This window comes from Pipistrellus kuhlii, unplaced genomic scaffold, assembly GCF_014108245.1.
Source record: "Pipistrellus kuhlii isolate mPipKuh1 unplaced genomic scaffold, mPipKuh1.p scaffold_m20_p_6, whole genome shotgun sequence".
Taxonomy (NCBI): domain Eukaryota; kingdom Metazoa; phylum Chordata; class Mammalia; order Chiroptera; family Vespertilionidae; genus Pipistrellus; species Pipistrellus kuhlii.
Genome location: NW_023425562.1, coordinates 55,829,814 through 55,949,424, shown reverse-complemented (window position 1 = coordinate 55,949,424; position 119,611 = coordinate 55,829,814). Strand labels below are relative to the sequence as shown.

At 43.9% G+C, this 119,611-nt stretch overlaps 4 protein-coding genes across 7 annotated transcripts; 1 reads left to right on the top strand and 3 right to left on the bottom strand.

The window, feature by feature from the left end:
* Positions 1-2,159: 2,159 nt before the first annotated feature.
* Positions 2,160-32,640, bottom strand: RAD21L1 (RAD21 cohesin complex component like 1). Its single transcript, XM_036419022.2, has 13 exons — positions 32,428-32,640; positions 30,911-31,040; positions 29,309-29,402; positions 27,039-27,145; positions 24,588-24,758; positions 23,565-23,660; positions 22,527-22,637; positions 20,301-20,527; positions 19,493-19,592; positions 17,780-17,904; positions 15,064-15,150; positions 7,587-7,667; positions 2,160-2,348 (listed from the first exon to the last, which is right to left on the bottom strand). Exons 1-13 carry the CDS (start codon positions 32,593-32,595, stop codon positions 2,160-2,162), a joined length of 1,686 nt encoding a protein of 561 aa, XP_036274915.1. The 5' UTR covers positions 32,596-32,640.
* A 7,703-nt stretch (positions 32,641-40,343) lies between these two features.
* Positions 40,344-43,171, bottom strand: CUNH20orf202 (chromosome unknown C20orf202 homolog). The gene is made up of 2 exons (XM_036419831.2): positions 42,964-43,171; positions 40,344-40,721 (listed from the first exon to the last, which is right to left on the bottom strand). The coding sequence occupies exons 1-2, from the start codon at positions 43,027-43,029 to the stop codon at positions 40,488-40,490; spliced, it is 300 nt and encodes a 99-aa protein (XP_036275724.2). The 5' UTR covers positions 43,030-43,171; the 3' UTR covers positions 40,344-40,487.
* Positions 43,172-54,501: 11,330 nt separating this feature from the next.
* Positions 54,502-59,334, top strand: TMEM74B (transmembrane protein 74B). Its single transcript, XM_036419020.2, has 2 exons — positions 54,502-54,719; positions 58,558-59,334. Exon 2 carries the CDS (start codon positions 58,599-58,601, stop codon positions 59,295-59,297), a length of 699 nt encoding a protein of 232 aa, XP_036274913.1. The 5' UTR covers positions 54,502-54,719; positions 58,558-58,598; the 3' UTR covers positions 59,298-59,334.
* A 13,388-nt stretch (positions 59,335-72,722) lies between these two features.
* Positions 72,723-107,911, bottom strand: PSMF1 (proteasome inhibitor subunit 1). Of its 4 annotated transcripts, XM_036418182.2 has the most exons (8): positions 107,780-107,908; positions 105,055-105,060; positions 102,241-102,387; positions 100,806-100,888; positions 89,259-89,444; positions 76,667-76,720; positions 75,470-75,628; positions 72,723-74,940 (listed from the first exon to the last, which is right to left on the bottom strand). In XM_036418182.2, the coding sequence occupies exons 1-8, from the start codon at positions 107,906-107,908 to the stop codon at positions 74,889-74,891; spliced, it is 816 nt and encodes a 271-aa protein (XP_036274075.1). In that variant the 3' UTR covers positions 72,723-74,888. The 4 variants fall into 4 exon arrangements, with proteins under 4 accessions (XP_036274075.1, XP_036274074.1, XP_036274076.1 ...); XM_036418181.2 differs by lacking the exon at positions 105,055-105,060 and having other exon boundaries at positions 102,241-102,393; positions 107,780-107,911; XM_036418183.2 differs by lacking the exon at positions 105,055-105,060 and having other exon boundaries at positions 72,723-73,740; positions 102,241-102,393; positions 107,780-107,911.
* Positions 107,912-119,611: the final 11,700 nt, after the last annotated feature.

The following is a 119,611-nucleotide window of genomic DNA, read 5'->3' as shown; positions in this document are numbered from 1 at the left end:
GTATACCAAAAAATATATACACACTTTAACAGCTGATAGGTCAATTTCCAAAATGAAATGTGTTTTAATAAACACTGCTTTTATAATTACTCAAAGCATATGTATACATACCCTATATGTAAATATCGAATCACTATAATGTACACCTGAATCTGATAGGATATTGTATGCCCATCATATTTCAATTTTAAAAAAGAAAGACTTCAGAGCAAAGAAAATTACTAGGGATAAAGAGAACCATTGTACAGCAATAAAAGAGCCACTTCAGCAGGAAGACATAATAATTACACATGTGAACGCATCTAATAAAAGAGTTTCAAAATACATGAAGCGACAACTGTCAGAACTGAAAGGAGAAATAGACAGATTCACAATGACAGCTCCAGACATGGACACTCCTTTCTCAACAACAGAACATAAGCAAAGCAACAGGAAATAAGCAAAGATGACTGAGAATTGAGCAGCACTATGGGCTACATGTAACAACTTGGACCCATCTCAAAGACATTACAGGGAGTAAAATGAGCCAGTCTCCAGAAGATTATAGACTGTATGATTCTACTTACATGAAAACGAAAAAATAAAAAATAAAACTATAATCCTGTGGTAGAGTGGTTGCCAGGAATTAGAACGGGAGAAAGCTGAGACTAGGAAGGGACAGCATAAGGCAGTTTTTTTGGTTGATGATACTGTTGGCATCTTGCCTGTGGTGGTGGTTACAGGAATCTATATATGTGTTAAAATGGATAGAACTGTGCACCAAAACGAAAAAGTCAAATTTCTGTATATTAAATTTTAAAAAGGCAATTTGACATTTAAATCTTATGGTTAATATACTCAAAGAAGCCATTTAGAATTTAGTTTGTAGCATAACAGTATTTTAGAGAATATCACAGGCTTCATTTTACAGTATACTACAGAGCTCACAGAGCATTATATGAAAACTTCCAAGCAAACTCCAAATAAGAAAAAAAAATGTTTTAATGTAAGAAATGCTTAGTAAACACCAAGTAAAAGAACATTTATTTTAGTAACCTTCACTTGAATTCAGCTGCAGACAACATATCTGCTAATATTTTAAACATGAGAAACATACTTAGTTTTCCTGACATATGAGTGGTGATTATAATAATCATTAAGTAGGGAACAAAAAGGTTAAATGACTTATAAATAGATTAACAGCCACTCAGATAAGTTAAATCAAAGATGAATTTTATAACTCTTCAATTAAGATATTCGATTGAAAACCATGACACTAGTTCAAATCAAGGATGATATGCATTTGAATCAAATAATCTATTCTCTGGCCCTAGCAGGTTAGGCTCAGTGGATAGAGCAACAGTCCATGGACTGAAGGGTCTGGCGGGTTCAATTCCGGTCAAGGGCACATGCCCAGATGTGGGTTCAGTCCCCAGTGGGGGGCGTGTAGGAGGCAGCCATCAATGATTCTCTTTCATCATTGATGTTCCTGTCTCTCTTCCCCTCTTCCTTCCTCTCTGAAATAAAAATGTGAAACTAAGTAAATTATTGTCTGTGGGGAAATAAAAAAGTATTAATTATTAATTAGTCCCATAAATTTAAAATAAATATTCCAATGTAAAGTAGCCTTTTAATAACATCCTTGAATGTTTCCTGAAGGCATATAATATTTTTTAAATGTATTCTAAATGCAACATTCAAGTCAGGGAAATGGTACATGCTATACATTCAAGTCAGCTAAGTTAAAACTATTACTCAGCTATAACTTAGTATTTCTGTGAGCATATACGTTTCCAGCTCTGGCTATGATTATTCTGAACTTACAAAGAAGAAATGGGAGGTTGGCTTGTCTATGAAAGGGATCAGACCTTCAACTGCTTCCAGGCGGCTGCTGCATTAAATCGAGCAATCTATACAGAAATTCCAATGATGACATACATCTGCATATTCTGAATTTCCTTCATATTTTTAAAATATATTTTATTGATTTTTAGAAAGAGAGAGGGATAGAAAGTTAGAAATATCGATGAGAGAGAAACATTGATCAGCTGCCTCTTGCACACCTCCGACTGGGGATGTGCTCGCAACCAGGGTACATGCCCTTGACCAGAATCGAACCCAGGACCTTTCAGTCCGCAGGCCAACACTCTATCCACTGAGCCAAACCGGTTTCAGCTTCTTCATATTTTATGGAACATGGGTCCCACTGTAGCGATAATGTCTGCATAGGGGGCACTCTGGCTCAGCTCAATAGCGCGCTGTTTTTTTAGGACAAGAAAGCTATAAAACCTGGCAGCAGCTTGTTTTCGGTCACTCTTTCTGCAGAGAGTCATCAGACTAAAGCACTTCATTCCTGTCTTGTGGGATTCCTGGGAAAAGAATTAGAAAAGAGAAAAGGAAAGGCAAACAAGGTCATTAGAAGTAGAGCAGGCTTGTGTATGCACAATGAACAGCAAAATACTGGCATTTTTAATAAGTGACTGTGAAATCCTTCCACGGAGAAATGCAAATGACTCGTGAGTAAGCTTGAAAACCATATAGGTCATTGGGCACAAGCTTGAGAAATTGAGAAACGCATGCAAAAAAACTCGAAAGCATTATACAAATTCCTAATGTGTTATACAAATGTTAGGTCTTTAAAAAAGTTGATGTTAACATAAATGGCTCATTTGGAAGGTAATTAATTTAGACTTTGTAGGGAGAAAAAAAACCCACAGGACTTTGGGAGCCTCCTAATGCAATGAAGACTATAAGCTATCAGGCTTCTCTTCTTTAAAAGCACTGGGGGATGGTGGTGACCATGAAATTCTAGTGGTAAATATAGAATTCTACTTGTATATCTCAGTAATAGGGCAATACCACTATATACACATCTCCCAGTTTCTTTGCACAGGTTAAAAAGATGTTGGTTTCATCATAGGGTACCTGTGAACCTACTAGAAAAAACTGAAGTAAAATAAAGTGTTTAAATTATGGATGAAGAGAATCCTTTTATGAAGACTTGGTATCAGATTCCTGGAATAGAAGTACGGTTTTTAGTTAGAAATGCTGGCCACGTCTCCCTGTGAGTACTGTACTTCTTGGATAGTTGTGAAGCACTTTTAGAAATATCACATTCTGTCTTTGGCCATACCATCCTGAACGCGCCTGATCTTGGAAGCTAAGCAGGGTCAGGTCTGGTTAGTACTTAGATGGGAGAAATATCATATACAAGCATTATTATTATTATTATTATTATTATTTATTATTTTTAACCAATTCATACCATTTAACAAATTAATAAGCTAAATACTTTATCTCAACCAAAGAAGTGGCCCAGGCTTGGCAACCTTTCAGAGCTTGGCAAGCCTTCCTTCATCCTGCTCTTGAGGAGATCTGATGTGAGCTAGGCGGCTTTCTCCCCTGGGAGAGAGCAGGGACAGCCCTTCCAGTGTCAAGAATCCGTTTGAAAACCACACTGAGTGGACAAATATGTAAAGTTAAACAATGTGCTTGTTCTGTTCCCTTCAGAAACCTCTCTAAAATGAAGGGAAGGAAATGAAAGGTAACAAGGAAAGGAAACAAAGACAAAGGAAGTGGAAGACTGATGGACCTTGCAGAGTGGAGAAAGCTGAAACCCAGGCGCCAGCAGGGAGGAAAGCCAACAAAAAGCAGCCAATCTGAGCCACAGAACCTGGGGAAACCTCGGGAACCAGAGGCAACAGTATGCGATGAGCTGGAGATACGGAGTGAAGCTGAAAGCAGGAGAATTTCTTGAAAGTCTACTCGGGAGCAGTTAGACCCTCAGGTCCACTCCACTGCTTCACAGAACCAAGACACACCTATTCCCTAGCAGGCTATTTCTGCTGGGAGAGAGCAGGGACAGTCCTTTCAACTTTAAGAATCCTTTTGAAAAATACCCCAAGGGGGCAAATGTGCAAGACTGAACATACGTCAGTTACTCTGTTTCCCTCAGAAACCCCTCTAAAGGGAAAGAGGCAGGAAGATGCTTTTCTCGAGACACCAACCATTGGGATGAGACTCTGGCCTGGGACACCAGGCACTGTGGATGGAGAGAAGTGTCAAACCACAGACCAGGGGGGTAAGTGTAATCTACACTCTAAACAATAAGAGAGTCAGCCTCTCCCTGACCCACTTTTCGTTCCCAAATCATGGGCATCATGCTTATATGTGCTAGGCAGTAAATGTGAGGATTAAGTTGGGAAAACCGTCCATTTTGAGAAAAAACACACCTATAGATAATGACATCAGTGTGTGTGTGTGGGGGGGGGAAGGGAACCATCCAATTAACTCATGATGAAGACCACAAGTCTACAAGCACCACCCATCCTATATAATAAAAGGCTAATATGCAAACGACCGAATGGCAGAACGACTGGTCACTATGACGTGCACAGACGCTCAATGCAGGATCTGTCCCCTGGTTATCAGTGTGCTCTCACAGAGCGGGAGCGGGCCTAAGCCATCAGGCAGACATCCCCTGAGGGCTCCCGGACTGCCAGAGGGTGCAGGCTTGGCTGAGGGAACCGCCCCCCACACACGATTTTGTGCACCAGGCCTCTAGTGCTTATATAACTTTAAATCAGATTTTGGTGTTTCTCTCTTCAATAAAAACAGGTGACCTAAGGTCTAGAAGACATTTGAATAAAATTTATGACATTCAAGAGCAAAAATGAAAGAATTCAAGAGAATACTAAGGAAACGGAGATAATGCAGGGAGCAAGAGAAAATGATAACCTCTAAAAGTTAAGCAAAGAGACTACATCTGTAAAAAATTATTAGGATGCCATGAGAGAAAGCAGAGCAGTGGTTTGCTTGAGGATGGGAGAGATGGGACAAGGGATTATCAAGAGGCACAAGGAAACTTTTTGGGATTGTACATATGTGCATTATCTTTTTTTGGGTTGTTAATCCTCACCGGAGGATATTTTTCCATTGATTTTTAGAGAGAGTGGAAGGGAGGGGAAGAAAGACAGAAACATTGATGTGAGAGAAACACATCGATTGGTTGCTTCCTGCACAAGCTCCAACCAGCGCTAGGGCTTGAGAAGCCTGCAACCAAGTTACATGCCCTTGACTAGAATCGAACCCAGGACCCTTTGGTCCATAGGCCAATGCTCTATCCACTGAGCCAAACCAGGTAGGGCCATATGTTCAATATCTTGTTTCACAGGTATATATATAACTGCATATTTTAAATAGGTATGGGTTCTTGTATATGGTACCTCAATAAAGCTGTTAAAACAAAATAAATAATAAGATTAGGATGCTATAAAACAAACAAATAAAACCCCACATAAACCCTAAGAAAAAACTCCTAGAAAACAAACAAAAGGTAAAAGCAGAAATAAAATTCAATAGATTGGAAGATAAAGTTGAAGACATCTCCTAAACAGTAGAAAAAACAACAAAGAAAATTAATAAAGGGGAGACATAAGATTCTTTAAAAATTGAAGGTGCAATTTAGGAGATCCTTCATCTGACCCCCCTGGTCCCATTGGGCAGTCTAGAAAGAGAGGATAGATTAACAACAAGGAGAAAATCCAAGAAAAAAAAATTCCCTAGTACTTAAGGGCATGAAGTTTCAGAATAAAAAACCTGCTATATGCTCAGCACAATAAATGAAAAAAGGTTCATACCAAAGCATATCATCATGACATTTCAGACCAATTCGGATAAAGAAAAGATCTAAAAGTTAAGTGACCTTTATTTTCTCTCCGGAAAATAAAGGTCACTTAACAAAGGATCATCAACCAAACAGCATCTGACTTTTCAATAACAACCAAGAAGTCTAGAAATGTTACAAAAGCCTTTAACATCTGAGAGATAACATTTTCAAACTATGTTCAGACACAACCAAAAAAGTTAAAGGTAAAAAAATAAAGACATTTTCAGTCTTGTATGTAGGGTCTCCTATGCACTCCTTATCCCAGGAAATTATGAGAAGATGCTAGCCAAAAGGAAGATCCAAGTACCAGGAAACAGAGGAATCAACATAGGAAAGAGACAAAGGAATCCCCTGTTATGGTAAAGGAATGTCCCAAGACAAAACTGTGGGGCAGACCTAGAGAGCAACTAATCCAGAGCAGAACAAAAGGATGATGAACTCCAGGAGGAATAGCTTCAAGAAAAGTAAAATGGAACCAATGAATTATGTTGCCAGGAAGTTTGGAAAAATAATTGAGAATGGATATATAGCCTAACCGGTTTAGCTCAGTGGATAGAGCGTCGGCTTGCGTGCGAACTGAAGGGTCCCAGGTTCGATTCCAGTCAAGGGCATATACCTTGGTTGCGTAGGAGGCGGCTGACCGACGTTTCTCTCTCATCAATGTTTTTTAACTCTCTATCCCGCTCCCTTCCTCTCTGTAAAAATCAATAAAATAAAATTAAAAAAAAGAATGGATATATAGACATTAGGCAAGAGAAAAAAAAATGATTACCTACCCCCCTCATACAGTTGACAAGAAAATAAATGTAATTACACTATGAAGTTTCAGTGTGAACTAATTTTTAACATAGTCTTTGTGGCAGCAACTGCTGGTTGTCCTTTGATATCCATTCTCCTCTTCTCCCTGTTAATAGAATTATTACCTGGGCCCAAGATGGTCAGACAAGGACTACATTTCCCAGCGAGATGTGACAAGGGGACTAAGAGCTGGTCAGTGAAATGAGAAAAATGATACACACAATAACTGGGCTGTGCCCTTAAAGGAAACTCTGCTGCTGACTGGCATGCAGCAAAGCCATTTTGGATCATGAGAACAAAGAAAATGAGACGAAGGGAAAGGTGGGTCTCTGACAAGTTTGTGAGGACAGCTGCCATGCCAGATGGTACTTTTACCTGAGAGCCAAAAAAGTCTATCTTTTTAAGCCACTGATATTTAGTTTCTCTGTCACAATCAGACCTGCTTTGTAACTATTACAATTATACTGGTAACATTGTAAACACCGAATCCTGGGCTAAAATATACTGAGGAGGGGTGAGATGGAATTAAGCTAAATTTTCATTAGAAAGAAGTGAATACACAAAATTTAAAGCTAAAATATCAAGAAAGAGCAGTGAAACAAGTCATTAGAAATATGGACATAAATCTAAAAGAAACAGCTCAATATAGTTGCTTTTGGTGAGCAGGACTTAGAGATAAGAAGGGGGAGGGCAAAGGACTTCTGTGTTTCCTTTTCAGCCTCATAGCATAGTACTATTTAAACTTTCAAAATTATATACATGTATTTTTTGATAAAAAATATGTTAAAATTTAAAATTATGGTTCACTCTTGAACTGTTATAAATTACGTTCCACACTGAAGATGTGTTAATAGTATGCTCAAGTTACGAATGGGACATAACATAGATGTCTAGGGCATGAGAATGGATAAGAAGTTGCTTAGAGCTTCTAATTAGAACTGTTTTGATATCGGCACCAAAAACAGACTCCCATAGTTAGCCTTGTGTATATTGCTCAAAATCATCTCACTCTAGCAGAATCTGGCCTCAATAAAAACATAATGAAAAATGGTTTCATTTTTACTGATCTCTAGAAAACTGAAGTTAACATTTTGCTTACTTTTAAGAATAAAAATAGGGTCAACAAACCCTACCATCTTACCCGCAAATCATTCAACAGCCGAAGTATTCTTCGATTCCATCTCTTTGCCTCAATACTATTTTGTTCATTTTCCAATGACTCCTGTTTGAGTGATTGATAAAATATTTCATTTAACCAAATTTTACTGAATGTTTACTATTTGTTAGACACAGTGGTAGCTGCTACAAGAAACACAATTATAACACTGGGCTTTGCCAAATAAGGAGCTTATAGTCTGATTAACAGAGAGAACAAGACTAGAATTCAAATATAGATCAACTTCTGTAGTATTACATCTATACTCCCCAGGTTACCTTCTTTTTATTAAAATTTGTTGGGGTGACTGGTGAATTAAATTATATAAGTTTCAGCCGGGACCGGTTTAGCTCAGTGGATAGAGCGTCGGCTTGGGGACTGAAGAGACCCGGGTTCGATTCCGGTCAAGGGCATGTACCTTGGTTGCGGGCATATCCCCAGTAGGGGGTGTGCAAGAGGCAACTGATCGATGACTCTCTCTCATCGATGTTTCTAACTCTCTATCTCTCTCCCTTCCTCTCTGTACAAAATCAATAAAATATATTAAAAAAATAAAATAAAATAAATTATATAGGTTTCAGGTGTACAATTTTATAACACATTACCTGTATACTGTATTGTGTGTTCTCAACCCCAAGTCAAGTCTCTTTCCATAATCACCCCACTTTACTCTCTTCTACCTCCACCCACATGCATCTTTCCCCACTGGTAATCGCAATACTGTTGTCTGTGATTATGAGGTTTTATTGTTTTTGTTTTTTTCTTAATCCCTTTATCTTTTTCACCCAGCCCACCACCCTGACACCTCTCTGACAGCTGTCAACCTGTTCGCTGTATCTATGAGTCTGCTTCTATTTTTAAAATTTATTATTTATTTTTCTTAATCCTCATCCAAAGATATTTTGCCATTGATTTTTACAGACAATGAAAGGAGAAAGGGGGGGGGGGAGAGAGAGAGAGAGAGAGAGAGAGAGAGAGAGAGAGAGAGAGAGAGAGAGAAAGAGAGAGAGAAACATTGATGTGAGAGAGACACATTGACTGGTTGCCTCCTACATGTGTCCCGACTGGCTGGACTTGGGCTGGAGCCTGCAACCCATGTATGTACCCTTGACTTGGAATATCCATTTTGAGTTTATTTTGTGTATGGTATAAGAAGGTGGTCCAATTTCATTTTTTTTTCCAGTTATCTGTCCAATCTTCCCAACACCATTTATTGAATAGACCAATGGTCGCCAACCTTTTGGATCTCGTGGACCACCAGTTGGCGACCACTGGAATAGACTGTTTTTACCTCATTGATGTTCTTGCCTCTTTTGTCATACATTGTTAAAATATATATGTTTTTATTGATTTCAGAGAGAAGAAGGGAGAGGAAGAGAGAGACAGAAATATCAATGATGAGAGAGTGCCATTAATTGGCTGCCTCCTGTACATCCCCTACTGGGGATCGAGCTGCAACTTGGGCACGTGACCTGATCAGGAATGGAACCATGAACTTATGATTCATGGAGCAACACCCAGCCCCTGAGCCACACTGGCCAGGCTGTCAAATATTAATTGACCATAAAGGTGTGTGTTTATTCTGGGATCTCTATTGTGTTCCATTGATTTATGTGTCTGTTTTTATGCCAGCACCATGCAATTTTGATTATGATGGCCTTGTAGTATAGTTTGATATCAAGTAGTGTGATTCTTCCAACTTTGTTCTTTCTCAAGATTGCTATAGCTACTCAGAGTCTTTTTTGGAATATTTGTTCTAGTTCTGTGAAATACACCATTGGTATCTTGATAGGAATTGCATTGAATCTATAGATTGCTTTGGGTAGTATGAACATTTTAATGATGTTAATTCTTCCTGTCTATGAACAAAGTACATGCTTCCACTTATTTGTATCTTCTTCAATGTATTTCTTCAGTGTCTTATAATTTTCTGAGTACAGATCTTTTACATCCTTGGTTAAATTTATTCCTAGGTGTTATTTCATTTAATAGAATTGTAAATTGGATTGTTTCTTACTTTTCCTTTCTGATAGTTCATTATTGATGTATATAAATGCAACTAATTTCTGAATATTTATTTTGCATCTTGATACTTTACCAAATTCGTTTATCAGTTCTGGTAATTTCTTGGTAGAATCTTTAGAGTTCTACATATACAGTATCATGTCATCTGCCCCAGGCAATCTTCTGATAAGGGGCCCCAGAGTAGGAGATTCTGCTGTCTTTACTGGTAATGCATCCAGGGCATTGGACCCTTGCTTTGAAAAACAGTCAGCAAAGATCACCACTTTTAGCTAGGACTTATTTAAGCTCTGGTTAATCTAACTCAGTTAACAGAAATAAACATGAAGCTATATAAAAAAAAACAAAACTGCCTTGTTGCCCTATCCGGTATTGCTCAGTGGATAGAGCATTGGCCTGCAGACTGAAAGATCCCATCTGGTCAAGGGTATGTACATTGGTTGCAGGCACATCCTCAATGCGGGGTGTGTAAGAGGCAGCTGATCGATGTTTCTAATTCTCTATCCCTCTCCCTTCCTCTCTGGATAAAATCAATCATATATATATATATAGCTTTATAAAGGCCTTTATCTGAACTTACTTGGTGATACAGAAGCTCTTAACAATAACTGATGTTTAGTAGTTTGTGTACAATTGGGTTAGAAACCTCTCAGATTTTGAGGGTGCCTTGTCCAAAAGAGATCAACCAACTGCCTATTGTTATCTGAATAGATTCATTCTTTTATGTTTTTAGACCTACAGCAATACCTCAGTATTGAAAAACTGTAAGGTTGAAATCCCTTCACAGGAACCTACTCTAAGCCCTTATCAACTAACACCTTATGAGCTGAGAACAGAACTGGACATAAGAAAGGTGCTGTTGAATCTGATTAAACACACACACACACACACACACACACACACACACACACACACACAAAACAGGCCTACAAAAAATTGCAGGAAGGTAAGTGGCCCAAATCTGACCTACTTTATACTCTTCCCCAGGCTAGCTCTGACCGTGCAACACAGCAGCATTTGTGCCCCCCTTTTCGTGGATTCACTGTATGTCTCTGGAGCCTGGGCACTTCCTAAAAGTGCTTTCAACTACATGGGCTCCAAGGTGATTTCAGAAAACTCCAGAATATTCTGTATGACATTTTATTAAAACCAAAACAAAGTATATTCTGTTGGTTTCAAAGAGGGAGAGGGAGTGTGAGAGAAAAAACCTCAATAATGAGAGGGAATCATTGATCGACTGCCTTCTGCACGCCCCTATTGGGGATGGAGCCTGCAACCTGGGCATGTGCTCTTGACCGGAATTGAACTGGGAACCTTTAGTCAGCAGGCCGGCACTCTGAGCCAAACCAGCCAGGGCCTGTCTGACATTTTAAATTATTTGTGGCTAAGGGGACTGCTGAGTCCCCATCCCCACTAGCTTTTATGGCTTCCCGATCCTACCTATGCTGTATCCTTTCTTACATTCCAAAGAGAATTTGAAAATATGGTCACTTTATTCTGAAGAGTTTTCCCAGTCCCTCCATTTACAATGGATGTGTTTATTCCTTTCTGGTCTGTTCTTGGATAAGTTCACAACTGCTAATGTTGATTTTTATTGTTAAATACACAAAATGCTATTTTTCAAATGTAAAAAGCAATGGCCCAATCCTTTGTTAAAGATCCATGAGACTGAAGCTTGACCTATATTGCACAACTAAACTAAGCAGGAAAAGGCTCAGAAGAAATAGTTTGTGTGCTTTGTTGAATGAAACTGTCCACTTGATCTGTCTGGACACCCTACAACTGAATCCTTTGTGTAGAAAGCCCAGTGGATTATTAAAACAGCTGAACTTGTGCTGTGTTGTCGTTTGCTCAAAAATAACCTGTGTCTATAGAGGCAAAGAGAAAAGAGAACATAAATCAATCCACTTCAGGTTCAGCTGTTTAAATGTTTCAGGTAGATAACAAATATGTGATACCTTAATCAACAAAGTAATTAAAAAAATAAATGTTTCAGGTAAAAAGGTTAGGTATTTATTCTGTTCTAGATTATCCAGAGAATTCAGTCTGTTTTCCACCTATGAAAAAAATTAATCTAATAACCTTAGAACTCATCATAATGATTATTTAAAATATCAATCATTCAATGTTTTGATATTATTTACCAAGAAACTTCTGCTAAAATTTATTATAATCTTAAAAATGCTTTTAGCATTCTGGACAAAAACTAGAGAAAGAAGATAATAATATATGTATTGAGTTAGGCAGGTCAAACATTACTTCTACCTTTGCTTTTTTTTGTGTGTGTGTGTGATTCTGTGATTTCATTTTTTATTTATCAAATTAGTAAAGGTTAAAAAATAATAGGGTATATCTGTAGGAAAACAAGCCCTTTCATATACTCCTGATAAATATGTAAGTTGATAAAATTTTTTTAAAAAAAACCACCCCAATTTGTCAATATATATCAAGAGTTCTAAAAATGATCATATTCTTTGTTCTAATAGTTTCATATCATGAAGTAGAGGTGCAGACAGATTTATATAGCCTGGGATGTTCATTGCAGCATTATTCAGATTTGTGCACCGGCGGGGTCCCTCAGCCTGGCTGTGGGATCGGGCTGAAACCAGCTCTCCAACATCCCCTGAGGGGTCCTGGATTGTGAGAGGTGGTTCTTGAGTGACGCAACCCAGAATTGGGCTCCCTCCTCTCTGGTTCCCTGTGCGTCACTCGAGAGCTGCAGCTCCTGCCTTGAGTGTCTACCCCCTGGTGGTCAGTGTGCATCATAGCTACCAGTTGGAGCATCTGCCCCCTGGTGGTCATTGTGTGTCATAGCTACTGGCCCGTCGGCTGGTCACTTAGGCTTTTATATATATAGATAGCTTTGCTATTGACCTGTGGCCCTTTGAGAAGGCTATCTTCTTTCTCTGATCTTTACAAGTCTTATGTAGATATAGGCTTTAAGCCATATAATCTTTTGGGGAAAAGATTCCCATACATTTTTTGATAAATATAGTAAAAGTAGAGGCCCAATGCATAAAATTCGTGCACAGGGTCAGGGGGGAAGGTCCCCTCAGTCCAGCCTGCACCCTCTCTAATCCGGGATCCCTGGCTCCTAACCGCTCAACTGCCTGCCTACCTGATCACCCCTAACCACCTCTGCCTGCTGGCCTGATTTCCCCTAACTGTTCCCCCTGCCAGCCTGGTCATCCTTTACTGCTGCCCCCTTCTGGCCTGGTTGCCCTCAACTGCCCGACGCCCCTGCTGGCCTGGTCATCCCTAATTGCCCCCTGCTGCCAGCCAGGTCACCCCTAACTGCCCCCACTGCCATCCTGGTCGCCCCTAACTGTTCCCCCCTCCTTGCTGGCCTGAGTGCCCCCAACTGTCCCTCCTGCTGGCCTGGTTGCCCCCAACTGCCCCCCTCCTGCCAGCCTGGTTGCCCCCAACTGCCCCCCTGCCAGCCTGGTCACCCCATGCAGCCTGTTCAGTAGTTCGTCCAATTGTTTCAGTTGTGATAGCCCCTGGCTTTTTATATATATGGATTTCCTTTTTTAATCATTTAAAAAAAATTTAGTTACAGCTGACATACATTATTATATTAGTTTCAAGTGTACACCCCACTGATTAGACATTACATAATTTACTAAGTGATCAGCCAGATAAATCTTGTATCCATCTGACACCATTAGAATATTATTAACTGTTATTAGAATATTATTGACTATATTCTCTATGCTGTGCTTTACATACCCATGACTATTCTGTAATAACCAATTTGTACTTCTTAATCTCTTCACCTTTTTCACCTAATCCCCTCTCTTCTATCAACCATCAAAAGTTCTCTGTATCTATAAGTCTGTTTCCATTCTGCTTGTTTGTTTATTTTGTCTTTTACATTCACTTGTTGAGGATATGTATTTATTGCCACTTTATTGCTCATATTTTTAATTTTAATCTTTTTTTTAAACAAGACCCTTTAACATTTCATACAAATTGGTTTGGTGGTGATGAACTCCTTTAGCTTTTTCTTATCTGAGATTTCTTTATCAGTCCAGCTCTTGCCCTGGTGGCAGACAATTCAGTTCCTCTCCACATGTCCCTGGTGCCTTTCAAGCTACTATCCCAGTGCTGGAGTTCAGAGAGAGTCCGAGTAAGTCAGTGTGTGGGCCCTTTAAGAGGAACTGCCTGGTACTCCAGTAGCCCTCCCTTTCCCTCAGCTTCTATCCCTGCTGTATTTGTTGTTGTTATTGTTTGTTAATCCTCACCTGAGGATATTTTTCTCATTGATTTTTAGAGAGAGTTGAAGGAAAGGAGAGAGGAAGGAAGAAAGGAAGAAGGAAGAGACAGAGACAGGAGAAGAAACAGAGAGAGAGAGAGAGAAGACATAGATGTAAGACACACTAATTGGCTGCCTCCTGCATGCACCAGGGGATCAAACCTACCACCCAGATATGTGCCCTTGACTGGGAATCAAACCCAAGACCCTTCACTGTGCAGGCCTATGCTCACTTGAGGCAATCCCTGCTGGTTTTTACAGCTGGAACTTATGGGTCTTCCCTTCCTGGAATTGGAACCCTGGGTTGGGGGGCCTGGTTGGAGCTGGGACCTCTTGCTCCTCAGCCGAGATATCTCTCCTGAGTTTTATCTGCCAGACATGGAAGTGGAATCGCTGGTTCTGCATCTCCATCCCTCCTACCAGTCTCAGTGTGGCTTCTTCTTTAATTTCCTAGTTGTAGGACTTCCATTCAGCCATATTTCAGTCAGTTCTGAATGATGGTTGTTCTATAGTTTAGTTGTAATTTTGTGATTGGGTAGGATGAGAGTACTGCATTTACCTACACCACCATCTTGACCAAAAGTCCCCTAAAGTAAAATTTCCAATGCCCTAGCCACACCCCTACCATAACTCTTTCTCTAGAGATTTTATAAGAATAACTTTAAACAAAGATTGTCAAACTTTTTAATCTGTTACTACTTTTGATAAGCATAAATTCTCACTGCTTCCTTTAAAATTATTTGAAGTTTTAAAATAAAAAAGCCAAAGCAATTCTGAAATTGTATTATCAAACGGCTCACACATACATTTGTTGAGATAATTAATATAAATTATAATTTTAGAAAGTAACATTATAACTCTAAAACCCATTTTTGCCAAAACCGGTTTGGCTCAGTGGACAGAGCGTCTGCCTACGAACTGAAGGGTCCCAGGTTTGATTCCAGTGAAGGGCATGTACCTTGGTTGCAGGCACATCCCCAGTGTGGGGTGTACAAGAGGCAGCTGATTGATGATTCTTTCTCATTGATGTTTCTAACTCTCTATCCCTCTCCCTTCCTCTCTGTAAAAAATCAATAAAATATATATATTTTTTAAAAACACACCATTTTTTTTTTGGTAAGTAAAGTGTTAAACATTTAGAAACAAAGTTTTTAAGAACATTTCCAAGATTATACATACATTTACAGATTCAACTGAACAATTTTCAATTCTTTGTGTCAAGGTAACATCCATTAAAGAGGATTCCTCAGCAGCCAACGAAACAATATCCTGCTAAAGCAAATTAGAAAAAAATAGATAAGTTATCACAGTAGTTGTCATCACAGGAACAATCTCATTTTGTTAAATGTTTTAATCACATGAGTGCTCATTTATTAAACTAATTTAAAATACTATATCCCAGGCAGGTTGCCTCCACCATAAATATTCCTGTTTTTTACATGCCTTTCTTCAAAAGAAGAACTTGCATGCCCCATCCCCCTTGCTTCCTATCCTGTCACTCCCATTTCTCTTGCCACTGCTGATCTCATATCAAAAGTCTGTGCTGCTGTATGGCTGAGGTCACTTTCCTTTGAAGCGTTTTATCTAGCCCCAGTCCCCTGCCTCTATTCTCATGCCAGTACCAAGTGGCAGAATGAGATCTGCAAGCAGAGAGAGTGAGAATGAGGGATATTACTATCCCCACCTAGGTCCATGACAGGATTCTTACCACCACTGCTGGAGCTGTCACTGGCAAAAGGGAAGAAAAACTATATCCAGAGGGGGAGCAGAGACATGAAGAAGGAAAAAAAAAGAGAAAGCCCGGAATTCTTCATTTCTCATCCTCTCCCCTTTTCATTGAGCTGTCAGCCCTTTTCATCTTCAGTCTGTTGCCAAGCTTCATACCTCAGGTGTCTGTCATCTATGATCTTGACTAAGTCAGAAGCTTCCTACAACAGTTTCTTACTTGATTTTTTCATTTCAGTTTTTAAAAAAAACTTTAGCGAATATAAGGAGTTGCATTTTATTCTTTAATATACATATTTGTGGAAACATGTTTTTATCTTAATTTTTATGAATATTCTACATTTTAGATACTCTCAATTCTTCAGTTACTCTACATAAAAATTCTGTTTTATGAAGAGTTGAAAATGATTAATTAGAATCAATATTTTCCTGTTCCTTCATACCAATTGTTTTTTCATTCCTGACTATATTTCACATCTGTTTACCATTTTTGGAAGCAGAATAAGAATGAAATTGAAGGATAAAGCATGAGCATAGAATAAGGGAGTAAAGGTTCAAAAAACCAGTGCATCAATCTTTTTCCTTCACTCTAAGCACTTAGGAAAATCAATTAATTTTTTCAAAGAGGAAGGGAGAGGGGAGAGATAGAAGCATCGAAGATGAGAGAGAATAATTGATTGGCTGCCTTTTGTACGCCCCCTAATGGGGATAGAGTCCACAACCTGGGCATGTGCCCTTGACCGGAATTGAACCAGGGACCCTTCGGTCCACAGGTTGACGCTCTATCTACTGAGCCAAACCAGCTAGGATGAAATAAATTTTATTAATGATAAAAAGGTCATAAATTAAACAATCTTGCTTAATCCTAATTTTCAGAAGTTGTGCTCTAAGAAATGCCTGAGCCCAAATAAAGAAGAGAGTAGTATCCCAGTATCTCAATATCCAGTGTGTTATCTAATATTTAGTAAAACACATTCTCTTTTAATGCATTATGAAATTGTCTTTCCTTCCAAGGCATTCAGTTTCAATGTGGCGGACTCTGAATTCCCAGAGTGGTTATCAGAGTACAGTGATGATGAGACAGAGTAGGAAAGCACTGGTTTATTTTTATTTGGTAAGGCTATATTTACATTTGTACAGCCAATAAAGTGACAATTGAAAAAAATATTTTATAGTATATTGATCCAACTGTGTTTTCAAATAACTGTTTTTCAAGAAAAGTTATGTCTTCAGCCAAAACCAGTTTGGCTCAGTGGATAGAGTGTCGGCCTATGAACTGAAAGGGCCCAGGTTCTCTTCCCGTCAAAGGCATATGCCTTGGTTGTGGGCACATCCCCAGTAGGGGGTGTGCAAGAGGCAGCTAAATGATGTTTCTCTCTCATCGATGTTTCTAGTTCTCTATCCCTCTCCCTTCCTCTCTGTAAAAAAAAAATCAATAAAAAATATATTTTAAAAAAGTTATGTCTTCAAATAAAAAAATGTTTAAAATTTTATTTTGATCATGGAATCTCTAGTCTTTCAGATACAAAGCTAAGGTAGCTGGTGGGTCCAAAACATACCATTCTTAAAGATAGGAAAGGTAAATTTATATTTTATTGATTTTTTACAGAGAGAAGGAAAGAGGGATAGAGAGCTAGAAACGTCAATGAGAGAGAAACATCAACCAGCTGCCTCTTGCACACCCCCTACCGGGGATGTGCCCGCAACCAATGTACATGCCCTTGACCGGAATCGAACCTGGGACCTTTCAGTCTGCAGACCAACGCTCTACCACTGAGCCAAACCGGTTTCAGCGGAAAGGTAAATTTAGATCAAAATCAAAACACAGGTGTAACGTCTAGAGGCCTAAAAGATTCCATGTCAAACTGGGGCCTAGTAGTATTCCCGACATATAACCAGATTTAAGTACAATCATTTATTTAATGCACCACACAAATACTATTTAAGTATGAAACTACTTTTCTTGTGATTATCCTAAACTTCTAGAAAATACTGTTCTACAGATGAAAATCATGTTTTATCTTATAGTACTGCTAGTTGCTAAAGAAATTACATGATAGTATGAGATGAAAATATACACTATAAATGTAAATAGATAGTAATTAGAATCTCAACATTTCTTTAATATATCTTGTCAGAAAAATAATATCTTTATGATTCTCTTTGGTTAACTTACCTCAGGGCTAATATTTCTATTAGTATCCTCATGAGAGCTATAATTAGATCCCTCAGTCACATCCTTCCAAGTTTTGGGTTGACTTAACACTTGCTGGGAATCTGGACTTTTCATCATGGAGGTCTCTGAATTATTAAGGAAGTAAAAAAGATTTCACCAAAATATCTTTCCAACTTAAATTTGAACATGATTGTTATAAAAGAAAACTTCTGACACTGTAATCCATTTAAACAAGTGTGTACAAACTCTATGTCACATATTTATCTTCCCTTTCCTCACACCTCCACTCCCCATCCTGTACCAACTATTTTCTCAGCACTTACCCCCATACATTTACTCACAGACAACATGGATAGTTCAAGCCCACTTATTAGTAGTATATCATTCAGCAGATCTTTTTTTATTGTCCAAAGTTTTACATATGTCTCCTTTTTCTCCAGTTGAAACCCCTCTCCCACAGGCATTCCCACCCCAGGCAAGCCCCCACCGCCCCAGTGTCTGTGTCCATTGGCTATGATAATATGCATGCATACAAGTCCTTTGGTTGCTCTCTAACCCCCGTTCCTATCATTTATCTCTAGATTGATCTATTCTTGTTCATCAAATTAGGTTGATCATTATATTCGACTGGCTTATTGTAATGATTTCAGGAAAGGTGATCAGGAAGTAGAGGCTCACTCACCGCATAAGTTGATTTTATTATCTATCTATATAAAACCCTAATATGCAAATAGACCAAAATGCAGAATGACCAGCAGAAAGACTGGTCGCTATGACACATACTGACCACCAGGGGGCAGGCGCTCAATGCAGGAGCTGCCCCCAGCCTGCAGATCCTGATAGTGGTGGAGGGTGGGGCCAGCAAGCAGGCAGTGCCAGGCCAAGGCAGGTGCAAGAGGGGGCCCCAATCACCTTGCTGGGTCACCCCATAGATCAGCCCTGATCACCAGCCAGGGCTAGGGGCCCTACCCACGCACGGATTTTGTGCACCGGGCTTCTAGTTCCTTTATAATAGTCACAATAATAATCAGCAATTGCCGGAACCGGTTTGGCTCAGTGGATAAAGTGTTGGTCTGCAGACTGAAAGGTCCCAGGTTCGATTTCCGTCAAGGGCATGTACATTGGTTTCAGGCACATCCCCAGTAGGGGGTCTGCAGCGGGCAGCTGGTTGATGTTTCTCTCTCATTGATGTTTCTAGCTCTCTATCCCTCTCCCTTCCTCTCTGTAAAAAAATCAATAAAATATATTAAAAAAAATAATCAGCAATTATTAATACTCCATGTATCCTCTGAGTGTATGGAAATATCTGTCTCAGGTTAACTATATTGTTTAAATGCTATTCTTATCACTAGATGACTTTTTTCATGTCGTTTTAAAGTGAAACATTATCTTACTAGATATGAAAATTTTCTTTGTTGGAAGTTTGTGAATACTGCCTTTAGAGTTGAGGCGGTGGGAAAGTGTGGGATTAAGAGTAGTACACACTGTATATAAACTTCATCTTTTCATGTAGCTTTGTGGACAAAAATTAATCCATAAGGCTGAAAAATACAATACTTATATAACAATTTCTTTTAAATTCAAATATTCTTTTAGAGATAGCATTTATAGTTTGGAATATGAAGATGGATCCCATCCTCATTTTGAAATGTAAAAGAAAATTTTTGTTTCTGCAATGTTTCCCTCAACATTAGCAGAATTAGGATGTCTTACCTACTATGTTTCTGCCTCCCATTTCTTCCATTATTGATTCATTTTGTTTCAATTTTCTTCCAAGTTTAAAGCCAGAAGACAGAAGGCATTTTGTAAACAACTGTAAAAACACATTTTTGTTTCTAGATTTTGTACAAGGAAAGCAATTCAATAAATACAGGCAAATATGCTAAAAAGTCAAAATTATAATTCATGCACACACATCCAGCAAATTAATTAAAAATAAGGAAGTTTTTGTGTGTTTTTTTTAAACAAGTTTAAGTTCTTGACTATATAAGAGTAAATATGTGTTTATTTACTTATACCCGGTTTTCCCCCAAATAAGACAGTGTCTTATATTAATTTTTGCTCCCAAAGATGCGCTAGGTCTTATTTTCAGGGGATGTCTTATTTTTTCCATGAAGAAGAATATGGTACACATTTATTGTTAAATGAAAATAAAGGAAATTTATCGCCTGTATACAGTACGGTAGTACAGTAGTTGTCAATACAAACCAGACAAACTGTATCAAGAATTTACTCATTTATTCAATGACAATCATGTCATCATCTTCTGGAACATCATCATAACAATCCAATTCCTGAATTTTCTGGTGAATTTCTTATGACTTCATTTATTTCAGAATCAGTGGACCAAATCTCTCATGTTTAGCCTAGGGGGGTGGGGGCGCCTTATTTTGGGGTGGATTTCTTATATTTCACTCAGAAGGAAACCTGTAAGTAGGTCTTATTTTCGGAGGATGTCTTAGTTTCGGGGAAACACGGTAGCTAAACATTGCACCCATGTTAAAGGATGGAAAACTATTACCATTTTCAGTTCAGTATGAATCAAATCCTGGGTAGCAGATGACAGAAGTGTATCAACTCCTCCCCTTGTTTTCCACATCATCAGTCTTTGGGTAGGAGGTGCCAGTTCCAAAACCATGAGAGTGTCAGCAAAGAAAGTAAGCTGTTTATGCATAGTTTTGCTACTGATCTCCTTGACTGGATCTATGAGCAATTTCCTCTTTTTGTTTTTCCTTTTCCAGGCAATATCTGAATATAAAAAATAGGCCCAAATGTGATTGATTGTACATTCTTGTAAAATAAACTTGGCACCACATATCTAAGAAATGTCTATCACAATACAACCTACAGAGATGCACAGAGAAGAAAATTCCCTTCTCTCTACTGAAAATTATGTTATACAAAGTTTTTGCACAACTAGAGTGTCTAAGCAGCCAAGAGTTCACACATTTTGAGATGTTTCTCAAAGGCTCTGAGGGGAGACTCTGTTGACCTACTTAGTGGATAACTGAAAAAAAATGTAGAGCAGAGTATATATTGATGAGGAAGTCAATCAAGTCTGAGGTTCCTTAAAATATATACACAACAGAATAACTTTTAAAACATGGACTTGTATTTGTCCAGCATATTTTCCCCTCCCCCACTGAAAGTCATACACAAAGTCTAAATGGGTAGATAGCCCATGGGCTTTTGTTACCATAGGAAATTTTACCAGGTAGAAAGCAAAAGTCACGTTTTTCCTTATTAAAGATGTAAAAGGGGAGGGAGGGTTAGATTTCCAAGAATGTGAAGATCTGGGATCAGATGGAGCCGGAAAGAACAGAAACCAGATGGCTGGTGTGCCTCAGTAAAATCCTGGAATGAGATCCTAGAGGAGCAGGCTGTGTGATGACTCCAGAAGCTATGCAGGCTGGGACAGTGGGCACCACAAGCTGGTGTGGTTGATAACCAGAGGTTCCCTACCACTTGGCACATATTTCCCCCAAATTTTGATACCACATGGCTTTGGGCAGATAAGGGAGGACTGAAATTCTTGCTAGCCCCATGGGATAGAGGCTCAGAATTGAATTTGGTAAAGAAAAATTTGAATGTTTTATTCCTGGCATGTCTGAGTTTATAAACAAATCCATATCAAATATACTACTTAAAACTAGTGCCTTCTTAAAAGGTTTAGTTATATATTAGATTCATACTTATTATTTCTAAAAACATGCTCGAGGTTAGACATTATCATAGAAAAGATAGTACCTCTCTTTTGATTCTTTTATTATGCCTTATTTGATATTCATTTATGTGTTTATTTATTTCCTGATGGGATTGTAAGATTAATTTTTTATTGAGTTTATTGGGGTGGCATTGGTTAACAATACAGGTTTCAAGTACACAACTCAAAAAAATATCATATCTATACTTCATCATGCACCTATTGCTCAAGTAAAGTATCTTTCCATCCTCATTTATCCCTCCTTTGCCCTCTTCCACCTCCCCATCCCACTTCCCTCGGGCTATCACCATATTTTTGTCTGTGTCTATGTGTTAAATGTATATATAAATATATATAAATTAAATATATATATACACTGAGTGGCCAGATTATTATCATCTCTGAATGCATAATAATCTGGCCACTCAGTGTGCGCACGCGCGTGCGTGCGTGCATATATATATATATATATATATATATATATATATATATATATACACACATATATATAAAAGTAATATATTAAGAGGCTGGGTGCATGAATTCAGGCATGGGTGAGGTCCGGCCAGCCTGGCCAGGAGGAGGAGACATGGGCGGTTGGATAGCCTGCCTGCTGGTCAAATTCCTGGTGGAGGGGGCAATTTGCATATTAACCTTTTATTATATAGGATATACACTGAGTGGCCAGATTATTATGCATTCAGAGATGATAATAATCTAGCCACTCAATGTATATAATTTTAATTTCCTTAATTGCAGAAACTATGCCTTCTTCATTTGTTCCAAATACAGAGTAATGGCTCAATAACTACTGAAATTGAACTCAGTTTTAAATTTTCCAGTTTCCCAAACTGGAAATATAGTTTGACCAGAAAGGAATATAATGAAAGGGTCATCTCAAAGTTCCTCCACACTCTTCCCTTTGTATTACAAATGTTATTACTAGATTGACAACCTCCTAAAATATTTCATATATTACTCAAATATTTAACAGCGAATAAGATAATACGGTAGGTGTCAAAAATAAAAACATGAATGACTGACCTGAAGTATCAATTGGCTCAAGGGTAAATCCTTCTTCTTCATTTGATAATGTGGTTTCACACATTTTTTCATTTTCCAGTGGCTGTATACACTCTGGGTTATCTGGTTCTACTAATCAACATCACCATAAAATGAATTATTAAAAACAATAGCTAGAGGACTATTTGAAAATTAAAGTGAAAGATAAACTAATTGAATATTTATATTGCCATTTGGAGCCACATCTGAATTCTTACCAGAATCATGTGTTTAATAGAGTTGAAGTGGCTCAGCGGGACCCACAGTGTCTAGGTGAGTCAAGTATCATCACCCTCCTTTGCACATGTGACATCTAAGGCTGAACTTAGATGTGAATGTGACTATAGTCTCAGTGAAAGTGAAAACGGTGGTACTAACCATAACAAATAACTGAATTAAATGTGATTATGTCTGCTAAAATTTTTATAATCTATTAAATCACTTAATTATTAGTTGACCTATGAAAACATAATTAAATTTTAATTGTTTATCTCAACATTTAAAATTTCTACTATACTTAGAAAACAAATATCACATGAAAGTGAAGCCAATAATACTTTTAATGCTCAAAAATAAAGCAGACTAAAAGACCTTAAATCATTTGAGATGCCTTCGCATAAATTTCAAGTAGAAAATATCCTCCCATTTGTAATTTTTCTCAAATTGTATAAAGGTTGTCAAACCATATTAATATGGCATTAATATAATTAATAACCACATTAATGTCAAACATTAAAGACATTTTTACCATGTAACATATGTTGTTTTAATGATTCAAAAGCACAGTATTTTTGGAAAATATCCAAATGTTCTCTCATACCTTGTTAAATAACCACTATTGTGCCTTTCTCAGAACCCAGTATCTTATTCTGCATTGTTTTGACTCTCATCCTAAGAGTTTGCAGGACATGTTTTATTAACTTCCAATATACTATACTGCTACTTAAACCCAGAAGTTCAGAAGCTTAATTTGAATATTAGCCATTCTTCATTCCCTACACAAAGAAAATTTCAGCATACCCATTATAGTGTCAGGAGGCTCAGGAGGCATGGAAACGTCTTTGTCCAAATGCATGTCTTCAAACAGGATATTTTCATCATCTTGTAGTAGGTTGTCTTGAAAAACACAATAAATACTGTTGTCATACAGAGTTGAATCTATCATTTGTTCACTAAATGTTATTGGCATTATTATATGCAAAGCATTGTGAAAGGATACAAGAATAAATTAATCCTACTTAATTAGATTTGATTGGATATATAGATTATCACATTTCATGCAGGATGACATAGAATTTTATATACTTGCTTTTCTTTCCTTTAGTTAAAATATATTTTTAGATGTTTGATTTCAGAAAATACTACACTAATACTAAGATAGTAGCCTTGTTACAAAGCCATGTTTAGTTTCAGATCAGGAAATAAAAGTATTCAAACTCCTTTGGTAGAGACCTAAGATAGAGCCATTATTTTTTCATATTTTCAAAATTCCAGAAATTTGCCATAACCAGCCTTTCAATGTAGGCCAGAGAATTTAAACATACACACACACACACACACACTTGATATATAACAATTAATATCTTTAAAATATGTACATTTGGATTTCCTAGGTTTTGTCTACCCTATTATACTTTCATATAATATAAAAATTAAAAAATGACATAAAATGCTGGACAGATCCCTTAAAATAGCCCTCCCACAATTTCTGTTAAAGAAAACAATGTTTTTTGGTATATGACCTAGTATATTTTGTGAGGACTATACTAACCTCATTCTTTCTCTTCTAAAAATTAGAAAAATTTAAAAATTAAAACAAGCAGTACTTCACATTATACTTATATAGAAAATACAAACTGATGGCTATTTAATTAGACCTAGCCTAAATATTTAAATATATTACAAACTTTGAAAACTTGTGTAAAAAATGTGTGTATTTATATTAAGCATACTTAAAATTTTAGTTTGATCTAATAAATCTACTAATACATTAGTAATTTCATAGAAATAAATACCCCATTTCTATAGAACCAGACAGCATACCAATCATTTCTCCTGCAGCCCCTTCATCACCAAATCCATCTCCACTGTCATAGAGCAGAGATTTTTCTGCATTGAGGCTTCCAGAACTATGTTCAGCTAAAGGACCACTGGAATTCAGCAAGATGTTGTCATCCAAGAAGCTATGGCCTCTGAGGATTTCCGCTTCTGCCCCTAAATACGTACATATGAATACTGAGTTAGTCAGGAAAACCCAGGATTTTCGGGTTAGAAGGAAATTCATATATCATCTTCTAAAGCCCCTTCGCCTCATTTTACAGGTAAGGAAAAATGAAAGCTAAAACACTTCATTGAATTATTAAACTAAAGTCACTCAGTTAATTAGTGGATACTGCATTTCTAGTCTAACACTTTTCCCAATACAATAGAAAAAAGAAAGCCAAAACATCAGGATAGAGCTTTTAGCTGTGGTATGGTTTAATAATTCTTCTACTTTAAGTAGTCATGTCCTGCTTGACTAAGTATTATTTTCAGGATACTTGCTTGATACTTGTTTGTGTTGTTTATCCATAATGGGGGTTTAGAAAATAAGAAACATGTTTGCCTTCTTAGGAATGAAAAGGATGGGCTTACCACATGCATTCATTAAGCACATATTGAATGACTGGGTATTAGGCAATATGTGGGGAATTGGAGATAAAACAGTAAAAAGACAAAAATTAGCTGACATTGCCGAAACCGGTTTGGCTCAGTGGTAGAGCGTGGGTCTGCAGACTGAAAGGTCCCGGGTTCGATTCCCGTCAAGGGCATGTACGTTGGTTGCGGGCACATCACCCACCGGGATGTGCAGGAGGCAGCTGGTCGATGCTTCTCTCTCATCAATGTTTCTGGCTCTCTTTCTCTCTCCCTTCCTCTCTGTAAAAAATCAATAAAATATATTTAAAAAAAATTAGCTGACATTAACTGAGTGCTTACTATGTGCATTACATTATGCAAAGGAAGATACTATTATAATCTTTATTGTACAAACAAGGAAACCCATCCACAAAGGTTTTGTAATGTGCACACAGTCACACTCTAATAAATGACAAAGCCGTGCCCTGACTGGTTTGGCTCAGTGGATAGAGAGCATTGGTCTGCGACTCAAGGGTCCCAGGTTTGATTCTGGTTAAGGGCATATACCTTGGTTGCAGGCACATCCCCAGTAGGGAGTGCGCAGGAGGCAGCTGAATCAATGTTTCTCTCTCATCGATGTTTCTAGCTCTCTATCCTTCTCCTTTCCTCTCTGTAAAAAATAAATTAAAAAAAAAAAAAAAAAAAAGACAAAGCCAGGATCTGAACCCAGCAGAGCTGGTGGTAGGGCAGTATCAGCGTTAGAATTCTGACTGGAAAAATATTTTGCCAAGTGGAAGTTTATGACAGAAAACTCCTAAGACACTTACAGCAGCAGATAAACTCCCTGCTTCAAACTACCTTCTTCCAGATGGACTGAGAGCACTTATCGTTTTCCTTCCCGGGGGTCTGAAATCCCAGGGGTCAGAGTTTGGTCTTTCCTATCGACTCTAACAACCCACGTTAGGGCTAGTCAGTAAATAAAATCATGAAGTACCACACAGATTGAAAATTCTTTTGTAGGCACACATCTTCCAGAAAGGAAAAGGCAACCTTCATTGTGCTGGACTAAAGATTTGCTCAAAAGAAAAAAAGACTGACTTTCAAAAAGAACTAAAAATATGTCCACATTTTTCAGGTACAGCTTGATAGCACTCCTTTCCCAAAAAATCAGCCAATAAGATAACATTTATGAAAAGACACTATATTCCTAGCACTGAGCATCACAAGAACCCGAGATTACACAAAAGCAAGTAATGAAATAATCATTGTCTTCAATCTTATATTATAATCAGAATAGGATAGATTAATATTAAACATTTCTTAAAGGACATTAGATTTAAGTTAGTTTTTGAAGAATAGAAATATCACTTATTGGTAGGAAGGATTAAAGGAGGATATAAGGAAAATAACCCTGTGATGTTGCTAGGAGTATCCCAATTTAGGGGAGTAAAGCAGTAAGGGATAGGGCAGTAAGGCTCAGAGAAGTTAGGTAATTTGTCCAGTATCACACAGCAAGTTCACAGAAAAAGTCCATATTCAAACCCAGGTCTACTAAGGACATGTTCTTCTCACATATACTAGAAAAAAGCAAGGAAAATATTATTAGGGGTTAAATTTATACATCAAAAGACTCATTTTAAGGATATTTCTACTGGCACAGAAGTAACTATTTCTATTGGCATGATTTCAATACAAAACCACAAATAAAGGTTGTCCCCCCAAAATGCATACACACTTTAACAGCTGATAGCTCAATTTTAAAAATGAAATGTATTTTAATAAACACTGCCTTTATAATTATTCAGTGTCTATATACATTTTTGGGGACATTCTATATAATTGATTATGAGGTAATTTTGATTTCCCAAATATTCTCACCAAAGTTCCCAGTTTGGAAAAGTAGAACATTGTGATAATCTTCTCTAAGTGTGATTTCTTCTGGTCTGCTTTGGTTCTGAGTAAATTTTTCTAAAACACCAATAGCACTATAGAGAATATAAAATTGAGGAAAACATGTGAACAGAACATGTTTTGCAGTATATTGCAAAACAACAAAAACATCCCTAAAACAAACAAAAAAACAGATTTTATTATAAAAATAAAGATTTTTATTTTCTCAATAGTATCTATATTAATAAAAAGGTAATATGCTAATTAGACTGGGAGACCTTTGGGGAGACTTTCCAGTCAAGTGCAGTCACTCACCTATTCAAAACCCTTCGGACAAAGCCATGGTGGCAGGGCCGAGGCAGAGGTGGTTAGGAGCAATCAGGCCAGGAGGGGAGGGCAGTTGGGGGTGATCAGGCTGGCAGTGGGGTGCAGTTGGGGGCAAGCAGGCCAGCAGGGGGCGGGCAGTTGGGAGTGAGCAGACTGGTGGGGCGCTGCTGGGGGTGAGCAGGCCAACAGTGGGGGGCGGGCAGTTAGGAGCAAGCAGGCTGGTGGGGGAGGGAGGGGGAAGGGAGGTTGGGGGCAAGCAGGCAGGCAGGTGAGCGGTTAGGAGCAAGTGGTCCCAGATTGTGAGAGGGTGCAGGCCAGGCTGAGGGTCACCCCGCTCCTGTGCATGAATTCCGTGCACCGGGCCACTAGTTATTTATAAACACTAGTTTATTATACATGCCTATGACCTCCAGGTTGCCAAGTCTAATGGTCAACTTTCAGTCCTATTTACTTACTCCAACCAATAGTATTTGAAATAGATGTTAACTTCCCTCCTTATGAAAAATTTTCTACTTTTGGCCTCTGGGATACCACTCTCTCTTGATTTTCTTTCTATCCCATTGGCTGCTCCTTTTCCATCTCCTTTATTATTCTTCCTCATCTCCCAGACTGTTAACTATTAGGAATGATCCAACATTTAGTCTGTAGATCTAGATCTCATTCTCTCCCATAATCCTTCTCTCCCTTTAAATTCTATACTTACTCCCTTGGGAGATCCTATGACTCATGGTTGAAGTTCATCTAAATATTCACAACTCTCAAATTTATACATCCCATCCACACCTCTTTCCTGAATCTCAGACCCAGATATTCAACTACCTACCTACGCCCCTTGGATGTATAGCAGTCACCTCAAAATGTACGTTCAAAACCCAATTTATTTCCTTCATTCCATAAACCATCCATTCCATAGTTATCTTAATATCATTAAGTGGTAACTCCATTCTCATGTCAAAAATCATATAGTCTTCCTTCACTTCTCCTTTTCTCTTGAAGCCATATTCAACCAGCAAATTCTGTTGGCTCTGACTTCAAAATATAGTCAGAATTTGACTGTTACTGCCTTGATATAAATGAAGACTGAGAACTAGTGACAAACACTGTCATCTCTCACCTGGACATTTTACTGCAATAATCTTCTCACAGGCTCTCTACTTCCTCCCTTTTGCCCTTAAAGTGAGTGGCCAAAGAGAGCACTTGAAATCCAGTCAAGTGCAATCACTCACCTATTCAAAAACCCTGCTGTGCTCCCCAAGTGAAATAAAAGTCCTTATTGTAGCCTATGACACCCTACATCTGCCTTTCTGGCTACCTCTCTGACCTCATTTCTACCACTCAGACCCTCATCTACTCCACTCCAGGCTCACCTGCCTCCATGAAAATGCCCAAGGAGGGATTTTGCACCTTTCTCTCCACTTGCTCTAAATATTCTTCCTCACATTATTGAATGATTGTTCCTTTACCTCCTTCAGGTTTCTGTTCTGACCTTACTATAACAGAACTCTCGCCTGACCATTCTATTACTTATTTTATTTTCTATTTCTCTTCATAATGATGATCATCTCATGTCATAATGTATATTTACTTGTTTATTTGCTTATTGTCTGTCTACTCCACCTAAAATGTAAGATTCATGCTGCCAGGACCTATAGTTTACTCATTGCTATCTCCTCAGTGCCTAGAACAGTGTCTGGCATATAGAAGGCACTCAATACATATTTACTGATTGAATGGATGAATATACTACCACTATTGCAAATTTAGCAAATATAATGATATTTGTTTGGTGTTCTTAAAATTTCACACTAAATTTAAGTCTTAGTTTATATGTTTACTCCAGTCAACTACATTCCATTTGCATTCATGATATCTGAAGATGAAAACAATAAATCATCAAGAAAGTCAAATTGAAGGAAAATAAAATAATTTACTTCACATTCTGGATTTCAAAATCATGAAATTCTTCTGGCAGTGTGATAGCACTGTAAGCTGCTTCAAAATTCTCCTTTGGAAGGTCAACTAGTCCTGAAAAGAACAAAAAAACACATTCAATAAGTAACCATGCTGTGCAAAATAGAAACTCCCAACTAAAATCTTTTTTATTTAAATAAGACTTTCTCTCAATGGACTACTGCTTAGTCTCCTAACTGGTTTCCTGGTACCCACTCCTGCCTCTCTCCAGTCCATTCTCTACAAAGCAGCCAGAGTGATATTTTCAATACAAAATCAGATCAGATCACTCCATTGCTTAAAATGATTTAGTGACTTTCCCAGTGCATTTAAATAAAAATCCCAATTTTTAATCAGGGCCTCTGCAGCCTTACAAACCTATCGGCATCATCTAATGACACTCTTTCCCTCTCTCACTATACTGGTCTTTTTGTTCCCTGAACAAGTTAAGCACTTTTTCACCTCAAGACCTTTGCTCTCACAGTTCCCTCTGCCCAGAACGCTATTCCCTCAGGGACTTTTTTAGATGACTGGGCATTTCTCATTTTTCAAGTTTGAGCTTAAATTCTATTCTCTCAGAAATTTTTTTCCTGACTAACCTAACTAAAATAAGATGTACTCTTATTCTCTGTTGCAGTAATCTTTTTATATTCCTTCACAGCATAATCACAATCTATAATTATTGCAATAATTTAAAAAACTGCTTCATTATCTGATTTCCTCACCAAAACATAAGGGACCTATTTGCCTTGTTTGTCCTTGTTTCCCAGAGCCTAGCACACTGTTTCACACAGAGTATGGGGCAATGAACATTTGTGGAATAAATTAAATAATGAACAAGTGAACCATATTCAATATAATTTTTAAATCTACATAGAGATTATGTAAGTATTTTAAATAAAGAAAAACCCCTGTCAATCCTGATTCAACAAATAGTAATTGAGGGGATAGTATGTACAAGGCACTGAGAAAAGTACTATTAGAAATTCAGAAAATAAATGATAAAGATATTGCCTTCAAGGAGCTTACAGACCAGTGTGAGGGGCAAAGCCTGTAACTAAAAAACCATAATATAAGATGGAAAATGATTTCTTAAAATTCAATTTAAAGGCAACATATTTATATTATATGTAAATCTCTAGCACTTCGGGATATTTAGAGATTAAAAATATTTTCTTAATAGCATGCTATTTAAGGGGTCTTGAGAATTCTGAAAACAATGACAATTATTGATATATAGGTTTTGTCAATTACACTATTTCTAATTTATCTCAAAAGGCAAAAATAGATATGGCAAACAAAGTAACACATTTAAAACTGAACATGAGAGTGTGTTGCATAAGTGTGGTAGCTTTATGTATATTTCTTACATAAACACACAGAAACACTACACATATTTGAAGCATAACCTTTTCCTACAAACACAGGAGAAGAATGAAGGAAAGAATATAATTTGTCTTTAACCATAGAAACTTAGGTCAAAAGAAAGATTATTTCTCTATACTCAACCTGGGTTTATGGAGTTCTGCCAATTGAACAAGCCCACCCAAAATAAAAATGCAAAAGGGAACCAAGACATATACCTGGGCGAAATGTCATCTTCATTTTAAGCAATGCTTCACTGCAATCTGCCAAAAGATATTTTGCCTTCCTGTTATAGATTCGAACAACTCCCAAAAGAAGATGTCCTGAAGTTCGAAGTGCAATTTTCACCTTTCAATAATTTTTAAAGTATTAGAATATTAAAAATTAGATTCACAAACTCTGTTCTTTGACAATTATAAAACCATAAGAATTTCTTCTCTTTAAAATACATTTTGTGTTCTTATAATATTTAAAGTGAATCGCTTAACTTCTACCTCACCTAGTAAAATAGTTAACATTTTTGTTCTTCTATGAAGATAATCTAATGTGGCAGTAAGTGAAGTATGGTATTATGGGCTTTATGGGAAGAATACTAAGTCTGCAGTCAGGCCGACTTGGGTTCAAGCCTTGACTCAACTGCTAAAGCTGAGTCATTTAACCCTCCTGAACGTCAATTTATTAATAGTAGCTATAATTAGTCATATACTTCTTCTGTGCCAGGCATTGTCCTGAGAGCTTTTGATTCATTAATTAATTTTATTTAGACATCAACCTCTATTTACAGAAGAAAAATTCACTTTTGAGACTTAGATATGTTAAGAAGTTTGCCCAAAGTAACACAACTATTAAGGGATGGAATCGGAATTAAATTTAAATTTGACCAACTTAAAAGTCCACACTCTTAAATACCACACTTCACTGAAGCAAAAAGAAGTGCATTGCATAGGATTGTTATGAAGATTTAAAAACTAATGAACCTAAAGCCTAATCCACTGCTTTATACACGGTTGGTTTTTTATTATATTTGTCCTTCTCTCAAGCAGAAAACTTAACCTACAAAATATTAAAGTACTATTTTGGTGGAAATTCTAATAGCTTGTTATGGTTTTTATAATGAACATAATACTTTATTGCTTTTGAAGTGTTTGCATATATATTTTCATTTATATTCAATCCTTTTTTTCTACTCTCATTTATTCACTCATTTTTTAAAAGAAATACTTATTTGATACTACTCTGTACACAGTAATCTGATAAAGGATGAGAAAGGATTACAAAATATGTATTAGATATGGCCATTATCCTTCAGAGTCCAATCTATTTATGATAAACATAAAATGGTTCATATATATGTATATATTTATACACACATATATGATAAATGCTATAGAAATTAAAAGAGAGACCATTTGAGAAATAAAACACCCTTGGAAATATGTTTCATGATATGTATTTTAATTCCTTTCCTCTCTGTAAGTCATGGCAAATACATACTATATTTATTTATTTTAAAACATATTTTATTGATTTTTTTACAGAAAGGAAGGGAGAGGGATAGAGAAGTAGAAACATCAATCAGCTGCCTCCTGCACACTCCCTACTGGGGATGTGCCCGCAACCAAGGTACATGCCCTTGACCAGAATTGAACCCGGGACCTTTCACTTCGCAGGCTGACACTCTATCCACTGAGCCAAACCAGTTAGGGCTACATACTATATTTAAACAATAACATACCTTAGGTGAAATAATCTTTTCAATGATTATCTCTAGATTACATTCGGATACATGGGCCTTTGTGAGTTTCTTCTCCCAGTGAGCTGCAAGCCAGATTTTGGCCAATGGCCCTCGCTTACTCATAAGCACGTGTGTGTAGAACATGCTGCCTGTGTTCCTTAGTTGCATTTAGTGAACAAGAGAGAACATTAAACAATATTTAAATTTTGATTATAAAAATTTTTTAGTACTAATTGACAGCAAGCAAAAACACTTTTCATTCGTCCTATAAAATAATGCTCAGGTTATCTTCTAGTTCAATGTAACATCCAATTCAAATTACTTTTTGTAAAGAAACCCTTATTTAAAATACAAAATAAGCCAATGACAGCGTTTATTAGATTAGATTGTGAATCTATTAATTAGATTGTGAATCACACTTGGTTTAGATGTATCCTGACCCCTGATCCCTGTTTACATTTTAATTATTTATCCTATAAAGGGTTCTCTTATTAATATGGTCAATAAATAGAGGAGGGAGCCTGAAAGAGAGAGAGAGAGAGAGAGAGAGAGAGAGAGAGAGAGGGAGGGAGGGAGGAACAGGGGATTAAAACAATGAATTGGAAAAGGTGGGCCAAGCCAGGAAAAGAGAACAGAAGTCACCTCTTTCCTAAAACAGGAATATGAGAAGTGTGGGATTATTGGTTTATATCCAGGAGTTGAATTTCTTTCTTTTCAAGATGCTCTGGTTTACTCAACAATATATTAATTTTTGAAGTTGAAATAACAAGACTCCAACAGACCATAAAGTGGAAAAAATGAGAAAACAAGAAACTATAAGAAAAAAAAAAAGAGGGCAAGAAAGGAAACAAGAATCAACTTAAAATGTTCTGAGATCAGAGTGGCAAAAGCAAACTCCTTACAACAAAGACAGGACTCAAGCATATTTCTACCCATTGTCCTCTTCTCACGAACACCATAGGTCCCATTATGAAGCAAAGGGAGGCTATAACGCTTCGGCTGGCTTCTAGGGGGAGAAGCAGATGATTGCTCACATATAAATAATCGTAAGCTGCCACTATAAATAAGCTTCTCTTTTTTTGTTTCTTTTCTAAAGTTCTGAGTAAGTTGAGCCAAAATAAATACAAAAATAAAACCAGCCACAGAATGAAACATGGAGCGGAACTTTGACGAAAGCCCATTTCCACCCCAAGAATCGAACCCCGAGCCCTGAAGCGAGGTGGCGCGCCCCCCGGACCCCGCTCCTCAGCGGGCGGAGCTCCCGGTCAGAGGCGGCGGCTGCCGCGCTCCTGGCTCCTCTCCTTCTCCTCTGAGTGTTTGGTGTCTGGGAATAAACTCCACTTCATCCTTTTAAATCGCTCCCAGGTGTATGCTATCCATGCACTTTCAGGGAAAAAGCAGCCAGCCCTGTGACTGAATAATGTTCCTGAGGCACTGATTTCCTGAGCACACGGCCCTCACAGACAAACCCCGGGGCGAGCTCGATTGCCTTTGCTCCGGAAAGTAACGCGAACGCGGGGACCGGGGGGCCCGGGGCGCGTGGGAGCCGGGCGGGAGGAGGGGCGCGAGCTTGGGGAGAGCGAGGAGGACGGGCTTCCTCAGGGGAGCACGCAGGGAGGCGGGAGCAGGAAGGTTCAGGGCTGTGAGGAGAAGGCGGTCGCCTAGCGCAGGGACGCCCAAGCTCCTCCCACAGGGGACTCCCCGGAGTTCAAGGCCAAGGCCGGTGCTCCCGGAGGGGACTGAGGCCCCCCCGCCCCCAGGAGGGACTTAGGACGGCCACGCCTCCAGCCCCACAAGTTTCTCCCTCAGGCAGGCGGGTGGGGGGGTGGGGAGGAGAGGGGACTCGCGGCTTGTGCCTGTGAGGAGCCCGGCGGGCACGCGCGGGATGCGTGCGGCCGCGGCCCCATCCCTCAGCCGCTGTCAGCCCCCAGATCCCGCGCGGTCCCTCAGGCGGAGCCGTACTTTCACCGCGGGTCTCGGGACAGGTGCGCCCAGCAGGGGATGCAGGGTCAGGGCGTCCAGTCCGAGGCGCTGCGCTCTCAGAGAGGCTGGGCGTCAGCTGGTGAGAGGCCTGCCGAGTGGGCGGGGCGCCAGGGACTGGGCGGGGTTAATGAGCGGAGAGGCAGGTGCTGGGCGGGGCGAGTGAGCAGGGCGGCAGGGGCTGGGCGGGGCTAGTGGGTAGAGTGGCAGGGGCTGGGCGGGGCTAGTGGGTAGAGTGGCAGGGGCTGGGCGGGGCGAGTGGGCGGAGTGGCAGGTGCTGGGCGGGGCGAGTGGGCGGAGTGTCAGGGGCTGGGCAGGGAGAGGAGCGGGGTGGTGGACTGCACCCGGCGAGGACCTGGCTGGGTTTTCGGGTGACGAGTCAAGAAGGGAGGGACAAGGGACCTGGGCGGGACGGGGCGAGGCGGGGGCCAGGCACTCCTCTCGAAGTCACCAGCTATGTCCTTGAAACTCTAGGCACTCTCTAACCTTAAAGCTTACCGATGCAGGGAGATGACAGGGCCCTACAGAACAACTGTGAAAGGTAGTAATGTCTGATTCCTCTCTATGGTCTCTGAACATCCCTAGGATGGAGTAGCATCTCTTTCACACACAAACTAGCTAAGGGGATCCCTGAAGAAGTTATTTAATCCCTTGAACCTCAGTTTTTCTCATCTGAGAAATGGAAATGATAACAATAAAAGTATCTGTACCATAGATATTGTAAGAGATGAGATGAAGCATGTAAGGAGCCTAGCAATAATAAATGCTCTATAAATATTAACTATTATTACTGTTGTTATTAAAAAGATTATTCAGCCCTAGCCGGTTTAGCTCAGTGGATAGAGCCTGGGCCTGCAGACTGGTCTCAGGTTCAATTCCAGTCAAGGGCACATACCCGGGTTGCGGGCTCGGTACCCAAGGGGCATGCAGGAGACAGCTGACCAATCAATGATTCTCTTTCATCACTGATGTTTCTCTCTCTCCCTCTCCCTTCCTCTGTAAAATCAATACAAATATTTTTAATTAAACATTTTCTGCCTGGAATATCAGTTTTCAACAGTTAAAGCCAATTGCTAGAATGTAAGAAAAAATCATACTAGACCATAAGGATCCAAAGTTGCCTTCCTCCCTTGAGCTTCATAGTAAATACTAATAACTATTGGAATGGCTATGGCATTTAATATATAGACTATTGGTAAAGGTTCCTTGTTGATAGGATGTCTCATTTACCCTTTAAACAACCTCACAATCTCTGACCTGCAGAGATTGGGCCGAAGCTGGCGCTCTGACATCCCCTGAAGGGTCCTGGATTGCGAGAGGGTGCAGGCCAAGCTGAGGGACCCCATGTATGGGTCTCCAGTATATTTATAAAAGACAACAAAATCAGCTCCTGCTGGTATGGTCAATGGTTAGACCATTGGCCTTCATACCAAAGGGCCGGGGGTTTGATTTCTGGTTAAGGGCACATACCTGGGTTGCAGGTTTGATCCCCAGCAGGGCCGCATGTGGGAGACAACCAATTGATATGCCTCTCTCACATCGATGTTTCTCTCTCCCCTCCAGTCTCCTTCCCTCCCTCCCTTCCACTCTCTCTAAAAATCAATGGAAAAAATATCCTCAGGTGAGGATTAACAACATAATCATTGTCTTATGACTAGATTATCGAAGAATATACAGAAAAAAAGTAGGGAAAATTTATTAAAGAGCTATGTCATGCAGCTAATTAGTAAGAATATGTTGGCTCTAGATTGTATAATGTTTGTAATATTTATCAGCTTTTTAAATTTTGTAATTTGTTATTATTTCTTCTGTTATTCTAAAAAAAATTATTTGCTAATCCAATTCGGTATTTATGACTTTGTATTCTTTCTCTTTAAGAAAAGAATACCCTAAACTTTAAAAGCTTTAAGCCCCATAAAACCTGTTTCAACCCTGTCCCTTTTGCTCCCTGTGCTCTAGCCATATTGGAATCCCTCCCTGCCCACTGCATAGGGAAGTGCAACACATAGTAGTATCAGGAAAATATTTTAGATGAATGAATGAATGACTCAGAAACTGGAGTGCTAGGATCTTAACTACATAAAAACATGAATTTTGTCTGCTTGATTCATTGCTACCTTACCACATGCAGAAGAGTGGCTGGCATACAGCTGGTACACAATAAGTATTTTAAAAAATAGATCCAGGCCTGTTCAACTGCAGACCAGGCTTCTTTCCATTGCCTCCAGTTATTTCCAGTTTACAAAGCATTTCCCCAAGATCCCCTTCACAGATCTAAGAGGTGTCATTTTCATTTAAAATTTAAGGTTAAATGGAGGCTCAGAGGAAAAGTGACTTGCCCCAGGTGACTCGGGGGCAGAGCTGAAACTCAAGCCCAGATCTCAAGAGCCAGGAAGCTTATCCTCCTTGGCCCTAGCCTTAAGATGACCCACAATAAGAAAGCACATGGTGAAGGAGCCAGTCCTATTGTACAATCCAGAGCAGGCAGGTTCCCGGAAGAATGACGGTGCATGGACGGCAGGTGGCGCTCATCCACACAGTAGTTACCTTAGTCTGATAGCTCTTGGTAGAGGGACACAAAAACCTTCGTCAAACACCAAACTTTAAATTGTCAGTTTAATTTGCTCTCAGTAGCCCTGCTTTTGCTTCCTTGGCCTTTGCTTTTTAGGCCTGAATAGAAAAACCTAGCCTTTCCCTCCTGAGTAGGGAAAAAAACCCGTTCTCCATCTCCTGTGTGTTTTCCTTTTACTTTTTACACAGAACACTTCCAAGCAATTCGCCATGACAACAGCTGGGTGTCCCACAATTTAACACAGTCTGACACTGTCTACCTGGAGATCTCACAGATGAAGGGCTCAGTCCCACAAGATGGCTCCCACCCCACCTCAGAAGCCAATCAGAAGTGGTAGGTCCCCAGGTTACTCACAACTTCCACCCAACTTGGCTACAAACTGGAGGTTCCCATGGTCCCCTTCTTGATTCAGTTAATTTGCTGGAATGGCTCACAGAACACAGGGAAGCACTTGCTGACCTTTAGCAGTTTATGAAAGGAGACTGAGGAACAGCCAGATAGAGATACACAGGGCAAGGTCTGGGAGGGTCCCCACTGTGGGAAAGCATCTACATCTTCCTGCTATGTGGATGCTCCAAACTAGAAGCTCCCCAAGTTTCCTACTAGTGGGATTTATGGAGTCTTCCTCATATAGGCATGAACAATTAGTACCACCATTTCCTGACTCTCTCTCTTCTCTGAAGGATGGGGGATGGGGATGGAAACTCCAAGTTTCCAACCATGGCTTGGTCTTTCTGGTGATCAGTCCATATCCAGGAGCCAACCCGGAATCAATATGATTAGGAATTCAAAGGGTTGTAGGAGCCTGTGTCAGGATCAAACAAATGTTAGAACAAGAGACGCTCCCAGTGCTCTGAGCACAGGAAGCTGAGAGAGACTGGAGCATGTGCCTGACACCCTGGTGCTCACCAGACTCTCCCTCTGTTACCCACACTTCCCAGCCGCTTCCTGGGACAGATCATGTGACTTATTCTATCGAATGGGAGAAAGGGATCTATACCACTTCCTGTTTCAAGTGTCATGGAGCCAGTGTGTGACTCTCCAAATATATCTTCCTAGCTTGGCATCTGGAGGATGCCCATGGGGTCTGGGACCTATAACCTTGACAAGAAGGTGCTGGCTGGTGCCAGAGGGAGAAATTGCTGCCTTGAGGTGAGGTATCAGTCTATATCCAGGAGCCCACCCCAGGAGCTAGGTGCTGCTGCTCATAGGAACAGGAAGCGACAGAGAACAAAGATGAAGAAGCGAGTTCTTTCTCCCTCCTCCAGCCTTGGGGTGTCCATCTAGCCCCACCCTGATTATTGGCAAAGTCTAACAAACCCTAACATGGGGCACTGGTAACATAAATGTGGTTCGTGAAGCCTGAGCCCCAGGCCTGGCCCAGCATCACAGCGCAGTTTTTTAAAGTATTTATTTTTAATTGTGTTATATTAAAAATAGGACAGAAATGTTGCCATTTTAACATTATAAGTGTATAGTTCAGTGGCATCAAGTTCATTCACATTGTTATGCCACCATCACACCATCCATCCAGTATGTTTTTCATCTTGCAAACCTGAAACTCAGTACCCATTAAACTCCCCACTCTCATGCGCCAAGCTTCTAGAAACCACTATTCTGCTTTGCATCTTTATGGACTTGACTACTGTAGATGCCTCATACAAACGGAATCACACAATATTTGTCCTTTTGTGACTGACCGGCTTATTTCACTCAGCATGATGTCTTTGAAGTTCATCCATGCCAGCATTTCCTTCCTTTTGAAGGCTGAATGAAATTCCACTTTATGTATATATCACATTTTGCTTATCCATTTAGCTGTCAATAGAGAAGTATTTTTATATTATCAACTATTACATTTAAAAAATCTCAGATTAGTATGGCTGAACACATTGTACATATAATGCAAGTCCCCCATACTTTGTGCTTGTATGCAATGGGTTTACTTTTTCAAAACCATAAAAACAATATTCTAACAACATGCAAGTTGATTTTAAAAAATAAAAAGGCCTACCAATAATTAGACCACTGTAGCAACAGTAACAACAGGACTTTTTATTTTCACCTCCTCTATTTTTTTCAAAGTTATAACTTCAGCACCCCATGCCACTGAATGTTCTGCCACATCATAAACCTTGTTGCCTGCTATTACAGGGTTGTTATTGCCAACCCTGAGTGAGTGAAATGCTGTTTTCTTCATCACTCCCCTCCTTTGCTTCTATGAACATCTGGATTATATTCTTTAGGACTGTTTTGATTGCAAATGAGGGAAACCCTACTCAAAGCTGCTTAAGCAAAAACAAATTGGTGTGTGTGGTGGTGGTGGAATTCACTGGCTTCAGTCACTGGAAAGAATGCAGGAATAACTCATTGAACTGGGACCTGAAACCAGGGACTTCTTAAAAAGAGCAAGCACTCTACCTCTCAGTCTATCTCTTGCATGGTCCTCTCTCTACTTCTCTTTTAAGATTAGCCTTTCTTTCCAAGCACAGACAGGACTTCTTCACCTGGCAGGTTACATGGCCTCTGGCAGCCCCAGCTTTGCAACTGCAATAGAACAAGCATCCAGCTCATAATCCCAGAGAAGGGTTGTGATTGGCTGTGCTGACCCACTCAGCCAACCCACTTAGCCAATCTTGTTGTTAGAATGACCATCTTAGCTGATAATAGACAAACATGTACACTGACTATACCTCCGCTACGCCATCAGCCAATCAGGAGTGATATGCAAATTAACCCAACATAGTTGGCAGTTAATTTGCATACACAGGCGCTGAGTGATGGGACTGGTGTTCTGTCCTACCCTCCACCCCTTCACCCCCACCTTTCAGAGCCTCTGGGCGACATGGGAAGGTGGGGCTGGAGTGGAAAGAGGCAACTCCTGGAGGGGAAAGAGGGACTCCAGGGCCTGAGCATAAAGGGGCTGGGCCAGAGTGGAAAGAGAGTGCCTGCAGCCAGGGATAGGAAAGCCCATTCTAGCACGTATCTTCATGCATCGGGCTTCTTGTGCATTATAATTGGGCAGGCCTGATCACATGTCCATCCCTATAGCCAGATGGTGACAAGCATCTGTTGCTTTCAGATAAAGGGGAATGAAAAGTCCTGTTGGAAGACAGAAAACAACCATCAAGCGTTACACAGGCTTCTGTTTTTCACCTTGGCAAGACTAGATAAACTTCCTTGCACATTGATCTCTTTGTTCTAACAATTACTTTTTGAGAAATTCCCAAGGATAGGATTACTTCATGGTGCTTTCCAGAACCATGTAACATATTCGTGTTTGTCACAGCATGTTCACATCCAAAACCTTATTTGTGCCTCATCAAAAATGCTGATATCTGACAGAGAAATAACGAGTGACACAGAGAAGTCGAGGGACATTTAGCGGATGAGGACAGAGGCGAACCTAGGGACTTCCAGACTCCCATCCTAGTGTTCCCCACCCCAACAGCATCACAAAACTTAGATTAGTGGTGGGAGGTTCAAGCCCAGGGTCATCTCTGACCAGTTAAGGGAGGGAGCTTCGTCGGCCATCTGCCCCGTGGAGGAGCTGGGCCAGCCGCCTGGATGCCATGGGCTGCTGACCCCGGCCTTCGGAGCCTGCTCGAGCTCTGATGGGCGATGTCCCTCTGCTGGACATGGCGTCCTCCCAGGAGGAACTCTCGGAACGCAGCTCCTCCAGGACACTGCGAAGATGCCGCAGGGTGAGCAGGAGCTTCTGGTCTTGGATCTGCATCTCAGCCTAAGAGAGAGAGAGAACAGGTGTGCAAGGGGGCAGTGCACCGGGCATCCCCCCAGAAAGCCTGTTCTCATTTCTGTCTCATCGGAGACAAGCCCACAAGCTCAAAGAAACCATTTGCACCAAAGCCTCAGTTTCTTTATCTGCAAAGTGGAAAGCAAATCACCTACCTCCTGAGGCTCTTACTGTAACCAGCTCAGAATGGTCCTACACTGCAAAGAGGTACTGAGCTGCTTTTCAGACACAGCAGACCCAGACCACAATCATGCAGCCAGAGTATAGCTCAGAGGAGAGAACTTTGGCCTCCAGCTGCACCCAGAACCAAAGTCTCACCACACCCGGCTCGCCCCCCACCCACATCCTCCACCTCCCATGCCCTAGCCCGCACCTCACAGAACCACCGGAAGAGGACATAATAGAAACTTGAACACTGTAATCCTTTCAGAAGCCAAGGTTCTATTGTCCAGGAAGATCCAGTGTTGATGTCTTTTTACCATCGATGGCCGGGTTCCGAGGTCCTCTAATTAAGACGTGCCCCACCAGCACCAGCACTTCCTCAGGGCCCCTTAGAAGCCCTGGGCCTAGTCCAGTGGGCAAGATGGATCTGAGGCACCACTAGATCTCCCATCTTCTCAGTGGGTGCCTTCTTGATCAATCAAACCTTTCCTTCTTCCAAACCCCGACATTTTGAGTTTTGGCTTTTTGAACCATTGGGCACATAGACTTTGGTCCAGTAACATGATGAGGATGGAATGAATTAGTTCCCACTCTAAAATAGGACATACTGAACTACCAAGATCTGTGATGATCTTCATTATCATCATCATCATCAACATTAAATATGATTCTTCTTATTGACAACCCCAATTTACATGTCATAACCCTCACTAACACATCATTTTATAGGCATAAAGGTGATAGTGACTTCATATTAAAGTGAAGTACACCCTGCAGGCAGGAGTAATAACACCAAGAGAGTAGAGAGCTAGAAAGAGGAAACCACTGAGAACACACAGCCACCCTTTCCTAATTCCTGGGAAAACATTATCTGTGCTTCCTCAGTTTTAGGATTTTCATCCCACACATTAAAAAAAAAAAATTTTTTTATTGATTTCAGAGAGGAAGGAAGAGGGAGAGAAACACCCTATCTAATAAAGAGGGAATATGCTAATTGACCCTCATGCTGTTGCAAAGATGGCAGCACCTACAGCCAATAAGAAGGGAATATGCTAATTGAGTGCCTCACCCTCAAAAATGGTGGTGCTCATAGCTAATAAAGAGTGAATATGCTAATTGACTGTCACACTTTGAAAAAAGGCAGCGCCCACAGCTACAAGATGGTGGCGGCCAGTCCCCTCAGCCCTCCAGCTGCCCAGGGCCACCTATGGCTCAGGCAACTGAGGCTTGCGCTACCGGCAGTGGCAGCAGCAGAGGTGTGATGGGGGTGTTGCCTTCCCCTGATTACAGAGTCGCTTCCCTCCCCTGAGGGTTCCTGGACTGTGAGAGGGGGGAAGCCTGGGCTGAAGAACACCCCCTCCAGTGCATGAATTTTCATGCACCAGGCTCTAGTCCATGATGAGAGAGAATCATGCATTGGCTGCCTTCTGCAAGTCCCTCACTGGGAATGGAGCCCACAACCTGGGCATGTGCCCTTGACCCTCACTCCCCATTTTCTCACCCTCACTGCTCTGAGCTTTTACCTCCAAAATGAATCGTTACCACCCCAATCCTTGTGCGAGCCTCTCCCCAGGTGGACATACAGTACATCGAGGCTAAGATGCCGCTGTGCTCCAGCCACCTGGGTCAGGATGGTGGCCGATGTGCCGAGCAGACACCGAGCGAATTACACTATCTTCTCACCGAATCCTTTCAGTAACCCCTGCAGTCTGGGTACAACTGTTATCCCCATCTTATGATAAGGAAACTGAGGCTCAAAGAGGTAAAGCCACTTGGTAGAAGCCACACAGCCGCAGAGCTGGGCACATACCCAGGACTCAGTGTAATTTCTGAAGCTGGTCTGGCACGCAGTGCACCCAGAGCCTCCTATGTAGGCCACGACCTACTTATCCCTGTACCTGAGGTGGCGACTGTGCACTGCGTGGCTGGTCCCAGAGGGCTGCCTGCAGGGCCTACACCCCAGTCTGCAGCCTCTGTCCCAGCTAATGGGGCACCTGGGAAGGGGGACCAGCACACCCTGGAATATGTGGGGTGGCAGCGTCAGATAAAAAGAAATGCAAAGCCTTACCAATTCCTTCCTCAGCCCCTCCAGGGTCTGCTCAAGCCTCCGGGCTGGCTCTTCTGCTGTTTTCATCTCGGTGTCCTTGGGAGAGACCTTGACGTTGGCCTGGTGATGGGCCTGACGGACTGTTGACTTACACAATCTCCTGGCTGCTTCAGGCTGGAAGCAGAGTCTGGCCAAATCACTGAGGATGAACTTAATGAGATCAGGAAGTGGCTCACATTGGAAAATGTAGGTTTTTTTTTTTTTTTTTTTTTTTTTTTTTTTTTTTTTTTTTTTTTTTTTTTTAAAGGGTTTCAGTGCTCTAAAGAGAAAAGGAAGGGGGGGCAAGAGGGAGACCATTGGCATAATGGTGCCTCCATGCCTGCAAGTTCCAAAATCCAAGACCTAATGCCAATAGGATTACAGAGACCTAAAAGCTTTACATGATGAAAACAATTGTTATGAGAATAGGTGTCCTCTCCTGAGGGCTCTAAGTGACATATACTGTATTTCTACTAGAGGCCTGGCCCACAAATTTGTGCATGGGTGGGGACCCTTGACCCAGTGGGTGATCAGGGCTGATCAGGGCTGGGCTGATTGGGGCCTGCCGGCAGGGCAAGGAACTCCTAGGGGTTAGCCAGCCCGGGAGAGGGACCACAGGAGGATGACCACTGGCCCTGAGGAGGGAGCCAGCCCTCGGCACCCCCCTGGGAAAGGGCTGTGTCTGCTGCCACCCACCCCTGGTTCCCCATTCCAGCCCGGGGCCCAAAGGTCCCGACGGGGTCAGGAGAGGAGGTGATGGTCTCTGGACTGGGTGTGGAAGAAATTGATGCCAGATGCTGATTCTGCCATTGGTGCTCTACCACCGCACAGTTCCCTACCTCCTTCCCCCCCACCCCCCACCCTCCTTCTCTTGTTGCCATACTGCCACCACGGTGGGCGGGCGGTCCCTGGGGAAGGGAGAGGATGGGAGCGAGACAAACCCTTGTGTTGTGAACTGACTTTCAATAGATCATAGCGAGGGAGCTGCTCAGCTACATACAAAACCCTGACCTAGTAGCAAGTTGTCGACAAATTGTTTAGCACCAGGGGCTGATGGGGACTGACCAGTTGGGGGAGGGACCATGGGCGATTAGCTGGCCCTGGGGCATTGGCTGCAAGAGCACACTGACCACCAGGGGGCATTTCCTGCATTGAGCATCTTCCCCCTGGTCAGTGCGTGTCATAGCGACTGGTCAATTGGTCGTTCCAGTCGTTTAGGTTGTTCATTAGTAATGGTCGCTTACGCTTATAGATAAATAGATAAATAGGTAGATAGATAGATAGATAGATAGATAGATAGATAGATAGATAGATTGGTAGATATAGTTTTCCTCTATAAAACATGTATTTCTATTATTTATATACTAGAGGCCTGGTGCATGAAAATTCATGCACTGAAGGGGCGGGGGTCCCTCAGCCTGGCCTCCCCCTGGTTACCTGAGCTTCAGGCAGCCCTGGGCAGCTGGGCAACCACCATCCAAGGCTTCCCTGTACCTCAGGCCGACCCTGGGTAGCTGCGGGGCTGAGGGGACTGGGTGCTGCCATCTTGTGGCTGTGGATGCCACTATTTTTGAGGGCACGACAGTCAATTAGCATATTCCTTATTTACAGACCGTGGGCACTGCCATCTTTGTGAGCTTGATGGTCAATTAGCATATTCCCTCTTTATTAGATAGGATAAAATCTCACTTGGGGCAAATACCCCATCTATTCCTTCTGTGTCCCCAGCCCCCTCCCTCCCTTCCATAGCGTATAGACAAAGGGGAATGTTCATCCTCCAAGTCCCCCTGCTTCTGGGATGCCCAGGTGTCCCATTTCTAGCAAATGAGATCAAAACAGAAATTTGCTTTCAGACTTCCAGGAACACTTTTATCTAGCTGACAAAAGGGAAAATGTCAACGATGCTCCTCTCTATTCCTACTTTCTTCTCCATCTTTCTGCCTTGAATGTGGTGTGATGCCTGGAGCTACAGTAACCATCTTACAACCCTAAGACAAAGGATGAGAAAACTGCCTAGGCTTTGCAATCGCCGAGTCGCAGAATCACAAATAGCATCTGCCTGTTCTGTGAGACAGTGAACCCCAGTTTTATTTGGGAAAACACATTTCTAACTGACACCACATTTATTCTTCACAGCATTCTATGAAGCGGATATTCTTTTTTGTTGTTGTTAATCTTCACCCAAGGATTTTTTCCATTGAATTTTACAGAGAGTGGAAGGGAGGGGGAATAACAGAGAGAGAGAAACATCCATGTGAGAGAGACACATTGGTTTCCTCCAGCACGTACCCCAACCAGGGCCAGGGATCGAGCCTACAACCTAGGTATGTGCCCTTGACCAGAATCGAACCCGGGACCCTTCAGTCCACAGGCTGACGTACTATCCACTGAGCCACACTGGCAAGGGCTGAAGTGGATACTCTTTAATTCTCTCTTTCAACAATCACTTACTGAGTGCCTACTGCGAGCCAAGTTCGGCTGTAGGGACTGGGTACAGAGGCTGGATTGTCACAAGGACACTGTGCCACAAAGCTCTCCAAAACTCCACGCTTTCAAATAACAATTGTTTATTTCCACCTTGGAGTTGGTGGGTTGGGAGTGGGCTTCATCAGACTTAAGATCTGCAGATGGGAGCCTGCTTCATGGGTCTCTTGTCCTCCTCCTCGAATCACTGGGCCACAGTAGTGGGCGTGAGGGGGGAGGGTGAGGCGTTCTTCCCTTCTCAATGGCGAAGGATAAGAGAGCAAGTGGAACCCCGTGAGGCCTCTTAGAGCCTAAGCTCAGAACGGACACTTTCACCACATTCCACTGGGCAAAGTGAGTCCCTTGGCCAAGTCCAAGGTTAAGGGGCAGGGATGTGCACTCCAACCAGGAACAGGGCATGCCAAGTGTATGGGGTCTGGGAGGGGTGAGGAAGTGGGACCAGGAAGGAAGTTAGTTCAGAAGTGGGGCCAGAGGCCTGGAGGGGCCCAGGGGAAAGGCGGCAAGCAGAAACCAGCCGGAGTTGGGTGCCAGAGATAGAAAGTATGGCTGTGTGGCCATGGCAGGAGACCCAGAAAGAACGAGAGAACTGAAGGATAGTGTAGGACTATCAACATTTACTGATCTACTCCACACCAGGTGTCATGCTAAACCCTTGCCATCCGTAACTTCATTTCATCTTCAAAACCTCTAGCTTTGATTCCCAAACTATGTGCCGAGGCACCCTGAAGTATGGCAGAAATCTCACAGATGCACTGCAAAGTATTTAAAAAATTAACGCGCGCGCACACACACACACACTAACCTCTGTTGGGCACTGTGTAAACTATAATTATTAAGTTGTTTAAAACGAATTGCTTAATAACTGTTAGGTATTTCTTTGGGCCTGGCCCACTGTGAAAAAATTACTGACATGCTAAGGGTGCTGTGATCTGAGGAAGTTTAGGAACCTCTGCTTACGAGGGAGGCACGATTGTTACCTGCATTTGATAGCTGATTACAGATAGATCCTACTATTCGCCCCTTTTTTTAGATGAGGAAACTGACATTCAAAGAGGCCCCGGCCCTGGCCGGTGTCACTCAGTGCTTAGAACGTCTGCCTGAGATCGAAGCGTCGCCAGTTCAATTTCTAGTCAAGGGCACATACCTTGGTTGCAGGTTCAATCCCTGCCCCTGGTCAGGACACGAGCAGGAGGGAACCAGTTAATATGTCTCTCTCACATTGATGTTTCTCTCACTCTCTCTTCTCCTCCCCCTCACTTCCACTCTCTCTAAAAATCAGTGGAAAAAATATCTTCACTCCTCCGATAAGGACTGTAAAAACAAAACAAAACAACACAGGACAAAGAGGCATGGATTTCTCAGGACCACCCCACAGGGCTGGAATTAGAACTGTTCTCCCTGACCTGTGTGGAAGGTCTTGCCTGTTGTTTTAAAGTGATGGAGTGTCAGGCAGGGCTCGAGCCAGCCACCTGCTGAGCTGCTGGGCAGACCCAGCGGAATCTCTGCCCAACACAGTGGAGGGCTGATAGGAGTGCATGGCATTTGGAGTTTGGTGCTCTGTCCTTGGCCTCCAATGCTGACACCTAACCACCTGGAAAGCCATTTCTCATGGTTAGCTTGTTTTGATGAACTTTCATTTATTTTTATTCTTGGGATTCTGGCCCATTTTACTTCATAAGCTTAGAAAGGCGTGGCATGTGGGGATAAGGGAAAGTGGAGCCAGGAGGTCTGGAATGGGAAGGAACTTAGACTCTGAGCAAGGAAAAATGTCTTCACCAAATACAAAAGACAGAATCCCATCTATGCATTACTCATGGGCAGCTAATAATATGGCTTCCGTGTGTCAGACCCTGCACTGATGCTGGGGGCACAAGGATTATGGGGCATAACGGTGAGCAAGGAAGAACCTCACAACTGACCTCCTGGATTATGGCCCAGCTGGTAGGAGGATCCATGAGCAGTCAAGTGGTTCAAACTAGTACTTTGTAACACAAACCCGGCACATATACTAGTGTATGTAGAATGAATCCATGAGTGAAAGAATGAAGGGATTTGCAAAGGAAGAAACTGTGGCCCAGATGGAGATATGAGTTGCCCAAGCAATCCAGCAAAAATCGCTTGTCCCTTGATATCCTTTCTCCTGGTCATTCATAGGAAAAGACACGGTCCCAGTTTGCCTAGCAGGTAAGTGTGGTCATGTGGTTAAATCCTGGCCAATGGGATACAAATGGAAGGGATTTGTGCAATTTCTGGATTGTGCCCTTAAAAGGAAGGAAGAGGATCCCTGCCTCTGGCCCCATCCTCCTCCTGCTGACTGCAATGTAGCCACAAGGGCTGGAGGTCTTGGACCACAAAAAGGAGGATGGCAGAGCAATAAGATAGAAGGAACTCAGGTCTCTTGTGACCGATGAAGCCGCCATGCCAGGCTTAACTGCCAAGTATACTTTTACACGAGACAGAATTAAGTTCTGCTTTATTAAAAACACTATTTTTTCCTCATTCCCTTTAATACAGGAGTCAAACCAATGTCCTTAAAAACATAGAGGCTAAAGTCAGGTCCCTTGATTTCCCTCACGCAGGCCCCTTCTATCTCCCTCTCGCCTATTTTATTTTCTTCCAAGTGTTTCTTGTCCAGGGCCTGGCCTGCTCGTCGCGACAGCTCCGTGAAGTTCACAGTGGAGAGCGGAGTCCCATAGCTCACAGGGCTCACACAGGTGCGAGAGGTGCAGGTGACCTGCCCCAAGGCACGTGGCCAGGGGGGAAAGTGGACTCAGAGGTGTCATTTAGCTCTGCTCCATTTCTGACTCCCAGTCTAGGGCCCTGCCCACCCTTGGGGCTGTCCCCTCTCCTGTTCTAGGCATCTTAGCCCTCTCCCCAACTTAGTAAAATACACGAGACAGATGTGTAGCAGGAAGAAGCTTCCACATGTATGTTAGAGCCCTCAAACCCTCCCACCCTCACACGTGAACACTTGCCAGTGTGCCAGCGAGGGGGACCATGGGGATGATGCACCTACAGAACACGGTGGTAAGATGACTGAGTTAATATTTGAAAAGCACTTAGAACAATACCTGGCATAAGAAGAGGCTTACATAAGTGGTTGTAAACTAAAATAAACACACAAGTAATTAATTTCTATTACTTCACCTCTGAGCCTGTGAAGTGTTGTTCCCTCTTCCAGGAATACTTCTCCTTTCTCCCCCTCCCTTCACCTAGCGAAATCTCTTACCTGGGCTATTCTTTCATATCCCTGCCCTGGACCCATGGCAGGCTGTTTTCATAGTTTTCTCATCTAGAACGCAGGGGGTCAGATTCTATCTGTATTTTTCAAACTTCTGCTACTCACAACCCTCCTCTTCAACTTTTGCCTACCATCTCTGCTTTGATTTATGTATATTTGTCTTTAAGTGATTCTTTAAAGAAATGATTATTTTCTCTGAGAGACAGAAATGAAGTGGTCTCTATTTCTCTCTTGTTCCCTTGCACCTGGGGGAGAATATTTTCAAAATGCAAGCCTCTCTCCTGCTCACTGCCATCCACCATGATGTCCACAAGGGTCTTCTTTGGTCTGAATATACCCTCAGGCTCAGGAGATGATCCTAAGCCACACTTGGCATTGGCCTGCTCGGCAGGAGCCTCAGCTCGCTGGCGTGGTGCCCCACGAATGCTAGCATCAGGCGCTCCTCTCTCAGCAGCAGTCCTCGCTACCATCCAGCAGGCAGTACAGCGCAGGTGCAAGGCCGGCTCCCCATCCGATGTACAGGCGCCGTCCTGGCTTACAAGCTTCATGTCCCACAGGGCCAATATCTTTGCACCCGCCCAGTTATGTGTCACCAGGTTCATGAAGCCCCAAGTATGATATCCTGCCATGCATTTATAACTCCTCCTAGCCCAGATGTAACTTACCGATCAGTCTTTAAAAAGCCAAAATAAATTTATTTATTTTTAGAGAGTGGAACGGAGGTGGGGAGACAGAAACATCGATGAGAGAGACACATTGACTGGTTGCCTCTCACATGCACCCAGACCAGGGCCGGGATCTTTGAAGCCTGCAACCGAGGTATGTGTCCTTGACAGAATCAAACCCAGGTCCCTTCAGTCTGTGGGCTGATGCTTTATCCACTAAGCCAAACTGATTAGGGTAAAAAACTTTATTTTTAGAGCAATTTTAGAGTACAGAAAATTTGGGAAGGTAGTAGAGAGAGAGTTCCCATATCCTCACACTTATCTCCTCTATTAAGAATACCTATATCAGTGTGATACATTTGTTACAATTAACTAATATTGACTCATGATTAGTTAAAGTCCTTTATTCCGATTTCTTTAGTGCTTACTTAATGACTTTTTTTCTGTTTCAGGATGATATGGAGGATAACATGCTACATGTAGTCATCATGTCACTTTAGGCTCCACTTCGCTGACGGTTTCTCAGACTTTCCTCATTTTTTATGACCTGATCGTTGTGAGTAGTACTGCTCAGGTATTTTGAAAAATGTCCTTCAACTGGCACTTATTTTATCTCATGGCTGGACTAGGATTATGGGATTGGGGAGGAAAGCCACAGAGGCACAGTGCCATTTTCATCACATTGCATGTATATATTGTCAATATGATTTGCCCGTTGTTGACCTTGATCACCTGCCTGAGGGAATCAGGCATGTCAGGTTTCTCCCCTGCAAAGTTGCTCTGCCCCCCACTCAACTCCCTTTCATGGGAGATTTATCTTTTCTCCCCATTTAAAAAAATATATTTTATTTATTTTTTTTTACAGAGAAGAAGGGAAAGAAATAGAGAGCTAGAAACGTCAATGAGAGAGAAACATCGACCAGTTGCCTCTTGCACACCCCTTACCGGGGATGCGCCCGCAACCAACATACATGCCCTTGACCGGAATCAAACCTGGGACCCTTCAGTCCGCAGACCAATGCTCTACCACTGAGCCTAACCGGTTTTGGCTTTTCTCCCCATTTTTTTCATTGATTATACTTTAGGTTATAATCCAATATTCCTTTATTTTGTTGATCAAATTTTTCCAGGTTTGGCCATTGAGAGCTCTTCCAGTTGGTCCCTATGTCCTTTGACATAACCCAACGTGTGTGTGTGTGTGTGTGCAAGAGAGAGAGAGAGAGAGAGAGAATTGGTTTATTTAAGCACTTCCTTACTTTCTGGCACTATATGATGCTCCAGGCTCATCTTGTATATTTCCTGCCCAGTCCCACAATCAGCCATTTCTCCCCAATTCCTTTTTATTGGAGAATGGTTTTAGAAACCAAGATCTGGGCACTGGGTGTGCTTATTGTTATGCAGTATCATTGCTTCTAGGACCTTTGGGCTGTCAGAGAAAGGAAATCATGCATGTATACTAACCCGGAGTATATATATATATCTACACATATTTTTATATGGAATCTTCTGCATTTATACAAGCCAAGCACGAGTTCATACTGATATCTCCAATCCATTACCACATGGACCATTCCAGCCTCCTCCTCAGGGGTCATTTTTATCACAGCAATGTTGCCTAGTAACATAGTGGACACATGTTTATGTTTCCAAGGAGACAGTGCTAGACAGTTAACGAAAGGTATAATTCTCACGCAAAAGAGGAAAAGTTTTAACCCTTTACTCTCACTGATCAGTGGCTACTCACTGCTCTGAGGATAAAGAACTAACACTTTGGCCCACCAGGTTCTGCAGTGACCTGGCCTGCTGACAGTCTACCCTTTTCTCCTCCCACTTCCCTTCTGAGCTCCCATGGCAACCACACTCATCTCCTTCAAGTCTCAGACTCAGCATACCCCCTTCTCTCCTAGGGCCCTTGCCCAGGCCAGTCTCTCTGCTGGGTCTCTCTTCCTTGCCCTCTTTGCCTGGCTGCCTCCCATCTATCTGGGGCCTTCCTTCACCTGAGGCCTTCCTTCATTCCCTGCTACCCCCTGGTGGTCAGCACATGTCATAGTGAGTGATTAAACCCCCTGTCTCCCGGTTGAACTCCTGAGGGTATTCTTTGCATATTTGCTGGGGAAACAAAGCTTTTAAAACAAATGTGCGTAAAACAATGACTGACCTGTTACATACACTGTAGGATTTTAGGTAAAATAAGCAGGGAAGGGAAGATCAGTGTGGGTTGAGATGCCAGGAGTTGAGATAATAGGAAAGGTATAATTTAAACTGGGGTTTGAAAAAATAGGACAAAGGAAAGGGGGTGGGGGAGGGATGATGGTAAATAAAACAGAGAAGAGTGAGTGAGGAAATGGGTGAGCAGCTTTGCATATATCTGACTTTTCATTACTAGTTCAAATAGACCAACCAAGGAGGGTTTACTGGACAACCCATACATAACTGATTTTATAAGCTACTTTTAAAAATATGTTTTCATTGATTTTTTGGAGAGAGGGAGAGGGAGAGATAGAAGCATCAGCAAGAGAGAAACATTGATCAGCTGCCTCTTGCATGGGCCCCCACCGGGGATCAAGCCTGCAACCCTGGCAGGTGCCCTGACCAGGAATCAAAACCATGACCTCGTGGTGCATGGGAGGATGCTAAATACATTGAGCCACACTAGCTGTGCTAAACTACTTTTTATAAATTTTTTTTTTATTGATTTCAGAGAGAAAGGGAGAGGGAAGAAGAGTTAGAAACATCAATGATGAGAGAGAATCATTGATCGGCTGCCTTCTGCACACCCCCAACTGAGGATTGAGCTGGCAACCTGGGTATGTGCCCTTGACCGAAATTGAACCTAGCCAATGCTCTATCCACTGAGCCAAACCAGCTAGGGCTAAACTACTTAAAAATGTCTTATTTTTAAGCTCAAATGATTACTAGTAATTCATTCTGCACTAGTTTTTCTTAGGAGAAAATAATATCAATAGCAAACATGTCAACTGCATATCAAGAGGGATACCCCAGGCAGCCTGAAAGTACTCTGTTTTCCTCCTTATCCAGAACTCCCCAAACCCCCAAAGCTCTAAGTTCTTTCCCCCAAGTGATTTTGTGGCAAAACCTTTCCTGAACTGATCAGAGGCTACTCATAGTCTTCATCCAGCCCGCTTAATGTGAATACCCATTCATGTGGGGGTGCTATTCCAGAATGCAGTGGAGCATTCTATAAACTGCAGTATACGTATCATGTCATCTTTCTAAACTGGTAAAGCTCTAAATTCTGACAAGGGTCTCTAAAAAGAGACTGTGGACCTATAATTCTTATTTTTACCCTAGATTTATGCTGTCTTTGAAAAAAAAAAGTGTTTTCTATGTAACACAACAGCTCATGGGTGATTCTGATTTAAAAGGAGAAAGAATAGACTGCTCAGTAAATATTTGCCTATTTTCTCCATTCTCTATTCAATAAATATTTATTAATGGCCTCCAAAGTATGGGTTTTGTTTTTCAACTCTAGGGATACAGCAGGGAGGGAAGCAGGTAAGGCCTCCTCTTGCAATTATTTTTGGTAGGAGTGACAATTAATGAAGATAAGATAGTATCAGGAGTCTATCAATCTATGGAGAAAAAAAAATCAAGGAGTAAAGGGTTTTGGGGCATACTATTTTTGAAAGGATTGTCTAGGGTCCAGCCAGTGTGGTTCAGTTGGTTGAGCAAAGTCCTGATGCACCAAGAAGTTACTGGTTTGATTTCCCGTCAGGGTACATACCCAGGTTGTGGGCTTAATCCCCATAGGGGGTGTGCAGAAGGTGGCAGATCAATGATTCTCTCTCATTGATGATTCTCTCTCCCTTCTTCTCTCTCTAAACTAAATAAAAACATATTTTAAAAACAAAATGAAACAAAGGCTGGTCTGGGAAGAAGTCCCTGAGAAGGTGACACTTGAGCAAGGACATGAAGGAGATAAGAGAGGGAGCTCTGGGGATCTCAGGAAGAAGTGTCCCGGGCAGAAGGGGCAGCGAAGGCCATGGCTCTGAGGTAGGGCTGTGCGTAAATAGGGCGGGAAATGTAAGTGCTTTATAGGGAGTATCTCATCTAATCCCCAAAACCCTTATGAAGTCCACTCAAAGATGAGGAAACTGAGCTCCGAGAGGGGAGCCTTCTGCACAAGGCCACACAGTTGTGACAGCAGAGCTGGGATTTGCCCTGGCTTCCCCTCCAAGTCCCTAACGACAAGCCAGCCCTTTGGAAAGCAGGAAGAGACCGAATCCTTCCCAATCCTGGAGGCCCTGCCTCAGTCTCCCTCCTCAAAGGCCCAGACATCCGGCTTCCAGGGTGATGGGTTTTCCTGGCTGTTGAGGACTGCACAGGCATCTGGAGCAGGGAGGTCAGGCTCTCCAATAAGCTGGCATGAGGAGCCAGAACAGGGCTCCTCCCCTACTTACCTTTCCAGATGGCAGAGCCCCTGGAGCCTGAGGGGATCCCATCAGAATCCCATCAGCAGGGGCGAACACGGAGGCTCACAGAGCAAGAGCACTTACCTGAGGCCACCGAGCCTTCCCAGGAGCCCATGACCTTCAGACCAAACTTCTCTTTGGACTTGGCCCGGGCCCCCAAACCAGGAGTATCTCTTTACCTCTTGTGCTCTGGGCACCTCACTGGATTCACCTTAATCGAGACCCTGTAAAGGGAAAAAACAGTGAAAGTCACCCCTGCTCACCACCTGTTCACTCACACCCACTGCACCAGGCTTCCGGGGACCAAGAGAGCACCTCTCTGGGGCTGTGCACCCCACTGTCCCACGGAGAGAGAAGAGCGGGGGAAAGGCGGGTGGTGGTGGGGAGGTGTGGGTGTCTCCATGGCTTCCTGCCAGCCTTCAGGTGGCGCCCTTGCGCCGCGGAGCCGCACGAATCGGTGAAGCCCGTGGGGACCTGAGGACCAGGTCCTACCTGCGGGCCGTGTGCTGGGCGAGAGCGCGGAGGGCTGGGGCCGGGAGGCCGGTCGGAGACAGGCATAGTCGGGGCTCCCCTGCGGGGGAGACTGGCAAGCGGCGGGGGAGGGGTCCTCTCCAGCAGCCAGGCCCCGCCCCTGCGCCGGGCCCCTCGCCCTGGAGCCTCAGTGCCCCCGATCCGCAGACAAGCCCTAAGAGAGGGGAGAAGGATGGCGCTATGTCCCCCTCTCCGCACCCCCATCTGTCTCCGGCCTCCCCATCGTTCCCCACGCTAACTCCCCGGGCGCCTTCGCCGGCCGCGGGCGGAGCTCGATCCGCTGCGCTCGGCGATCCCCGGCTCCTTCCCCTCCCCGCGTCCCTCCTCCCCGGAGCCCCCCGCGGCCGCCGCCGCCGCCGCCGAGCAGCCCAGCGGCGCGAGCAGGTACGTGCGCCCCGGCGGCCGCGGCTCCGCGCGGGCCCGGAGGGGCGGGAGCGGGAGGCTCCGGCGGGGGCGGCCGGGCCCGCGCCTCCCGGGCTGCGGCGCAGCGGAGCCTCCCGCGGGCGGGAGGGCGGGCGCCGGCTGCGGGAGGCGGGTGGGCGCGGGGAGGACGCGCCCTCGCCTGGGTCCGCGGCCCGGGACGCAGAGCCGCCCGGCGGGGAGGCGGGGAGGACGCCGCACAGGTACGCGCGCGGGGAGGGCTGCGGGGGCGGCGGGAGGCGGGAGGAGGCCCGGGGCGGGGCGGGCGGCGGCGGAGAGCCGGCCTGACCTCGCGGCCCGGCCGAAGGACACGCGGTTAGGGGACCCGGGAGCCTTGGGCGGCCAGGCAGTCCTGCTGCGGACGCCGCTCGGCCCGGTGCGGTGGGTCCCGGCCAGGCCGCGGTCGGGGTCAAGGGCAGGAGCAGGGGTGTGAGCGGCGGGCCGGGCGGCGGACGGCCCGGTGCTGGCGCTGCCTGCGCGGAACTTTGGGTGCAGCAGCGGCGTGGACCCGCGTGTGCGTCTGTGCGCGCCCCGAGTCTTTGTGTACAACTCGTGCGTGTGTCTGCCGGCTGGGTTTTGTGAAGCTTCATCCACGCCGGCTCCACGGCTGTCTTTCCGCGTGTTGGTGCGCGCGCGGGCAGGTGGTGGTGCAGGGCCCCGGCGGGTCTGGCATAGACCTTAGCATCCTGCGGGTAGTTAACCGTGTGTGTGTGTGTGTGTGTGTGTGTGTGTGTGTGTGTGTCCAGCCTTGTCCCTTTGGGGTGTGATTACCTGTGTGACCCGTGAAACTGTGGATCACACAGTGTGGCTTCCATGTCTGTGGGTGCTGCGGGTGGAAACGGCCCCTGGGGGTGTGACTGTAGAACCGGGGTGTGCCCTTCCGGTCTTGCGGGACTGCAGGTGAAACCCGAGTGTCTCTGGTACAGCTGCCCGAGTGAGCAGTGGCCTCCGGCATCTTAGTCCATTTGTCTGTTCCTCCTTAGGATTTGGGTTATTGACTGGGCACGTGGGCACCTCTGAACCTGTGATGTGTGTGAGAGAGAGTCCCCCTTTTTCTCTGCCCTCTTCCTAACTCTGGCATCCCGAGGAAAAAGTTTTGGGTTCCTGCTGGTGAAAGCCCTGCTGCCAGAATTTGGGTGCCCTGGATTTCCCCTGGGATGTGGAAGCATCTGTGTGCCAAGCTGGGAGGGCGGTTCCTGGCCACTGCAGGAGCTGAGCTCTCTGCTGGAGAGTGCTGGAAACGGGGTGGAATGGGGGTAGGGTGGGGAGTGGGGGGCACATCTGGACATCCACTGGGCAGCAGCTGTCATCAGCAGTCCCTGTGTGTGCTGGGCACTCAGGAAAGTGCTTTTGCTGCCAAGAGTAGAAAAGCCAAACAATCTCTCTCTCCTCTGGGTTTACTGGGAGTGGGAGCCGTCGGGCGGGCCTGGCCTGGAGTTGGCCGCTCCTATCTTTGTGTGGGAGAGATGGTCTCCCTGGACAGCTTGCCAAGCCTCTCCTGGGGGCTGCCCGTGGTCTAAGCCCTGGGCAGGGGGCGGGGGATCCAGACGGAATTCACACACATCCCTCCCTGCCCTCCAGCTGCTCATAGTGGCTGACAAATAGTGGGAGGAAGTCGAGTCTGGAGTGAGGCGGGTGGAATGATGCCGCTGCCGCAGGAGTGGGTGGGTTCGCAGTGATAACAAGGACCTGTGCTTGCCTTCGGATGCCCACGTGCACGCCGTGGGATCCTGGCCACATTCTGTCACGTGGAGACAGTAGTTCCTGCTCTCGGGGCCCCCGAGGGAGGTGCCCACGATAGGGCCCAGCAGCGGTGTGGGTGCTCAGGAAACACTTACTGAAGTGGAACCCGGGAAGAAGAATGCGGTGACAGAACTGGGCTGTAAGTGGAAACAGGTTTTGTGCTCAGATGGAAGGCTCTGTGTGAGCTAAGAGGTGCCCGATGCAAGTCCATGTTGGGAAAAAGATCAGAAAGATAGAAGGACGTGTCTTCCCGCACTGAGGCTCTTTGAGTTTCATTTATTCACTCATTGATTTCATTCAGTTTTCACTTCATTAACTTACTCATACCTCCCCCTCCCGTCCATCTCTCTCTCTCCCCCCCCGTCCCATCTATCTCACACACACACACACACACACATACACACACACACACACACGGAACAAGATGAACTGGAAAATAAATTCAGAAACATCTAGTGTATGATGTATGGGAGTATGGGTGTATGTAGATACACCAGAGTGTGTGGGAGCCACTCTGCAATTGTGTGTGTGTGTGTGTGTGTGTGTGTGTCTGTACAGCCCGGGGCCCTGGGTGTCTGTGCTCCCCGGACATCGGTGTGTGGGGAGCAGAGTAGTTCTGAGTGGGCCCGGGAATTTTACATGCCAGGTGGGGAAGGGTGTTCCATGGGGCCTGGGGGGGGTGGGGAGCAGCACTGAATCTGCTGACGGGAGGCCTCCATCATCTCCAGCTGAGGTGTGAGGAAATGGGTGCCTAGGGCGTCGAGACTCTTCTCTTTATAAGAGAAGCCAGGAATCCAAAACTTAAAATGTAAACTATTTTGCTTTTTATATATTGGCAAATACTTCACCAAAAACAAATGAACAGAGCAGAAACAAACAAACGAAAACCCCAGAAACTTCTGTGAGCCACAGTTGGCCCATGAGCTATAAATTGGTGTCTTTGGGCAGGAGGCACACGTGCTGTCTGCCTGTCTGTGCGGGAGTGTGTTCTGGTTTGGGGTGGGATACTTCCTCTTTGAGCAGAGTGCTCCCTTTCCCCCTCTCCCTCTATCTCCCCATCTGCAGTCCTCAGCCGGCCCCCTCCAACCCCCGGCTTCTACTTACCTCAAGGCTTTTGGCTTTGACTTCAGCTGTGGCTCTCAAGTACGCTCCTTCCTCCCAATCCCTATCCATGCCTCCCCTGACCACATCAGAGTCCTCCCTGGACCCCTGGCCTCCACCCAGCAGCCAGAAAGAGCTTTCCAAAACCTAGGCAGATGTCAGCACTCCCCGTCCTCACACCTCCCCTCCCTGACTCCTTGGCCTGGCCTGTAGAGTCCTTTGAGAGTGGATTCCCAGCTGACCTGTGAGGTGCCCCGTCCCCCTACCCCCAACTTGTCCTCTCAGATCTGGCTCAAAACCAACAGCTTCCAGAATCCTCCCTGACTTGCTCCACACCACCGCCGTCACTTCTATCCCTCCTCTGCTCCTAGCCATCCTCACTTCATCACCTTAGTGCCTATTAATTGAACTGGCTGGGGCCTTATATGCATTATTTTATGAAATCCACAAGTTGACCCTGTGAGGGAGGTACTTTGCTTATTCCCACTTAACAGATAAGAAAACTGAGCATGGAGAGGCCCCATGGCTTGCCCAGGCCCAGGTCGTGAAGCTGGGATTTAAACCTGATAGCCACTGTGCCTATATTCCCTCCATCATAAGATAGCCCGTCACTGATCCTTACTAAGCATGAGAGCTTTATATGGATTATCTCAACCCCTACATCAGCCCCATTAAGTAAGGGAGGGGTAGTAGTACTGCCACTTAATAGATGGGGAAACCGAGGCCCAGAAAGGATACATGAATTGCCCAGAGCCACTTGCCAGTCAGTGGCGGGGCAGGATAGGACCGCACTGCTGTCTCTGTCTCATTCCCACCTCCCCTCTCTCTGACAGGCTCCCCTGTGGGAACTGTGCCTGGCTCAGCTGCACATTGCTTGGGGTCCAGGGTGCTGTCCAACACCAGCAGGATCTTGGTGGAGGTTTGCTAAATCCTACTGACTTCCTGTTTTCTCTTCCAGCTGCCAAGGGGCCAAGGGATGAGCTGGGGCCCTCCTTCCCAATGGCATCGCCCCCTGGTCTGGAACTGAAGACACTGAGCAGTGGTCCCCAGACCCCAAGGAGACCAGCTCCTCCAGGCCTCGTGGCCCCATCCAGGTGGGGTGTGGAGAACGCCTGCTTCTCCTCGGAGGAGCAGGAGACCCATTTCCAGAACGCTGGGGACATCAGGCTCGGCAGCTCCCCCAGCCCTCCGGGCGGCGTACCCTCCAGGCCCCGGTCCCAGCGGGATGACCTGTCCCTGCATTCGGAAGAAGGGCCCGGCCTGGAGCCCGTCAGCCGCCCCGTGGATTATGGCTTTGCTTCTGCTCTGGTTTTCCTGGTGAGTGGGATCCTCCTGGTGGTGACGGCGTACGCCATTCCCCGCGAGGCCCACGTCAACCCGGACTCGGTGACGGCGCGGGAGATGGAGCGGCTGGAGATGTACTACGCCCGCCTGGGCTCCCACCTGGACAAGTGCATCATCGCGGGCCTGGGGCTGCTCACGGTGGGCGGCATGCTCTTGTCCGTGCTGCTGATGATCTCCCTGTGCAAGGGCGAGCTCTACCGCCGGCCGACCTTCGTCCCCTACCGGGGCTCCAGGAAGACCTATGGCTCCATTAACCTGCGCATGCGACAGCTCAGCGGGGACGGGGGCCAGGGCCTGGTGGAGAACGAAGTGGTCCAGGTCTCAGAGGCCAGCCTCACCCTCCAGGGGTCTTAATCAGGAGCTCTCCTGATTTGGAACCTGAGGCTACAAGCCCCCCCCCCCCCCCCCAGGCCTGGGGTTTAAGGCTGAGCTCCACCCAGGGGCCCGGGGCAGGAGTCTTGGGGCCTGGAAGGGGAGGCCAGGGCCTGGCTCAGGCTCCCCATGCGGAGGGTGGCCCCCTGCTCTGTTTTGTCGCTTGAGGTTTTGTATACGTTTTTGCTCGGAGATGGCTTCTGCGGCTAAAAATACAGAAGTTCAGAAACGGCTGCCCTTGGAGGATGAGGTTTCTTGGCATTTCTGACAACGGAGAGCAGTTTGAAAGGCTGCCCATCCTGTTCCTCATGCCCTGGGAAATTCCAGAATCTCTGTATACAGTCCTCAGCAGCGAAGTGTGGGTGCTGGGCGACTTTGGAGGGACCCCTCTCAGCCCTGACCATCTAAGGTGGGAGGTGGCTTCACAACGAGGGGAAAAGTCAGCACTGGGGTGACCCTCCCCGCTGCAGGCCTCTGCCCCCTGTCAAGTGAGGGTTGGATTGGACGATCCCTTGGGCCCCTCCAGTCCTGCCCTAGGATGAGCGCCCAGTATCTGCCTCTGGCCACGCCTTCAGGGAGAAAGCTGTTCGGCAGGCCCTGACCATTCTCTGTGCCGTTTTTCTGAGCCACTGCAGGAGCTCTCACAGTCCTGCTCAAGTTCCCTAAGCCTCCGAGTGATGCCAGGTTAAACCCAAAATCTGCTGCAGCCTGGTGTTGGTCTTGCAATTGAATTTCCTGCAGTGACCAGATCTTAGCACATGTTTCACAAAGTCAAGTGCACAGTTTTCACCAACTCCCTGAAGAAGAGGTGCCTCATGCAAGAAAGGGTGAAGGCTTTGCTGGGTTTCTGTGGACACGAGGTGGGCCTGCATTGCCTCCCCCTCCTCCCTAGTATTTCTCTTGGGCCTGACTTTATTCTGATAGAAGAAAACTTTTATTTATTTATTTATTTATTTATTTATTTATTTATTTATTTATTTATTTTAGTGCTGAATTATAATCTCCCCCTCTCCCCCAACCCTTCTCAGCAGTAAAGTGCAGTCCCAAAATATCTGGGGAGAAGTCAGGCACATTCGGGTGGCCTGGAAACTCCAGCCACGCTGGTCACCGTTTGTTCGTTTCTCCTGTGGAGTGTTTCCAGGCTCTGTCCAGAATCTTTTTAAACTTCTGACAAGGAAAGGAAGTGAGTTCCAGGGGGCAGGGAGATAGAGGTGTTTGAGCACGAGGGGAGACATTGTCTGGTCCGAATGGCCCTGGAAGGCTTTGAGAGGACATGCCTTCTAGGCCACGGGTGGGAAGACCCTAACGGGGCCATTTCAGTGAGTCCCCTGACTCCGTGCAGGTCCTGCGTAACTCCATCTCCACTGGCCGTGGGGGCCTTGGATCCTGACGGTCTCCTGGGGGTGGGCATGTGGGGTGGGCAGAGGGTCTGTAGGCTGGAGCAGCCCTGATTGGAGCTGTAACGTGAGCCTTCAGTCTGGTGAGTGGAACATCTGGGCAGCGAATGTCACAGCTTCTGTGGAGGATCAAGTGTCTGTCCCTGCCAGCAGGTTTGGCCAGAAGCAGAGGGCTCGGGGAGGGCTGAAGCGCACAGGGCTGTTCAGCGTGGCCTGCCAGGTGCTGTTCCTGGTGACGAAGGGATGCGGTTTGAAAAGAACAAAGCTTCAAGATGGAGAAAGATTCACGGGTCAGGGCTTCCGCCACTGTGTCCGTCTCCCCCGGGCTCCCGGCGAGGAGTGGATGCACAAAGTGGCACGAGCCATTCCAGGGGACCGACAGGAGAACTGAGCATCCCACATGATGAGCTCAGGCCCTTCAAATTCATGATGATGATAAAAACACAAAGCCTAGCCATATGGATTACTGGGATGGTAGGGGACTTATTTGGAGGCTAAACCTGTTGCGTAGATGCACCTGGGATCATCAGTTCCTGTAGCTCAAGTGCAATGAATTGTATTTAGGAGCTAACTCAGAAGATAAAGTCCCAGGAATCTCAGGTTTTCTCTAAGCCAGAGGAGCCTGCTTTGCATCCTAATGCAGAAATTCCTTTAGAAAATGTGTGTAATGGATAGAGGCAGTCATTACCTTGTCAGTGAATTAAGAAAACCTGTGAGATGCCAAAAACATTTCTCCACGATTGCAGCTGTGGATGAGAAATGAGGTTAGGGAGGAGTCGGCAAGTAAGAAGCATCGGGTGCTGAGGACTGACTGCAGGTGTTTTGGGGGTAGGTGTGGAGTGGGCCCACAGGACCCTGTGGTCACTGGAGCGGCCTCATCTCCAGGAACTGCCTCTCCCACCAGACATGCTACGGAGGGGCGCACGTCTTGCTTTTCCTGGTGTGTTAGAACAGATAGCGATGTGGGAGTTGGGAAGACTGGAGTTGAACCCAGGCTCTGCTCTTCACTGGATTAGGCCTAAGACCTCAGGGTCAACTGTTTGTTTTTCCCCTCTCACACCTCCTCCTACCCACCTGCAGATCTTGGATCTATCTTCAGACTCTGTCTGCTGCCCACCCTCTGCTCCGGATTCAGCCTCCACTCTGTAGCCAGATGAATCCTGTTAAAAGGTTAATTGGAGCGGGTCACTCCTCCGCTCAGAACTCTGCGATGGCTCCCTCTCACGCCGGGCAGCAGCAGAAGTTGTTGCCCTGGCCAGAGGAGGGTTTACCAGGAAGGGCCCTCACGTGCACAGGCTCCAAGGTCCGGAGTTAAGTTTTTGTTTGTAATTTTGATTTTTAAAAGGATGACCTCCTAAATTGCCCAAGTTTTAGGTCCCCCACCCCGGGGTCTGGCCTTATAATCCTATATAATAAAAGTCTAATATGCAAATTGTCCCCTTGGGTGGTTGTTCGATCAGGAGTTCGATTGGGAGACCGACCGGGAGTTCGACTGCTCGCTATGATGTGTGCTGATCACCTGGGGGGGCAGCATGGAACATGGCAGGTGTAGGCAATGCACTATGACCTCCCACCGGCTACTTGGGGGTGGGGGTGATGGGAATGAAGGTGCAGTGAGAATGCAGGGTGTCTGCTGAGCTCACTCTCACTCCCCCTGCTACCCTCCCCAGGACACCCGGGCTTGCACCCGGGAAGTCTCCCTACCCCCGCCCCCACCCCCGAGGCCTCCTCCGGGTGAGTTGGGCCACAGCCACTGGGTCCTGCGGCAGCCGCCTGCACTGTAGGGGCTGGTCCCTGTGGGTTCACACAGGAGGTGGTCCGCGAGGCCGGTAGGGAGAGAGCACGCTGTCTGCCCAGCTTCTGTGTGGTGTTATTGGGTGGCCTAGAGGCCACGCTCAGCACTGCATGGCGTGGGGACTCGGGCACTGTGACTCAGGCGGAGGGGGTGCGTACAGGGGCCCGAGGTCCCAGGTGCTGCCCGGGGCCTAGAGGTCACCTGGGAACTGCCCTTCCATGCCAGATGCTCGTGCTTCAGTCGCCAGCCAGGCCAGTATCACTCCCTTCCTTGGGAATAAGCATCACCTTCTTAGTGATTTTATTATTTATTTATTTATTTATATGTTTCTTTTTTTAAAAAATCTTTATTGTTGAAAGTATTACGTATGTCCTCCTTTCCACCCCATTGACCCACTCCAGCCGGTCATGCCCCCCACCCCAGGCCTTCACCACCTTATAGTCTGTGTCCATGGCTTGTGCATATATGCATACAAGGTCTTTGGTTGATCATTTCCTACCCATCCATCCCTACCTCTTTTCCCCTCCCCGGGCCTTCTCTCCAAGATTCCACACTCTGTTCCATGCTTCCAGATATCTGGATCCGCTCCATCCATCAGCTTATTTTGTTAATAAAATTATGGGGATTTTCTTGAAATGTCCTCTTCCTTCCATGTATGCACCTACACCTACACATACATGCAGACCTGCAGGAGTACATGCCTGTGCATGCACATGCACTCACATTGTGCATGAACACACACACACTCACACACACACAGCTCTCCATGGTCTGACCTAGCTCAGAAGCCAAGGACATGTGCTCTGCAGCAGCTCCCAGCCAGGGCATCCTCTGGACTATTGATGACGTTTTCTCTTTCTCAGAAGCCACAGGCCTTGCAGCTTTCAGGATGCTAACTCACAGCCAACAGTCTCCCCTCTCCATACTAAGCTGCTCTCTCTATCCTTCCTGCTCCCTGATGGGTGGAAGCAGAGAGATGTCCAGGGAGCATTTTCTTCCTGGAATTCAGTGTGGTTCTCGGCTGGGAACCAGGTGAGCAGGGTCCTGCAGGCCACCCCTTCCCTGTAGGCCTTTGTGCAAACCATTCCACCTCCCTGGTCCTCCGAATAAAATTGGGAACCTCCCCACCTGCCTTCTCTGGGGATTGAGGGGAATGGGGAACCAAGCAGAGGCTCTTTAAAGCTACGGCCATGTTACCCTGTGTCTGGAGAGCTTCGGAGGGGTATGAGGAGGGGAGGAAGGGAGGCATCACTGAGACACACAGGCGGTGGGTTTCTGTCTATAGGTTCTGTTTGGGAGGGAAGTGGGGTGTCGGTGGTACTGATGAAGTCAAGGAGACACCTCTAACTGCGTCTGCTGGTTTCCCTGGGAGAGAATGGGCTTCACTTGTCCATGAGGAGGTAAACTTCAGCTACGGGAAGGAGAAGCTTGCTGAGACCTGCCTGGGCTGGAGTGGTAGGTATGTTAGCATTTACTGTCAAGTGTTGGGTATCTTCAGGGAGAGAGTAGTGGAGCCAGGCAGGATTTAGTCAAGAGGCTCCCCAAGCTCCCAACTCCCCTCCTTTGAGAAAACCCAATGCCCCAGTGACCAGAGCCTGATGAGAGAGGGTAGCACCCCGGGCATGCTGCATCTTCTTGTCTTTGGTCAGAACACCCTCTTCCTCACATCATTCTTCTTCCTGGGCCGGGTTGTTAATGAGCAGATGGGAGGGCCCAGGGTAGCTGAATGGTGCAGAGGTTGGCAAGACCATCGCCTCCCTCCTCCTAGGAGGCTAGGCATTTCTGAGCGTTCTGAGTGACTGGGGGCAGGGCCTGTTATGGAGGTGGTCCAATGGGGACCATCCATCAGATAAAAGTACCAAGGCTCTGCAGGACTCTGGAATCTGATTCCCTGGATGCTTGGTGGCTGCTTAATGCACTTGAGCCTCTGTTTTCTCATCTGTGAAATGGGGGTGGCTAATAGTGCCTTCCTCATAAGACATGGTGAGCAACAAATGAATTGGCACCTGCAAAGCACTTAGCACAGTGCCTGGCACTTCATAATCCCTCAGTGTTAGCTATTCCCATCCATCTGTCCATTCACACCTAATCTGCATTCTTCCCTGGGCAAGGCACCATGGGGCAAATGGCACCTGCCCTTGAGTTGGTCACAGACCATCTAGGGAAACAGGACAGTGCCCAGTAGGCTGTGTGTGTGTGTGTGTGTGTGTGTGTGTGTGTGTGTTGGGGCTGGAGGTACAGAGGAAGTACAGGATTGTCTGATTGAATTGGGGTCAGAAAAGGCTTTTGTGGAAGGGATGATATCTAATAGGAATCTTAAAACAGTGAGGCAGTACTGAATGAGGGGGGCAGGAAAGGTATTCCAGGCAGAAGAACAGCATAAACAGAGGCCGAGGGGCATAAAACAGCCTGGTGTGTACTGGGGAGAAGCAAGCTGGGAGGGAGGCCTGCGGATTCTGGGCTGGAGTGTAGAGATGAGGCATTCTGTATGGCAGGGGCATCATCGTGGGAGTTTGCATTTCATCATTTATAGAATGGGGACGACCAGTCCTCAACTCACTGGGTTATGAGGACTCAAGTTCTTGCTGGTTCAGCACCTTGCACAGGGCCCAGTATGTGCTGAGGCTCAGTCAATCATTACGGTTGCTTGCAGATGTGTGTGGCAGGAAGACTTTGAAAGCCAAGTGTATTGAAGAGGTGACCTTGGCACTAGGGAGGCCAGTCCCTGGGACTGTGGTCTCCAGCTGCAGCCAGGGAACTGACCTCAAAATCTAGGACTCCATCTCGGCAGCCTGTCCCTTCTAAGTATCTGCGCTGCCAAGGCTGAGGTGGCAGCTGCTGCTCTCAGACCCGGGGGAAGGGTAATGAGGCCAGCTGGCCAGGGGAGCAGGGTGGTGGGGCATCTGGGCCAATACTGAGGTAAGGTCAAGGGCATTCCGAAAAGACCATCCCTCTCTCTCCCAGTTCTTCTCTTCCTCCAATCTCTCCCTACCCCCCCCCCCTTTAAATAAATATATTTTATTGATTTTTTTACAGAGAGGAAGAGAGAGGGATAGAGAGTTAGAAATATTGATAAGAGAGAATAATTGATCAGCTACCTCCTGCACACCCCCCACCGGGGATGTGCCCACAACCGAGGCACATGCCCTGACCAGAATCGAACCTGGGACCTTTCAGTCTGCAGGCCAATGCTCTATCCACTGAGCCAAACCGGTTTCGGCCCTACCCTTCCTTTTTGATTCCTCTCTGTCCACACCTTTTACTGAAGCCACTCCTAGGGGTTAAATATCCACAGGTGAATTGTTACTATTGCTGACTCACTGACAGCATCTGACTTTCATCCTGAGAGTCTCCACCCTCCCCCATAAAAAATGAAAGCAGGGGCCCGAACGCCAATGCCTGTAGGTGACATTCACGAATGAAGCAGGTGGCTGTGGACAGCAGTGGCGGGATTAAAAGGGGCGCCTGTGTCAGCGCAGGCTGGCTGTTGCACTATGATGGATGGGTTTAGGGTTGCCAGAATTTATGAATTCTAAAAAATCAGCTGGACATCTGCCCTTTGTGTAGGTAAAAGGGTGGAGAAAAGGATTATCCTACTGCCTGAGAATTGTGACAGGCCTAATCTGAGGACAAGAGAGTGCTCTGCTGGGTACCTGCTGGGCCCAGGCACCCTCCCCCAGCCCCTGCCCAGGGCTTACTAAATCACTCACAGAGACGGGGAGTTCTCTCAGGAAGTGGACTAACTCTACCTCCCAGCTGGAGGCTGCTGAACCACAGGGCCTGCAGGCCACTCGAGTACTGCTCATCCAAGATAATCCATTCTTCCAACAAAGATCTGAGTGTCAAAGATCTCTGTGCTGGTTTGGAGGTGTAGCACCAAACAGAAGAAAAATATAAGGAAGGTGTTCTCGAGGGCTTGAGAGGCATCTTCTGGAGCATAGGGGCGATTGTGAACATGGGGACGAGGTCTGTGTCTGACCTGCAGAATTCCTGATGTGGGAGGCCCATGGGAACAGCCATGCTAGCTTGAAGGGATGGCGGTACTGACAGTTAGGGAGGAAGAAGGGAAGTCCTGCATCCCCTCCCAGTGTTCTGAGGCCTTGGAGGGAGGTGAAGGACCCTGGTACTCCTGGGTTCCAAGTGTTGATGAAGGCAGTGAAGGGAGGCTGGAGCGCGGGGTGGTACCGGTGGCTATGGAGCCCAGCATACTTCCTCAATAAGCAGATGGACTATGGGGCTTTTGGTGGACTGGACAGACACCCTGGCTACCCCGGCTCCTCTCTGAGAGTCTAAGATGAAGCTCTAACCATTCCCCAAATTATTCAGTTTGTCTTCTGGAGACCCCAGCATCAAAAAAACAACAAAACACAAAAACCACCAACCAATCAAACACCCCCCCCCCCGACACACACACCAAAAACTGTGAATTAGAATAAGAGCATCTCCCCACAATCCCCAACATCATGGCCAGTGAAGAGAGAGTTTATTTTTCTCCCTTCATCCTCCCTACCCCATCATAGTGGAGCAAGGATTTAAGAGATCTGAGGAGACATCCCAGAACTGGCTGTGAGTAGGGAAGTTTTAAATTGGACTGAGTTTGAAAATCAAATTGACCAGTTAGCTGTTGGTTGGACGCTCATCGCTGAGATGAGAAAGGGGGAATTGACAGAGGTTGGTAGAATAAAAAGACTTCCTGTTACTATATTTCAGTGAGCCAGTCATGCATCACACATCATCAAATTTTTACATAAAATAGTGTCCTCTCTGTGCCAGGCACTCTTTTAAGTCTTTACATCTGCTAGCTTATTTAAACGTCATAACCACCTTGCAGAGTGGATGCTATCTTCCTTCCATTTTACAGATGAGGCAGCCGAGGAACAGGTGGGTTACCCAAAGGTCACAAGGTGAGAGCTGGTAAATAGCGGTCAGGACTCAAATTCAACAATATGCCATTGTGCAGCTTACTAAATTTAATAACATGCAGGCCAGTCAGAGCATGTTTGTGGACAGATATGGGCTGTGGGCTGCCCCTCTGAGGCCCATGGTTTAAATGTGAGCTGGAAAGTTCTGTGGGGGAGAGGGCAGGTCAGGGAGTACTGAACTTGGTCAGGTACCCAGCCCACTTTAAATCACGGAATCTCACAGATGGACAGGACCTTGGCGACAGTCAGGCCCACCTTTATCCCCATTTTACAGACTGGAAAAGCTAAAGGACTTGCCGAAGGTCACCATGGCTCAGGGCCCTTACATGTCCCTTTCTTCTTCCTAGGCTTCTCACTTGAATTTATGCCCTGGGCACCAAGCAGTCTACAGGATGAGACTGTGCTCCTGTGGTTCTAATATGAGGAGGGGAAGGACACCTACAGCCAGGTGCCCGTCTTTTAGGGATACCTGTCTGTCCCAGGATTGGGTAGCAGACTCTGACCTAACCTGGCCTAAAGGCTGTCTCTGGCAGCTGCGAGGAAGGTGGGCGCTGACCAAGGTGCTGAACCCTTACGGCTCCTTCCTCTTACTGCTCAGACTGAGGGAGAAAAGGGAGATGGGAGAGAAAAGGCGTACATTTTAGTCACTTGGGGGGGGGGGGGCAACCTGTTTGGGGCATTTTTAGGGAGACCCTTGGAGCTAGAAATTCTGTGGTTTGCATGACCTTGGAAAGGTCACTTAACTGTTCTGGGCCTGCTTTTCCATCTGTTCAATGGGGAGAGTAGCTCCTATCCTACTCAGCTCAGGAGGCAGAGGTGAGCGTTATTTGGTGACAGAGCCCTGCACAGAGCCCGAGCCCATTTCTGGGGCCCCGTGGAGGTGCTCAGGCACTCACCATAACAGGGATTTCATGGGCCTGTTTCTTCTGTTTAATGCTCCTGTGCTGGGTGGTTGCAGATGCCCCGCACCTGGGTGCCCTGGGAGCCGTGGCTGTATGTGGAAGTGCTCAGATACAGGAGCTAACCTGACAAACAGGACAGGACTGAGACCATCCTAAGATTATGTTCCTGTCTCGCACAAGCCCTGACTTGGTTTTCCAGCTTCAGAAATGTTTTTCTCAGGGATCCATGCTCTTCACCTGCATAGGATGCAGCGGTTCTCCAGAAAGAGCACTGGCTTTAGAACTAGGTGGACCCAGTTTGCTTTAGAACTAGGTGGACCCAGTTTTCCCATCAGGCTACCACCCCGAGAGGGCAAGTCCAGCACCTCAACCAATGCTGCCAACAGTGTTATGGCAGGGGTGGCTAAGATACTACACATGACTAGGAAAAACCTAGTATACTGAGTACCAGGTAATGCTTGTTTCCAGCAGTGGAGGGCAGTTTCCCTTCCTTTTGTCCACGAGCCACCAGGCTCAGTAATAGTAATAGCTGGTAGCCACTGTGCTCATGTGGCTCAGTAATAGTATAGCTGGTAGCCATTGAGCTCCAACTATCTGTTTATAGGACACATCCGGCCGGATCCAACAACAATCCCGAAGGTAGAGGCGATGCTCACTTTGCAGATAAGGCCACACACCGGCAAAGGTAGGGCTGAGAGTGCACCCATGCCTGCCTGATTCTGAGACTCTGGCTTGGTTTTGAGCAAATTACTGGGCATTTCCAAAGTCTCTTTTTCTGGTCTAGAAAATGAGGATATAATAGTATCGCATTATGGTTATTATTTGAAGATATAATGTATTCTATAGTACAAGAATGTATGCATATTTAAAAACATATGAGACACATTTGATTCATGGGTCAAGCAAATGGAGTGGATTCAGGGGGTAAAAGTAGAAAATCTTAAAACAAGGGCTTTTGCATGCACTAATCGTATTGTGCCATGAGCCAAGAAGACTGCACCTGATATCCAGGTGAAGGAAAATATTGTAGTTTGTACACTAGAGCATCTTAAACTTTAATATGCACATAAGACTCCCATTTAATAAGTCTTGGGTGCAGCCTGAGAGTCTACATGTCAAACAAGTTTCCAGGTGCTGCTGCTGATTTGAATACCAATGTAGAAAGTCTTTTCCTCCCTTCTCAGTTCTCAGACTTGCCAGATAATGTGAATCACTTGAGGAACTCATAAACATGGATTTAAAGGCCAGATCCCTGTCTGGCTCGGGCTCAGGGTGTACTTTGAGCAAGCATCGCAGAAGGTTCGGGTGAGCTGGGGAAGCATGGCTGGCAGTGCAGACAGACATGAGACCAGGAGACCAGACCTCTGACCCAATGCACCTTCCTGAATGAAAGGCGGGAAAAGGAACAAAGACATTACCCAGGCTCTCTTGCATCTATGGTTAGAGAGATGATATAGGTTCTGTCAGATGCATTCAATTAAGCCTTGCACTTGAACCGAGCTGAGTGGGAGTCAAGACGGCAGTATAAAGGGTGTTCACTTTCTGTTGCGGATCTATATAGTTGCTGTGTGGCTCTGGAGTTTCCTGATCCCCAGATAATGACAATGATGATGTAACCTTGCTAAATCTCTATACCCTTTTCTTTTTTTTTTTAAAGCCCAAGTAATTTCTTTTTACTGCAGCTTAACCACTGGACTAACAGTTCAGCAGGACCCCTCTCCCCCTCCCCATCACATCACTCTTATTTTATGCAGTTCATATGGAAAAAGGCCTTATGGGACCACCCAGACTTTTCTATTAGACTGCACAGTTAGACTCAGTAGGGACTGGGCCTTCACTTGGTACCTCCTACCTAGCCCTTCTGCTAGTGGGTTATTGGAACCTCATTATCACTGTTCCTCTTTGCATTTTAGTCTGTCCTTATTCACTTGAGACTTGCCACCCATCATTACTCACCATTCCTGCCTTTTGACCCACCCAGGGCCACGCACAGCTGAGGTGACTTGGTGTGTCTTGTAGTATCCCGAGGACAAACAAAAGCTGAGGACTTGACTGCCTGTCACTGAACATCTCCAATGGTTGGTAGTGGCCCACAAGCATGTTTTATCAGAGAAAGCTGAGGATATAAATGTGTGTGTGTGTGTGTGGGGGGGAGAGTGTCTTCCCTCTCCTTGGTGGTGGGGCCTATTTTATTGGCACAGCACCAAAGTAGGCAAGATTAGAAGGCCCACACATTCTAATTCTCCTTCTCTGAAGTGAGGCATTGGTCAGTAAAAGAATGTCACCATGACAGTAGAAAAGGAAGCCATGAGGGAAGCTGAGTTCCAAAGAGTGAGGTTGTGTGGAGCTTGCTACCATTTTCTAATAATGTGTCAGCAGTACTGGCCATCCAGCAGAAATATAAAGTCTCCGTTTTGAACATAATACATTGGAATCAGTCTCAAGAGACTCATGGCTTCTTAATGGTGGTTGTCAGAAGCTCATGACTGAGTAGATGATTGCAATGAGAAACACAGCCAGCTCAAAATTAGGAGGAGATAAGGCAAGAAGAGAAGGTGGGAATGTGGGGGGTGCCACGGATGGTAGTGCAGTGGTTTATGGCACTTCACCAAAAGACAGGAGTTGGAATAAAACCTTTATTTCACTTGTAAGCCACCAGATAAACAAAGTTCAAACCAAGCAAAAGTGATGCCATGAATGTCACTAGACCTGGGAAGGTCACGGGGACTTAACTGCAGACAGCACCTGTCCGATTCACATCCAGCCCACAACCTTCCCCAAAATTCAAACCCAATTATTCTATGGCTCACCAGCCATGGTCATCCCAAAGGCTGTCACCAAAGCCATGGTCTGCTCCCCAAGGGGGACTGGCTCTGGCTCCACTTTATTTGGCCTAGGTAAAAATTATTTTTTTTTTTTAAATTTTTATCCTCACCCAATGATCTTTTTTCCATTTATTTTATTTTTTTAAAGAAAGAGTAGAGGGGAGGGAGAAAGGCGGCGGGAAGAGAAACATCAATGTCAGAGAGACACATCGATTGGTTGCTTCCCATTTGTACCCCGACTGGGGCAGGGATTGAGTCTGCAACTGAGGTACATGCCCTTGACTGGGAATTGAACCCGTGACTTTTGGTTAACAGATCGACACTCTAACCACTAAGCAAACTGACTAGGGCAAAATTCTTTTTCTTTTTTTTAAATTTTATTTTTTTTAAAAAATATATTTTATTGAATTTTTTTACAGAGAGGAAGGGAGAGAGATAGAGAGCCAGAAACATCAATGAGAGAGAAACATCGACCAGCTGCCTCCTGCACACCCCCCACCGGGGATGTGATGTGCCCGCAACCAATGTACATGCCCTTGACCGGAATCGAACCTGGGACCTTTTAGTCCGCAGACCGATGCTCTACCACTGAGCCAAACCGGCTTCGGCTCTTTTTCTTTTTTTTTAAAGAGAGGACAAAACACCAACTAGGAGGGCTATACACAAGAAGACTAACAAATATTGACAAGGATGTAGGGAAACTGGAATCCTCATATCCTGCTGTTGGGAATGTAAAGTGGCACAGCAAAGTTGGAAAACAGACTGGCAGTTCCGCAAAAAGTTTAGTATCAATTATCATATGATTCATCAATCCCATTGCTAGGTTTATATCCAGGAGAATTAAGAACATACCTCCACACAAAAATTTGTACACAATGTTCACAGAAATAGTATTCATTATTGCCAAAAAGTAAAAACAATCCAAATGTCCATCAACTGATAATGGATAAAGAAAATGTGGTATATTAATATAATAGAATATCATTCAGTCATAAAAAGGAATGATGCATTGATACATGCTACAACATAGATGAACCTTAAAAACATTAACTGAAAGAAGACAGGTGCAAAAGGCCACATATTATATGACTCCACTTATGAGAACTGCCCAGAATCAACTCTTTAGAGACAGAAAATAGACTAGTGGTTGCCTGGGGTTGGAAAGGGGGAATGGAGAGTGGCTGTTAATGCGTTTGGGGTTTTTTTTTGGAGTGGTGAAAATGTTCAGGAATTAGATATAGTGATGGGTGCACATAATACGGACACACTAAAAACCACTTAAGTGGCCGAAACCAGTTTGGCTCAGTGGATAGAGCGTTGGCCTGTGGACTGAAAGGTCCCAGGTTCGATTCCAGTCAAGGGCATGTACCTTGGTTGCGGGCACATCCCCAGTAGGGGGTGTGCAAGAGGCAGCTGATCGATGTTTCTAACTCTCTCTTCCTCTCTGTAAAAATCAATAAAAATATATTTAAAAAAAATAAAAAACACTTAAATGCACACTTGTAGAAGGGTGAACTTCATAAGTATGTGAATTATATACAAAGTTATTTAAAAAAGAGAACTAGGTTTTTAAATGCTGATATTTATTAAGGCTCCAACCTTTAGGGTCCCAAAAAATCCCGAACCGTTCCCATGTGCTGCTTGGCAATTACTTATGGCTGAGAAGGAAGGACGTGGCCTGACTACAGCTTGACCTAGAAGTTCCTAAAAGCCCCATGGAACTAAGACATCATCTGTGTTACTCAATGTCCTTGATGCAAGGAGACCCACACACAAAATGGCTGATTCTGAAGATGAATCACTAAAGTTTCTGTTTTCAGAAAACAGAATTATGTATTGGACTATCCTTTCAACCTCTGCTACTAGTAAATCTAAGTGGCAAATTTATTGTTTCGATCTTGTCTTTTCTCTGAGTCAGGGTTCTAAAAGTGATCTATTCTCCTTCCCTGCTTATCAGATGTTCTCTTAAATGCCTCCTTTTATAGTAAAGGATGCTTTTATGAGTTAATTGCCCATGTCCTTTTGGTAGCAGGTATGACCCAATTGCAAAACAAAAACATGCCACCATCGCTGGCCCCTGGGGAAGCAAACTAGACTGATGACTACATTTGCAGCTCTGCCCCCCCTCGGTCCTTCTCCAGAGCACACACGTTCCAAAGGACCAAGGCGGTCTTTTACTAGATCAGTGCTTGAGATGGGGTCTGCCGGAAATGCCCCGAGCGCCCACTCATGCTAGCCTCCCACCCTGGCCCAGCCTCCACATCTCAGGTTGACCTTGGGCCTACGAGCCCATTTATTTTACCCCTAACCAGTCTCTGGCAGGGCAGACAGGCAGTCCCAGGCCGTAGCATGTTAGCAGATACCTCAGAAAGGCCCTGGTAGCCCCTGCCCACAGAGAAACAATATGTCCTAATTTAGGGGAAGGAACCCAAGAAGCTGAGAAATGAAACATGGCTGAAATGCTAGTTGTGGAATCAAAGTGACTAGTGCTTTGATGTCTTGCGTCTGAGCCTGGTGCTCTATGGTGCTCTCTCCACTCCAGCATAAGGTTCATCACTGATCACTTCTGTTAGGCCTCCTCGGGCTGAAAAGGATCCGAAGAACACCAAAGGTCAGGTGGGCCTGGACAGAGGGCACAGGCTTCCAGAGGCGGGGATCCCTGGGGTGAATGCCTTCCTGGGTTGTTTTGTGCTTGACTAGTTCTTCCATCCACCCCAGCCAATGGCTTTGAGGCTGGCCTCCCACTCCTCCCGGAGTTCCACACCATGCTCAGATGGAGCCCGTGCTCCTGTGCTCGGCTAGGCCCCACGGGGTGGCGAGAGGCACAGAGTTAGACTCTGTAAGTACCACATAAAGCCTTGGACCTTCCTTCTTTTCCTTCTGCCCCAGTTCCAGGGGTTGGCATACACAGAAGCAGACATCAGAATGGGAAGGGCACCTCAGATTCCACAGGTGGCACAAAGCCATGGGAGGGGAAGGGACTTAGGGTCACTCAATAAGTTAGTGGTAAAAAGAGATCAGTGTGCAGGTCTGTTCTGTTTGTAGGCTGCCACTGCCCAGCCACAGACTCAGGCCTGGGTCAGGTAAGGCGGAACTGAGGGTTCTGCCCTCCAAGAAGCAAGCAGTCTTTCTGCAATGTGCCTGCCTGTGTGAAACCATCCTTGTGTCCTATGAGGTTTCCAGTCACTCATTTCATCCACGCAGCCATACTGGGACCATCTTGGTGATGTCAGGAGCCAATAGCAATTTATGAAGGGAAGGTGCCCGAGAAGTAAGAATGGGCCCAGGGAAGGAAAAGTCATTTAGCCCCACAAAGATTCAAGCTCAAAAATCTCATAATTGGAAGGAACTGTGCAGTAAAGAAAAATGGAAGACGGCAACATGACTTCTGTATTGACATTTGGTTCTTAATAATAACATCCAAAATGCATTTTGTTCTTATAGCGCTGCACTGGGTAGAGGGTATATGTTGCCGGAGTTTCCCTTGGGAAGTGGGGAGGAGCTGGTGGTGAAAGAGACTGACTTCTCTTTGGGACCTATAAGCAGCCCAGTGGAGAGCTGCAGCAGGTGCTGCGACTCTGACAGGGAGTAGGGAGGCAATCCCAGCCAGCCTGCAAACACTTGGGCAGAGTCCCTTGCCCCCAGCCCGTAAGAACACGGTTGCTGATGGGGCCAGAGGTGGTAGCTCCAGGAGAGTGGAGGGAAGGCTGGGATGTTACATTCTTGAGGCTTTCACAGGTACATGTCATCGTAGCCCGGCGGGGGGAGATGGTCTGGGTTAGGTCTGGAATGGAAAGAGGGGCTGGTGAGTTGGAGTGATGGAGGGCGGACAGGGCCCTGAGCTGAGGGAGCCTGTACTCCAGAATGATGTGGTGGTTTGTGGAGTTGAAGAGCACATATGTACTCTAGAGCCAGACAGACTGGGACTGAATCCTGATTCTTCTACCTTGGCTAAGTTACTTCATCCTTCAAGGCCTCGGTTTTCGCCATCTACTAAATGTGGACAGTAATATCTATCCATGTTAATAAGTGTTGATAAGGATCCAGTGGGTTCCTGTCACAGCTAAACAAGTGAGGGAGTCGCTCCTCCTCACCTGGGTCCTGAGGGGAACTGGGGGGAGGGAGGCACTGAGGAACGGGCGCTCCTGGAAAGCTTTGGGAGGGCATCGGCAGGGCCTGAAGGAGGCTCCACTCTCTTGCCAGTGGGGGATGGAGCTATGGCATCTGTGCCTGGTGTGATGCCTTCGTTCCTGCAGCACTGAGACGAGCTGTCATCAGGTCCTACTTCTCAGCATACCTGAGTGAATACCTACCCAGCTGGACTGGTCCCAATGGGTCCAAAGGGGTCAAAGCGTGCTCCTGGAGGCACAGCGCCTGGAGGAAGCCGGTTTGGAAGGCCCGAGGATGGGTCAACTTGTACTCTTGGGAAGCCAGATCTCAGAGGATCCACAATCATGCCACCTCTTCGATACCTGAGGCAAGAAGGAAAAATGGGTCTGCAGGTATGGCAGGGAGCTTTGGAGAAGAGGTGAAGGAGGTGAGAACAGACTAAGAATGCCTGGGCTAATCCTGCATGGTGGCTCAAGTAGATACACCGGGATGGCTGCTCAGGGCAAGAACACAAACAGCACAGTTGGACTTCTGGATCTCCAGGGTCCCTGAGCCTATAAAATAGAGTCTCCTGCCATGACCTGTACCCAAGGGGAGCAATTTGATCAAGAACAGGTGCCAGAATTTGCCAAGGTCAACGCAGAACCATCATGGCAGAACCATTATGAGGCTCTGCAGGACACTACTTTAGGTCTAAGGCTAAGGATAACATTGGGACAATCCATGCTGCTTGCCTTTCTGCTGTTTATTTAAAGAACCCCAGGGCAATCTATGGACTCCCTGTGGGTCCTGACAGCATCTCTCTCATGAAGTTCCATGGATCCAACCTCATGTGCTCAAACTAGGACACATGTGCGGAGGTCACTGTTCAAGCTTAACTGTGCACTTCTGGGACTTCATCACTTGTCTAAAAATCAGATGGCCAAGCTGGGACACTTTGCAGCAGAGGTTAAAGTATAGTGTGACTCATTCAGAGAAGACAGTGCATAGCTCAGGCTGTAATGACGTTAGTGGATATATGACAAGAACCACCCAGAGCTTATTGGGGATTAAAGACTCCCCTTATCAAGCGAGGTGACCTCTGAGTAGCACTGAGATGTCCTAAAGTCTGTAGCCCACACCTGATAAACTGACATGGTATTCTGCCCTCCAAGGAGGGGGCTGCTGTCCTCCATATCGTAAGAGGGGCCAGAAAGGGCAGAAGAGATGCTTGCTGTGCTGGCTTAGCCCCTCTCCTACACTCAGAGCAGAACAATGGCAATGACTTCTCAGCTGCTTGGCAACAGACTGCTCCTTCCCCACAAAGGAAGACTGATGAAAGCTCTAGAATTAGAAAACGAGCTGGGTTGAAAAGCCAGGAAAGCAAGCTGTATTGCTGCCATCTCTCCAGCAGTACTTACCCAAAGGGGTCTAGGTCCTCTCCCCCGACAGCAAATGGGCCCAGGGGATCACACCTGAAACAAACAAGGGACAATTACTGAAAGTCCCAGAGCAGCCAGGCACCTGGGCCCCCAGGAGCCTGAACCTGACTCCCAGGCTTGGGGACAAGGGAAACCCTTGCATGAACCATAACACAAGGGATATTTCAAAGTGGCCCTTGGCAAAGACTAACACTGATGTTACAATGGCTGAATACAAAGCTACAGAACATGGAGGATCCCAATTGTATAGAAAGAAAAATATTAACAGTGGTAATTGCCACATAAATTTTATTTTATTCACACCCTTCTCAAACTCTTAAACGTTGGATAAAGAACCAAGATCTTTTAGACCAGAAGATTATTCTAAAACCCAAAACCAAAAGCTCAGATTTAAAAGCTTTCAAGGATAGAGTGAGATGTATACTCACAGAGAACTCAGTGCTTCTCAACCTTTTTTTTTTTTCCATTATGGTCCCTGCATGAAATTTTCCCACCACAAGTGCTATATCTGTTTTCGCTCTGTAGCCCACTGGAGGGCCACAAACCCTATTGTAAACGCTAAGATTTTTTTCACTCCTCCCCCATTACCCTCATTGACAATGCATGAGCTAGGAGAATAAATGGAGTTTCTGTATTATATAATATATATACACCCACAAAATAGAGCTCTCTCTCAAAAGCTTTACGTATCTTTATATTCTTTGATCCAACAATTGTATGTCTAGGTATCAATCTTAAAGAAAAAACACTTAATTCAAATGAAAATATCTCACTAATCAAGAGAAATGGGTCAGCCTATTCGGGACCAGTTAGGTACATTAGGGCATATCCCTAAATTCGGCCAAGGAAACAATGCTCTTAGAATGTTTTAAAATGATGTGTAAAAATGTTACTGTTCGAATGTTAACTGTGGGACAAAAAGGGATTATCAATAGCCTAAGAAATCAACTGTGAAAAGCGTGGGTGGGTGTGGATAAAAAAAAACTGGAAAGAAGCGTACTGAAAATATAAACAGTGGTGAGTTTCTTCTATAAAGAATATGGATATGAATGCAGTAAAATAAAAAAGACTTAGTATTTGAAAAAGTGGTCTTTGGAATCTGCTTGGAGTCCCAGTGAGCTATCCGAGCCTGACAGTTCTGGGGCATGGCAGATCCTTCATTAACAGCCCCTAATCTAAGCTCATAGGTAAGAAGCCATTAACTAAAGATCTGGGGGAAATCCAAATGCAGGTGCTTCTCCCGTCAGTCCTACCTCATGACTGGAAGACAGTGTGATTTAGAGGGACTAGGTTTCCAAGGGGAGGTTATTGTCCCCAAGCTGGGCTCATGGCACTGGCAGCCAAGGTCTCTGGTGGCCTCCCAGCATCCTGCCTCACTGGTCGGACCAGCTGATGCCAGAGGGCAGCAAGCATTTCACCTATCCCCACCAACTGCCCCCTTCAGAGCAGCAAGCAGAGGCCTTCTAGTGGCTATAAAAATGCCTGGGAGAACTGAGTCTGATGGCTCCTGAGACATGCAGCCATCTCTATTTCTCTCTCGTGAGCCACAGAGGGTGGGAGGTGAGAGGAAATGGAGAACAATGGGGCCTAGAATGGCAGCCGCAAGGCCAACCCCAATAATTTGTGTACTTGAAACTGCCACAACATATCCTTTAGGCTCACACTCAACACACGCACACTTCAGTGAGCTCATTATGGCACATGTGCAGAATCCATTTTAAAATAGTCTCTGTCCTGGATGTGCTGACTGAGGCTCTAGGCTAGGGTTTAAAATAAGAAAGTGACTTTTGCACATGGTCCCTGAAATCAAGCCCCTACTACTACATCTGGTAATCAACTGAAGAAAAGAGTGTTGTATAATTAACCCATAGGCACAACTTCTTGGCTGGCCCACAGGACAGTATGTCTCAGCTCTAAAAGGATTTGAGGTGAGTCTAGCCACCGTTTCCTTCTTATATGCTCCCCCTCCTCTCAGACACACAACACTCCTCTCCTGGACACACAACTCGAGTGGGCACCATGCCAATGGCTAAGGTGCTCTGGGGAACTGGAGTGGCCTCAGGGTTGAGATTAAGAGATGAGCTCTGGACTCTGGGTCGGGAACTACCTAGCTGGTTGGCAGGGATCTATCACTAAACCTCTGCATCCCAGTCTTCTAGGATGTAAATCTAAGCAGTGACACCCACAGGGACTGCTGTAACAGAGAAACGTAGTTTGGCCATAAGCAGATCTGCTGGCAGTTCAGAAAGGCCTGGAGGGATGGTTAACAGCAGCTACCACTATTTACCGTGAGCTTGCTTTGTGCTAAATTTAGTTTTTAAAAGATTAAAATTTTTAACTTTCTGAATAGGTAATGCATTCACCAGCTTCAAAATTTAAGAGTAAAAAAAGATACACACATCCATTATCTTAGGCTACCTGTGTTTTGAAATTCAGAATTTTTTGTGTTTTAGAAAGGTCAGGTGAGTACATGTAATACCCTGTTTCCCTGAAAATAAGAGTGTCTTATATTAATTTTTTTCTCCCAAAGTTGTACTAGGTCTTATTTTCAGGGGATGTCTTATCTTTCCATGCGCTAGGTCTTATTTTCGGGTACACATGGTACATATTGTGCAACACTCCCAGGCAGCATCCTGTACCCAATACCCTATTTCTGAAAAATGAATAAATAGTCACAATTGGGGTTATTAAAAATATAAGGAGCTTCATGCCACTTTAGGTCAGATTTTCATATCAAACAAGGTTCAGGACCAACCTGATTTTGGGGGAAAACAAATAAAATACCATGGTTTTCAGATTTCTTTTGATTTCAGAATTATTGTTAGGAGATTATGGACTCTGTAAAAGTAAAAAACCTCTTCACTCTCCTCTCTTCCCAACTTATCAAGTCTTCATTTTCTTTTATGTCCTTCCAAGGTACTCTTTGCAGCAGCCCTCTGACTATGCGAACTTATTAGTTCAGAAAAACAACTGACAATATATGATGCCAATGACAAAATTCAAGCTTTAAAGTGAAAATTAGCAATATGGAAATATGAATTATCACTAACTTGATGGCTTTTCAATACTGATGCTGATGAGATTGGTAATATTAATGAATGTGATTTTTTAATATTGTGTAATAAAAATGTATCAACATTTAGCAGATCTGCACATCTCAGTGAACCAATATATTATATTCCAAACAATCCTATCTAATAAAAGAGTAATATGCAAATTGACTGTTACCTCTGCTACACCCACCAGCCAATCAGGAGTGAATATGCAAACTAACCAACCAAGAAAGCTGTGGCCACAGAGAGAGCAGGGGGGAGGCTTGGGTTTCCCCAGTGATGGAGGAAGCCAAGCTTTCCACCTGCCCTTGCCAACCCAGGCTTCCACTCAATGCTACAATGTTTCAATGATAGAAGATAAATAAATCTCAACAGAAATGGCAGCCATGGAACTGGAGAGAGCAGGAGGCTAGGGTTTCCCCTGGCGATGAAGGAAGCCAAACTTCTGAAGCCCTGGCCTGCCTTGGCCTCCACTAATATTTTTCTGTTTTGGAAAATACAGTTATTTTAATAAAATTTCTTATTTATTTTAACATATAATGATTTTATTATTGTCATTTTAAAATTAATGACAAAATATGTATTTTTAAATTTTGGGCTGTAATTTCTTATATGATAAACACTGACAGATATATCTCAAACAGAACTCCTTGGGGTCCTTAATAATTTCTGAGAATGCAAGAGGATTCCTAAGACCAAAATGTTTGGGATCTGCCAGCATAGGAAATATAATTCAAGGAAGTTAAAAAAAAAAAAAAAAAAAAAAAATATATATATATATATATATATATATATATATATATATATTTAAAAATATATATATTTTAAATATATATATATTTTAAAAAAATATATATCTAAGGATTTATTTTTATTAAAGCTGTTTAAGCATGGGGAAAATTGTTTTTATTATATAGGATATATATATCCTATATAATAAAACCCTAAAATGCAAATTGACTGAACAGCAGAACGACTGGTCGCTATGACATGCACTTAATGCAGGATCTGCCCCCTGGTGGTCAGTGTGCTCCCACAGGGGGAGCACTACTCAGCCAGAAGCTGGGCTCACTGCTGGCGCCTCTACGGTACTAAGGACCTCTCCAAGTGGTCCCAGACTGTGAGAGGGCGCAGGCCAGGCTGAGGGGACCCCTCCCCTCCGCCAAGTGCACGAATGTCGTGAACCAGGCATCTAGTACACACACACACACACACACACACACACACACACGCGTGCGCACGCGTGCATGCACATGCATGTTCATAGTGTGCAATTTAAAATGAAATACTGGACATGCTAAGAATACCCCATTGAGGTTACACAAATGATAACATAGCTGTATTATATAGTATCAGATACTAAAAAACCATACTTAATACTTTAGTCAATGAATTATAAAATTAAAAAAAAGTAGAACACAAAATATTTGGAACATTAAAAAATATGTAAAGATATAGACTGGGATTAAAAATGAATTTTGAATGGCATAAGAGCTTTATATCTAAGGATTTATTTTTATTAAAGCTGTTTAAGCATGGGGAAAATTGTTTTTTCAAAATGGGGAACAGGATTTGGGACAATCTCCTCACTGATGGACGACAGATGGAGCAAAGGGAAATGGGTAAGAATTGTAAGTAATAACAACAAAAAAGTTAGACTTATCTGAAAACAAACAATAAAAAAAAATACCTCCATTACAGATCTCAGGAGTAGGACAGATCTACTTTTCACCCCCAATTCTCCATCACAATGGAATGTCCTCTCCATCTATACCAACATCAAACCCAGCATCAAACCAGCAGATCCAGTAGCCTTTGATCTCTGGACACACCTCAACACACAAAGAAGCAACTCTCTTTATGGACTAGGGCAGACATCCCAACTTCAGTATGCATTTGGAAGTGTATGGGGTAGGCAAGATGAGGGTGTAGAAGGTGAGAGGTGAGACACAGAACTATGTCCTATGGGAAGTGGAAGAGGCTGCTATTTCCTACTGGGAGCATAAGCCAAGCTTTTCAGGGATGGGGTGATTAACACTCTGAAGTACCAGATAGGTCTGCTGCTGTATTGCTCTTTCTCTATCCCCACCCTAAAGCCTCACCCCCAAATTAGGCATTGGAGGGAAAAACAAAAAGGTGAAAGTGTGAGTGCTGGGTTGCCCAGGAACGTGGTGGTGGTGGTGGTGGTGGTGGCGGTGGCGGCTGTGGCCATAATAAAGGAATGGATGTCATTACAGACATCTGGGCTACAAAGAAAGGGGCTGGCAAAGAGTGGGGGTGAAGGAAAAAGGGGGGTACAGAGGGAAGACCTGACAGACTCAACTCACTAGTGGCTGACAAAAAACCTCCTAAACATCCTGCCTCCTCTTCCAACGATCTCTTCTAGTTCAGTGTCCTAGTCCTGGGAAACAGGCTTGCCTGAGAAAAACCTAATGGGGCGGGGGTAGGAGAAGGTTTTTCTCCATATGAAAAACTGAAAGGAGCAGTGAGGAAAGCATAAGCTGAGGCGGACTCACAGAGTGGCAACCTCCAGGGAAGTTATGCTACTGTCCTACCTCTGTCTGCCCGCCTTGTAAAGTAGGTTGCACTGATCTTATAGGGCTGTCTGGAAGATGAGCAACCACAAACGAAAGCCAAGAACTTGCCTTTACTCCTGTCCTCGATAAATGGCTGCCAGTTTTTTTTTGTTTTTTTAAAATATATTTTATTGATTTTTTACTGAGAGGAAGAGAGAGGGATAGAGAGTTAGAAACATCGATGAGACAGAATCATCCATCAGCTGCCTCTTGCACACCCCCTACTGGGGATGTGCCCGCAACTAAGGTACATGCCCTTGACTGGAATCGAACCCGGGACCTTTCAGTCCGCAGGCTGACGCTCTGTCCACTGAGCCAAACCAGTTTCAGCCTGCCAGTGTTGATGTAAGGAAACAATGTCCATAAGGGGCCTGGATCTAAACACAGCCACTAAACATACCCTCCGGGTCATACCCTCCCACCACTGTGGCTCCATTGCTTCAAATCCTTTTATGGGGGTGGGGCAGGGGGATGATAGAGGTAATTAAAAACAAGGTTCTCTCTGGGGAGACCCTCTACTCATTATACCTTCAGTCTTGTTCTCACCCCTGTTACCTGAATGGGACCTGCTAAGTATTTATTCAACATTTACTATATTCTGAGCAATGAGCTCAACATATGATATTCATCAAATTCAATCCTAGGAAACCTCTGAGACAGGAATAATGACCCCAAAGTACAGATGAGAAAACCAAGGCTCCGAGAGGCTACATGTGCTGGCAGGTAAAGCTGCAAGGTCAGGATTTGAACCCAGCTGATCAACCTCCAAAGCTTGTGTTCCTAACTGCCATGTAATACTCTCTCCTTGACATGGGGGTTGATGGGAGGCAGAAAGAAGGGGAGGAAGCCCTGCCTGCTAAGAGTGGTATGCAGGTGTGGTGAGGCTCGGCCTTCTGCTGTACCCCCTCCAACCCACAGGCTCTTTAGCCAAAAGCACTACTGCCAACAGAATCCTTCAGTGGTTTCACCTGCCCATGGGGAGAGTCATGTACTCCACATCAGGGGCTTCCAAAATCTACCCATCCTCCACAGCTGCTGTATCCTAGGACTCCGACACAAATTCTTCCTCTAATTTCAGGGACAGTCCCATGCATCTGGCCTAGTGTTCCCTCAGTATGGAAACTGCCTCTCCCTCCTACCCCCCAGAAGAAATGCTATGAAATAATTCAGACACACAAATGAAAAAAAAAAAAAAAAAGCAGCTTAAAAAATACTGCTCTTCCCCATGAAGACACAGCTGAGGTAGCAGCTCCTCCACAAAGCCTTGCCCAGGGTATCCATGAAGGATCTCCACACTAACCTCTGTTAATGGCCGCTATCACTTTAATTTACTCCCTTGTTTGCAAAGCCAGAGGGAGAGTGTGTGCCTCAGGCTAGGGGTCCAGCCCTAGGGATCTCTACCCCACAGGAAAACATTTGCAGAATAGGAAACTCATCAGATATGTGCAAGGCATAGTAAGTCCAGATGATGGAGCTACAATGAGGTGAAAAGTGGGGCAAAGTAAGTACTACTTGAAAAAAAAAAAAAAAGCCAATAATCTTGGGATTAAACAAAAATAACTGAGTGGGGTCAACCCCAGAAGAGGGGCCAGGGGTTTTGGCTAACAAAACAAACACAAAGGGCAGGAGAGTGCAGAGCTGGCCGTGCGGCAGCAGGCTAATGATTGGCTGACACCATTCCCTGGCTCTCTTCCCCACCTTGTGGGCCTAGAACAATGCCCACATCTTCCCTGAAGCCTTTCTCAGCCCCAATACCAAGAGCCTTCACTTAGTAAAGGTTCCTAAACTGAGACCCACACCACTCGCTTGGTAATTATCCACCTGGATGGGAGTATTGTATCCTGTCCCTTCCCTGAGTGGGGAAGCCTGCTGTAGGCTCTGCAACCACTCCCCACCACCACCCTACTCCATCTGCACCCGCTCAGCTATCCTCCTGTCCTAGGGCTCTGCACAGGACAGGCCTTCAGACTGGAGCACCCTTTCTCTCCTGGTTAGAGGTCAGTCCCTCCTTGGGGAAGCCTTCCCTGAACACAGTGTGCTTCAGGTTCCGCTTCTTATGTGTTCCCAAGTACCCCGCTGTCCCCTGCGAGATGAAATGAGAGCAGAACCCAGATGGTGTCACTGGCCTTAGTGAATCATCCAGGGCTGGATCTAGCGAGCTCAATGAATAGAACAGATTTAAGAACCAAGTGGCTCATCAGCATCTAAATTTTAAAATAATTATCCATGAATGTATGGATTATTTCTGGACTCTCAATTTTATTCCCTTGCTTTATACGTCAGTCCCACACTGTCTTAATTACTGTAGTTTTGTGGTAAGTTGAGACGTATAAGTCCTCCAAATGTTTTTTTTCCAAGACTATTTTCACTATTTTGGTTCCCTTGCATTTCCATATAAATTTTAGAATCAGTTTGCCAATTTCTAAACAAACAACAACACTAACAAACAAAACCTTCCAACAAAAACACTCTGGGATTTTGATTTTGATTATATTGAATATGCAGATCAATTTGGGGAGTATTGACAATAGTAAGACTTTTTACCTATGAACAGGGATGTCCATTATTTATATCTTCCTTAATTTCTTTCAACAATCTTTTGTAGTTCTCAATGTATAAATCCTGTACTTCTTTTGTTAAATTTATTCTTTTTTTTAAAGATTTTATTTTATTTTATATTTTATTGATTTTTTACAGAGAGGAAGGGAGAGGGTTAGAGAGGTAGAAACATCGATGAGAGAGAAACATCAACCAGCTGCCTCCTGCACACCCCCTACCGGGGATGTGCCCGCAACCAAGGTACATGCCCTTGACCAGAATCAAACCCTGGGACCTTTCAGTCTGCAGACCGACATTTTATCCACTGAGCCAAACCGGTTTTGGCTTAAATTTATTCTTAAGTATTTTATTCTTTTGGGCATTATTGTAAATGTGATCATTTCTGGGTTGTTCCCTGCTAATGAATAGAAATACAAGCATTTTTTGTGTATTGCTCTTGTATCCTATCACATTGCTGAATTTGTTTATTAGTTTTAAAAAGTTTTTCTTTTTTAATTTCCTTAGGATATTCTACATATAAGACCCCATGTCATTTGCAAATAGAGATTGTTTTACTCCTTACTTTCTAATCTGGATTCTTTGCTCTCTTTTTGCAGAGCCTACAGCAGATACCCTTGCTTGTTCCTGATCTTACAGGGAAAGCACTGAATTTTCCTCCGTTAAGTTGGAGGTTAGCTGCGGGCTTTTTACAGATGTTCTTTATTGGGTTGAGAAAGTTTCCTTCTATTGCTGATGGCTTTTACCATGAGAGGGTGTTGAAATTTGCAAATGCTTTTTCTCTATTTGAGGTGAACATGTGGGTTTTGTTCTTTGTTCGATTAATATGGTGTATTACATTGATTTATTTCCAGATATTAAGCTAACCAATCCTGGAATGAATTTCATTTGCTCTTTATGAATACTCCTTTTTATACATTGCTGGATTTGTTCTGCTACTATTCTGTTGATGATTTTTTTTTTTTCGGTTGACGATTTTTGCATGTATATTCAGAAGGGAGACTGGTTTGTAGTGTCCTTGCCATATCATTGGTTTGGTATCAGGGTAATACTGTTCTCACAGAATGAGTTGGGAAGTGTCCCTTCCCCTTCTATTTTCTGAAGAAGTTTGTGAAAGATTGGTATTAATAAAAAATTATTAAGAAAATTTTCAAATGGCCCAAAATAGTACAAATAGTATAATTTATGAATCCCCATGCATCCTTCCACTCAGTTTCAATAATTATCAATATTCTACCACTCTTGTTTCACCTGTACTAATGCCTGACTCTTTGGAGGGTGAAATTACTTTAAAGAAAAAGACTTCATTATAAAATATTTGTAAAATATATACCTCTAACGGACTTCTTTTCTTTCAATATAACAAAAATTTAATTGTTTCACTTAACAAAATTAGCAGTAATTCCTAATATTACCTAATACCCGGTCTATGCTCAAATTTCTCCAAATTTTAAAAAATAATTTTTAAAATTACCATGAATCAAGACCCAAGGAAAGTCCAACACTGTGTTTAGTTGATGTGACTTTTATTAACAGTCCTCTCTTTCCCCTCCTCCCCCACGCCATTCATTTATTTGATGGGGGGGGGGGGGAGCAAGGTCAATTTATGGTGTAAAAATTTTTCTTGTTCCTCATGTGTCTGTCTAACTCATTCTTCTATCCCTTATGCTTCTCTGAAATGAAGCCTGAAGGTTCGGTCTACATTCAGGTTGCTGTGAACTTACGTATAGAAGATAATGTCTGGCTGTACTCCTTTCAGGGTTAAGACGGATCTGGGGTTTCAGGTGTTATCAGTCTGATCCATCTATTATAAAATTCCCCATCAACCTTTATCTGATGGTTTTAGCAACTACTGACAATGTGTATGGCGAAGTTTGCAACATGGTGATTTTCTAATTCTTCCACTTCCTCCATGGATAGGATTTTTTTTTTACCTTTATAATTCTAGACTCAGGTCTATGATTCCAAAATTAGGATGGCACAGCCTTCAGATGCCAATTGTGGGAGCTCTGGGGTGTTTTTGCTTGTCAGAGTGTCTGGAGAGTCCTCGAGGCATTAATAGACAGAGACCAGATGCTGCCTGCTCTACAATTCACAGTAGAATCCCACATAATAAAGAATGTACTGCATCCCACACAACTTTTGAAAGACTTGTTAGACATTAAAGGAGATGTAAAGCCTACATAAATTATCTGAGACTATTTTATACATGAACACAAAGTATTTTTCATACTGGTCTAATACAAAATTTTCCAGGACTATAAATGATGTTATCAAGAAACACTGTCTATCCATTATTTTGTTTGCCATTCTCCTAAGGGCTGTTCACCATTTCAGAAAAGTCATGTTAGCAATAGCAACACAGTTTATATACTCCAGTTGCTGACATGACTCATCTTTATGTGCCAGCTTTTGTTGCTGTCAAATTCAACATAATTCCACATACAAGAGCAAATATCTGACTATGTTTTCTAGTGAAGTCTTGCTCAGGCATCTAAACAATGAAATACACGTTATCTTATTATTAACCAGAGGCCCCGTGCATGAAATTCATGAGGGGGGGGGAATTAGAGGGGTCCCTTAGCCGAGCCTGCATCCTTTCTGGGACCCCTGGCTACTAACTGCTTGCCTGCCTGCCTCATCACCCCTAACTGCTCACCTGCCTGCCTGATTGCCCCTAACCACTGGCTTGCCTGCCAGATTGCCCCCAATTGCTTTCTTGCCTTCCTGATCACTCCTAACTGCTTGCCTGCCTGATCGTTCCTAACTGCCTCTCTCTGCCTTGGCCCCTAGCTATGGCTTCATCCAGAAGGATGTCCAATGATATCCAGAAGGTCGTTTAGCTGTCTGGTCTAATTAGCATATTATGTTTTTATTATTATAGATTACTCTCTTTATTTCTCATATTATAGTTAGGATTTTACACCAATTCAATTTGAAACTGAACATCTGGTAAGTAACAACATTTATGAATTCCATTTTGAGAGAATAAAGGAGATTTCACAGAATATTTATTTTGAAATGGGCAGTGAGTCCAAAATAACTGAGAATTATTATCTACTTAAGGTCTAAAAATCTTCTCCAATTTGCTGCCCAGGCTTTATTCTGAAATCTTGCCACTATATTCTGGTTACATCACAGCCAGAGCATTGTGCTGGGTGTGAGGATACTTGGACCCCAGCCCTGCCTCTGTCTCTTTTTTAATGGCTCATGACCTTATAAAGGTCATCTTACCTCTATTCCTGTCTGTAAAATAAGAATGTTAGACCAGCTGAAACCGGTTTGGCTCAGTGGATAGAGCGCTGGCCTATAGACTGAAAGGTCCCAATTTGATTCAGGTCAAGGGCATGTACCTTGGTTGCAGGCACATCCCCAGTAGGGGGTGTGCAAGAGGCAACTGATGGATGATTCTGTCTCATTGATGTTTCTAACTCTCTATCCTTCTCTCTTCCTCTGTAAAAAATCAATAAGATATATATATATTTTTTAAATAAAGAATGTTAGACCAGACAAGCTGTTTCAGCCTCTCAACCATTTTTATTATTCTTTACTCTCCCACAGGACCCAGTATTTCTGAAGATTGCTAAAGAGACTGCCAATTATTACTTATTATAATAATTAAATCAATTTCCTATTAAAAACACTAATAAAAAGTATATCAATTGACAAACAGAATAAAATAACAATGACAGCACTTACTGAGTATTATGGCCTCGAAGTGAACCTTCCCCTACCCCTGCCAATCCCAACGTTGTCACTACATGGTGGATCCCAGATCGGAAAGTGCGTCTCAGCCAGAGACTGAAGTCTCCCTGGTCCTTCTCTCCTCCCCTGGAGCGTAAGCCTCCAGCCCTAAAGGCTGCTCTGCTCATCTGCAAAGACCTTGGACATGATCTGTTCATGCACCATGCTGTTTTAGAAAAGTTCTGAAGTTGTCATCAAGGGGTCAGGGGACTCCAATAAAGTGAAATAGGTAAGACACTGGGACTACATCCTAGGGGAACAGTACTCTGTATCTTTGCATTTTCCCAAAAAGCCCGTCCAGAGCCCTGCACACACAATGAACTCTGGAATCAATGACTGAAGCACCTCAGCAGCCACCTGGGAGTACTGAACACAAGCCCCATGAGCACTGACCCTTGGGTTGGCCCAGAGGCTCTCTGTGGACTCTAGAAAGGGGCAGGCAGCCTTAAGGTGCTGGGTAGTTAGCTGACTAGTGGCAGCACAAGAACTCACTGCTCTACTTATGTCTTCTATCTCCATACACTAAGGCTCTGACAATTCTGTTGAAGACACATAGTGGCCAGTGAAGAGGTCATGGCAAGATGGTCATGGCTGGAATCCTTCTACAGAAGCGTGACTGCCCACTGGGGGCTCTGTACTCACCAGGAAGGAGGCCGGCTAACGTGTGGGTGCTGTGGGTGAATTCGGAGTGGGTCCACCTCTCTGGCAGTGGCAGGCGGAAACTCCCGTTGGGGACTGCTCACACTCGTCTTGTCCCAAGGCTCGTGAAGAGGTGTGATGATTTCAGACCCAATACGACACCGAAGTTCCTCACTGTTCCTGTAGGTCCTATAGGAGGTAGAAGAAGTGTCAACTGCTTGTTGCTGGCTGGCAACCCTCAATACAGAATTTTGGTGGCTGCGGCGGCCTTGACAGCTCTTGAAAGTACGCTTAGACTGTTTGCAAGGGTGGGAATGGGCCGCCCAGCGGGCCTGGGTGAGGGGGGCAACAGCCCGAGGTTGTCTACGAGATTTGCGCCTAAGCTTCTTAGGCATCTGAGTTGTCCCTCCTCATTTACCACCCCATTAGAAAGCAGTGAGAGTGTAGGGGCATAGGGCCTGGACTGGCTACTCCTCTGTACCCACCCCATCCCATCCCACCTTCAATTATGTGTTCATCATGTGTCATGGGAAGGGTCATGGAGGGCAAAGGCTCTGTGGGGAGGATAAACTCGGTTCCTGGTCCAAGTAGGCAGGGCTCTGGGGGCTCAAGGTCTAGTTCTGTCACTAACTCAGGGGCCCATGGAAGGCTGCTCTGGGCTTCCCTTATCTGCCAATGAGAGAAGCAATGTGAGCTACAGATGAGGTATTGAGGCAGAGTTGGTTAACAGGTGTTTTAAAATAAGCCAGATGCTAGGTCAAATAGCAAACCTCACAAATGTTAAAAACTGAAATAATATGTTTTCTGATCATATGGAATAATATTAAACATCAATACAGAAAGGAAGTCTGTAGATAGATGGAAATTAAGCAACATTAGCCTAGATAATTCATGAATCAAAGACGAAGTCTTGAAAAAAATACAAAGCATTGAATAAAATAAAACATATTAAAATATGTGGGATATAGTTAAAGCTTCATTGAAGGGAAACTTTGTAGCATTAAATGCTTACATTGGAAAAAGGGGGAAAATCATAATAAATCTCAGAGGGAAGGTGGCAGTGAGGGGGTAGGAGAAGAGATTAAGGAAAATTCTGACTTAAGAACCTAGAAAAAGAAGATCAAATTAAACCTAAAGCAAGCAGAATAAAATAATAAAGAACATAAATCAATAAAACAGGAAAGTAGTAGAGGAAATTAATTAAAAAGCTGGTTCTTAAAAAAATGAATAAAATTGATAAACCTACGGCAAGACAGGCAAGCATAAAAAGAGAAGACACAAATCATCCGTATTAAGAAAGAAATGAGATTTACAACAGCTTTGTTGCTAATGAAAGAATAATAAGAGACTATTAAGAAAACTTAATTCAACAACTTACACCAATTCTTTAATACCACAAACTGTAACAACTCAGCCAAAATGAAATGGATAATCTGAATCCAGCAACTAAATTCATACTTAAGCACCCCAAAAAGAAATCTCCAGGTCCAGATTATTTCAATGGATAATTCTACCAAACATTTAAAGAATTAATATTTTTTTTTAAAAAAAGAACATCAATTTATAGTCACTCTCAGAAAAATACAAGAGGAGAAAACATATCCCAACTCATTTTCTGAGGCCAATAATACCCCGATATCAAAACCAGACAATGAGTACAAAAAAGGAAACGACTGACCAGTATTTCCTATGAACTTGGATGCAAAAAATGCTCAACAAAATATTAACAAACTGAATTTAAAAATATATAAAAAGAAATATACACCACAGGATTTATTGTAGATATGCAAGACTGGTTCAATATTACCGTATCGATAAGGTAAGAAAAAATCAAATAATTATGTCAATCGATGCAGAAAAAAATAGGACAAAAAACACACTATAGTAAATCTATTCATGAGAAAAACTCTCAACAAATTAGGAACAGAGAGGAACTTCCTCACTTTGATAAAGAGCATCTACAAAAAACCTATAGCTAACAATATATGTAATGATGAAAGTCGAATACTTTAGGAACAAGGCAAGAATATCTTCTCCTACCATTCTTATTTTGCATCGTTCTGGAAGTTCTCGCTTTTTCAATTTTGCAACTTAGAAATTCACACATGAAACCTATATGTGCATGTTGACCAATGTCAACCAGTAAAATTTAATATAAAAAAACCACATTCAAACCTGAAAAAAAATTAAGCAAGAAAAAGCACACAGACTAGAAAACAAGAAATAAAACTGCCCCCATTTGCAGATGACATGATAGTCTACCTTGAAATCCTAAAAGAATCTATAAACTCCAACACCGTAAGTTCACCAAATATTCAATATACAAGGCAGCATATAAGATCAATATACAAAAATAAACAGCATTTCTATATACAAACAATGAACATTTGAAAACCAAAATTAAGAAAGAACTCCATTTACAATCACCTCTAATCCCTCCAAAAATAACAAAAACATGTTCAGATTCTATATGTTTAAAATTATAAAATGATGATGAAAGTAATCAATTTAAGATCTAAGTAAAGGAAGACATACTACTCTGTTTCCCCGAAAATAAGACAGTGTCTTATATTAATTTTTGTTCCCAAAGATGCACTAGGTCTTATTTTCAAGGGATGTCTTATTTTTCCATGAAGAAGAATACAGTACACATTTATTGTTAAATGAAAATAAAGGAAATTTATTACCCGTATACGGTACGGTAGTACGGTAGTTGTCAACACAAACCAGACAAACTGTGAATCCTACAGTATCAAGAATTTACTCATTTATTCAATGACAATCATGTCATCATCTTCTGGAACATCATCATAACAATCCGATTCCTGAATTTCCTGGTGAATTTCTTGTGACTCCATTTCTTTCAGATTAGTGGACCAAATTCCTCATGTTTAGCCTAGGGGGGCCTTATTTTCAGGGGGGATGCCTTATATTTCACTCAGAAGGAAACCTGTAAGTAGATCTTACTTTCGAAGGATGTCTTATTTTCGGGAAACACGGTATGTTCATTGTAAAAGTGTTAAGTTTCCCCATCATAGGTTTAATGATCGATAGGTTTAATGCAATTCTATCAAAACTCCAGCAAGTTTTTTTATAGTTACAAACTTATTCTAAAGTTTATACAGGAAGGCACAGACCTTGGCATAACTAAAACTATCTTGACAAAGAAGTGAATGGAGAAATCATCCTTCTCAATATTAAGTTCTACTGTGTATCTATAATAATCAATATTGTGTGATAGGGGCAGAGGAATAGACACAAAGATCAATGGGGAAAAAAAACAAAAAACCGGAATAGACCCACAAAAGTACAGACTACTGATTTTCAACAAAGTTGCAAAAGCAACTCAATGTAAGAGCAAATAGTGTTGAAACAATGATATACACAGGCAAGAAATCTCACATCTTATACATAAGTTAACTTATGCCGTGGCTGGGTGCTCATTTGGTTGGAGTGTCATCCCATACACCTAAAGGTTGCATGTTCGAATCCCAGTCAGGCACATACCTAGGTTGCAAGTTTGATCCCCAGTCAGGGCATGCCCAGAAGACAACCAACTGATGTTTCTCTTTGTCTCTCCCCTCCAGTCCCTCTCCTTTTCCCTCTAAAAATTAATAAAAATGTATCCTCAGGTGAGAATTAATTTAAAAAAAATTAATTTAAAATGAATCACAAACTTAAATGTAAAATAAAACTAGAATGTTTAGAGAAAATATTTGAGAATCTAGGGCTAGGCAAAGAATTCTTAAAACTTAACACAATTAAAGCAAAATTTGATAAAATAGATATTATTAGAATTCAAAATTTGTTTTGTAAAAGTCCTGTAAAGAGAAAAAAACACACACACCACAGAATAAAGAAATTATAAATCCCCATCTAACAAAGGCCTTGCATCTGAAATATCTACTTGTATAAGGAACTCTCAGAATTACAACAGTAAAAAAAACAAAAAAAAAAATTAGAAAATGGGCAAAAGACATTTGCCAAAGAAGATGTACAAATGGTAAATATACACATGAAAAGATGTTCAACATCATTAGCCATTAGGAAAATGCAAGTTAAAACCACAATGAGATATCACTACATATCCACCAGAATAACTAAAATAAAAATAGTGATAATACCAAATGTTGGTGAAGATACAGAGATCATACATAAACTGATGATGGAAATGTAAAATGATATTTGTACTCTGGAAAATTGTTTGGCAATTTCTTAAAAAACTAAACATGCAATTACCATTTTACTCTTGGGCACTTACTGCAGAGAAATAAAGTTTGTCCACACAAACTGTACATGAGTGTTCATAGCACCTTTATTTGTAATAGCAAAAAGCTGGAAATAACTCAGATGTCCTTCAACTAATGAATGATTAAACAAACTAGGTATATCCATATCACAAACACTACTCAATAGCACAAAGAAACTAACTATTGGTACACGCAACAACTCGGATGGATGAGAAAGTCAACCCCAAAAGCTTACATTCTGTATGATTCCATTTATATACGTATCTTTGAAATGAGAGCATTTTAGAAATGAAGAGTACGTAATGGTTGCAGGAGCTAGGCACAGGGAGGAGGAGTGACTGTGGCTAAGAAAAGCATCAGGAGGGATCTATTCCGTGGTGGCTTATATCACTGTATCCAAGTCAAATCCTGGTCTTAAATGTCTAGTATACTTTGTACAATGTTATCATTAAGGTAAAAAGTATAAAGAACACAGTCTCTCTGTATTATTTCTTAAAAGTTTAATTAAAAATACATTTATTGTATAACCATTAAATAAACGGAGGTTAGACTAGATCAGTGGTTTCAGGTCTTTAGCAGAGCATAGAAGGAGGGTTCAGGGAGGGCAAGAGAAAAGCCAAGTGGATGGGGCATAAGGACCTCCATTTCCTGCTCTGCTCCCCTTTCCACCAGAGCAACTGCTTTAACCAGTTTAATATCAATCCTGAACACTGTGCTTGAAGAAAGAGTTATGGTTAGAAAGTGGTAATACCTGCAACGGTGTGAAAGTGCCAAGGGCCTGTGGAGTCCATACGCCCCTACAAAGAATAGGTTTCTACTTAGAACACAGAACTCTGAGGACTTTAACTGCTTCGTTGATGAAGCTGGTTGGGAGGATAAAGGAATCTAACTCCTCTTTCCTTTCCGATCAGATGAATGGTGTGTGATGCACTTAGAAGACCTCTGATATCCGTATGCAAAATGTTTGCATGTAGAGCTCAGATCTGATTCAGAAACTACCAAGATAAGTTCTCACAGTTTCCAAGTCTCTGTAGAACTGCCACTTTGGTAGTAGCAAAAGACATCTTGTCATCCTGTCTAAGAAAGAAGGGGCATGGCAAATAAAATAGGTTTATACTCGTTGGCAATTCGCAATTTGCTCACAATATGTGTCAAATACACAATATATATGTATATAACTAACTAAAACATACAAGACATGCATAATGACCTGACAGGGAGGGCCATATGAGGAAAGGGGACTAGAAGCAGGCAGCTCAGTGCTCTGCACAATAAGGCAGAGGGAGGGCGGGCCTTATGATTAGGAGGCAGATCCCATACCCTAACTCTCAAAGCCTCTGTTTCCATGGAGATGATTCCCAGTGATCAGATTTCCCCCCTTTGCTATTTACTAAGAGCTTGGGCCCAGCACTAAGCACTCTGCGCTGACATCTCATTTCATTCTCAGAACAACAGCTGAAATAGTACTATTGTGTCCCTCCTTTCACAGTAATCAAAAAACAAAACACCCACCCACATAGGACCTAGCAACAAAGGTATCTAAAAAAGTAAGTAAACATTATTACTATTTCTCTCTCAGTATTGCTGAGGCAAGGAAATGCCCTAATGTGCATGAACAGCTTAATACAAATTACTAAAATTCTGCAGTACACACACACACACACACACACACACACACACACACACACAAATATGTGTGTGTGTGTGTGTATATATATATATATATATATATATATATATATATAAGCTGAACTGACAAAAAAAGGTATAATTTTTATTCATTCACAAATGGTTATTGTGTTGAAGGCTGTCATTTTTTGTTTTTAACTCTAACCTGATTTGCTTTTGATTTGAGAAGGAGAGGGCAATGGATCCGTTGCCTCCCATGTGTGCCCCAACGGGGGATTGAAATCACAACCTAGGCATGTGCCCTGACCAGGAATTGAACCCGTGACCCTTTGTTGCAGGGGATGATGCTCCAACTAACTGAGCCACATCAGCCAGGATGCTGCTCGTTTTTTTATTTGACAATCTAAAGGGAAAAAGGTCAGTGTGTCTGACTAAACAGTCAATTATTGCATGTTTTAAAAATTCCTGTGGCACACTGATTGAAAATTGCTGGTCTACATGCAAAATAGACCTAGGGCTTGCTCTCAAGGAGATCACACACTAACAGGAGAAACCAACTCTAAAAAGTTAATCATAAAATACCCACTTATTACATTTTTAAAAATGTGGGGTGGGGCAGGGAAGTCTTCTCCGAGGAGCCGGCATTTAAATGGAAACTGAAAGAACGGGAGCTGGCTCTGTGAGGCAGCCGGGGAGAGCATGCTTGGCAGCGGGAAGAACTCTGAAGAGGGAGAAGCATGGCACCATGGCTAAGACACACGGGCAAGTGCCACAGGATGAAGCTGGCTTAGGCACAGGCTTTAGGCCTCATCCAGGATTTTGTTCTTTATCCTCAGAGAAATGAAAATTCACTGAAGGGTTTTCAGCCCCCCCTCCCCCCCAATTAAAAAATACTTAACACTGTATCAATATAACATTTAAGTGTACAGTTCAGTAGTATTTAAGCACATTCACATTATTGCGGAATCCACCAACAACCACCATGTTCAGTACTCTTCATCTTGCAAAACGAAAACTCTGTACCCATTAAACTCCCTATTCTGTCCTTGCCCAGCCCCTGGCAATGATTACATTACTTTCTGTCTCTATGAATCTGACTACTCTAGGTATCTGATATACCGTATTTTTCGGACCATAAGACGCACCAGTTTTTAGAGAAGGGAAATGAAGAAAAAAAGATTCTGAAACAAATAGCGTCCTAAAATATTTTATGTGCATTAAAACCCAACATCACAGTCATAAACACATGTAATCAACCCTGTAAAGTAAACAGCAGCATTTAGAACCATTTTAGAGCCGGGCAAGCACACAGACCACACAGAGCCGGGCAAGTAAAAAAACTTTTTTTTTTAAAGTATATGTGTAGGCTATTTTTGGACCATAAGACGCAGGGACTTTCCCCCCCCCACTTCTGGGGGGAAAAAAGTGTGTCTTATGGTCCGAAAAATACGGTAAGTGGAATCATACAATATTGGGTGGCTTATGACTCATTTATTTCACTTAGCCTAATGTCCTCAAGGTTCATGCTGAAATCCTCCTTCCTTTTTAAAGATGAATAATATTCCATTGTACATATATACCACATTTTGTTTTTCCACTCACCTGTCCTAGGTACTCATAGGTACTTATGTTGCTTCCACCTTTTGACTCTTGTGAATAATGCTTCTCTAAACATAGGTGTACAGATATGTCTTTAAGAGCCTGCTTTCAGCTCTACCAAGGGCATGCCCAGAAGTGGAACTACTGGATCATACAGTAACCACTTTCTATAGTGGCTGCATCATTTTACATTTTCACCAATAGAGTACAAGGTTTCCAATTTCTCCCCATTATCACTAATATTTGTTATTTCCTGATTAAAAAAAAAATAGTAGCCATCCTAATGTGTGAAGGATTTCACTGAAGGATTTCAAACAAGGGTTTTTAACCATGCTTTGATTTATATTTTAAAAAGGCTGGTCTGACTGCTGTGTGGTAAACCGACTTCTGGGAGATGGTAAGCAGGAATGGAAGTTGGGCTCTCCTCACATGGAGGTTGTATGGGAGGGGAGGAGATAAAAAGGAGTAGCCAGAATGATGGAGGTAGGTGGTATGGAAGTCTGAGAGGAGTACAGAAGATTCAAAATGGTTATTGCTGATTAGGTACAACTAAATGCAACAGGGTTTCTAGGCAGTTCTGATGACTGTCAATTATAGTGATACCAGGCTTCCTCCAAAATCCCAAAGGAAGTCAATGAAAATGGGGAAAAAGTCCCTAAATGGAATAAAGTGGAAGTAAATAGGACCAATTATATATTAAACAGATAATTTCATTATACTGGAAAAACATGCATTAACTTAAGTACCTTTTAAACATAATACTCTTGACTTTACACATCCTCAGTGGGATACCCACAAAGGACAAAAGACCTGGGAAGAAATCATATCTGAAACTTCATTTAGATTTGTTCTTGGTGGGTACTGATGTAGCAGTTCAGAAACTATTTGTGTATACTTTAGGATCAAACAAATAAGTAAATATATTGGTGGTGTTGGGCACTAGAGTTCTCACCACAGGAGGGAGATAGATATAAGGATGGAATAAGAATCCCATGGAGTTAGATAAAAAGTAGAAGTATCAGCTTGAAATTTAAGACAAACAAACTTTAAGGAAAAAGCTGCCTACCTCTATTTTCTAAGACCTGGAAGCAATGACATCCTTAGTCTTAATGAACATACTCAGGGTGAAGATTTTTGTTTTTAAATACTATTCTCTATGAACAGAAATCATGGTTCCTTAGAAAAATGGCTAATTTCAAGGCAGGGGCAAGGAAAGTGCAAGATGAGACTAGAACCTCTTATTGTGCCAGAAAGTATGAAAACACTCAACGAAGGATGAGGACATGTCAAAAGGATAAAGGAGCAGCTTGAAGAGGTTCCTACTGTCAACTCTGGAACAACTTGAGCATTCAAAGAATTACAGAAATGGACTATAACTCTGAAAAAACAATCAAAAAACAATAACAACAACAAAAAACCATAAGTCTACAATGATATATATATATTTTAATCTTACCTTTTAAAAAAATATATATTTTATTGATATTTTACAGAGAGGAAGAGAGAGGGATAGAGAGCTAGAAACATTGATGAGAATCATCCAGCAGATGCCTCTTGCACACCCCCTACTGGGGATGTGCCCACAACCAAGGTATATGCCCTTGACTGGAATCGAACCCGGGACCTTTCAGTCCGCAGGCCAACGCTCTATCCACTGAGCCAAACTGGTTTTGGCTATACTGATATTTTAAAAATTAAAAATAAAGGGGTCAAGAAGAATAGAAAATATTTTTAAAAAAACGCTAACTAATAAATATAGAAAGAATAATAAAAATTACTATTTTGTAATTGTCCTATATAATAAAGAGGTAACATGCAAATTGACCCTCATGCCTTCACAAGATGGCTGCCTATAACCAGGCTGGCAGGGGGTTAGTGAGGGACAACCAAACAACTGAATAAGCAGGCTGCGTGGGGCAACCAGGCTGGCAGGAGGGGGAAATTAGGGGCAACCAGGTTGGCAGAGGGGGGCAGTTGGGGGTGACCAGGCCTGGAAGGGAGGCAGTAATAGCCAACCAGGCCAGCGGAGGGGGCGGAGGGGAGAAAGGGCAGTGAGGGGTAAGTAAGCCCTGGGGGGGTGGGGGGGGTGGGCAGTTGGGGGCAACCTGGCCGGCAGTGGATGGCAGTTAGGAGCGATCAGGCCAGCATGCAAAGGCAGTGAGGGGCAATCAGGCCAGCAGTTAGGGGCAACCAGGCAGATGAGTGATTAGGAGCCAGCAGTCTAGGATTGTGAGAGGGATGTCTGACTGCCAGTTTAGGCCCGATCCCCGGTATTGGGCCTAAACCGGCAGTCAGACATCCCCCAAGGGGTCCCGAATTGGAGAGGGTGCAGGCTGGGATGAAGGCCTTTCCCCCTGCCCCCACACACAGATTTTGTGCACTGGGCCTCTAGTCACAATAATAATAGATTCAGGCAAGAATCTTCGATAGATGCTAAAACCACTGGGTGAAAGACCAGTGGGAAGCAGATTATTCAGTCTGCTAGTATAATCCCACAGATCACTTATTAAACACAAGAAAAAACACATGCCTTAATTGTAGAGAAAACTGGAATATAGTATCATAACGAAGTGAACAATTGAACAAAATCAACTATGAGACAGATATCACATGCCTGATGTAAAACACTAAGAACACAGCCTCACCCCTGAAGTATTCTTGTGGAAAATGTTCAACCTACATCGAACGATGAGGAAACAATCTGATCAATCCAATCCTGAGGAAAAAAATCTGAACATTTTACACAACTGACCTCAAGTCTTTAAAAATACCAACGCCACATACACACACACACACACACACACACACACACACACACAAAGTACAAAAAACTGACTAGGTTAAAGGTAGTTAAAGAGACATGAAAATAAATGCAAGGTGTGATCTTGTTTGTATAGGAAAAAACCCTCAAACCCCAAAACAAAAGACTAGCTAGCAGCTAGCTAAAAAGGACATTGCAGTGCTGACTGCAGAAATGTGAACATGAGCTATGTAGTAAATGATACGAATGTATCAATGTTACAGCTCCTGAGGGTGATGAACTGTAATAAGGTTATAGGAGAATGCCCTTTTAAAGAGATAAATACTGAAATATTTAGGAGTTAAGGTCCACAAAGTCTGGAAATAATTCTCAGATGGTTCAAGAACAAAAAAGCATCTAAATGTTAAGCAAATATGGCAAAATGTTAAAAACATTTGGTGAATCTAGTTGATGGGTATATGAGTGTTCACTGTAATATTTTTGCAACCATCTTTTCTGTAGGGTTGTAAATTTAAAAATAAAAAATTAAGAGAATGAGAAGACAAGATTAGGAAAAAATATTTGCAAAACACATACTATATGATAAAACACTGTTATCCAAAATATATAAAGGATTGAAACCCAACAATAGAAAACAATGTAAAAATTGCCTGAAGACTGAAGAGCCTCTCCAAAGAATATATACTGATGGTAAATAAGCATATGAAAAGATGCTTAACATCATATGTCATTAGGTAACTGCACATTAAAACAAATAATGAGATACTACTATACATCTATTAAAATGGCCAAAATCTGAACTACTAACACCAACAAATGCTAACTAGAATGTGGGACAACAGGAATTCTCATTCATTGCTTCTGGGAATGCAAACTAGTACAGTTGCTTTGGAAAACAGTTGGGCAGTTTCTTATAAATCTAAACATACTCCAACACCACCAAGGGTGAACTCTAAAGTAAACTATGGAACTTGGGTGATAATGTGCATTAGTACAGTTTCATCCATTAAAAAAAAACCAAAAAAAAACCACCACCATCTTAGTGAGGAATGCAGATAGTGAAAGAGGCTGTGCATGTGTATGTGTGCCGTGTAGGGGAAGGGGGGGCAGGAAGTACATGGGAACTCTGTACTTGATGTTCAATTTTGCTGTGAACCTGAAACTGCTCTAAAAATAGTCTATTAAATAAATAAGTTGGGCCCTGGATGGTGTGCTCAGTAGTTAAGTGTTTTCCCATGCACTGAATGGTCATAGGTTCTATTCCCGACCTGGTTAGGCAAATTCCCAGGTGAAGCTATCACTTGGAAGTACCTGGGGAAGTCAAGCAGGTTTTCTGAATCGATATAATCATCCAAGTTGAGGGTCAAATCTGACACATGCTGTGAGCCATATTCCTAGAAAAATAAAAATAAAAAGTGAGAGATGGACTATTTCTGGGCTAACGAAACATGTATGTGCACAAGGAGACATAGATAAGGACTGTTTGTAATACAAGAAATGACCTTCTAATGCTTGGGGACTTCTCTGATTTAGGAATATCGTGTTTTGTTTTGTTTCTGAGGCAGAGCCCAGAAAACCTACTTCTTAGGCTCTTCTGCAGCCTGGGCACAGGCGTATAACTGAGGAGCCAAAAAGATGCACAACTTGGACATGGAGGTGGGCAACATGGAAAGCAGGCAGAGCAAGACAGACCTCTCGCTAAGGAGGGGCTCCAGCATCAGTGGCTCATGAGAAGGAGCGCCAGGCTGGCAGTACTGGCCAGTCCCTAGCATCCTTGTGGTGGCCACAGCAGTGGTTTCAACAGCATGGTGTGGAGCACTATCCTGGAGCCCAGATTTAAACCTATTTTCTAGCCCTTCCAATAATTCAAGGAACTATCCCAATTCTTCAACAAACCCTGTCTGTTTACACTAACCTGAGGGGATTTTGTTGTCTGAAACTAAGAACCTTGTCTGATAGAAGATCTAAGTGTTCATCAAAAGAGGAAGGGATGAATAAATTACGGCATTGTGGAATATGGCCTAGTAAATTACTGAATAAGGTACTGTATATCTATATGCATTTCTATGTAAAGACCTCCAAACATACTTTTTCATGAACACACGCAATCAGAACAAAAAGAAAATCACTGCCCTCATGGTGCTCACTGTCCAGCGATAAAATACAAACATAAACCCAAAGCATAAATAAGTACACATTGAGGTACCAGGCAGGAAAATGAAATGATGAAGGAGAGAAGTACACTTTAGATATTTCTGGCAGGTGAGAGTAAGTAGTCAGGACTGAGCTTTTTGAGGGAATGAACTGAAAGAGGGCGCAGGCCCAGAAAAGAAAGGATGAAGGTGTGTGAGCATGTGAGGCACTCACAGAGGAAGAGCTTCCCGGCACAGGACCCAGGAGTTATAAGGCTCCAAGGCAGCAAAAAGAGAGGCTTAGCTAAAGAACTAAAAGTATCCCTCAGGGGCTGCGGTTTTTCCTCCCAGGTTGTCACCGAATGGATTTATCTTAATTAACTTAACCATTCCCCTGTGATGGAAAGCCCCCTGTGCCCCTCCACCACCAGTGGTGAAAATCTTTGAGCACAAAGCTTTTCTATCTTTAGAGTTCTTGCCTCAGAATAAAATTCCAGATGTAGGATCAATGGGTAAAGGCTTCACAAATATTTAGGACTCTTCACCCATACAGTTAAATGGGTTTCACCACATCTACTCTCACCACCAGATCCCTCCTTGTCTCAGACACTCACCAGCGCATTGATGATCATGCTCTTCTCCACAGGGACAGCCTTCACAAGGAGCTTTCTGGACCCATCCTTCGACTCATACCGGAGGACGTACAGGTCTTTATTGCTGTTCCATCCGACAGGCAGCAGTTCTGATTTCTTATCATTGGGCTGCGGCTGAGAAGACACCAGGGTTGAGAGGAGGAAGGTTACAACCTCAGTACACAGCTAGGAATGACTTATAATCTAAGCACATGGCTTGCTTCACAGATGAGGGCACAGAGGTCAGGAGAAAGACAATGTCCAAGGCCCCCCACAAGTCAGAGCTCTGGGACCCCGGTCTCTGGACTCCCGCTCCTGTTGCTCTCATCTCTGCCTGCCTTTGTCACACAGCACTGGAACCTGTCAAGAATCTGCCTTGCTTCAATAATCTCCACACCATCCCTCTGCCAGAAAAAGGCCAACATTTCAAGGAAATCTGTGAAATTCTAAGGTAGTGCTTTTAAAAGTTTGGAATTGGGCTATTCACAACACAAAAGTGTTGACTAAAAAACAGATTCTAATGTGCCCACTCCAGACTTCTGTAGTGGCTTAACAAAAATTATGAACAATTTTCATTCACATGAAATGCAGCATATGTACAAGATAAAAAAGAATTATAAAATGGACACCTATGTATCTGTCACCAGTTTAAGAGATAGAATATCATCAATACTGCTAATGCCTTGAATAGTGTACCCCCAATGAAGCTCTCTTCCTCCCCCTCACAGGTAATTACTACGATTCATCCATGTCAATGCATTTCACTTTAGATGATTCACTATATAGTATTCCATTGCTCTATAGTTCACAGCTATATAGCATACCACTGCATGAATAACATACAAGTTACACTTTCACTTGTTGCTAGATATCTGGAGTGTGTACAGATTATCTGTTTAGCTATTCTAAAACTGCTATGAACATTCCTGTACACATCTCCTGCTACACATGTGGTTAAATTTCCACACAGTATGTCTGGGGGAAGAACTTTTAATTTATAAGATAAAGTGTAACTGTATCTCAAAGAGGTACTGATTTACACTCCCATCAGCAATGTATAAGAGTTTCTGTTGCTATTGTCCAATGTAAATATTTCTGCCAACCTGGAGGGTGAAAAATGCATCACTGAGCGTTCTGCTGTCTTCCTTCCTTTTCTTTTTCAGCAGCCCTCGGACTCTCCTTTTATACACTAGGGTTTGAAAAATGGTTCTCAAACTATTTCTATAGTGACTTCAAGGTGGGGAAAGATTTCTTAAAACAAAACCGACAAAAGAAAAAAAGTGCTGCCTTTGAGACTACTCATAATTTAAAGCTGCTCTTCAACTACAAACACTACAAATAGGCAGCCACAGGTTAGGATGAGGTATTTGCCATGGCTACAAATGAAAAGGATTAATAATTAGCACATAAAGGAAATGCTTGGAAATGAATAAAAGTTGTGAACCCACTTGAAAAACTGGCAAAAGACATGCATAATCAAAGGTAAGGGCAGCTAGCAGTGTATACAGGGTTGCTTACTAGCACTTAGAGAAGCACAGGATGAATTAATGAGATACCAGGTTACACCCATCAGATTGCATATTATCCGTATTTCTACTTTCTGTCAGGTGTTTGTGAGGGTGTGGGAGAATAGGAATCCCTAGACACTGTGTGCTGGGGCCACTTCAACTCTTACAACCACTTTGGAGGGTATTCGGTGCAATGAGGTGAGCTGACATGCCATGACCTCCTGGAAGAAACCCTGTGCACAGAGGCACAGAGGACATGACAAAGAAAGTTCATCACCAAAGCGGAGGGGAAATGAGACATATCCTCACAGAGGAGCAGGATATAGCAGTGAAAAGGAACAAACTACTAGATCTAATTGTAGCATTACAGATAAAAGTAAAAAATACATATATATGACAAAGAAAGGTTAAGAAAAAATGAGATTTACAGATGGGTGATATTGATGCACACATTTTTAAAATGCACATAAACTATATGTTTTTCATGGGTGCGTATTTATACAGCCAAATATGGAGAAAGTGGACTGGGAAGACCTGTATTCATGAGAATATAGTACGAGAGAGTGAGACCAAAGATACAGAACAAGGGCAAAAGACAAAGGTCCAACAACATAGGCCTTACACACCCCACGGACAGCGGGAAGCCAAGAGCGGAGAATTGGGGGCCTCTCCTCTTTGATCACCCCTGGTATTCAGGAATCCAATGGAGGGAGAGGCTCCAAATAAAAGTCAAGATGCTGCAACTGGCATGGTTTAAACCCTGGATGGATGACAAAGAAACTCCCAGGCTTGACGCAGAGAAATGAGAGTGAAGGAAACCAAAAGTGAAACTAATCAAACCACTCTGAGAAAGAGAAACTCCCTGCATCCAAATTGGGTAAGTTCCCTGGAACATGTTTGGCATTGTGGACGGAATATTTATTTTGGAAGCCAAGAATTTGATAATATACCTGTCTTTGTTTTGTTAAGGGCCTTTGAATATATGTCCTCCATCTATAACAACCCATCAGAATTTTTTTTTCTTAGAATATATTGTAGATAACTCAGTCTGGTCACAAGCCCATAACCTCTGGCATCCAGAACAAGAGAGAATCCTGGGCCCAAGTGAGGTGATGCCTCTCACTGCAATGGAACTGAAGTTCCTCAGCCCAAGCGATGCCTTGATATGGGGAAAATAGCCTTGATGTGGGAAAAACAGGTGGGGCAGAGAGAGTGGTATCAGTCCAAATAAGGCATTCAACTGCCCTCCAGGCCCTGACAACAAGTATCAGGCCTCCCAGAAAGCTACAACTGGAAAGCAGCCAAAGTGCAATTGTGTAGTTTACTTCCCTTGGAGGAAAATCTAAGAAAGGGCTGACAGGGTCTGAGAATTGCCCAAAGCCACGGTAAGTCAGGGACAGAGCTGGATTTGGTAGTCAGAGCTTCTGGTTGCCCTGGCAATGGGTGGAGAAGATTTTTCCCATCCAGGACCACCAGATTGGCTCCAAGAAAGGAAATATAGTTGTCCCCTTAGGCAAACTGCTGGGGCTGGATGCATTCTTTAATGGTCTTGAGCTCATCCCAGTGCCTCTGGGCTAAAACGCTCCCAAAGAAATCAAACTGATCATTCTGAGCATTTTCTCTCTTTCATCATAGATTCTCACAACACAAAACAATATTCTCTAACTAAGTCTATGACCATCTCTATCCTTTGCCACCTAAGCCACTTGACACAGCTGTAAAGCTCTTATGAGGCATGGCGCTGACTTCAAGGAAGAAATACAAATTCAAATATTGGCTTTTTACTGAAGCCAGTGAATGCATTGCTCTCCTAATCAAGTATTATGCACACAATTCCCCAGTTCCAAAGGAGTCAAAACCGAAGAGAGAATACAATTTAACTTTTCACTTAATTGCCAATATATTATATAATCAAGAACATACACACTTTGGGGACCTTCCTCTCTCTTTTATCACCCAGAGAAGGGTGGGGAACAGGAGGTGGCTGGATAGGCAACACACACATCCTCTGAGCGTGGCAGACACTACTGGTCGCTGCTGAGTCTTTTGGTCCCAGGCCAGAAAATTAAACCCTCTCTGAAATAAATTACTAGGAAAGATGCCTCAGCTCTGAAGAAGCAGACTCAGCAGAAGTGAGAGGACACATGCAGACAGTTGGAAAAAAAAAGGGCCAAGAGCAGCAAAGATATTCTCTGACGTGCAATATAAGCACCCATCCCCTCAAAGAGCATGCACACTTTAGCACTGGGTAGTCATATGAACAGTGCCATTCCCACTCTCCCTGGCCTCCCCTATGATGTGTGGAGCCGCACCATTTTCTGTATGAACTCAGCGCATAGCACTACGAACAGAGTGGAACTAGATGGACCTTTGGGAATTAAGGATCTCGTTTACTTCCTAAAGTCAGTATTAAAATGAGATCATATTCTTTCTGCACACTTCACCTGAAAATTTTAGAGTCCAGAGTATGTGGCAAAGGAGATGGTGCTGGCTGGAAGGAGGCAATAACCTAAGCCAGTGGTCGGCAAACTCACTAGTCAACAGAGCCAAATATCAACAGTACAACGGTTGAAATTTCTTTTGAGAGCCCAATTTTTTAAACTAAACTTCTAATGCCACTTCTTCAAAATAGACTTGCCCAGGCCATGGTATTTTTGTGGAAGAGCCACACTCAAGGGGCCAAAGAGCCGCATGTGGCTCGTGAGCCGCAGTTTGCCGACCACGGACCTACGCTGTCGAAGTGAATCAGAGTTGCTGACAGGATGTGAGAGGATGAGTGGCAGAAGCAGATCTGCAGTGTTGGCATGTCTTTTTAGCATGGGGAGAAGAGGGAGTCACACAGGCCCTCTGTAACAAACACCTGTTCCTGCGGAGAGAGGTTCTGACAGTGTGTTAGTTAGAGAAGCAGTCGCTAGCTGGCAGGAGATAGGGGAGTGGGGTACATGAGAAGGGGCAGAGAGCAGGGCAGGCATGTTAGATCTGAAAGACGAGAAAAGAAGTGTGGGGGGCAGGGAGCTGAGGGCCACTGAGGGAGTTCCAAAGTCATGACCAAGTCTAACTCCTCTCTCCCATCCCACTGTTCCATGTGTTACCCCACACATCCTGGGAGACTTCCCAGGAAAGATGGGAGTGAAATGATTAGGGGAAGTGAAAGAGTGTTAAAGATTAGAAAGCTGAAGTAGGGCAGGTGAGGAGATGCTGGGCAGACTATACACTGAAAGGGGAAACGTGACTCTTGTGAGTGGGGGCTGTCTCTACCTTGTCCCAAGGTCTGAAGTACGGGGTAAATAGGCCACGAAGAGGCATTTGGGAGGGAGAAATGGCTCTTGCTGCGTGTGTGTGTGTGTGTGTGTGTGTGTGTGTGTGATCGACCCTTCTTTTCCGCAGGCAGCTGTGGGGAGGAAACCTTCTCTGGCCCACATATGCAGGGGGTATGTGTGTACGTGTGTGAGGTGCTTGTTTTCCAGAGTCTGAGCTGGGGACGACAGCAGCGAGTGGTCTGCAAAGGATGGAGGATGTGAGCTCTCTTGGCCCAGGCTGAGGCGTGAAGAAAGGACCCTTGACAAGGGCTGAGTAGGTCCAAGCTCACCCCGACGACACCCGTGCTTGGATCCCGCTATCCGGTGGGAGCCCAGAACAGTATGAGGGCAGTCCCCCGGCCCCGACTGTGTGGGAAGGAACTTAGCAGACACTTCAGGTCGGTGAGGAGTGCGCAGGGGAGCTACACCGTCTGGGTGCCAGGCCCACACAGTCCTGGCCTCGGAGACTGGCAGACTGTGCTGAAAGCAAGTTTCTGACCGTGCGTTTTCAACACAGCTGTGCTGTGAGGTGCTCTGAGCGGAGTTGGGGCAGCAGAGCACCTCCCCGACCGCAGGCTGTACCAATGGCGTCATGAACCCGAGACTTGGGAGAGGGGAAGGTCAGAGCTCTGCACCAGGCCTCCGGTCCTCTGGGTTTGGGCAGAAGACACCTTCGCCCCTCCACCCTAGCTCCGAGCCGGCTCCCTGGCGTACCTGTTCGCCGGCACCCACGCAGTGGTAGCCGCGCATCACCAGCTCCCAGTGCAGGAAGCAGACCAGCGCGTCCTGCGCGCAGGTGATCGTCGGCGCCGCCGACGCGAACAGGACCTCCAAGCCCGCCATGCGTGCCCCCGGCTTCTGCGGGCAGAGGAGAGAGAGAGAGTGCGGTGAGCCGGCCGGCCCGCCGGGTACTGATGACTCCGCACCGATAATCCACTCGCTCTGGCTGCTTCCACCCACCGCCAAAATGGAGACGCCCTCGGGTAAGGGGGCGCGGCTGCCGGAAGTAGCTCTAAAGAGCGGCGCAGCTGCTCCAGCGCGTCCGGGCTGGAAACAGGAGCGAAACACTTGAAAGGTTCCGCCTGGCTGTGATTGCTAAATGGGGGAATATGTTATGAAATATGGCAAAAGTATATTATTAACAGTAATTACCTCAGTCATTTCTTGCTACGTGCCACATTATTTGGAATGCTTCACTACTTCTATTCATTTATTTAATCCTCGTGACACATATAAGGTTGGCTATTACTTATAGCCACGTTTTACAGATGGGTAAACAAAAGTACAAAGGGTTTAATTTGACCAAGATAACACAGCCATACAGTGAGTGTGGCAGAGATGGAATTGGGACTGAGCTGACTGACTCCTAGGATAGCATTTTATTATTTTAAATCCTCACTTGAAGGTGTTCCCGCCCCCCCCCCATTGATTTAAAAAAAATATTTTATTGATTTTGTACAGAGAGGAAGGGAGAGAGATAGAGAGTTAGGAACATCGATGAGAGAGAGTCATCGATCAGCTTCCTCTTGCACACCCCCTACTGGGGATATGCCCGCAACCAAGGTACGTGCCCTTGACCGGAATTGAACCCGGGATCTTTCAGTTCCCAAGCCGACGCTCTATCCATTGAGCCAACCCGGTTTCGGCACCCCTCTCCACCCCACCCCCCACCCCTAGTGATTTTTAAAGAGAGTGGAGGGTAGGAAAGAGGGGGAGAGAGAAAAACATCAACGTGAGAGAGACACGTGGATTGCTTGCATACCCTATGCACCGGGACCAAAGCAGGGAATCAAACCTGCAATCCAGGTATGTGCCCTTGACCGGGAATCAAACCCACTCTTCCATCAATGGGCCAAAGAAACCACTGAGCAACTGCGTGGGCTAGGATAGGATTTATTAAGTGTTTATTGTGTGCTAGATGCTGGGCCAAAACCTTTACATCACCCTAACAACAATTCTGAGGTTTGTTTCATTATCACCTCCATTTTGCAGATGATAAAGCCAGCTCAGAGAATTAAGGCCACTTTCCCCAAGGCCACTTTTCTGCCACAGAGCTGAAATTCTTGATCTACTACTAAACTTCAACAGGTTATTTGCCTGTCTTCTTCATAATTTTTACCACCTATTATTTCTTCAACAGGTTTCTTGAAATCTAGTTTTCCATCCCAGTCAGCAATTGGCTACAAGCCATTATTTCTCATTTTGATGCCTTCACTAGCCTCTGAACTGCCCTCTCCTGAACGTCTGTTCTATGTTCTACAACTATAGATTACATTAGAACATACGCTACGTCACATCCCACACCTCTGCTTGAAACTCGCAGGGCTCCCATCACACTCAAAGGAAAAATAAAGTCCTCCCCATGGCCTGCAGGAACCTGCATGTGATCTGCACCCCCATCTCTCCCTCATCACTTACCTCTCTCCGACATTAGCTACTCTAGCTCTCCCCTCATCACCTGCATTCTTGGTTGCTGTAATCTTGACTCCCATCTTTTCTCACACCCACATTTGCTTCAACAGCAAAGCTAGTGAACTTTACTCTCAAAATATATTCTGAGTTTGACCACCTCCACCTTGATCTGATTCTCTAGCCTCTCATGCTTGGACTATTGCAGGAGCCTCCTCCCCAGCCTCTTTCTTTCACATGTTCTATTCTCCTGGCCTTTCTTTGCATGTACGGCTGTCACTGCCTGCAGTGCTCTTTCTCCAAACATCTGCATGGATCACTCCTTCCTTTTTGGTGACTCCTTTCCTCTTCTCCTTCTAGCCTCAGCAGAGGGCTTCCCTGACACCCATCCAAAACAACCTCTTTCATGCAACCACTTTTTTTTTTCTTTCCTGAAAAGTATTTTTCATAACCTGATACTTCATTAGGTATTTGTTTGCTTGTTTATTTAATGACTGTGTTCCCACTAGACTGTGAAAAGGAGCAGAGGCCATGTTTGTCTTGGATATAGGTATGCCTGAGTATCTTCCCAGCTCAATATATACTTATTGAATGAATGTATGAATGAATGCATGCATGCATGCATGCATGTGTGAATGAATGAATGAATGAATGGGCTAGTCTCACTCACTCTTTTGCAGTCCACCACTCACTTTGTTAGCTGGCCGTGTATCTCTCAAAATTCTGTGTTCTTGAGGTAACCCTTGGATGCCCAGACTTTTACACCTCATCTGTGGAGATTCTATATGAGCAGATCTAAGAGTGGAATGCCGGTGTGCTGACCACACTCTGGGTGAAGCTACAGCTGGGGACTGTGGAACTCCTGAGATGTACTGAGGGTGGCATAAGACTATGTGCTCTCTCTACCAAGATTCTCTGCAGTTTCAGGCATCCCTGATTTTACTTGCTCTGTCTCTTCTGCCCCTGATGTCTTTCACCAGTTATGGAAAATTCCACCAATTCATTCACTTAATCATTAACCAAACCTCCATAGGCTGGGCTGCCCTGGATGGTGATGCAGGCTATACACTGCATAAAGGTGCCCTCCCCCCAAGTGGCAGCCCTATCCCTAAGTGCCTACTGTGATCCAGGCCCAGATAAACAAGCCATAGTTCCTGCCACTATGGAGTTCACTGTCTAGTGGTAAAAACAAACAAACAAACAAAAAAAAACAACAACAAAAACACACCACACACACACACACAAAACCACACACACAAAAAAAACAAAACAGACTAAGGAAGCCCAGTGTGGAAACTGTAGGGCAGAGGGACACTTGGAGGTCTGTGCAAGCCCAGAGGAGGCAATTAATTCAGGTTAGGGGTCATGGAGAGCTTCTTAAAGGAAGAGATGCCCAATTGCACTGAACTGTAGTGGAAGATAGGAAGCAAAAGATGTTCCAGAAATAGAGAACAGCATATGCAAAGGCTTGGACCTGTGAAATGCAGCCAATACTCTGTGACTAGAAGGTCAATGCTGCCTCCAGAATGAGGCTTCCCTTCATCTCCTCTGCCCCAAATTAATTCTCTCTCCTTAGGGCCAGTGGCCAGTGGGGGTGCCAAAGGGCGGGCATGGGCCAGAGAGAGCTAGCAGACTCAGTGGGGAGGAGAATTTTATCATTCAAGATGACTAAAATGTCTGGTTCATGGTGATAATAAAAAGCAGACTGGCTGTTGATCAGTTTTATTATTGCTTTAAGCTTGTTGTTTTTACAGACAGTGTGCTCATGCCCTTGCCTGCACTAGGGCAGACAGCACCCCATCCCCCTTGGTTTATCCATTGCTTTGAGTACAATTGGTTATAACTTGAACCCCGCAGAATTTTGGTTCCCTTTTATACACCATCATCATCCCTGTTAGCGTGTGTTCCCTCAGAAGCCAATGTGAGACAAGGATTTATTTGGGACAGTTTATCTGGGACCTGATTCTAGGAAATAGCAATAAGGGAGGAGGGGAGTGAGACAGGAAAGAGAAGGAAGCCTTAGGTGCTATGTGATCAAGCCAAGGTTTCACCCCTGGTTTGTCTCAATTGAGAGCAAAGGAACTGGGTGTTTCCCTCACTCCCTGTCTGCCCCAGGTTGAGTGAGGGCTGCTTCTGGGGGCATGACAAGCCCTCAGGCAGAGAATTGCAGAGTTTAGAGAAAGCAGCTTTTGGTGCTTAGTAGGGAGTGCTGAGGTGTGAGTGGGACTCTATGGCATCTGCTTACCTCTCCTCCCCCATTAAAGGTGAGCCAGGTCTTTGAAAGTTTTTGACTCAGGAGCTATCATGGAGTAGGCACTAACATTTGTATACGGTAGGGGTGTCGAACTCAATCAGAGAAGGGGCCAAAATCTAAAATCCAGCCTAAATCGTGGGCCGAATGGTTTACTGAACAGTCATAAACTGTCATTGTGATGGAAACGCAGCAGAGTGCAGTGATAACAGCGCGGTGCGGGCCACATTGCAAGGCCTGGCGGGACAGATTTGGCCCGCGGGCCTTGTGTTTGACACATGTGGTATACGGAAATAATAATGTAAGCTCTGACTATTGCACTAGGCTGTGAGTCCCCTGAGGGCCAGGACTGTGCTCTGTCCACCCTGGACCTCAGGGTCTCCATTGTTCTCCACAGATGGGAACAAACAGGAGGGTCCCGTGGGGCTGGAGGTTGTCCATGTCTTTCTGGGCCCATCCATCCAGCACTTTCTGTGGACTTACCTCTGTTACCAAGAGTTTCAGTTGTTCCTGTGAGGCCTGTGTGTGGCTGAGAAGGTAAACAGGTGGAAGGTGCCTCATTAGCTGGGCACCCGCTGCCTGGGCAGTGCGGAGCCCATGGGCCCAGGGTGATGGAAGAGCATGGCAGGTGGCTGCAGCCACCAGGTCCTGGTTGCCAAGTGACAGCAATGTGAGTATTCCGAGTTCTCTGGAAACTGTCTCCCTGGAAACAGTAGAGGTGAGCTAAGGGGCAGGTCCCACATGGACCCAGAGGTGGAATCATTCACCGCTGGAATCCTTCTGTTCCTTGTGCCTAGCATAAGCCCAACCACCTCACCTCCTCAAGGAAGCTCTCCATGATTAGTACTGCTCAGTACTAGCTGAAACCCAAGACCTCCTATTTCCCCTTCAAAGTGAGGTGCCCAGCATATTTGACATCTGGAAGAGAGAACTGAAAAGAATCTGAAAAGACTACATACTGTATGATTCCAACCATATGCTATTTTGGAAAAGACAAAACTATGGAGACGTAGTTTGCAAGATGAAAAGATCAGTGGCTGGCCGAGGTTAGGAGTAGGGAGGGCCAAGTAGGCAGAGCACAGAGGATCAGGGCACTCTGTATAAAACTGTAATGGAAATACATCATTATACACTTGTCCAAATCCACAGAATGTACAACACCAAGAGTGAACCCTAATGTAAACTATGAACTATGCTGATAGTGATGTGTCCATGTAGATTCACCAGTTATAACAAATGCACCACTCTGCGGGAGAATGTTTTCTGTGTGTGTGTGTGTGTGTGTGTGTGTGTGTGTGTGTTTTCTCATGCAGATGCCCATGATAGCACCATTTGTTGAAAAGAATACCATTTTTGCATTATATTGCCTTTGTGAAAAATCACTTGTTATAAAGTGATTTTCCAAGGGTGAATGGACTTGGCACCTTTGTCAAAAGTCACTTGACCATATATGAAAGAATTTATTTCTGGACTCTATATCCTGTTTTTTTGGTCTATATACCTTTATTCTATAAATAGTACCACATTCTTTTGATTACTGTAACTTTACAATAAAGTTTGAAACAGGAAGTGTGGGTTCTTCAATGGATCCCCCAGCTATATGACAAAATTCTTTAAAATAATAGTCACATAGTAATAAATAGAAATTATTTCCCTGATTCATTCTTTTTTTTTTCATTTGTACTATAACTTATATATAGTACAAATCCCCCCTTTTCATGTACAATTCTATTTTGACAAATGTACACAGTCCTGTAACTATCAGGTACTCTAGATATTTCTGGAAGGTAGAAATTTTAAAAATATAATCTTTATTGATATATAATTTGCATACAATAAAACCACTAGTTTAATTGTACACTTCAGTAAGTTTTGGCAAATGTATATACCGGTGTCACCATGACCACCAAGATGCAGAACATGGACATTGCTTCAAAAGTTTCCTCAGATGTCTCTGCAGCCAATGTTTCTGACCTCTGGTGCAGGCAACTACTGGTCTACTTTCTGTCTCTATTGATTAATTTAGCCTCTTAAATTTCTCAAAAATGAACTGTATCTGCCGGTTTGGGACCCTGGGAAATGATGCCAGAATAGAGTTAGTATGCTAGAGATTTATAACAGATAAGGCTTGTTTAAAAGGCGGGGGGGGAGCACTCTAATAAATTCAACAAAAAAGGGAAAAATTAAAGCCACATTATGATGCAGGTCTGACATCTGGGGAAAAAGGGGGAACAATGATAATTGGAAATGAGGGGCCTCAGGCATCAGTGCAGTTGTGAGAAAGTCTCAGCCAGCTCAACACGGAGCCCCAGAACAAAGCCCCACAGACTCCCATGTCGAGCAGAAGTGGCGAGGCATCCCTCTGTACCCCCTCTGTGCCCATCACTGGGTGGGCTGCTGTGAAGGGCGTGGCCTGAGCATTATTCCACAGGTGCTACAGCTGAGGTTGTAAAACTCCGCAGTTTCTTTCTTGAAGAGCGGTTGTTATCCCTCCGTGGCTAACACTTAAAATACTCTCTGTGCCTGCATTTTTTCACTCAGCATTATGACTGAGGTTCATCTATGTTGTTGTATCAGTTCCTTCCTTTTCATTCCTGAGTAATGTTCCATTGCACGAATGTATCAGTTTATCCATTCCCTTCTTGATGGACACTTGTGTTATTTCCAGTTTGGGGCGACTATGAATAATCTATATTATATATATAAAAGCCTAAGTGACCATTGCAACTGAACAGATGACCGAACAGTCTGCATGGTACAACTAGGCCAGCAGGAGGGTCAGTAAGGGGTGACCAAATGACTGAGCAGCAGGCTTCGTGGGGTAACCAGGCTGGGAGGGTGAAGGGGCAGTAGGGGGTGACCAGGCCAGCATAGGGGGCAGTAAAGGGTGACTAGGCCAGCAGGGGGGAGGCAGAGGTACAGTTAGGGATGATAAAGCAGGCAGGCAGGTGAGTGGTTAAGAGCCCATGGTCCTGGATTGTGAGAGGGATGTCCGACTGCCAGTTTAGGCCCAATCCCCAGGGCAGTCAGACATCCCCTGAGGGGTTCCAGATTAAAGAGGGTGCAGGCTGGGCTGAGGGCCCTCCTTTAAACCTCCCCCCACATGAATTTTGTGCACTGGGCCCCTAGTGCTACTATAAATATTCGTATACAGGTCTTGGTGTGGACATGTTTTCATCAGTCGTGGGTAAATTCTTACAAGTGGATTTCCAAAGTGGCTGTACCATCTCACACTCCTATAAGCCACGAGTGAGAGCCCTGGCTGCTCCACACCCAGCAGGAAGGCTTTAATATGAAAAATGTGGTGCTCACAAAGCCACTGGGTGGGTTGGGTGTAAAGATTAGGCTGGAGGCAGCTTTGAGGGAGTCTGGAAGTGGCAAGGATGGCAGGAAAGCACGGGCAATGTCCCAATGTTCAAAGCCTGCAGAGATGGCTGCAAAGCTGAACCCTGAAACTCCAGGTTCTGTCATTGCTGTTGGAGAAGCAATAATGTGCTGTTGCTGCCTCCTGTTGGCTGAATTTTACCCAGAACCCTGCATGCCCCTGCCATACAGAAAGTGTGTGTGTGAGCCGGTGGGAGACAGGAACTGTTTTGTGGTTTTAACAGACAAATTGGATACCCAGTTTCCCCGAAAATAAGACAGTGTCTTATATTAATTTTTGCTCCCAAAGATGTGCTAGGTCTTATTTTCAGGGGATGTCTTATTTTTCCATGAAGAAGAATACAGTACACATTTATTGTTAAATGAAAATAAAGGAAATTTATTACCTGTATACGGTACGATAGTACGGTAGTTGTCAACACAAACCAGACAAACTGTGAATCCTACAGTATCAAGAATTTACTCATTTATTCAATGACAATCATGTCATCATTTTCTGGAACATCATCATAACAATCCAATTCCTGAATTTCCTGGTGAATTTCTTGTGACTCCATTTCTTTCAGAATCAGTGGACCAAGTCTCTCATGTTTAGCCTAAGGGGGGCCTTATTTTCGGGGGAATGCCTTATATTTCACTCAGAAGGAAACCCGTAAGTAGGTCTTATTTTCGGGGAAACACGGTAGTGAGTATTATCTCATTTAATCCCACAACTCTTTAAGGTAGAAGCTATTATGAATTTTCATAGAATCATTTAATTCTTTAAAGTAGGTGGGTGTATAACGCTGATAACATAAAAGCTAATTAAAAAATATTTTGTGTACTATTTTCACTAAGGTTCTTCAAAGTTAAAAAATATTTAATATCTATATTAGATTCTATGTTTAAAACGGACTTTGAGTATGAATTATGATCGGGAATTTAAGGTAGGACAGAAGAGCGATCAATGCAAACGGCGAATAATAGTTCATCAGCAAATAAAAAAAAAATGGATCTGTAACCAGCTTGCACAGAACTCCTGCTCTTTCATCTTGGCAGTATGTTTCATTAAATATTTGAAATAAAAATAAATTAAGGCTCTCATTATTAAAGTATAAAAAGTAAGGCACAGCGAGGTTGCACAATTGCTCCTAAGCGATGCAATCAAAATGTGAACCAGATGTTCGGCCTATATGCTACAGCACTACACAGGATGGCATCACAGGGGCTTGCAGGCAACCCAAGCTTTTTCTACACAGGAAAGGGGGAGAGAACTGCTTTTCGGGCCTGGGCTGGAGGCAAGAAAGGCTGGGTTAGGGAAAAGGATCCAGGCTGGGGACAGAGAAATGATCCAAGCATGGAAAGCCCCTCCAACCACAGGACTCATGGAGGGTCCACGCAGACAAGGGAGGCCACAAGAGGGCGCTCGGGACCACCCGAATGCCCACCAAGGGCAGCTGGGCAGGGTGAGGTGCATATTCCCTTTATCCTGACGACCAGTACGACCAGTACGTTCAGGGGAGCCCCAGGCTGGGGGACCTGCGCAGGCTCTGTCCTCAGTGCAGTCACAGTCTTCATGCATGGAAATGCCTGCTTTGAGCTCTGGACATTGTTGACCCTCAAGGAGCGACAGTCCTCAGAAAACCCAAGTCCCTGGGGACACAGATGGTCAGCTGTGCTTGATTGAGACCATTCTCCTCATATCCTCCATGCCCCTCAGCAGACATCTTTGTATCCACCCTTTCATAGACTTGGTTCTGATATTTCCCTCTGCCTCCAACACCAGCCATGTCCAGCTCCAGCCACAGCACCACCTCAGGCACTTGCTTGAGGTGATGCTGGGGCTGAAGCTGGACAGGCAGGGGGGATGTGCAACCGGTCTTACCTTAAAGGCCAGAAGCTTTGTCTGATCGATGCTCCCCTAACTAGAATATGAGCTTCATGAGCACAGACATTTGTGTCTGCTTGATTCACTGCTGTACCTCTAGCTTCTAGAATAGTGCCTGGCATACATGGTAGGTACCCAATACAAATTTGCTGAATTAATGAATAAATTAGTGAATGTACAGAGTGGAAAAGTGTCTAGGTCTTGGAGTCAAGCGACCTGGGTTTACGTCTTGGCCTCATCCTTCTGTCCACCATTGGATCTATCGCAGGGGATCCTGGAAGGAGATGGGGTCGAAGGGTTGTAAGCACCATCCTGCCCTGTAGCTAAGGAAGCAGAGGGACTCAAGATGCTTGACACAGGTTACTTAGCGGGTCAGTTAAGAACCTCTGTGATATCATCCCCGCTCCTCCCTGGGCCTCAGTGTCCTCATCTGCCAAACGCGCAGAAGGGCACTTTGGGCCAGATGGTTTCAAAACTCAGACCTGGTGTAAAGTTCTGGAGTGAAAAAGAAGAGAGAGAGAGAGAGAGAGAGAGAGAGAGAGAGAGAGAGAGAGAGAGAGAGAGAGAGAGAGAGAGAGAGAGAGAGAGAAAGGGGGGAAAGAAAGGGAGAGGAAGAAAGGAGGAAGTGACCCAGCGTGTTAAAAGGGTGGCTTAGATTTCCACTTTTCTTTCTTCTTCTTCTTCTTCTTCTTCTTCTTCTTTTTTTTTTTTTAGATCATAATGAGAGAAGATTCAAAGCAGATGTTGTCCTGGTGACTTGCAGTAGCAGAGAGTGAAACTGTGGTGTGATAATACCACACTAACTGAGAGCAATATATCTATCAACAGGCCCAGTCATCAGAGCAAAGCAGTTGGCATTTGCAGGAAGCTAGTGCCCCACGCCTGAGTTCGGTGTTCGAAAGGGCCTCGGACTCCCACTGGGTTTCCAGATGCTTCTGGGAAAGGCCCATTCCTCAGAGGTTGTCCAGCCTCCAGCGCCCACTCCCACCTCTGGGGAGAGCCTCACTCATAGGGCGAGGCCTCGACCCCAGCCGCTCACTTGGAGACACGTTTGAGTCAGAATGGGGAGGCAGCAGTCAGGAGAGCCAGGCTTGGAGGGGGCACATGGAGCGTGGCCCAAACAGCCCTCAGGATCACAGGCCGCATGGTTATTACTTTTTAATTAAAAGGGCGTCTTTTTCCCTTATTACAAAGCCATGTCTGTTTATTTTAGCGAAATTAGACAGGCCAGACCAGGAAAAAGAAAAAATTAAAAACGACCAAGATCCAGAGAGAGCCATTGTTACTGCCTGGCGTACTCAGGAGTCATAAACCCAATGCTCAGAGGCCAGGCAGTTAATGTGATGTGAACTGGATGGCATTAAGATGAATGTAGATGTGTGAGGAGGGTAAATTAAATTTATACAGAAATTAATATAAATATGTGAACTGTGATCTTAAAAGTAGCAGAAATGTTTGAATCTGTGGCGTAATAGGTAGCCAGTGTAGACATTTAAAAGTCAAAGAGATTTTAAATAATGACTTGGGCTCTAAGGGTTACCAGTTTGAAATCACTGCTGCCTATCTTACTAGATCTATCTATCTATCTATCTATCTATCTATCTATCTATCTATCATCTATCTATCTATCATCTATCTATCTATCTAAAGTAAACATATATGTACATGTATCAATATGTATAAAGATATACACAAGCATACATATACACATACATCAAGTAGATTTTTATGTGGATACTCAATGTGATATTCAGATAAATGTGTAAGTGCTTGGGTTAAAGAAAGATTGGGGGCCAGTACCTCCATCTCTTCTTGCCACTTTCTCACACAACAGTAGCCTGTACATGACTCTGGGCAACACAGGAGTCTGATCTGAAAACCAGTCATCTTATTCCACTGGTCCCTAGTCTTCACCATTTCATGGACTAGTAAATTCTATCTTCCAAAAATCTAGAGTTACCAACTATTTTTTCATTCAGTGTGGCAGGCATGGCTCGCTCCCCTCTCAATAGTTGTTTCCTACCTCTCTACCCTTTTTTTTCTTGGTTTTATTTGAGAGGCCATGCACTCAATCCCAGACAATAAATCGTCATTAGTAAACCCAACATAGTAATCTCATTTCCTTTTGCCAGATTATTGACTTCCTAGACTTCCTTGCTGCTAAGAGTGGCCTTGTGACCTAATTTAGCTAATGACACAGTGAGGAAGTCTGCTGGAGACTTCTGAGAATGCTTCTGCTTTCCTGTAAACCACAAAATGTCATTGGTACCATCTCGTCCCTTGTCTTCCTACCTTGACCCATGGATAGAACGCCAAGAGCAGTGGCAACCTTCTTGGAACCTGAGGAAAAGGGCAAAAGAATCAGAGAGACTCCTATCTGCCTAACGTTGGTGAGCACCGAGACTTCCCCAGTGCTCACCATCTCCAGACTTCTTTTAACATGAAAAAATAGCTCCTATTTGTTCATGCCACCATTAATATGTTGTTATGTGCAGCTTGGAAAGAAGTAAAATATGATCCATTATCATCATCAAGCCAAAGAAGTAAAAAGGAGATAATGCAGGGGGGAAAAAGTTTTATGAACATCTTTTTGTTGTTCCTATTTTTTCTGAATTTTGCCACAGACTAGCAAACA

Excerpts from the sequence above, each read along its gene's own strand:
- TMEM74B (XM_036419020.2), top strand. The coding sequence starts at position 58,599 with ATGGCATCGCCCCCTGGTCTGGAACTGAAGACACTGAGCAGTGGTCCC.
- RAD21L1 (XM_036419022.2), bottom strand. The coding sequence starts at position 32,595 with ATGCAACTAAGGAACACAGGCAGCATGTTCTACACACACGTGCTTATG. Across the intron at positions 27,146-29,308 it reads TTTGAAATCCAGAATGTGAA|TGCTATTGGTGTTTTAGAAA; the intron begins GTAAATTATTTT and ends TATTCTCTATAG. Across the intron at positions 20,528-22,526 it reads TGAGCCAATTGATACTTCAG|ATATTGCCTGGAAAAGGAAA; the intron begins GTCAGTCATTCA and ends TTTTATATTCAG.
- CUNH20orf202 (XM_036419831.2), bottom strand. The coding sequence starts at position 43,029 with ATGAAAACAGCAGAAGAGCCAGCCCGGAGGCTTGAGCAGACCCTGGAG. Across the intron at positions 40,722-42,963 it reads AGGGGCTGAGGAAGGAATTG|GCTGAGATGCAGATCCAAGA; the intron begins GTAAGGCTTTGC and ends TCTCTCTCTTAG.
- PSMF1 (XM_036418181.2), bottom strand. The coding sequence starts at position 107,908 with ATGGCGGGCTTGGAGGTCCTGTTCGCGTCGGCGGCGCCGACGATCACC. Across the intron at positions 76,721-89,258 it reads GTTAGCCGGCCTCCTTCCTG|GTGTGATCCCCTGGGCCCAT; the intron begins GTGAGTACAGAG and ends TGTTTGTTTCAG. Across the intron at positions 75,629-76,666 it reads GAGGACCTAGACCCCTTTGG|GTATCGAAGAGGTGGCATGA; the intron begins GTAAGTACTGCT and ends TTCTTGCCTCAG.